The 144,179-nt window shown below is 40.7% G+C and overlaps 5 protein-coding genes and 1 pseudogene across 7 annotated transcripts in view; 2 read left to right on the plus strand and 4 right to left on the minus strand.

Annotated features, from left to right (window-relative positions):
• Window positions 1–1,882: 1,882 nt before the first annotated feature.
• Opn1sw (opsin 1, short wave sensitive) lies at window positions 1,883–4,962 on the plus strand (the record flags this gene model as incomplete). The annotated part of the gene is given in 5 exon segments (NM_001172758.1): window positions 1,883–2,237; window positions 2,486–2,654; window positions 2,948–3,113; window positions 4,141–4,380; window positions 4,845–4,962. Coding segments are annotated over 5 exon segments (1,039 nt in total), but the record flags the coding sequence as incomplete, so codon positions are not given.
• A 1,446-nt stretch (window positions 4,963–6,408) lies between these two features.
• Calu (calumenin) lies at window positions 6,409–36,263 on the minus strand. 2 transcript variants are annotated; one of them, XM_003475174.5, is made up of 7 exons: window positions 36,116–36,263; window positions 27,390–27,618; window positions 21,630–21,823; window positions 17,895–18,061; window positions 17,256–17,316; window positions 10,381–10,580; window positions 6,409–8,814 (listed from the first exon to the last, which is right to left on the minus strand). In XM_003475174.5, the coding sequence occupies exons 2-7, from the start codon at window positions 27,608–27,610 to the stop codon at window positions 8,710–8,712; spliced, it is 948 nt and encodes a 315-aa protein (XP_003475222.1). In that variant the 5' UTR covers window positions 27,611–27,618; window positions 36,116–36,263; the 3' UTR covers window positions 6,409–8,709. The 2 variants fall into 2 exon arrangements, with proteins under 2 accessions (XP_003475222.1, XP_003475223.1); XM_003475175.5 differs by lacking the exon at window positions 21,630–21,823 and adding an exon at window positions 21,897–22,090.
• A 4,190-nt stretch (window positions 36,264–40,453) lies between these two features.
• Window positions 40,454–56,506, minus strand: Garin1b (golgi associated RAB2 interactor 1B). Of its 2 annotated transcripts, XM_063241123.1 has the most exons (7): window positions 56,130–56,488; window positions 54,897–55,081; window positions 53,371–53,623; window positions 48,723–48,844; window positions 45,147–45,184; window positions 42,055–42,222; window positions 40,454–40,905 (listed from the first exon to the last, which is right to left on the minus strand). In XM_063241123.1, the coding sequence occupies exons 1-7, from the start codon at window positions 56,373–56,375 to the stop codon at window positions 40,892–40,894; spliced, it is 1,026 nt and encodes a 341-aa protein (XP_063097193.1). In that variant the 5' UTR covers window positions 56,376–56,488; the 3' UTR covers window positions 40,454–40,891. The 2 variants fall into 2 exon arrangements, with proteins under 2 accessions (XP_063097193.1, XP_063097190.1); XM_063241120.1 differs by lacking the exon at window positions 40,454–40,905 and having other exon boundaries at window positions 41,411–42,222; window positions 56,130–56,506.
• Window positions 56,507–113,637: 57,131 nt separating this feature from the next.
• Garin1a (golgi associated RAB2 interactor 1A) lies at window positions 113,638–125,179 on the minus strand. Its single transcript, XM_003475172.2, has 5 exons — window positions 124,906–125,179; window positions 121,969–122,153; window positions 119,857–120,106; window positions 118,088–118,206; window positions 113,638–113,981 (listed from the first exon to the last, which is right to left on the minus strand). The coding sequence occupies exons 1-5, from the start codon at window positions 125,056–125,058 to the stop codon at window positions 113,783–113,785; spliced, it is 906 nt and encodes a 301-aa protein (XP_003475220.1). The 5' UTR covers window positions 125,059–125,179; the 3' UTR covers window positions 113,638–113,782.
• A 14,172-nt stretch (window positions 125,180–139,351) lies between these two features.
• LOC100717582 (zinc finger CCCH domain-containing protein 15-like) lies at window positions 139,352–140,998 on the minus strand (annotated as a pseudogene).
• Window positions 140,999–141,307: 309 nt separating this feature from the next.
• Window positions 141,308–144,179, plus strand: part of LOC100717296 (importin-5-like) — a 3,351-nt gene continuing 479 nt past the window's right edge. Inside the window, 5 exon segments of the mRNA XM_063241138.1 lie at window positions 141,308–142,753; window positions 142,755–143,554; window positions 143,556–143,677; window positions 143,680–143,958; window positions 143,961–144,179. The exon segment at window positions 143,961–144,179 is cut by the window's right edge and continues 479 nt beyond it. Coding sequence (XP_063097208.1) covers window positions 141,497–142,753; window positions 142,755–143,554; window positions 143,556–143,677; window positions 143,680–143,958; window positions 143,961–144,179 — 2,677 coding nt within the window. The 5' untranslated portion in view covers window positions 141,308–141,496.

Below are 144,179 nucleotides of genomic sequence, written 5' to 3' on the forward strand. Positions count from 1 at the left end.
GAGTCTCTTCTGCTACAGTGGGTAGCAGTCAAAATTTGCTCAGCCTTTTTAGGCCTGTAGCTGTTGCTTTTATCCTGGCTCCCTGGAGATTCCTCCAGTCACAGTGCAGCAGTTGGGCTTCATTTGAGGAAAGTTTACAAGCAGATTACAAGGCTCCCCCTTTATTTCTGAAGAAGAAATTGGGGATTGGGGGTTGAACCTGGACCTCTGCACTGAGCAACATCTCTAATCCTTTGTTACATTTTTTGAGACAGGATCTTGCTGAGTTGCTAAATTGCCCAAGCTGTATTTGAACTTGTGATCCTCCTGTTTCAGCCTTCCAGAGTTCTGGGATTACAGGTGTGTGCCATCATGCCCAGCTAAGACTTCCCATTCTATAGCTTTCTTCATTCCAGGAAATCTGCTTTCAATTTTCAACTGCTTAAAAGTTCAGAAATATGCTCATGAGGCTGAGGCAGAAGATTGCTATGAGTTCAGGGCCAGCCTGGGCTACAAAGTGAGTTCCAGGCCAGCCTGAACTGCATAGTGAAACCTTGTCTAAAAAGGAAAAAAAAAGTTCAGAAATTTGTCCCCTGACTCTTAAAACAAGAAGGGCTACTTTCTGATGGAGTTCTAGCTGTCCTTTGCCATTCGTACTGGTAGTGTCCTCAGGAAAAAAATCCACTTCAGTGTAGGTGATTCCATTCAGTTGTGGTGGTGCAATCCTGTAATCTCAGCACTCTAGAAATCTGAGGCAAGAGGATCAAAAGTTCCAACCCAAACTGGGACATTTAGCAAGGCTCTACCTCAAAAAAAAAAGAAAATGCTGGGAATGTAGCTTAGTGTGAAGACTTGAGTTCAACTGCCAGTACCACAAAACAAAACAAACAACAGCCCTCCCAAAAAGCCAAGAAGAGTTGAGTCCATTTGTGTCTTGTTTTTGGATATTTCAAAGTAGCTGTCTTTAATATATTCTGCCCAGAGTTCATAGTTTGTTACCTCTGAGGACTCATCTAGTAACTATTCTATCATACTGGAGCATCTTTTCACTTTTAAGTTTCACCTTCAACTTACCTCTTTACAATCTACTGGGGATGCAAAGAAGAGACATTCATGTAGGCTAGTGAGTTCTGGTGTGGGTGGGGCTTTGCAGAGATGGTACCATGAGATGGGCTTCTTAGAAGAGATCTTTGCACAGGCCAGGCAGGACCTGAATGGGCAGGAGGATGATGGTGGCAACTTTGGTTCTGCTGAGTCAAAGACAGGGGTTGGCATGAATGTGATTGATACAAACGTGGTGAGAAGATCAACCTCAACCTGGCTAGCGGTCTGAGCAGGAAAATTACACTGTGGGCTGGTCCAACACAAAGAAATGAAGGCAGTCTGGTTCAGGGATGCCGTAGACCCGCAGGCACTGTCCAGTTGCCTCTTTCCTGTTCCATAAGGTGCTTTAGGGATGCTCCCTATGATAAGCTTGGGTTAGGGTACAGAAACCTTCAGGGATACAGTGTGTCAGAAACCAAAGGGAGAAGAGTATCTTCTGTAGCTACCTGGAGGCAGAAAAAACAAAGGTAGGGGGCAGGAAAGGCAAAATGGTCTTCACTGACCTTGAGTCAGAATTTCCCAAACCTTAGAGAGTCCACATGGACTCACCCAGCTCCTGGCATTGCACATTCAAGTTCTTTGACCCTAATCTTTCATCCTCTGAAGAATACACAATCGGCTTTGGGACCACAAAAGGTTTAGGTGGAGGCTTAGGGATTTCTAATCCCAGCCTTTGTCCTTGGGAGACTTAGGATCATGCACAGAGCCCAAATATGTCTTTAGAGGAGGGGTTTTGTAGGGAGGGGGATGTGATAGAAGGATAATCTATAAGAGGGCTGCAGGGGTACAGAAACAGTCAATAAACAAGATGTCAGAGGAAGAGGACTTTTATCTGTTCAAGAACGCCTCCTCAGTGGGGCCGTGGGACGGGCCTCAGTACCACGTTGCTCCTGTCTGGGCCTTCCGCCTTCAGGCAGCCTTCATGGGCATTGTCTTCTGTATAGGGACACCACTCAATGGCATAGTGTTGGTGGCCACATTGCTGTACAAAAAGTTGCGGCAGCCACTCAACTATATTCTGGTCAATGTGTCCCTGGGGGGCTTTCTCGTCTGCATATTCTCTGTCCTTGCTGTCTTCATCGCCAGCTGTTATGGATACTTCATCTTCGGCCGCCATGTCTGTGCTCTGGAGGGCTTCCTGGGCTCTGTGGCAGGTATTTCAGGGGAAGGAGACTATAGGGAGGTAAGGGACACTACTCCAGGATTGGAGTAAGGGAGTAAGGGGCTAGATTTTGAGGGTGGAGGGGTCCCCTAAACCCATAGAAGTTTGGTCCAATTGTTTTGGTCTTAACTCTAGACATTGGTCCAAACTTCTGTCTCTCTGGGTGTGCTCCACTCCATTTGTACTCTACTCTGCTGGGTGAAGCTCTGTCCAACCCATTCTCCTCACATTTTGGCACAGGTATGGTGACAGGCTGGTCACTGGCCTTCCTGGCCTTTGAGCGCTACCTTGTCATCTGTAAGCCCTTTGGCAACTTCCGCTTCAGCTCCAAGCATGCATTGATCGTTGTCCTGGCTACTTGGGTCATTGGTATTGGTGTCTCCATCCCCCCCTTCTTTGGCTGGAGCCGGTGAGAGCACAAGGGAGTAGTGCTGACCTGACTAGGAACTCAGGTTGATGTGGGTGGAAAGGGTGGGAATAGCCTTTTAGTCTGTGGTGGGGTAGACTTTAAAAGATGAGTATCATTTACTCTGCATTTGAAATTATTGTAGCTTCTGCTGGAAAAAACAAAAAAACTCCCTGCCCGAAGCCTTCTGGCATTCTGTAGTTTCTAAGTGGAGAACACAATCCAGGAGTCTCAGCTCCCACTCCACGATTTCCTCTGAAGAGCCCACAGTTGAGCACGTGCTTGGCCCTTTGCAGGTACATGCCTGAGGGCCTGCAGTGCTCCTGTGGCCCTGACTGGTATACCGTGGGCACCAAATATCGCAGCGAGTATTTCGCCTGGTTCCTTTTCATCTTTTGCTTCATCGTGCCTCTCTCCCTCATCTGCTTTTCCTACTGTCAGCTGCTGAGGACGCTCAGAACTGTGAGTGGCTTTATAGAGGGTCAGGGGGGCATCAGGTGAGAGGGAAGAAAGGTGGTGGATGCTCTTAGATGTCTGGAAAAGTCTATGGCCAGACAGAGATGTATGTAATAGTGAAGGATGTGGGGGTACAAAGATAAAATGAAATGAGGAATAAGGTGAAACCATCCCTGCTCAACAGGTGTCAAAAGATGTGATCAAAATAGACAGTGAATAAATTTTTAAAAGTTACTACTATAAAAGACACAGTCATTAATCCCCCTCAAGATAATCCCCATTTATCCCATTGTTCTTGGCACTTTCTGAGGCAGTTTTAGACAACTTTCTGGAAGTTGTCTTCCAGTGTATACTGCCACCAAGAGTCATCCACTGGAAAATCAGGCTCTTAAAATCATTACGGTATGTCCTCAGCCACCTTATCCACTGATCTGGCACTGTGTGACTTCCAGCTCTTTCCCTAAGTAAAAATTGACCATGAAAGGCAAATATTTTGAAGATTCAGATATCAAGGCAACAACAGTGTATCCAAAGATTTGAAAGAGGACTTTTAGGATTGCTTCAAAAAATGGCAAGAATTGTAGTTGGGCGTGGTGGCTTGTGCCTGTAATCCCAGCACTTGGGAGGCTGAGGCAGGAGGATCGTTTCAAGTTCAAGACCAGCCTGAACTGCATAGTGAGACTCTGTCTCAAAAAGACAAAAAAAAAAAAAAAAAAAAAAAAAAAAAAGACAAAAAAAAAAAAAAAGGCAAGAATGATGGGTGTGCTCAGGGTGAAGGGGAATAGTTTGAGGATTAGTGACAAAGCTTTTACTGTAACCACTTAGCATGTTTTGATTATGCCTTATATGTACGTGGTCCCTTCCAATGTGGCAGACCAAGAGAGTCTCCTTCATCTGCTTTCCTTGAGGAAGAGCCAAAGGAATTTGGCAGAAGGGAGGCAATCAAGAGTGAATGTTCCCAGTAGGAAAGGGTCCAGAGATCTGCGAGTTTGGAGCCAGGTTTGTGATACTTACTGTGTGGCTTCTGCCTCAGGTGGCAGCTCAGCAGCAGGAATCAGCTACAACCCAGAAGGCTGAGCGGGAGGTGAGCCGCATGGTGGTGGTGATGGTGGGATCCTTCTGTGTCTGCTATGTGCCCTATGCTGCCCTGGCCATGTACATAGTCAATAATCGTAACCATGGGCTGGACTTACGGCTTGTCACCATTCCTGCTTTCTTCTCCAAGAGCTCCTGTATTTATAATCCTATCATCTACTGCTTCATGAACAAGCAGGTAAAGCTATTTCCCCATCAGTGCCATTTAGTCCAGAGCACTCTGGACTCTAGAGGGTTTCTGGGGCAGAAAAAGAGAGCCATAGAGTTGTCAAGTAACCACCAGGCAGGCCAGGAAAGGCCTTGGTAAACCTGGGGAGGATAAAACTTGAGCCAGAAATACCACTATTCCAGAGTAGAATGAAAAATGAAAAGGATTGGTTTTGTTGAGAAACAGATCAAGGGTTCTAAATTTCTAGCATGTCACATTATTAACCATTTCTCTTCCAAATTTTAGTCCACAGGAGCAAATAGTTTTAGACTAGAATTTTGCTAGTTTTCAGGATGAGGAAGACATGTTCAAAGAAATAGGTGGATCCTGGGGGCTTTGAGGATAGAATGAACCCCTCCCCACATACCTCTTGATGTTATTGTACTATATCCATCTACCGAAGAGACCTTCTCCAGTCCTGCCTTCCCTTCCAGTTCCGAGCTTGTATCATGGAATTGGTGTGTAGGAAGCCCATGGCAGATGAATCCGATATGTCCACCTCCCAGAAAACCGAAGTTTCTGCTGTCTCTTCTAGCAAAGTTGGCCCCAACTAAGGCCCTCACATTGGACTGTTTGCAGCAAAGAAGTTCACATTTATGTAAGATTCTACTTCCTTTATTAAAAACTAACACCATAGAAAAAAAGGTGGGATGAGTAGCTGCAGTTTGGAGAATCAATTCTTCGTTTTCCTGCTATTCCCTCCCTCCTGGCCTGCAAAGCTGTTCTCAGCTGGGTCTACTTCTGACCACCCAAATGCCATTTCAACAACCACTAGTATCTACTCCTAAGTGGCACTTATTTAAATAACTGTGTAAAAGTGTTGATTTTTCAGCACGAATAACTTATTTTCCTGTTCAGTAAAATTTTTTCTTTTTTTCTGGGGATCTTTTCTGAGGTAATATAATCTGAACTAGAATGAATTGAAGATACCTTGTGTGCTGCTGGAGAACCTTGCGTAATGCTAGGGCAACCACATTACCATTGAGCTATATGTGGTCCCAAGAAAACACCGCTGAAATGGGAGAGACATAAAAAAGAAACCAACCCAAAAACCCCTTGATAGGCCCCAAATGAGAGTTTTAAATAACTTCCTTATGTTGATTCTGCCAAGAGTTGTTACAGCTCTGGGCTTGGTAGAGGCAGCCATATCCATAAACTCCTGGCCAAGGTGAATTATTATTATTTTTTTTTGTCTTTTTCATTTTTATTGGTACCGGGGATCAAACTCACGACTGCCTGCTTACAAGGCAGGTGCTTATGCCGCTGAGCTAAATCCCCAGCCCTTAAGGTGAATTATTCTAGGTGCTTCTCTTCCCTGTTCCTTTATGGCTAAACCAGTGTCTTAACCTGTACATTTATTAAAGTTATTAGCTTAATTCTCTTCAATATTAAATCGCATGTTATTATCATTTGTAAGGTATACCAAGTGGCTTTTTTGGTGTTTTTGAGACAGTGTTACTACGTACCTCAGGCTGGCCTCAAACTCAGAGTGACCCTCCTCTGCCTCCGCCTCCCAAGTGCTGGGTTTACAGGTGTACCCCACCATGTCCAGCTTTCAAAGTGACTTTTTTAAAAAAGCTTTATAGTTTGTATCCTCTTTTCTGAGGTAAAAACCAAGATAAAAACATGCATCTATCACATGAAGAATGTCATGTGTTGGGATCAGGTAATTATGCAATGAGTAGCTGGGCTTCTCTAGTGATCTGGCCTCCAGGAAGAAGGGCTACAGCTGATGAGGGAACGCTGAAAACCTCAGAATCAGCTGGAAAGGAGTGGCCAGTCTGGAAGAAGGCAACTTTCTCTGGGGTCTGGACGGGTATGGTGAGCCTTCTAGAATTTCCTTTCTGTTACATTTCTGCAGTACACATAATTCTAAGCTAAAGTTCTATTTCTTTTCATTTTTGTGATGCAAAGCATTGAACTGAGGCCTCACACATGCCAGGCAAGTGTTTTCCTATGGAGCTATTCCCAGCCAATAGAGTTCTAAGAGAAAGACACTTATCCCACGACAAATGTAAATAGTTTTATTTAGAAACAGGTACCTGTTTTCATTATAGAATATAAAACTTGGTTTACACTCTATAAAAAATAACCAATATCCAAATTCAAGAGAGCTAGCACTCGTAGAACACACTATGGGTGTGCAGCTATAGTTCACCCACCTCAGGCTTGATGTAAACCAAAAACAATAAAAAAACACACCAAAAACCCCAAGGCGTTCACAGAGAGTACAATCCTTGCTGCTGAATCCCCTACATCCAGAAGCTGCCATCCTAGCAGGTTATGGTTTATTGACTCGTGATTTTCACATCAAGCCTGGGCTCGCTGCACCTTATGAGCTGCAAGGCTGTCTTGTCACACAGTTCATGATGTGCCCTCTCTAAGCCATGGTCGGTGGCATTATTAATTATCTCTGGTCTTCTCAACGATTAAAAAGGGGAAATCTGTGAGGGTAGAAAAGGTCCATGACCCTTTGTTGGGGTTAAACCTGAAGACTGCATCCACTATCAAGAGCTCAATGCAAAGGCTGGGTGAAGTGACATGACTCTGGTTCTTCACCACACCAAGCAGCCTACCTCAACAGGATTATGGAAGACCAAAGGATACACCTAGGTTCAGAAATAATCATCACCCAGCACCACCTGAATGCATTATCCAGATACAGGAAATAATGAAGGTTATATATATATATTTATCTTAATAACCTGAGGGCTAAAGACTTGGAATACAATAATTCTTCTCAAAAGAGGCCCACTGGTAAGAAACGGACCAAAATGGACAAAATTCATCTTACATAAAATATGGGTAAAATGGAGTTGGAAACAGAGCTTTCTTTAGCTTCTTCTACAGCATCCTACTCTTTGCTAGGAATTGGCCAATTGCTAATCTATGATTAACTTTTTTTTCATTTGGAGGTGGAGATGGTGGTGGAGGTCAAAGGCAGGAAAGGTGAACAATGTTCCTCAAACCAAAGAGCCCTCTTTGTGGGTTCTGAGCTCACACTCTGCACTCTGGTCGACAGAGGGGCCTGGTAGTGAGTGGTTTGCAATCTGAGGTATGAGGATCCCTGGTGAAGTCAGCAGCATGTGGTTTTTGGAAACCAGCCCACAAGATAAGAACACTGCAACCAAGCTTGTAACTAATACTGCTATTTAACTACAGTCCAAAGAGAAAAGGAAGGAAAAAAAATCCCCACTGCATTGAGAGGTCCTAAGTTTTTATATAAAATTGTCCAAATATTCTATTTTATCTTAGGTTTCTAAGGTTAAATTCTCATTCAATGATCATTTCTCTCATTAAAGGCACTTTCAATGACACGATTGGAAAGGAGTGATTTTTAACTGCAGTGAAACCACAATTCCCGGGGAAGAGGAGCTGGATGCAGCACTTACAGTGATTTCAACAGGCAAATAATTATGTTTGGAGCATTTTTACAGATGCACACCCAGAAAAAAAATGTATGCTCAAAACACATTTGTATTTTTCATTTAGTTTTCCAGCTGTTCCTAGCTGGCAACAGCTCTATTAAGAGCTAGAAATAACTGTAAAGAGATCACACTCACTACTTGATTTTCGAGTCACTGGCCCTAACTCTTCCCACCACAGCTGTGCTTTACAAAATTAGCAAACAGCTAGTCCTATAGGGGAAAAAAAGAATGAAGTCAAGTTGGTCCAAGTTTTCTTATAGCATAGGGATCTATCCCTGCCCAGCTAACAGCATGATCAGTTACTGGACCCACAGCAACTGAATGAAGTATGTAACCACTACTACTTGTGAAATACTACGTTTTTCAACAGCAAGATTAAGTGTTAATATGTTTAAACGTAAATTGTGGAGTATATATTTTTCCTTTTTTCTCTCCTGAACATATTCTTACTGATCTCAGGCTTAAAAAGTTAGTTAAGTAAGCATTATAAAAATTACATGATAAAGGATTGAGGAAGAGTAAAGGTTAATGTTTGCCTACATGTTTGGGTTGAGGATCTTAATCCTTCATATCATACTCCCAACTAGAGAACAAATACAAAAATAAGCACACCATGTTATACATTATACAAAGTGTAAATCTACAAACACAAGTGTATTAAGTAGAGTTGTTCCTCAGAAGCACATTTTCCCTCCAGTCCTGAGGAGGAGGAGGAGGAATGGGGACGGGATGGTTTTCCTTATTCCATTATGCCTTTTTATGTCTTAAAAGTTTGTAATAACAGTCTCAGTAGCGCAAACAATTTCATATGAAACCAGAAGCTGTAAAAATAAATTACTTTTGAAGAGACGTGGGTTCCTCTATATGCAGCTCAGAACTCATCATGTCGTACTAAGGCCTCCCCAAAATCTGTGGCCTGGCTGCCCACAAATAAATCATACTTGTCGACAATCTCCTCCTTCGTAAGCTTGCCATCCTGAAGTTAGAAAGAACAGTTGAGTTGAGGTAGCATATATTTCCCATTCCAAATTCAGAAATACCACTAAAGAATAATAGTTAAGATTTAAGATTTGAATTCCCACTAAGTGGGAACTCAACTCTCATCTCCTCACCCCTCCTACACACAAACCCTCACTCACATAAACAGAAAGAAAATACTGTTTCCCTTAATAAGAAAAAGTGGATGGTGGGGGTAAAATAATGGTAAAAAGTGAAAGGATGGACACAATTTAACTTAACAACTAACTTCTGGAGAGAAATACAGGTTTACTTCCTGAGAAGCAAACTCTCTCTTTAGAGAAAAGTATGGATGAGAAAAGATCAGTACAAAGACTTCAAAGTGAATCAAGTTACTGTTTAACAGGGGCAATGAGACTGTCAGTATCCAGCCTAGCCTGCACCTCCCCTCTAGCCCAAAAGGCCACACACTCATTTCAAACAGTAGCGAGATTTCCAAGGGACAACTGTTCACATTTCCTTTCCTTACACAGCTCACAACATGGCATCTGGCTACAGAAGTGACTGAGGAAGAACTCAAAAAGGTTCTAAGCCAGTGATACCAAACCCTTAGAGCTTTCTTCCTTTTTTTTTGAGACAGGGTTTCACTATGCAGTTCAGGCTGGCCTCGAGCTCAGTGATCCTCTTGCCTCAGCCGCCTGAGTGCTGGCATTACAGGCATGCAGCACCATGCCTGGCTAGTGACTAAGGCATTCAATGATAACCAACAGCTGGGTGTGACATGCTTGTCCCAGGTTTGCCACCGCTGCTCTAAGGTAAGAAAGTGCAGATTAATTTAGATCGATTTTCAGTTTATTCCACACAAAGGACTCAACTATAAAACGAGGTGATAAAATAACACTACTCTCAATGAACAGAATGAGTCAGGTGTCATTGGAGTCAAGGGCAGCCTAGACTACACGGTGAGACTGTCTCAAAAAACCCAACCCTCAGAGGCTGGGGATTTAGCTCAGCGGCATAAGCGCCGGCCTTGAAAGCAGGCAGTCGTGAGTTCAATCCCTGGTACCGATAAAAACGAGAAAGCCAAAAAAAAAAAAAAAAAAAAAAAAAAAAACCCAACCCTCCCCAAAAAATCTTTAAGAAAAAATGAACTGAATGTCTAAGATAATCAAGAACAATTTTAATAGGCTCCAGAGAAAAGCTGGTTTATAACCTACTGTACAGAATCTGATTTTTAAGGAAGATAATAATCAGCTTTGAGCAGATAGAATGATTCTGTAAGAGGTAAAATAACAAAGGAAATAAAAAGCATGAAAATTTCCTGGGGCTCCAGAGGTAACAGGGGCTACATGCTGGTACAGTCTATATAGAGAAGCTCTTTTCGAGCACTGGGCAAAAGGATTTCTAAAATGAGATCAGGGAGCTAGCGCTGCCTGGAAAGTTTTCAACAGCCAAATTTAGACCCTTACAGACCTTGGTTAATTAAGACCTTAAATGCTCTATGTACCTTGGTAAAACTTTTTTAGGCAATCCCCTAGAAACAAACTTCAATCACGCCAAACTGCTTGTGCCTGGCGTGACTTACCTTATTTTGGTCTGACTCATAGACTAGGTGCCTAGCTTCCGCCTCTGCGTGGTCATAGTCTGAGGGGAGGATCCAGTCTTTGGTCTCTTCCTTGTCCATCTTCCCATCACGGTTCTTATCTCGAAACTCAACAAACTGTTCTCGCTCTGTCTTTACCCATTCTGGCTCATCGGCATTTCCATCGTGGCTGTACATGTCACCTATGTGCATGAAGTACATAAAAAGAGTTTGTCTGGGCTGGAGATTTAGCTCAGTGGTGTAAGCGTCTGCCCGGTAAGCATGAGGTTGCAAGTTCGATCCTCGGTACCAAAAAAGAAACAAAAAAACCAAAAAACCAAAAACCAAAAGCTTGTCTTTTTCCAAGGATTGCCTCATGCTAATCCAGCTTAACTGTTTTCTTTATTCATCTGTTTGGAGCCCTGAATACACAGTTATAACAACAGTTACACAAGTATCTTAGGAAGGAGAGATCTTAGCAAAGTATTTTTCTTGGGCTTCATTACTGATCTTGCAACAAGATTTTGTTGAATGCTGCAGCTGTTGTTTGGGAGTGACATAAAAGCAAAGACAGTCCTCATATGTTAAATGCAGACATAAGAAAAGTTGACCAAGAATGAAGACTAGTTATTCCTTATAATTTCATTTCAATTCAGGCAGTTAATTAAACTGGACAACTGGGGCCAGAAAGCACAATTTTAAATTCTCAAGGAATCTTGAAGTGTATTTTATAAGCCCATAATCTCTACCAATCAATTCCTACCCCAAATGCATTTCACCAGTGGTATACAGTGAGGACAAGCATGTACCTGGGCAAAGTGGGACACTGTCATCATGGAATACAATGGGACGGGGCAGTCACACAACAACCAAAGTCCAGATCTTCAATTTCCCATATAGATTCCCCTAAAAATTTGTCTGTATAACAACATAGCTCTGGCCTTCAAGGCTTTTTTGTTGGGTCCTTTTTCCCAACCACCCTTTCCTCACTGTGTATAAGGCGGCATATCATGAAACTCTCAGTTGTCATGAAATTTACTAGGGCATAAAAACTTCCTGGGTGATGAAAGACTACTGGAAGTATTAGTGCTAGTCTTGAGAAAGTAGATGCCTGAAAAAAGGGAAGTCTAGAGGTTTCTAATTTGTGTGTGTGTTTTTTTAACTTTTCAAAGAGGGTTTAGTTTTAGCTATGAGATCATTTAAAAACTTTTTTTTTGTTGGTCTTTCTCGTTTTTATCAGTACCAGGGATCGAACTCACGACCGCACACTTGCAAGGCAGGTGCTTATGCCACTGAGCTAAATCCCCAGCCCCCTAAAACTATTTTTGAGATATGATTTTTTCATATGTAACTAAATTTTCAAGAGCTGACAATCCTGTAACAACTCTTCCTTTCCCATCAACCTAGTTATGTAAACAAGGGCTCTCAGCACTTCCTCTAAAAAATGATAACTAAGAGTTGGTGCTGAAATCTGTTTCAATGCAGCCACAATTGTCATCCATGAATAGAAAACTACTTGAAAAAATGTAGCAGGATATCCTTTTTATTAAAATGAATGTAATATGTTATAGTAAATGCTACTTTGTTGAACAAAGCTATTTAATAGCTTTAACAATAACTTAACTGGGAAGACAATATGCAGGAGCCTGATTACTGAAAAGAATTATTCACACGTTTCTATTTACAAACATAATATACTTTGTAAATAACTACGCCAAGGTGATGTAAGGCTTTCAAAGTAAAATACATTAAAATTGGACATGGTGGCACACACCTGTAATCCCAGCACTTTGGGAAACTGAGGGAGAATGGTGAGTTTCAGCCCTGGCTGGGCAACTTTAGAGAGATTCTGTTTCAAAATTTAAAAATGGTGCCTTGCAAGCAGGCAGTTGTGAGTTTGATCCCTGATACCGATAAAAACGAAAAAGACAAAACAAACAAACAAACAAACAAACAAATAAAAATGGGGGAGGCCAGGGATATAGCTCAGCAACATATGCGCATGCTTGGTAAGCACAAGGTCCTGAGTTCAATTTCCAATACCCTCCTCCCAAAAAATGCAAAAGGTTTAATCTCTAGTGGTACTGGGAGATGGGGGTGTTAAGCCAAAAAATGGATGAAGACGACACAATAGCTAGCATAAAATGTATAATACTATTCCAAAGCAATACTATTTGTGGTTCATTTTGTTACTGGAAATAGGATAAACACATTTTCAAATTTCCTCTAAAATTAAGTAAAAACTAATGTAATCAACCAACAGGTACATTGATCTCACTAAACCAAACTTGTCATTAAAAAATACATAGTACAAGGAACAATTTCTATTTTATTTGCTAAATGTAAACACAGCAGCAAACAAGTACTTTCTGTATTCGATGCTATCACAGAATACAGATTTTACTTGCATTATCACCACTTTTTTATTTTTATTGTGAAAATTTTCAAACATACAGAAGTACAGTATAGTCACTAGAACTCTCATTTAACCACCATCGAACTTAGAAATTATCAAGCTTTTGCCACATGTGCTCCATGTACCCCCCCTTTCTTTCCTCCTTGAATTACTGTAGAGCAAATCCCAAGTATCATTTTACCTCTATGTATCTCAGAATGTATATCTAAAAATTATGGCTATTTTTCTCTCTCTCTCTTTCCCTCTCTTCTTTCTTTTTTGAGACAGTGTCTCATTATCTAGTTCAGGCAGGCCACAAGGTATTTTCTTATATGGTATAGCCATAATGCTGTCATTATGTTTTATAAAACCAGTTTTTAGCATCATCTATTACTGAGTTCAAATTTGAACATCCTGATTACCTTTTTAAAGATTCTTTGTTCAAATTATTTATATAGTATGTAAGAATTTGATATGGTATTTATTTTTAATACATTTTATTTTTTGTCATTTATATTTTAGATTTCGCAATTAAGATATTTTGTAAATGTTGGTATTTACAGCCAGTGATTATTCTTTACAATTGTTTAAAGTTCAAAGAATACTATTTATTTATTTAGAGACAGGGTTTCAGATGTATTTCAGGCCACCCTTGAACTCACTATATATGCCAGGATGGCCTTGAACTCAAGGTGATCCTCCCTCCTCTGCTTCCAAGTGCTGAGGTTACACGTATGTGCCACAAAGCCTGGCAGATGCCAACTTTAATACTCCTCCTAGATATCTGTATCTGTGTGTTGTGTAAGGCATGGGTATACACCTACCAGAACCCTAGCTTCTAGCAATTCTAACAAAGGAGGTCATTTAGTTAGTACAATTTTTTCTGAAACTTGAGGGTGAAGGACAAAAACTACTTCCTCTGTCTTAATGTCAAAGGAATCCCTCAGATATTCAGTCCCCTACTCCTACATTTGGAAAATGGTCACTGGGTCAGGGCCCTGTCCATGCTCATGGTACACAGACTGGAAAGTTCTGAATGAGAGGGAATGGACATATGTTAAAGGATACAGCTTTAACAGAAGCTATAATATACTACACAACACTGCTGACTAAAGATGATAAAAATATAGCATTTACATTTCTACTTAAAAGGAATTCAACCTTTTGTATAATATTAAGGAATTACTAATTTTTGGTTGAGAGTGTCTTAAAGAAAGTTTTTAGAAATATACATGTATCTTAGAGATATATAACCAAATATTTACAGATGAAATGAAATGATAAGATTTCTTCATAGTAAGAAAGGAAGTAAAGAAATGGATGAGACTGAGAAAAGGTGATTGAGGGTTGAGAGATGCTGGGGCACAAAGGCATGGGGACTCGTTATTCTGATTTTGTGTTTGAAACGCTCTATACTAAATTTATTTTTGTGTGTGTATGTGTTTTCTAAAATCGGGGGATGAACTCTAGGAACAACAGAGGTTAAGAGTAGAAAGAATTTATTGAGAGAAGGAATGTTTCTAAGAGGAACAGAGAGGGCCCAGAAAATGGGCTGCCCCTCTATAATAAACTTAAAACAAAAACAATTAATCAGTGTAACTCTGGGTGCTTATCAATGCTACATATAAGAAGCAAAGAACTTTATGCTCTGTCCTCAACAGGGAAGAAACTGGCACATAAAACTCCTCTGCTCTTGAAACCAGATGATGTGGAGGGAGACAGAACCATTTCCTTATTTGGCCTCAATATTTGGTAAGTGATGTTACTTAACAGTGATAAACCTTAAACTGGAGGACCAAGTAAGTGAGTTCTTAGTTTTAACAGTGGTGACAAAACAGCAAAAGCCAAGAATAAAAATGATAAAATATTTAAAAGTAGAAAATCCTATAAGCATCAGCTTGGGTCAGAAAACACTCAGGCACTTCTTATCTACTGCCCTGATGAACTCCATTAAAAAATCATTTTGGGAAAAACCTTACTCTCCGTCTCCCAATTTGTCTTCCCCTAGTTGGTATAATTAAACAATGTCTAACAAAAGAAGTGACTTTGTTCAATGCAGTTTAATGACAGCTGACAGAGGCAGACTTTAATTCTCCTTTTTAGACTTAAGGTAAATATTTCAGGCAAAAATCAGAGAGGTCTAAAAACAAACAAATTACCTGAAACAGAAATCCAGTGTTTCAGTAAATAAGTTGCTATGAGCAAAAATAAGAATGTAAAGTAACAAAGGAATAGACTAGAGAACTCAGAAATACATCTACACATGTATATCCAAGTGATATTCTATGATGGGGTCAAAAAATACACTGGAGAAAGGACAGCCTCTTAAACAAGTGGTGCTAGGGAATTCAGATACGTGTATGTAGAAGACTGAAATTTGACCCTTATCTCTAAACACACAAAAATCAAATCAAAATGAATAAGGATTTAAATGTACAACTATATAACTATCAAGCTATAAAACTATGAGAAAAAAGTAAAAGCAGACAGATGAGAGTTTATCAAACTAAGAAGCTTCTGCACAAAAAAAGGAGATAATCAACAGGAGAGTAAAGGGACAACCAGCAAAACAGGGAAAATGTTGGCAAATTATTCATCTGACCAGGGATTAATATACAAGGGACTCAAACAAGAGCAACAAATACGAAAATAAAACATCAAAACCAAAAAATAATCCAGTCAAAATAAATGGGGGCGCTGGGGATTTAGTTCAGTGGTTTAAGTTCCTCCCTGGCAAGCACAAGATCCTGAGTTCAATCCTTGGTACAAAAAACAGGGTGGGTGGGAAGGACTCAAATGATCTGAACAGACACTTCTCAAAAAGAAGATTTACAAATGGCCAACAGTGTATGAGAAAAGTGTTCAATTTCGCTATTATCAGATACATGCAAAAAAACAAACAACACAGGGAGTGTCATCCCAGTTAGAAGGGCTGTATTAGAAAGATAAAAATAACAAATGCTGGTGAGGCTGTGAAGAAAGGGAAACTCTTATAAACCACTAAATGGTAAATTAGTAGCCATTATAGAAAACAATACAGAGGTCCTCAAAGACTAAATAAAGTTACCATATGATTAAACCATTCCACTACTGGGTTACATATCCAAAGGAAATGAAACCAGTGTATCTAAGAGACACCTTATTGCAGCATTATTCATAGTAGTCAGGACAGGGAACTGGTTGAGATGTCCACTGATGGATATATATCAAGAAAATATGGTATAAGCCAGGTGTGGTGGCACACGCCTGTACTCTTAGCACTAGGAAGCTGAGGCAGGAGGCACTGAGTGTGAGACCAGCCTGAGCTACATAGTGAGTTCCAGGCCAGTGTGAACTACATACAAGATCCTGTCTCACCATCTCCCCAAAAGGGTATTTATATATAATGGACTGCTATTCCACCATAAAAATAATAAAATCCTGTCATCTGTGGCAACCTAAGTAGAACTGGAGGATATATACTTTACATAAGAGAAGCCAAGAAGGTGTGCCAGTTAATCCTAATTGTCCACTTGAGTCTCCTAGGCTCCCTGCAACAGTTTACCATCAATTCCAGGGCACATGTGATACATGATATATAATATCTCTGCTATACAGTATAGTAGCCAGTGGCTACAAGTAGTTATTGCTACTGAGCCCTTAAAATGTGGCTGGTCCAAACTAGGATGTGCTAGATACATGAAGTTAAAAAAAAAAACCCCTCAGTGATCTCATCAATAATAGTGATTATAGTGTTTTAGAATGTCAGCTTGACTAAAAGTGCATGCTTTGTTGTTTTCCTGACAAGGTCTTGCCATGGAGCTCGGTTTAGGCTTGCCTTAAATTTGTAGCCCAGGCTAGCCTCTAGCAGTTCTCTTGCCTCAGATGTCCAAGTGCTAGAATTACAGGCATGTGCTACCATGCCTGGCCTGAAGTACATTCTTAAAATTAATTTCACTTGCTCGTTACTTTTTGCTATGGTTATTAGAAAAATTAAAATTATGTACGTGTTTCATATTCCTATTTTGATTGGACAGCACTACTAGGATACTTCATCACAACCCACTAGTTAGCACTCAGGAGGCTGAGGCAGGAAGATCACTGCGAATTTGAGGCCAGTCTGGGCCATAAAGTGAGTTCAAGGCCCACCTGAACCATACAATGAAACCCTGCCTCAAAAAAGACCAAAACCACAACAACAAACACACTATTCATTACACTGAATTAGCATAAAGATCTAGTAAAAGTTGAACACAGGGCAAATTGTTTCTATGGAGGATTACATCTTCCAAAGTGTCTCAGCTTCTTCTAAGAAAAATACTACATGTGCATGCCTGTAATTCCAGCAATTAAGAGGCTGAGGCAGGAGGATTGCTATGAGTTGAAGGCCAGCCTGGACTATATACTATGTCTCAAAAAACACACATAAACAAAAACAACCCCCTCCCCAACGAATACACAGAGACAAACAAAAAAACCCCAAAAACTAGAAAGAGAGGTTTACCAATATATTCTTCTAGATCAATGAAACCATCAGCATTCTTATCTATATCCTCCATTGTTTCCTAAACAGAAAAGAACAAGAGACTTGTAAATTTATTTCTTCATGAATTTGCCCATGAGAAAGTATGGTGTGTCTGCATAGTTCAAACCACTGGAAAGTAATTCTTTTCTAGCTAGGAAATGGTAGAACATTAGCAATTTCTTGCGCTTCGACCTAAGATAAGGAAGAGTTTTCTTAGAGGAGCACTGACACTGCTTGATGATACCAACTATAGTCAGGTAAGGCCAGGTTATAGGAAACATGACCAGTGATTATGTTCCTAACTCTAGACTATGTTACTAGTAAATGCTTTCTGTGAGAATTCTGACTACTGGTTACAGGGTATTATTTAAAAAAGAAAAAAAAAAGTCTTCCTTCCTTTTTACTTTAAGAAACAACTATTGAAATGGCAAGTAAGTAATCTGATGAGGATCATTATCTTGTTAAAGATTATTATCTTGTACGTAAAACAGATGCTGAGCCTGGCCAGCACCTACAGAGCAAATCATTCTTCCAAACACACCAGGAGGGCTAAAGAGGGGAACAACATAGGAAAGAGCAGGACAAACAGAGCTGTCTCGTTTAGAATCCCTGACCCACCTGTACTACTATGTCTTTCATGTAGTCATACTCTTCAGGGTGCAGGAAAGCTGTGAATTCCTCCTTTGTGGCAATGAGGTCTCCATCCTTGTCTGCCATTTTAAACCTCCTCTCATCTCTTACCATCATCTGTTTGTAATTAAATCCATCATCAGGGTCTGGATCATCTAGAAAATGAAAATTTACATCACATCTTTAGGGCTCCTGGTAAACACGAAATATGTGGGGGTGTTGAATCAATTTCCAAGAAGGATAAACCTGGCAAGGCAGAAATAACTTTTTTTTCTGATACCACAAATTGAATTCACGATCCAGCGCTTGCCTGGCAGGCACTGTGTAGCTGAGCTTTAGCCTCAGCCCAGAAATAGCTCTTGATTCTGCAGGTAAAATTAAACCAAACAATCCAGAAATAACTTCATTCCATAGGCAATACTGTAGACATTTAGCTTGTGGCTTAAGCTCCTGAAATCATATCTCGAATCAGGTTTAAGCAGAATGTAAATGTTTGCCCTCCAACATGAACTCTGACCCAATAGGTAATACTGGGTTACTCATCATTACTGGTGTTAAGACTGACAGAAGGCTTAAATTTCCTAGTTATATCCTGTAGACAGTGGTGGCTCTACAGCCATACTGTCTGGGTTTGAACTCTACCATTCCTAGCTGTACGTTCTTGTGTGTAACTTAAGTTATGTGAGTTATTATACCTCAGGTACTTATCTGTAAAATGCGAATAATAGTGCCTGCCTCATACGGCTGTTATGAGAATAAAACCTAGGCTAAGTGCTTAGGAAAATGCCTGGCATACAGTTGGCATTCAATACATGTCAGCTATTGCTATTTATTTATTTATTTGTTTTTTTTTTTCATTTTTATCAGTACCAGGGATCGAACTCACGACCGCCTGCTTGCAAGGCAGGTGCTTATGCTGCTGAGCTAAACCTGCAGCCCCTAGCTATTGCTATTTTTATTAAACATTAGCCTCCATTAAGAAGCTAGATGTTGAAGGACTTCTGTCTCATAAAATAAGGACACTTGAAATCAAGTAACAGACCATCACTTTGAAAGGTCACACTCTGTCCCCCTGCCCTCCCACCCCTTCCAGCTCAGAAATCTTATCAAGTGTTACAGGGACTGTTTGTTTTCCATTTATGTAAAATTCTAGAAAACATACACTACAGCAAGTATGCCAGTGGTTACTATGGACAGGGGCACAGGAAAGGTGCTAAGATACATGAAATTTTGGAGGGTGATAATCATTTCTTCATTACAGTGATAGTTTCACTAGTATACACATATGTCAAAAACTTATTAATTGTGCACTTAAATATGCAGTTTATGCTACTTATATCTTGATAGAGCTAATAGGCCCTGCATTTAATCCCCAAATACTCTCCCCCAAGGTATTATTGTTGACAATATAATTAAATATTCCCACATATTGAGCACAGTTAAAAAAATAAAATTTTAAAAATTGCTATTTTTGTATCATGTAGTTTGAAATTTTGTTGACTGTCAAAAACTTAGGAAGACAGTGTACTGAATCATACATGAGGTTTTGGGACCATGTATATGTATACTCAAACCCATATAGTTGGAAGATGGAGAATTTAGGGAAAATACCATTTTCTCAGATAAGTCATGTCTTCTAAACAAAGTTGTAGTATCAACTAACACAGAAGCTAACTTACATTTTCAGATTCTCAGTTAAAAGCCTTCCTCCCACACATAAAGGAATGGAAAAAGATGCAATGCTTTATTTTTAATAACAATTTATGTCTATAGCTGCTAGGAGTGCTACACTTGCATCACTCTATGGCCCTTGCTGGCCTGTACATAGCATCAGGTAGGTTCTTAATCTAATCTTGGTCACTAGTTTAATTTTTTTGTCTCTTTGAGACAGGGTCTCGATATGCAGTTCAGGCAGGTCTTGAGCTTGCTTTGTAGCCCAGGCTGGTCTTGAACTTGCAACGATCCTCCTGCCTCAGCCTCCCGAGTGCTGGGATTACAAGAATGTGACACCACACCTAGTTTGGTCACTAATTTTAAATGTTAGTATTTTGTATTTTACTTTTAGCAAATAGTGTTAATATTCTTTTTGTAGATAGTGAATTCATGGAGAAAGACTTTACTAACAGCTGAGAATGATTTATACCTGAACTCAAAAGTGAACTGAAACACTCACAAAAACTCAGCACTTATCTAAGCCAATTCCTTACCCCCTAGGGTTGTCTACCAGCAGGCCTCCAGGGAAAGACGCCTTATAAAGACATTGTTTCTCAGCCAGCATTTCAGTTTGTGTATAGTTTCAGGCAGTAGAAATACCCATCACATTGAATCATCTGCCTTCGAGGGAGTAGGGCTTTTGACAGATCTTTATGCACATAATCACACACAGCTGAGAAGGCATTCTGGGCAGTGAGTGAGAACCTAGGTCTGAGTTGCCGTTTATTAACACACCATTTTGTTTAGACTACCACTAGCCTACCCTTTTGCTTTACATTTATAATTAATTCTGAATGAGTAAGAAGGATAGTGAGTCTCAGCCAGAGAGCAAGAAACACAGGATGCCTCTCCATCTGTGCTGGTTTTTTAATACACATGTTCTTAATTGGGTAAAGGATATGTTTGGTTCTTGGCTAAGTGTCAAGCACTGAGAGCTTGCCACTTTAGTCTTAGGAATGAGAACAAGCCCAATACAGAAATAAGTCTCTTCACCAGGAACACATGCACTCCTGTGATTAGCACAGGCAGCTGGCTCTCTGGTAGGAAGACAGAGCATTATACACTCACTTTTAGTCAGTGCTGGAGGACTCTTGCTTGAACCCAGAAACCTGACTAATTTCCAGGATAAAAATACAAGTACCATTTACACGTTTGCCTCAAATTATATCCACGTACAACGCAGAAATCTCACAATAAAAAGACACTATTCATCAACTCTGTAAAGTGCCACTTATAGTAGTATTTAGCAACAGGCACATGTAAAAATGTTAAACAAAATCAATCAGGTGGGGACTGGTGATTTAGCTCAGGGGCTGAGGATTTAGCTCAGCAGCATAAGCGCCTGCCTTGCAAGCGCGTGGTCGTGAGTTCGATCCCCGGTACTGATTTAAAAAAAACAAAAAAACAAAACTCAATCATGTGGCCAAATAAACAGAAAAGCTTCTAAATCAACACAAGCAACCAAAGTAACATTGATTTGCCTTAAAGCATTTGCAAAGCCAGCTAATACACTCATGTGCCAGAGAAGACAAATGGGAAATCTTCATTTCCAAACTCAATAGCAGATGTACTAAAATAGTTCAATTTTATCAAGGAAAGGCATTTTATCTGAATTTTATTTTAGTAACGAAGGCAGTAATTTTCCTCCTACTTTTACCAATTATAAAGGAATCTAGTCTGGTTTGAATTGTAGGTCCACATTTTAATGGGACCATGTGAAGAGACACTTTAAAGCTTTTGCCTAGCATTGCTGGGATAATGTAACCTTTCAAATAAGACATACTCTAAAAGTTGTTTCTATGAGGGATGATGGGAAAAAGTAGTAAAATACGGCCAGGCTTTGGCAAACCAAAATTTAAACACTTAAAAGTATATCAATTTAAACTGGAACCAGCTCAGCATGTAACTATTTAAGATAGCCAGGATTTCTTCTTTTCCTTTACTGTGTGACCCATTTGTTTCTTTGACTCAAGACCATGGTCTCGGCCAGGCTGACACCTCGCCCCTTACCCAGGTAAGTGCCATAAGTCACGTTTCTGTACTCATCCCAGGAGATAAAGCCGTCTTGATTCATATCAAACTCCTGCCATTGGTTTTCAACATTGTCATATATGTATTTCTTCTGGGCGTGCTTAATCCAGGATTTCAGCTCCCCCTCCGTCACAAACCCATCTTTATCCACGTCTATTTTATCTACAATCATTCTACAAGACAAAACAGTTACGTTTCAAGGTGCCGGCTCCACAAGGCTTTTTCCCCCAGATAGTAGGGACCTACCTAAAAAGTAGCCGTAGGTGGCATTTTTATACTCCTCCCAGGAAACGAGGCCGTCCTCATTGAGGTCATGCCCCTTCCACTGCCGCTCTACATCCTCGTAAATCCAGCGCTTTTGTGCAAACTTAATCCAGTCTTTGAGTTCATCCACAGTGACAAACCCGTCCTTGTCGCCATCTATTTTACTTACAATTTTTCTGTAGAAAATGCAGAGAAATCCAGCAAGAGGTTAAAAGGACACAAAGCTCTGGACATAGCCAGATGGTGCTGTGACCAGAGGTCTTGCCTAGAGCTAACCCAAAATAAAAAATGTCCCAAAACTGTCAGACAGGCCACTGAACACTTTTAAGTGGCCATTACTGGCCTGTAATGAGGCCTCTGGTTAAGGTAAGCATTTGCGGCTGGTACATAGGGCTCCAAAACAAGCTCAGGCTCTACCATCTGTTAGGTTTAAGCCTATGGTCAGAATTTAGGAGTAAATGCTCATCTAGGCTCTCTTTGCATCAAAAAGTAAATTTTTGTGTTTTTGCTTCTTGAGCTTAGGACAGAATTTTCTTGGTAAATAAGCACAACTGCTAACACTGGTTTCTTAAAATAGTCAAAACATTTAAATCAGACTTTAAAAATGAATCTGCCTTTAGAAAAAAATTAATACTTTTTCTCAAAACATAGGTATCAAATATGATTCTTGGATCACTTTCAAGGCACAATTATTTTAAAAACAGATACACAGAAGAATATTTCTATAAAAATAGCTTTTTATACTTTATTGAGTTGGACATTTACATGTAACAGTGAAAACAGAGAATTGTAAGGAAATGAAATAAGGATGTATATGTTATCTTTGTGAGACTGTTAGAAAGCTGAGAGGATTAGTATGCAGAGTACAAAGCAAAACAAGCTAAATAATCAATGTACTTCTCCTGTTGTGAGCTTATTTCTTCCATGTCTGTCATGTTAAGGGTTAACAAATATGTTCATGATATCAAAACTACTGGTTAATGATGCAACTGCCTACAGAGGCTCTAACAAATGTATGGAAGTCACACAAATAAATATACAGTTTAGAACTGGAACTGTAAAACAAATTTCTAGCGCCAGTGAAATCTTGGCATACTCTTCTGCTAAACTGAAAGACTGTCTCTTGGTAGCAAATACTATACTGTCTTTTCATAGTTTGTGTTAATTTCATAAATATAACATGAGAGCCAGGTGTGGTGGCCCATGCCTGTAATCCCAGCATTCAGGAGGTAGAGACAGGACTGCTCAGAGTTTAAGGCCAGGCTGAACTACACAGCAAGACCTTCTTAAATAAACAAACACCAACAAACCAACATACATACATACATACATATATATATATATAACTCACCTGGTAGTGTGATTAGAATCACAGAATACTAGTGACATTGTAAACAGAGACTTATCTTGATATTGATATATTAGTTGTAACTATTACCTAAACTCTATAAATAATAAGTATTTTCCTTCAGAGAATGTATAATCTTGTAGCTTTAGCTCTGAAAAAGTAAAGCTGTCTCTGAAATATCCTTCTATATGTATGTAAGGAAAAATTTAAAAATATCTATAGAAATTAAAAAATATTAATAGATGAAATACTGCAAACATTATCTTTACAGTAATAGGATCCAGTTTGTGTACAAATAGTGTCACTGTGCCATTACAAAAACAAAAATTGAATGATGTATGAGAACCCTCGCCATACCCTGAAAGTATTTTTACACTATTATAAATAGCCTGGAGATGGATCACCCAGATAAAAAAAGACATATGACTGTCCAAGATGGGCTTTTCTTAATGAAGATGGATGGAAATATTCAGTGGTTTAACTGAGGGATTGGTAAACTTTTTTTTTGGAAAGGAATACATAAATATTTTTTACTTTGTGGGTCACATGTGGTCTCTCATCCATGTGTGCACACATATAACAACACTGTAAAATGTAAAAGCCACTGGGCATGGTGGCACATGCCTGTAATCCCAGCTTTCAGGAAGTTGAGGAGTTGAGGTAGGAGGATCCATGAAGATTGTTGGGAGTTTAAGACCAGCCTGGGCAGGGCTGGGGGTTTAGCTCAGCGGCATAAGCACCTGCCTTGCAAGCAGGCAGGTCGTGAGTTCGATCCCCGGTACCGATAAAAATGAAAAAGACAAAAAAAAAAAAAGACCAGCCTGGGCTACAAAGTGAGTCCAAGGCCAGTCTGAACTGCACAGGAGAAACTGTCTCAAACAAACAAACAAACAAACAAATGTGAAAGCCACTCTTGTAGCCCATTTAGTTTGCAGGCAGCTATGAAAGTATCTTGGAAGCGAATACATCCTATTAATGGCATGAAGTTCTAAACTCTGATAGTTAAGGGCTGAGGAAGTTCAGAAGTAATGTATAGCCCTATGATATTGGAGAACCATGGATTCAATTATGGTGCCACTAAGCAAGCATTCAGACTAAAACAGATGCAATGCACTTAGTGGAACTCATGCCATATCTCTTAAGAGGTTAATACGTGCTCCTACAATTCAAGTGGCATGAAGCAAATACCTATGTGTATAATCTCAGCACCCTGGAAAGCTAAGGCAGGAGGATCAAAAGTTCAAGAGAAGCTGGGACAACTGCAATTCAATGAGAAGCCTGGAGCTTAACTTTCAGTACCACCAAAAACCAAAACAAAATTTCCGCATATTTGTTCATGTGTGCACTTCTCTGAAGGGGAATTCTTAGTTTCTCTCAAAGGGTCTGAACCTGTGAACCCTCCAAAGCATAATATGAGAACTTTTTCACATTAAGAATTACCACCTCGAAACAAAAACCTTCACTAAAGGACACATATGTGAAAAGCATACATAGGTTTTTTTTTTTTTTTTTTCTTGCCAGTAGAGGAAAATGGTAATACAAACACATAGAAAACCATGTCTTATTTGCTAACATTCTTAATAAGAAAAAGATATAAAAAATGGTATATTAAATCCATTTAAAAATGCTTGAGCCAGGTGTGGTAGCACACACCTATAATCCCTGAACTCGGGAGGCTGAAGTAAGAGGATTGTTGCAAATTCAAAATCAGCCTGGGCTACAAAGTGAACTCAAGGGCAGCCTGAACTGTATAGAGGCTCTGTCTCAAGACAGGAAAAATAAATAAATAAATCAATAAAGGTTCCTGTGGTCTTTTAGATATTGAAAATTGCAAAAACAGTAAATTTTTGCAACTTAGTATAAACAATGACTTTCTCAATAATCATTTGCTTTATAGGAAGATTTTAAAAAAGGAAGGATGGAATCTGTTCTTTCCAACCTCTGGTATATAATTACTTACCAAAACAATGTTTAGAAATGCCACAGTAGCTGGGCATGGTGGCACACATCTATAATCCCAGCACTTGGGAGGGAGGCTGAGGCAGGGTCACTGTGAGTTTGTGCGCAGCCTCAGCTACATAGTGAGTACAAGGCCAGCCTTAAATTATACAGCAAGACCCTGTCTCAAAAAACGCCACAGTACAAACAGAAGTCCACCTAGGAGTCTTACTTCCCCAGTAGTCAAGGCATAAACCAGGATATCTGTCACTATCTCTATACTTGGGAGAAGCAAATAGCATTATACTCAGTTCAATTTTTTTAAAAAAATGGCTGTTTCCTCTTACTAATTAAGTAGTCTGTTCATGTGTTAAACTTTTGATAATATCTACAGATGACAAAAACAGCATTTTTTTCCTACTAAAAACTATCCTACTGCAAACAGGCAGAACATCTTCATTTAAGTACTGAGTTTCCTAAGTGGCCCCAAACCTAAAGGTTCTTCATTACTTAGGTAATTCTGCTAGGTATGGTGGTACCTGCCTGTAATCCCAGCACTTCAGAGGCTGACGCAGGAGAATCATCACAAATTTAAGGCCAGCCTGGTATTATAGTGATTTCAAGGCTAGCCTAGATTACATAGTGAGACCCTGTCTCATGAAGCAGAACAGAAGCAGATGCAAAGAAGAGGATGAGGAAGAAGAGGAAGACAGAGGAAGAGGAAGAAGAAAAAGAGGAAGAGGAAAAAGATGGGAAGAAGACGAAGAGGAAGAAGATGAGAAAGAGGAAGAAGAGGAGGCAGAGGAGAAAGACAACAAGATGATGAAGAAAAGAGGAAGAAGAAGGAGGAGGAGGAGACGAAATTTGCAGAGATCTGTGCAGAACATAATGTTGGACATGTACAGTATTAATTGGCATGACATAAAGACTGAGAATACCTTCATGCACCTCTATTTTCAGCCTGGAATGTTAACATAGTATAAGACTAAAACTGAAAGTAAGCATGGTCTCTCAAAGTCCGAATAGCAACCTAATAGACAGACTTTTTGATCTACGATTTCTATATACCTATTTTTAAATGACTGGGAATAGCTGTTCATTCCTTACGGCAAAATCTTTTGATTACTTTTATCAATGTTAGAGGATAAAATATTGTATCCTTTAGTTCGCAGGAAACGTAAGAATAAATTGATACTTAAGTATCTCCCAAAGCAAATTCTCTAATAATTTATAATTATAGCACTAACCATGACAAAATATTTTTAGAAGTGTTAACGGTACAACTTGCCACAAAATCTCTTGAGTGAAATGCTCAATGTTGCATCAAATTTTTTTTTTTACGAATTCACTGCATCTTTCTTTCTTTCTTGATTTTTTGAGACACAGTCTCACCAGATAGTTCAGGCTGGCTTTGAACTCACTATGTAGCCCAGGCTGGCCTCAAACTTGATCCTCCTGCCTCAGCCTCCCAAGTGCTGGGATTATGTACAACCACGCCGCCCAGTCCTATCACCTGCATTTTTTAAAACAAGGCATTAGAAGACCCAAAAAAGACATTCTCAGGCTTCCAGTTACACATAACTGGTTTCGCTTCTAATCAATCAGCTCGTTAGGTAAAAAACTATCTGCTAAGACCCACAAAACCTGAGCATGATCTGGCCACTACTGAAAACCGTAACTCATCTGAATGTTAAAATCATCACTTGCCATAATGTTCTAAAAGGCAAGATTGGTTTATTTGGTTTTTGTTGAAGGACATTCTGGGAAATCACAAGTTTTATAGAATGCAATAGACCAAGAGTCAATTTGTAGTTACCCACTCAAAGACTTGGCCTGGGCAACAATGAATACTAGGTATCAGATTTCCAAGTTAAAAGTAGCAGAGATTTAAAAAAAAAAAAATTATTCCAGGTAATATTCTGTGATCAAGATATGCAGTTCAAGCTAGATCCTATAGTATTGGGCAGTTTTGTGAAAAATTATTTTGCTTTGCAGAATGACGTACAAACTGTTAATTCAACGGCAAAATGTATAAAAACAGACACTTAAAAAATACGTTTTAGTGGTTAGCTTTTAGAAAATACATTCAGCACAGCTTTAGTGGTGACTGAACCAGAAAAGAAAAAAAGAATTAGCTGATGTGTAAAGAAAGGAACTACCCTAACCATCCCTGAGAGTTGGTGCCTTACCCCAGCCTTTCCTTGCTCTCTTCTGGTGTGAGCTGATCAAAGGTCTTTGCTTCTTCAGCCCCCAAGAAGGCATCATGGTCATAATCAAAACTCTGGGCATCGTCATGAACCTTGTCACTCAGCTGAGGCTCATGATGTACACGGTCCTTCTTTTCTGTAGGCTTGCTCAAGGCAAAGGCTGTGCACAGGGACAGGCACATAAGAAACTGTCGCAGGTCCATGATCAGATCTTAAAAGAAAACAAAAGGTGGTTACTATAGAGGCAATGTGCCTAAGAATTAAACAATAAGTCAAAGCTCACATTCCAGTTAAACCACTAATTTGACACACAATTCTATGCAAGTTATCTGTATTACTCAAAATTAGTACTTCACACATAAAGTATGGTAGACTCAAATTCTCTAGTGTTTTTACACAGAAAATCTTTACCAGTTGCCTTCATCTGACTGTAGACTGATGGGAATTTTATAACTACAATATCCTCTTTGTAAGTAGAGTCTCCTTAAAGGATATTAAAGTAGAATCTGTGGTCAATTTGATAAGAATTAAAAGTGAAGGAACCATAATTGAAATTCTGACTTCAAATCCTTTATTTTTTGTACTGTACCAGTAGTCTGGCCTTGAAACTTGGCTAGTTATTAAAATCATGTAAGGAAGCAATAATAAGTTTCCCCCATGGATTTAGAATCTCTCACAATGAATTCAGGTATCTGTAGCTTTAGATGCTTCTAAGTGATTCAGAATATCACCAGATCAGGAAGCAATGAAAAGCTCAGCTTCTTTGATCTGCGGCACCAACTCTGCCTTGCATATGCTAACTAATTTTGAATTACCTTCAATCACCAACCATCCAGAAAGACTGGACAACACTTTCTTCATCTTTCTGTATACTTCTGTTTCCCAAACTTGCCCAAGTATAAGAATCATTTGCATTACTACCTAATTAGGTACCAGGCCCTACTCCAGACCTCAGACCCTCTGCAGTCACAGGTAAATCTAATGAACAAGAACAAGGCAGGAACAACTTTACTGAAAAATGTGACCATCTTGGTTACTTTTCTCTCATTGCTGGGGCAAAATACCTAACATCCAAAAGGAAGGAAGAAATGGTTTATTTAGCTCACTGTTGTGGAGGTTTCAGCCCTTAATCAACTGGCTCCAAGGCAGGCTGGCATGGCACTGGACAACACTTCAAGGCAGCAGCCAGAGCAAAAGGAGAGTAAGAAAGTCTCTTTTCCTCTTATATTGTTTGTGGCCACCCCACCCCCAATCAGGGCACGTGTGCCCTCAAAGTAAGAACCCCAGCTCCCTGCTGAGTCTCTCAGTTAAACTTCTAAACTCTTAAGTTCACACAATGTATCAACAATAACAGTGACTAAAAAACTGCAGGAAAAAATAAGTTAGAAACTTGTTTCTGGGATAGGTATGCAAAGTGCGTGCCTAGCATGGACAAGGCCCAGGCCCTGAGTATAACTCCCAGCAGAAAAAACACAAACAAAAAAAACACAACTTGCTTAACACACTCTAAATACCTCACAATATTATCCAGAGAGTTTTTAAGACCTTGAAGGACTAAAACGTGAAAGTCATGGGGCTGGTAGGGCATGCCTATAATCCTACCTATTTGAGAGGCTGGGCAGGAAGATCTCATCTTTTAAGTCACACTGGGTAAAGTAGAGAAACTGTCTCAAAATAAAAAAGGCCTGGGGCTGTATAGTACCTCAGTGTCCCGAGTTTAATGAAATAAATCAATGTGAAGGATTTTTCTAGGTTTTTGTATTTTAATTAGTCTTTCATCAGTGGAATATAAACTCTAAAAGTCTATCATTGAAAATGTTTTGCAACTTCATATTATCTCATTCATTTCCCATTATCCTCAATGCCAAGTAATTGTGAATGTGCCTTTCTTTGCAGACGTCATCAAGTTAAAATAAGGCCATACTAGTTCAGGGTGGGCCCTAATCCTAAAACTGCTGTCTTTATAAAGTTAAGGGAAATTTGGATACATAGCAGAATGGGGATAAAAAAGGTATTGACTGAAATGATGCATCCATATGTCAGAGAATACCAAGGACTTCTGACAACCACCAGAACCTGGCATTAGGCAAAGAAAGATCCTCCCCTTGAGCCCTTCCAGAGCATGGTCCTGCTGCCACCTATGATTTGAATTTACAGTTTCCAGAACTGTAACAAAGAATGATTTTCTGTTCTTGTAAACTACTCAGTTTGTATCAACTTGTGCCAGCAATGCCAGGAAAGTAATATGAGTAGAGTTACACTGTATCACATGAAAGTTAAATGTATTCGCTTATCTCAGTCTGCAGATTAAACCAGCTAGACTTCACCTTTCCCGGACAGAACCAGTGGAACTAGTCTAAGTGCTTGCATTTTACATGTAAATACTTATAAAAGAAAAAAAAAAGTAAGAAAATTTTTAGCAGTTTCTAACTCAGAAGCTCTCAATTCAGACAGAATCCTAGAACCACTATATGGGATCCTGCCTCAACATTTTGGGAACTAGAATGGAGTGAACTGTACCAGGAGATGAGGAAATTAAATATGTCAGTATATTACACATCTTTCAATGTATATATTTTCCTTGTACTCCCTCCCCCAACAAGTCAAATGAAGTCATACTGTACTAGCTTGGATTTATAGAGCCTTCTGGGTTAAAAAAAAAAATTATAAATGCTTAGCACAGGTGATGGTAAATGTGGTATATAAAGACTCCTTAAGAGTAAAGGAAAGTGGCCAGGCATGGTGTTGTACGCCTTTAATTCCAGCACTCAGGAGGGTGAGCCCAGGCTGGGTAATACAGCAGTTTCTTTTTTTTTTTTAATTCAACAGTTTCAAAAGACTGTTTCAAAACAACACATTAAAGCCAGGTGCAGTGCTGCATTTGTGTAATCCCAGCACTCAGGGTTGAAGCAGGAGGATCCTGGCGCAAGCAAAGCTAGACTGGGCTACATAGTGAGTTCAAGGCCAGCTTGAAGTACATAGCAAAATCCTGTTTCCAACAAAAAGGGGTGAGGTGCTAGGGATGTAGCTCAGTACAAAGGCCCTGATTCCAATCCCCAGTATTCTCACCCTCAACGAAGATGCTGGGCGGGTTGGTGAGGCTGAGGCAGCAGGATCGCCATGAGTTACTAGGCCAGACCTTATCTCAAAAAAGCAAGCAAGCAAACAAACAAAAATGTACTGCACAGTGTTGCCTGATCTTTGTTAATGATCACATTCTCGTGATTGCCTTCTTGTGTGTATTACTTTCTAATTTAAACAATATTTCAAAAATTCTTTCAATAGTAGGTGGCAAATAATTTCAAGCTATTTTTCCAGACTGAAAAAAGAAATTTAAAGAAACATATCTATTTTAAAGATATATTGTGTCCTTTGAGACAGGGTCTCACTATACAGTTCAGGTTGGCCTTAAACTTATTTTGTAGCCCAGGTTAGCCTCGAACTTGCAGCGATCCTTCTGCCACAGCCTTCTGAATGATGGGATTATGGCCTTGCACCACCATGCAGGGCCAAGACATGTTATTTTTATAGTAAACACTGTTCTAGGCCAGTATTGGCAACCCTTTTATTTATTTGTTTCTTTTCTTTCTCTCTCTTTTTTTTTAAATAGTAAGACAGGATCTTACTATTTAGTCCAGGTCTGCTAGCACTGTAGACAAGTAACACTGTTGCTGACCCTTAATAACTCAGCTGATCTGTCAAATCAGATGGCTAGAAGAGAAAATTAGAGGGCTGGGGATATGGGTCATTGGCACAGTGCCTGCCTGGTAAGCACAAGGTTCTGAGCCCCATTCTTGGTACAAAACAAACAAACAAAACAAACAAAACCAAAAAAACAAGAAAACAAAAACAACACCTCTCCTCTATCGCAAAATACAAATAATTCTCTATATAAATAAAACTCTAGAAACAGAATACGTTGTTGGTGTTTGGTGATAGGAATATCTATAATGTTGGAGGCTCACAGAAAAAAGTAAAATAGTCACTGCAACAAAGGATTTCCCATATTACTACTCATAAGGGAACTGCACATTTAGAAAAGTTCTACAAGTGGTTTATTACACTCTCAGAATAAAATACAACATAAAACATTTACAATTCTTGCAAACACCAAATATGGATAAATGCTGAAAAAAACTTTCACGTGGAAAAGATACTGTAGACAATTTTGAGACATTCAGTATATATGCAATGTGTATATATAACAGACTTTGTGGCTTAGAGGAAAAACTACGCTTATGTTTGAGGCTTAACATCTTGATTCAAGGATACAAGAAGAACCCAGAGACAGTAAAAGCCAACTAGTTGGGCTTTATAATGTATCCATTTCTCTTCCCTCTCCTTCTCAATGAGATGTGAAACCCCCACTGCTGTATGTTCCTCAAGAGGAACTTCTCAGGGCTCCACCAAGCCAAATTAATCTTTCTCTGACTCTGCTAGTTCTTTAAGTTTTCCCTCTGTTATTTTACTCCCCATATGTGTTTGTCTACATTGCTCCTTCTGCTTCCTTAACATGCACCTTAAAATGTGGCTATCTCACCATTGATGAAATGGCCTAAAATAGCCATAAAAGACCACCTGATGACCAAATACAGTGATCTACTATCTAGTTTTCACATCTGCAGTAGCCAATGAAAACTCTGGCTGAGGATATGGCTCAATGGCACAGTGCCTGCCCGGCAAGTATGAGTTCATGAGTTCAATTCCTAATATCCCCCTACCCCAAAAAAGAAAAATCTGCACTTTAAATAACTTGTAACTCAAATTTCAAGTTTAAGCCCTACCTAGATAATTTGGTGAAAACTTCTCTCCGGAAGTATGTCAGTACAAAGGTGCTGCTGGGTTCAATTCCCTGCACATGCACAATAACAAGTCTTAAGAGGCTGGGGATGGGGATGCAGCTCAGCAGTAGAGTGCCTGACCAACAAGTGTGAGGTCCTCAGCCAAGTATGATGGCATACCCTTCTAATTCTAGCACTTGGAGGCTGAGGCAGGAGAATGGCTGCAAGTTGGAGGCCACCCTGGGCTGCACACTGAGCCCAGGGCGGCCTCAACTAAATGGCAAGGCCCTGTCTTAAAAAAAAAAAAAAAAAAAAAAAAAAAGAAAGTATTAGGTCCTGGCTCAATCCCTAATTTTGTATCAAAAAATTAAACATAAAACCTCTTTGTGGCCACGTATTCATATTTATCAACTCCTAGCAAATAAATCTTTAACAATCTTGTTTTATGACTATGAATATACACATTACAATAAAATTAGGAAACAAAAAATATCAACTGAACTATACTAGATTTATCTACAAAAATTTTCCAGAAGATACAAAGGATATCCTTGCAAGACAAAGGACATTTTGTTGAGGAAAGATATGAAAAGCAACAGTACAAAGTAAGTTTTTATGAAGAACATTAGCAGAGTTATTTTTACTTGTTTTTTTGGTACCGTGGATTGAACTCACAACTTCGTACTTACCACGCAAGCACTTGTGCCACTGAGCTAAATTCCTGGCCTTGAGTTCATTTTTGAAGCCTTTTTTTTAAAAACTGGGATTTGAACTCACAACTTTCTGCTTGCCAGGCAGGAATTAGAAACATCAATCTACTGATAGAAAAGCTAAACGATCCTTCTCATTTCGTTACCCCAGCATTCTTCATTTATACTTAAAATCGACAATCACATATGTAAGTTAAAAATGTCATCCTTCATGGTTTGATGAAGGATATGATATTGACAAACCACTTAACATTTCTCTAATGACAGTGAATGTTTAAGTTCACTAATACATTCTTTTTTTTTTTTGTCTTTTTCCTTTTTATTGGTACCAGGGAACGATCTCACGACTGCCTGCTTGCAAGGCAGACGCTTCTGCCGCTGAGCTAAATTGCCAGCCCTAGTTCACTAATACATTCTGTCATTGACAATGACAAACTATTACTCAACCTTTATTAGTTTTATAATCAAAGAAACCCAGAACAAACCAAGTTTTTCTGAATATAGAACCAAAAACTGTTTTGGAAGGGAAAAATTCTAGAATTCTGGAGAAAAAAATTTTCTTTTTCGTTGATGAAACTTTAATATATAAATTAACATAAGAATGCTGTGCAAAATGTAGGGAAACCCTCAGTACTGTGCCATGTACCTGCAATCCTAGCATTAGGGAAGCAAAGGCTGGAATGGGATCATCACTGTAGGTTCCAAGCCAGCCCAGGCTACACAAGCAGACTCTGTCTCAAAAGCAAACAAACAGTATAAACAGCAGCTTTTTATCTACTTAATTGTGCTGTGTATGGATAACATGCATGAGGTCCTCGAGAGTTTGTAGTTAACTTTAGCTCGCCTTTCCTTCAGTGCCAAATGTTTATGAGTAATTTTAGGTTTCCAAATGAAAAGACCCATTTACTCTTATCACTTCAGTTAGAAGTGATCTGTATCAAGTCTGCTACATGGTATAGAATGTGTATCACTACATAATAACAATCATAGTCTAAATTGTCTCCTTAATGCCCCAACAGATTATACAAACAATGTCAACATCTCAGCTAATATGATTATTATACTTCTGCAGTTCCTAATCATTATCTTGGACTTTTTAGATATCAATACATTTTACTGGATAAATGAGTGGTACTTGGCAGCAATGTAATTCCTGTCTATCTGTGCTCTCCAATCCTCAGTTCCTCTCACTGCATCTGGCTAAAAGTCAACTACAGGAAAAAGCTATCAGCTATCTTAACTTGAATACATAAATTGCAGTATTAGCAACATTCATATTCAAGAGAGTTCATAGAGAATCTAGGGCCTTATGGCTTACCAAGCACTTCCAACAGCTGTACCTCTGTCCCTCCACATCTCTGACACATCCATCTCATAATAAATCTGTGCCACAGATGGTGATGAGGCTCAGTAGTACAGCTCTTACCTTGCATTCACAAGGCCCTGGGTTCAGTACTGAGCACCACACACACACAAATCTGTGCCAGATGTCAGATGTGTTTGCATACATCTGTGATTCCAGGACTGAGAGTCAGAGGTAGAGGCAGGAGGATAGCAAGTTTGAGCCTAGTTGGGGCAACTTACATATTCCTCGCAGGGAAAAAATGAGGGGTGGGAGGGGGGCTGGAGATGTAGTATGATGTGAAGGTGGGGGTTCAATCATCAGTACAGTGCCCCTCATCAAAATCTGTGCCAATACTAACGCTCTGATCTCCTCCTATACAGGTACAAGGTACATAAAGCTAGCAGTCATGGGGGACAGCTAGCAGTAAGTATCTCTTGATACATCACTGTATAAATGGAAGCAAACAATGACTGAGAATGATGCAACACTGATTTTAAAGCTATAGTAAATATCATCCACTCAGACATACTCAATTTTTGTAAGCTCATGTTTCTTAGTTATAATTTTTAAGCAAACAAACAAAACCCCCAAACTACCGGAAATTCTTAAATCATTGTAAAATGATTTACAGATTAGGACTTGGCAAATTCATCTTCTCTACATCAATAGTACAATTTATGGGTTATCTTTGGTTTTTCAGGTCGTAACCTGAAATTTTTTAGTGATGACCATCCTATACTTTGGTACTTGGCTAAATCTTCAGAATGAGGTCAAACATGCATTTGTCTTAAGTCAAGTTCCATATTACTGCAAGGATTAATTTATCAAAAGCTCCCAAGGTTCTCTACCTCCATCTTCAATAAATAAATAAGATTATTAGAACGCAAACAAATCGGAAGCAAACCATATTACGGATTCATTGACAATGACTTTATGGTTCATCCAGGAAGTGAATCTGGTTCAGTTCTCAAAAATGCTGTTTTGGGACCTTACATATTTAGAAATTCAGATCAAAGGCCCAAAAGTTCAGTGGGACACCCATGGAGTTACTGCCTTGATGCAAAACAAGCTTTCTAAACTGCAAACCACTCAATTCTACTTTTCATTATACCAGCCGAGGGGAAATAAATTCATTGCTAAACACAGCAGATCAAAAATCAAAACCAGGATCTGGGGTTAGAAGCAACAAAACATGATTTTTTAAAAAAGCAATTCCCTATTAAAGCTTTTAAAATTGTTTTCCGTTGCTTACTTAAATATTCTGATAAACACAGAAGCGCGAACATCTTGACTTTTATTTAAAATTTACAGAACACACTTTAAAAATACCACATGGTGCTTTCATTCGTTCTTTCCCCTCTCGTTCCCACACCCTTAAGTCAGAGCGCACGACTTTCTTGGCACAGACGTCCAGTTCCCGGGATGTGGCCTCGGGGCGGGGCTGGCGGATCCCAGCAGGCCGGTGAGCTGGACGTAGCGGGCAACGCTCACAATAACCCTACCCCAATGCCCTCCGACCTCCAGGGTCAAACAAAAGTGATCAGTTCGTATAAGGGACCCAGCGGCGGGCCCGGGGACAGGGGACAGGGACAAGCCAGGCACAAAACAGTACCCAACAAGACGAGTGGCTGGGAGCCATGGCAGAGCGGGACGCAGCCCCGCCAGGGCCTTGCGGGGGACGCGGGGAGCCGATGCAGGCCTGACTGCGCGGCCAAGGCCCTGGGATAAGGCTCAGCTCCCGGGCCTTGGCACCAGCAGGAACACGGGCCGCGAATAAGGAAAGGCCATCCTGCTCCGGGAGCCAGGCAGAGTTGCAGACAAAGTGAATAAGGACAAGACGAAGGTGAAGGGGCTGAGCGCCACGGTACCTACCTGTCCCGGTGTCGACACAGCCCAGGATACTGCGGCCGCTGTTCACCCTAGGGCTCAGCTCACGCGTTCAAGCACCGCCTAGCCGGAAGCGGCCCATGGCCCCGCCTCCATCCGCTTCGCCATCGCCTCCCGACCAATCATCAAGTAACCCGCCGCTGACGCACAGTTTTTCCTAGCAGCCATTGGCCCTTCAGTCGTGTAGTCGGGATAGGCTGGAAAGCGCCACGTCCCCGGGAGCGCGCTAAACTGCGTGGACCGGATTCCCGCCCAACTCTGGTCCCCGGGCCTGTGCGGAGGGCTAGCCACAGACCCCTGCTCGGGCGGAGTGTGGGCGCGGCAGTCTGACCGCCACGTCCTCGTTCACGGCGCGTGACTACCTACACAGGGCTTCTCAGATTACCATGCTGGTCATCTTTATGTCCCCAAATCTGGCCGTATCCGTCCGTCACTGCCTGCAGTGAACCATCCAACTTCGTCCTCCACAACGCTGCCGCCGCCCTGAAGAGAGGTTTGCCGGAGGCGCTTGATTAGCAACGGTCCAGCCTTCAGCTTGGTCTCCCACCACGCCCTTCACGTATCTTGTGCTCCGGGCCATCATCGCCACCGCATTTCCCACCAGCTTGTCCTTTCATATCTCCAAGGGCTTGGTTTACCAAGTGGTCTCTGCCTGGAAAAAGTGCTTTCCTAACGTTAGTGAAGGCCAGCGGAAGTCCCAGTTTGGGGTCAGGAGTAGTTGCCCAGGCCTGGCTTCCTAGTGTTTAGGAGGCTAAGGTAGGTTTGAGGCTAACCTGGGCTACATAGTCGGCTACAAAGTCGTTATGGATTGAACGGAGAGACCCTGTCTCAACAGCAACAATTAAAAAAAAGTCTCTGTTGGATGCTAGCTCTAGAAGTTTTACTGACCCCATGAAGCATAATACTTCCCTTATTTGCCTTCATAGCACCTTATGTCTTCAGTACCCTGCCAAATCTTGTTTTATAACATTGCTTCTCCAGCAAATAGTCAAGCTCTGCCTGTTTGTATCTGCACCACTGAGTTCCTGCCCAGTCAAAGTAAATGTTTAATGTTAACTGAATGGGTGAAATGCGTTGCATGTCCCAGATTTAAGAGAAACACAGGAAATGATTCACCTGTGCATTTTAGTGTCATGAAATTAAAATAACTTCAATCAGAGCTACTATGTTTTCAATACAAATGATAGAGACCTGAGTTCTTAGCAAGTAAAGACTAGTTTAAGACCTAAGTACCCAGTCCATGAGAGAGTTGAATACAAAGCAAATTGTTTACTTTTTAGTGCCAAGATGAAAGAATGCTTGGGGCAATGCAGAGGACAAAGGAGTGTCAGCAGTCCTTGGAGGTAGTCAAGAGAGGGCTTGCAGGAAAACTTTAATTTAGGCTGGACTAAGCAAGTCCCATTTCAGAGAAAAAAGCAGGAACAAGGTCAAGTAGGAAGCAGAGGAATACACAAATGTTCAGGTCAGGTAGGAGATGAGGGAAGTCCAAGAAGTAAGGAAAGCAGGGATAGCACAGATAGCATGTTTAGATTGGGAATGGAAGATCGTGGCCATCTGAGGGGCCTGAGTGGAAGGTTCTGGAAATTTCAGGTTTCCCTTGGAAGGTTTTTAAGCTTGTGGCTGCAGGGGTGGTGATGATGCTGAAAATGGTTCTTTCAGGAAGGTGCATCTTCTAATAAGGATTAATTACAAAGCAGATAGTAGCATAAGGTATTATTGAAAAACTTGTTAAAATGCCTCCTTGAGCCAGGAATTTAGCCCAGTGATGTAAGCACCTGCCTTACAGGGGTGAAGTTGTGAGTTCAATCCCTGGTAAAACCCCACCCCCCCGCCATTGCCTCTTTGAAATCAGGCACTGTAATAGGTACCAATGAACCTGTAAATGTGGAGGGCATCATCTCTGCCCTCAAGAAACTACTGAGTATTAGGAGAGCCACTATTCTGGAAGTGTCTTAGAAAAGGCTGGACAGGTGGTGGGACTGCTACAGTTAGGGCACTCCAGCCCCAAGATTCCTTCCAGATAAGGGCCTGTTCTTGTAAAGGGACAGAAATGGAAATGAATTCTCATTATGTGAGATTTTAAAGTAGAAAAGCAATTTGTATGTCTCAGTTAAAAACAACAAAAGAGAAACCTGCTTATGGTGGTACACAGCTATAATCTCAGCACCCAGGGAGGCTGAAGCACAAGGATTGCAAATTCAGTCCCAGCCCAAGCAATTTAACAACCTAGAGAGATCCTGTTTCAAAATAAAAAATTAAAAAAAAAAAGGTTGGGGATATAGCTCAGTGTGATGGCCTTGAGTTCAGTACCTACTACTGGGGGAAAAAAAATCTCAAAACTAGGTCATCAAAAGGGACTAGAGACTTGAGAGAGAAAGCATGGAATAGCTATTTAGCAGAGTGAGCCAATGAGGGGAATGTAGAATGACTCTTAGGCAATACTGAGGGCCTAAGGTTGTAATTATGACTTTGAGGTATACTGGTTACATAGGTCATGTAGTTTTCTACAGGCAAATTCAGCAGTATAGTACAGACATGGAGTTGGTAGACAGCTGGGTTTAGCCAAGTGAACAGAAGAAAGTGAAAGAGACCCAAAGATGTTAAAGTGCATGCAACAGAGTATGAATAGTAAGACTGATGACAGAATCTAAACCAGAGGGGATGCAAATAATGACATATGGAGAGTGGAGGTAGAGATTGTAGGGCAGGTGGGGTTGAAGGGTTACAGGCTCAGAGGCAGAGGAGGTGATATAGCTGGAGAATGGAAATAATGGGGTAAAATACCATTATTTTAGTTATTAATGTTAAGTTAATAATATTATTATATTAATATTAAGTTATTAATGCCAAAATCTAGTTAAAACTAGAGGAGTCAGAGGTTAAGAAAGACGGGGCCAAGAGTTTAAGGAAGAACGCCAGGGTACCGGCAGGGTCCATGTGGACATGAAAACACTGGGTTAGGACATAACACAACCTTGGCGTGATGGTGATTTGGGAGCTGATATTTGAGCCCTCTAGCTGTTCTAATATAAAAACTTCAGTAAACTGTATGGAGTGCTGCATGCTTGTACTCGGGAGGCTGAAGCAGGATTGCCTCAATCTCTGGGCTACACGGTGAATTCAAGACCTGTCTGAACTGCATAGTGAGACCATGTCTAAAATCAAAACAAAACAACAACCACCAAAACCAGGCATGGTGGCACATGCGTGTAATCCTAGCACTTGGGAGGCTGAGGCAGGAAGGTTCCTATAAATTTGAGGCCAACCTGAGCTATATAAGCAGGTTCAAGAGCAGCCTGCATTACGCATCAGGCCCTGTGTCAAAAAAAAGAACAAAGTTAAAATAAAAGGCACTTCAGTGATAACAAAGACTCACCAAACAGATCTTAAACCACAGCAAAGCATCTAAAAGAATTTTAAAGTGAAAGTTGGCCAACTGTTCTGAAATAGTCTGAATTTTTTTGAATGTGAAATACAGTGTTGTATAATTTTTCTTTTTCTTTTCTGATAGGGCCTTCCTATGTAGTTCAGGCTGGCCTCAAACTCACAGTGATCCTCCTGCCTCAGCCTCCCAAGTACTGACATTACTGGCATATACTACCACATCTGGCTTGCAGAATTTAGGCTGACATAGTTGGACCATCTAACAGACACTTCTTAGAGATCCTTTTCATCTGCAATTTAAGAGCCTCTAGTTTACCTATACCTACTCTGAGCCTGTACCTCCTGTCTTTAGAATTACTAATCCAATAGGCATAGTGTGAGATTTGTAAACATGTCAAGGGAGTGTCATGTGCAAAATTGTACCATCTGCACACTCTAGGTGGCATGCACCTGTAATCTCATCATGATGGGAGGCTGAGACAGGAAGATTGCAAATTCAAATTCTACCTGGGCAATTTAGCAAAACTTGTCTCAAAATAAGAAATGAAAAGAGGTGGGAACGTAACCCAAAACAAAGGTCCCAAGTTCAATATTGGAACCAAAAAAAGAAAGAAAAACTAAAAAGAAATTGCACCAGTGTTTATGGGACTAAAACAATGTAAATGTAGGAAATCTGAACGCATAAAAGAAATTCATCCTATCTTACACTCCTTGTGGCACAGTCTTGTGCAGGCACCATGCTCAGCCTCAAACTCCAGTTCATGCATAGAGGAGGTTAGCAAGGCGAGGTTAGGGAACAGGAGAGAAGCGTGAAGTTTGAATCAGAAGAAAACTGTCAAGAAAAACTGGCAAAGGAGACACTGAATAAAGGACCCCTCATACTTGTCCAGAGCAAAAAAGAAAGCACACCTTCTCTTTTGCTTTATGGCTTTTACTTTCAAGTTTTAAATTAGATAAATAGAACCTTGGTGAGGCATCCCTCAGAGATGTGCTTGTCCTGCTCATTTCTTCTCCCACGTCTGTCTGTCTCTCCTGTTTCCTTCTGTAGCGCTGCTCCTCGCAGCTCTGACTGCCGCCCGCCACCTCCAGTTTGCTCTCTGCCGGTCTTGTTCTCTTGCTTTCCTTTCCGCAGCTCTTGGCTCCAGCTGTCCGGAGCGCTGGGGTTCGCTGGGTGGTGAGACGGCGGGGGGCTGTGCTTGTGTGTGGCGGTGAGGACGCGGAGGTGGGCACCGCTGCAGTAAGGAAAGGCTGTGCTGTCACTGCGGATGATGACGACGACTCTTATGTGCCTCCATCTTCATGGAGGCCCCCGAAGCTGAAAGCTGCAGAGCCTCGTTGGCAAGGGCTGCATAGACTTTTCCCAGGGGGAAACAGCGCTTAGATAGAATTTCCTGTGCGTGCAGAAGAGTGTTTGATAGCATATAAATCACCTGCCAGCAGGCTCCCCTAATCTTGGGGGCATGTGTCTCAAGGCCCGAGAGGATGCCTGAAACTCAACTGCACCAAGTCCTACCGCTGCAGTACTGTGTCCCCCCTCCCCGTATAAACATACACATGATAATGTCTCATTTATAAATTAGGGGTGGTGCCAGATGTGGTGGCCAGCATCTACAATATCGGCACTTGGGAGGCTGAGGCAAGAAGACCACCACAAGTTCAATGCCAGCCCGAACTGCATAGTGAATTCAAGGCCAGTTTGAATTACACATAGTGAGAGACTGTCTCAAAAAACAAAACAAAATACATAAATAAATAAGTTAACAACAAATAAACAGAATAATTATAATAAGTGAACATGGCTCTCTCAAAAATGCAATATTTCATTTATTATTTTTAGATTACAGTTGATTGAATAACAAATCTCAGAAAATGAAACAGCAGATGAGGGAGGGGAACTACTATACTTATCCTAATTTTTTAAATTGTCAACTATTAATAACAATCTCTTGGGGGATGTAAGGGTTCACAATAAAATCCTACTTTAGAAAACTTAAAGCTTCTTTAGGAATGTGAGGTACTTCACAAAATGCTTGTTGAGTGGGTGATGGATGGAGGGAGCCTTGGAACATGAGGAGAGAACCACTGGGGCCCTAGGCTCACTTTGCTCCCGTCCCAGCCCTGTAACCAGCTCCTTCTGCCTCTCTGTACCCCAACCCCTGCAGTAGGAAGGCCATGAAGAGCTCCCAGAGGGGGTGGGAGGAGGGGAGAGTCCATAAGAAGTCCACAGAGGCCTTCGTTCTGCCTCACACAGCAAGGAGTGAGAGGTTTAGCTGTCATGGCATCACTCTAGGAGCATCTGTCACTTCAGAGCCACTTACTGAAATCTTGGAGCTCTGGAGGTGCCACCCTGAGCGTTTCACTCAGCCCTGTTAAATCAGAGAGCAGGGCAGGAAAGTGGATGAGGTCACCGTGGCCAGCCTTCCCCACCCTCGGCCCAGAGTATTCTCGGATAGCCTTCAGGACCTACAGGCCGGACCTGGCTGGGGGGGGGGGGCATAGGCTGCCGCCTCACGGCAGCCCGATGAGTCCCCGCAGCGTACCTATGAGTGGCACCAGCCTCGGCCTGGTGGAGGCCGCCAGCGTGCTGAGCAGCGACAGGGGCTGCGGCCCGGAGGGGTTCTCTCTTTCCCATTCTCCGTAAGTGAGCGATTCCCTCCAGCTGAAGTCATGGGTGCAAGGGATGTCATCTTTCCGGGAAGGAGCTTTCTCTAGTCAAGAAAAGAAAGGCATTTGCGCTCTGCTTGCACTCTTGAAGCTCACAGCTGACAGCTGGGGCAGGCGTGCTTCTGACGTGCCAGGCACCACTTCAGATAGTTACAGTCATTCTCACCCCTTGTAACCTCATGACCATGTGACTAGGGCAGTGCTATCTGTCACATCCGCCATGTTACAGACGAGGAATCTGGGCTCCAGAGAGGCTGAGTAACTTTTTGAGATTCACAGAATGAGGAGGCAGGGTCAGAATTCAAAGGCAGACAGCCTGATTCCATAGCCCACATTCTCACCACTCTTCTCATATGAGATAGATGGGCCCAGTGCAAGCAGAGGACCTGGCACAGGTTACCTGAGAAAACTTCCCTGAGAGATAAATGGTCATGAACTCAGCAGACCAAAGCCAAAGCCTGCTCTTGGTCCTGTTGGTCCTGGCTACCCAGGGTGGCTGAAGTCTTGGTATCATGCAGGAGTATGTCATGTCTCCCCTCTCTGAGATGCATTATAACAAGACTCACAAGTCTGTTTGGGAACTAAACTTGGAGAAGCGCTGCCCTAACAGCCACATCAACCATGTGGGAACCAGCCACACAGGTGGTAAGTTTCAGGCTCTGATTTTTCCAACTGTAGTTGTCTCTGTCTCTTTTTTTCTTTCTTTCTGAAAGTTCCAAAAGGGTGAGCTGTAACTACTCCCAATCTGTCTGTCCCTTACTTGTCTATCCTCCAGTAGGAATGAAGGATCAAGTAGATGCCCCAGTATGGCTGAAACCACCTAAGACCATGTTGGGCTGGGGGTTCTCATGATGCCAGACACCCTGTGGCCCTGAGATTCTAGCTGTTCTGTCTAGTTACAGAATAAATAAGAAATTCTCTCTATTTCTGTCTCCCTCCTACCCCAACCTCATGGGAAAAGTTTCCAGTGTGAAAGTATGTATAAAAGCAGAAAAATGAATTGTCATGGTGTCATCAGTCACAGAACATAAAAAGCAATCAGGATGAGAGAGGTGAGGGTCAGCAACAGGTCTGCTCATCAGTTAGAACAAGGGTGTGAGCTGGCAGCTTCCAGGCCACGTGTGGTCTATGAAAGCGCGTTTGCCCACTAAGTGTTGACCTATACCATTCTTTCCTTTTTTTTTTTTTAATGCAGCAGGGGAATGTTGCATAAAACAATCCAGAGTTTTTGCTTTTCTAAAAAAATTTGGTATATCTGGCAGCATAGCAGGAATTAACTGAAGCCTTAATTGAAACCTTTACCTTCTTATTGCCCTGTCCCCACCACTCCTGTCTCCTCCCCACTGAAACCAAAGATCAGGTGGCAGCAATTCTTTTCTTTCTTTCTTTCTTTTTTTTTTTTTTTTTTTGAGACAGGCTCTCACTATGCAGTTCAGGTAGCTCACTTTGTAGCCCACCCTGGTCTGGAATTTGCAATGATCCTCCTGCCTCAGCCTCCCCAGTGCTGGGATTATGCATGCATCACCATGCCCAGTTTAGCAATTGTTTTAATTGTAATAGAGTTTGCAGAAAAGTTAACCATTTCTTGTATCTATCTTCCCCAGAACTTTACCCACTTTTACCTCCTGCGCATGTCTAAGTATCTAAACTCATATTTGGGTAAAAGTTAGCAAAGGATGCATCATGTCTTCTAAATTTCTAAATAAGACATGATGTTCTGCCTCCAGAGCCAATGCAGAGACCTGATTCATTGGTGGTACAGGATACAGGTATTTATTGAGCTTCCGTTGTGACCCCTGCCATGTCTACAACCTGCTGCGGTGGATAATTCAGAGACAAAAATACAATTTACTATTCATTGAAGAATTAAATCTACAGCCAGAGAATAACATAAGAGAGGTTCAAGCAAGGAAAGCTAAGGCTGGGTGGGAAGGTGTGGTGAGGTGGAGCGCTTAGGACAGGCAGGATTTTACGTGCATGCTCAGGGGGAAGGAGTGGTGGGATGGGGTGGGTGAAGAATGAAGTTTAACTGAGGTTGACCGTGGTAGAGGTAGACTGGAGAAGAGACTGAGACAGGTAAGATGAGGAGCTCTGTGCAGGGCCAGGCAGGCCATGCTGAACTAGATGTGGGCTGGAGCCTGGCGTTGGGAGCAAGCTTCTGCTTCCTGTTTGCATCCTGTTCCCTCGGGCAGAGGCCTGTTTTTCCCGGAACTCCCTGCCTAGGCCAGCTCCTGTGAACTCACCGCAGTCTAGGACTCAGCTCAGGCACTAAACTTCTGATGCTAGTGTTCTGGGAGGACTAAGGGGCCCTCTTCTTTGTGTGCCATCTGCACCTCAGGCCAGAGCTTTGAATAGTGCCTGGAAGGAGAGGTTTAGTCATTTTGGTATTTCCTCACCTGTCTCCACCAAATTATAAACTCCTTAAAAAGACACAGTGTCTTTCTACATGGTGACCCCAAAGCCACCAGCAAGTAAGTATCACTACAAGGTACACAGTGCATGCTTTAGAGTGAATATGTATATATACATATATATATAGCACCAGGAAAGTAGCACATGACTGTAATCACAGCTATTCAGGAGAGGCAGAAGGATTGTAAGTTTGATGCTAGCCTTGGCAACATAGTGAGACCCTGTCTCAAAATAAAAAATGGTTAGGAGTGTGGCTCAGTAATACAGTGCTTACATAGCATGCATGAGGCCCTGGGTTCAATCTCAATGCCACATAAAAAGGAAAGAGAGAGAGGGGGGAGGGGAGGAAAGAGAGAGGAAGAGATAGATTTCAAAGAAAGAAATTGGTAGGATTTGGTGCCCATTTGGCCATGGTGGCCAAAAAGCCCAGAGGGATTCAAGCTATGGCCGAAAGATGCTAGCAATCCTGATGGCACCAGGAAGATCCCAAGTGCTGATTCTTAAGTCTGCAGTGTAGACAGCTCGCTGAGGCTTTGTGCCCTGCACCCTTCATTACCTGAGCAGGCCTTGTTCATCTTCATCTTTTTGTTTCTCCTGGAATTTCAGACATTTCAGGATCAAGACAATGAAGGTGAAAAGGAAAGGAACAGAACATTAAACACATTTCAGGTTATTATTTCTAGTTACTTTTTCCCTATGTAGAAGCTTTGGAAACAGATACAACTTAGAAAGGGCCAGCTGGGGCTATATTGGGTCAGTGTGATGCATACTAAATTTTCAGAAGAAAAGAGGGAAGAGGAGGGTGGGGAGCAGAGCCCAAGCTGCTGATTTCCCTGAGGAGGAGAGGGTCTGACTGCATCTGATCTGTCTTGCATCTTAGCCGTTTATTTCCCAAGCTGCATGTTGTTGCCAGGGGGCAAAGGCTGATATTTGAAACCAGACTAGGACCTGCTAGGTGAGGAGAAAAACCATCACTCAGGCTTTCTTCTGGGAAATGGAAGAGAAGGAGCTGAATGTTTGCACAAAACAATTACTGAGCTAACAGTAAAGCCAGTGAACCCTCCTTTTCACACATCCTTCTGGCCTGCCGTGTACATGCCAGGCCACGCTAGGTAGCCACAGCATCCTGGCTGGTCTCTCCCACACTCTTCTGTCTCCCTTCAAATCAACTGGCAGGTAACAGCCAGGATGACCTTTTCAAAATGTAAATTGGATCACATCGTTGTTCAAAATGCTGCTCACACTCTCCGTACATGGAAATTGAAATCCCTTTGCAAGGCCTCCCAGGCCTTGTCCACTTCTACTTATTCTCTTCTGCTCCCACCTGCTCTTCCCTACTGGTCTTCCTATCCTTTCTGTAAGCTCGCCAAGCTTCTCTCTCTAGGTAAGGCTTCATTTGGGAACCCATTTGCTCCCCTGATATGCCTAACACTTCTCCACTTTTTCTTTTCTTTTCTTTTTTTTTTTTGAGACAGTCTGGCTATGTAGCCCAGACTGGCCTTAAACTCATGGTGATCCTCCTGCCTCTGCCTCTCAAATGTTACATTACAGGCAAGGGCCATAACACCCAACTACTTCTCCACTTTTTAGCTGGCTATTGTCCATTTATCCTTCAGGTGTTAATCTACTCTGACCTGGAAATTTTTTTGTGGTACCAAGAAGGGGCTTCTGCAGCTATTAGAAGCTGTCTGCACCAGTGATTTCCAGGAGGCCCCCCATAGCCCTTGTTCCCTTCTCCCTCTGGAGCTAAGTGCCTATTTTTTTCTTTGTCTTTTTCTCTTTCTTTCTTCTTCTTCTTCTTCTTCTTCTTCTTCTTCTTCTTCTTCTTCTTCTTCTTCTTCTTCTTCTTCTTCTTCTTTTGTTGTCTTTTTTGAGGCAGAGTCTTACTATTTAGGTTCAGGCTGGCCTTGAACTCACTTTGTAGCCCAGGCTGGCCTTGAACTCACAGCAATCCTCTTACATCAGCCTCTTGAGTGCTGGGATTACAGGCATGCACCACCAGGCCTGACCCAAGTGCCTACTTCTGTTTTAGTCCCTGGCTACAAAGAAATGAGATCTCAGTGCCCCAGTCTCTCTTGTGGCTGGACATGGCCACGGGACTGAATTGTGACCAATCAGCAGAAGGTGTCTTTGTAAATAGCAAATAAATCATCAGTGTTTTAGGCTGGACACAGTGACACACACCTGTAATCTCAGTGCTTTGGGAAGCAGAGCCAGGAGGGCCAACAGTTCGAGCCCAGCCCAGACAATTTAGTGACATAACAATCTGTGGTTTAATAACTTAAGGCAGTCAAAAAGTTGTTCCAAAATATGTTGGTTTATTAGAATCTAACATTCTCTAGCTCAGCAATGTCATATCTTGCCCAGAAATTTCCTAATTACAGTGTAATATGTAGAGTGATGCAGTCTTTAACACTGGGCAGCTAAGTCTATCTTGGGTTAATATTTTTCTACCTCTAATTCGTCACAATTAATAAGACAAATTATACGGGCTTAAACACCACCTGGTTTCTCTTATATGGAAACCCAAAATACAAATGAAGAGCAAAATATGAGACAGACAATAGGAAGCAGGAGAGAGACCTTTCTCAAATGGGAAGGGGATTGAGAGATGAAGCAAGACGGGGGAGAGGCAGAGACGGGCTGAAAAGAGAATTAAGATGTAATCATCATGTACTGCAAACATGCACTAAGAAAAAATTTTTAAGAGAGTTAATGAGACAAATTGATATATATTTTTAGAGCTTACATATGTCCATCTCTAAGTCTGCTGAGAAGCAGGCTAAAAGTTTGATCCATCTGAGCTCATTTAACCCTGACAATATATGGATTCCACTTTATAGATCTGAAAACTGAGGCCCAGAAAAGTTAAGCAATGGCTCAGAAGTAGTCCAGCAGTGATGTAAGCCCAGGTCTACATGTGCTCTTTACCACTACGAGAGATTGCTTCCTCCAAGCGCTTGTTTTCAGTTTACTGCCAGCACACAGTAAGAAAGGTGAAGCCAGGCACAGCAGCACATGGCTATAATCCCAGCCCTTAGAAGGCTGAGACAGGAGGATTGCTGTGAGTTTGAGGCCAACCTGGGTCCCAGGACAGTCTGAAGTATACAATGAGACCCTGTCTAAAAAAAGTGGTGGCTCGTTTTGCCATGAAATTTGCTGGTATTTCCTGTTGTGATAAAAATCCCTTCTCTTTGACAGCTCAGTCTGGTTTTTCTCTTGCTAATCATCTACTTCTTTTATACCACAAATGACATGCACTAGACTCTCGGCCTCACTTTACCTTTGCTCTCTGCTCATCGTACCCTTTGGTCTAACTTTCTCAAAATCTATACCTCTTACATCAACCAGTCTTTTTTATTTTTATTTTTTCTTTTTTGGTACTGAGAATTGGACTCACAAGAATTGGACCTTGTACTTGTCAGGCAGGTGCTGTGCCACTGAACCATATCCCCATCATCTTTCAGTGCTAAGGCCTTTGCACATCACAACACATTTCCTTGGGCATGGAGAAAATAGACCTGTGCGGGGCTGGGGATTTAGCTCAGTGGCATAAGCACCTGTCCTGCAAGTGTGTGGTTGTGAGTTGGATCCCTGGTACCGATTTAAAAAAAAGACAAAAAAGAAAATAGACCTGTGCCCTGGTGTTTCCTGAGAGATACTACACAGAAAACCAATGCTCCACAAAATCCAAGTGGAAATTCAGCAAACAAATCTAATAGATAGTCGGGGTTTTAAACAATGCTTTGATTATTTCTCTATAGGACTAGGAACTGTGCTAAAAATTAGATTAGATCTTTCTATCTGTGTCTCTAACTCATTCTCAGTATTGGAGAGTTGCTCTTTATTTTGATACACTTCCTCCTGGGGAGCCAAGCCTGCTGTGCTTGCCTTGTGGTGAAGACCCAGGCAAAGGGGAAACCCAGGAGAAGGTTGCCTCAAGTCAAGAGTAAAGACTGGGGACTGTGTGGAGGCATTTTGTGCCCCTTTCTGTGCTTTTTGGCAGGAAGAATACGAGCCTGACTTGAGATACAACACAAGGTCCAAAGGACCTGGTGTCTGGGTCTCCCAGCCCAGACCATCTGGGCTGTAGAAAGGGGCATCAGTGGCTGACCTGATTTGAGTCAAGTACCTGAAGCATTTCTGCTGGTGCAAGTCCTCAAAGATCTGAGAGAGGGCCTCACTCTCGCCTTTGGCCATCAGCTGCATGAGGCTCTCACTGGGCTGGGGGGCTTGGAGTTTCTTCTGTACTAACTACAAGGAGAACAAACAAATGAACAAACAAACATTTTCTTAATATCAGGATCCAGATTCTCGGGTATCACACAGGCAACAGGAAAGATATTAATTTCACTTCACACTCTCCTACTGGGGAGCCACCCCCCTTGTCATGAAGGCGATCCTGAGATCTGATCTGTTTATACCCATATTGGTACAAATATCCTTTGGTGCCTTAAGAATAATACCTTCATTGAATAATTTTGTAGGTAATCATTTCTATTAGTATGTCTTACTATAGTTTATGGTATAGCCTATTAATGAATATTTTAATAAAGTTTATGCTGCTTGGTTTTGTACTTAAATGTAAGGACATCATATATTACTAAGAAAATTTAATGAATGTTTTAAAATCAATTTCTCCAGGAAAAAGAGCTCTAGGGAGCTGTTTTTTATAACTGGGTAAAGTTAATTTTTTTCCTGTTGCCAGTGTGTATACAGGGTGCTCCAGGTGTGTGTGCTGGCCACACTCACTCATTTGCCAACTAGTCATTCACTCAGTATTTACTGAATGTTGACTTCATGCTAGAGAGTAGGGACATAGCAGTAAAGAAGATGTAAAAATCTGCCGCTGTGATATTTATGTTGTAGCTCAAGTCAGACTCATATTCTTCCTGCCAAAAACGCTAAAACAAAAAGTCCAGGTAGCTTCACTGATGAAATTTATCAAAAATTTAAAGCAGTAATAATAATCCTTTAAAAACTCATTTAGAGATAAATCAGGAAACTAGAGGAGCAGGAAATGCTTTCTGACTCACACAAGGAACCTAGAGTTAACAATACCAAAGTCAGAGTTTCACAAAGACATCACAAGAAAACCATTGACTAATATCTCTCATGAACACAGATGCCAAAATGGTAGTAAACTTAATACAAAACATAGAAAAAGGATTATACAAAAAATGGAATTTATTGTAAGACTATAAGGTGATTTTAACATAGGAAAATCAATTAATGTAATTGAATATGTCATCAGAATAAAGGAAAGATCACATAATCTTCATAGATGCAGAAAAGCTGGGGCTGGGATTTAGCTCAGCGGCGTAAGCACCTGCCTTGCAAGCAGGCGGTCCTGAGTTTGATCCCCAGTAAAAGCATTTAACAAGCTGGACGTGGTGGCACATGCCTGTATCCAGCAGTTGGGAGGCTGAGGCAAGAGGATGGTTGTGAGTCTGAGGCCAGCCTGGGCTACAAAGTGAGTTCAAGGACAGCTTGAACTGCATAGTGAGACCCTGTCTCAAAACAACGACAGTGAAAGAATGAAAGAATCATATCCTCAACTTGATAAAAGGCTCTGTAAAAGTCCTACAATTAGCATCATACATAATGATGGAATACTAAATAAATACATTTCTTCTAGGATCAGGAACAAGGTGAAAACATCTGCTTTTGCCTTTAACTTTGTACTGTGGATTCTAGCTAATGCAATAATGTAAGGAAGAAACAAATCTAGGTTGGAGATAAATAAAACTGTCTTTGCTGGCAGATGACAATGAATATAAATATAAATGTATATATATTTATATACATATATAAAATTTACATATATATTTGAAAGCCACAGAACTACTATAACTAATATATAATATTAATACTCAAAGTCAGTTATATTTCTGTATACTATCAATGACTGGTCACAATTGAAATTAAGAAAGTATAATTCTACTCACAATAGCAACAGTGAAAATAAAATACTTGGGAACATATTTAAGAAAAAAATGTAGAACTTCACTTACTGAAAACTACAAAACATTTCTAAGAAAAATTTAAATAGATCAAAATACAATGGGTGATCAAAAAATACAATGAATGTTTAAATTTAAAAAATGATTATGGTAAAAGGCACATTGGCATTTACACCCTTCAAAATACTTCTTGCTTCAAACACCTATCTCATCAGTCTTGCCATTTTCTGAAGTGCTGCGGGAAGAAAATACTCTTTCATTTAGTGTCTTTCGAGGTGTGATAAGCACATGTCAGTGCTGCTGCCCAGTGCCGCCTCCTGGAAAGGCAGGCTTGTGAAGACAGCACAGTGCGTCCTGATGACCTTATTCACCAGACCTGGCACTAAGCAAGTTCTGGATCTCCCTCAAAGTTAAAACGACTGTGAAAGGTAAATGTTGTAGATCGATTCAGGTCACTGAAGCAGCACAACAGTAAAACTAAAGTGATGAAAGGGGACTTCTAGAACATAAGCAAGTGAAAGTGGTGGATTGTGTGTTCAAAGCAAGGAAAAAAAAAGAACTCTACACCTTGCTTTGAAGTTCTTTGAGTTCTTTGGTTTTTTTTTGTTGTTGTTTGTTTTTTTACCAGGGATTGAACTCACGATCTTGCACTTGCCAGGCAGGTGCTTACACTGAGCTAAATCCCCAGCCTGCAAGGTGCAGAATTTTGAGAGGGATATATATATGGCATATGTCTTTTAACGTAATAAATTGTTAGTCAGGCATGGTTGCACACCCTATAATCACAGCACTTGGGAGACTGAGGCAGCAGGATCACTATGAATTCGAGGCCAGCCAGGGTTACATTGTGAGTTCAAGGCCAGGCTGGGCTATATAGCAAGAGCTTGTCTCAAAAAACCAAAAAGTAACAAACAAATTAAAGTTAAACATTTACTGTGTTTTTTAAAAAATCATATTATCACAAATTGAGAGATATTCTAGAGGCACATATTGGGAAACTCAATACTGTCAGGATGGCATCTCTTCCCAAATTGATACATACATATTCCACATGTGCTTTTTACAATTCTTTTTGTTTTTTTTTTTTGCTTTTGCAGAAATTGACAAACTGTTGGTTATGGTGGTGCACACCTGTAATTTCAGGATGCTGAGGCAGGAGGGTTGTTGTGAGTTCAAGGCCAGCTGGGGTTTCAAAGTGAGTTCAAGGTCAACCTGAATTTCATAATGAAACCTTGTCTCCAAAAGACAAAGGAAAGAAAGAACGATGGAAAGAAAGAAAAGAAATTGACAAACTGATCCTAAAATTTATGTGGAAATGTACAAGATCTAGAACAGTCAAAATAATCTGAGAAAGAACAAAATTGGAAGGCTTACATTACCCAAAACTTACTGTGAAACTTCATCAATTAATACTTTGTGGTACTGGCATAAAAATAAGCAAATAGATCAATAAGACAGAAGAGAGGATCCAAAAATAAGTCCTTATTATGTATGGTCAATCAATTTTTCAACAAAGATGTCAAGACAATTCAAGCAGGAAGAGGTTTTTTTTTTTTTTTTTTTTCCAATAAATAGTATTTGAACAATTGCATGTCCACATGCTAAAGAAGAAAGAAAAAAAGTGAATAAATGAACTTATTCTTCCACCTCTACCATACACAAATACTAATTCAACTTGAATTATAGACAGGATTGCAAGAGCTAAATAAACAAAACACATAGACTAATAAAAACTTTGAAAAAAAGGTATCACTAAGAAAACGAAAATTCGCAAACTGGGAGAAAATATTTTCAGATTACATATCTGATAAGGTACTTATACTCAGAATATTCAACAATTCTTAAAGAAGACAAAACCCAGTTTAAAAATGGGCAAAAGATTTGAATGCACATTTCATGAGGATGACACATAAGTAAAAGTCCACTAAAATTGCTCAATTTCATTAGTTATCACAGAAATCCAGAGTAAAATCACCACACTTAGGCTTCTAATATAAGTATAATAAAAAAGATAGACAATGTCAGTATTGGAAAGAATACGGGGGAACTAAAATCTTTATATGTTATTGGTGGGAACATAAAATGGCCATTTAAAAGAACAATTTGCTAGTTTCTTTGACAGTTAACTTTCCATATAATCCAGTATTACCATTCCTTGAAATCTAGTCAAGACAAAGGAAAGAAAGACTCTATAATAGCCTTACGCAAATGTTCATAACAGCATTATTCATTATAACTGGATCAACTCAAATGTATATCAACCAGTTAAACAAAACGTAGTATATCTATGCTATGGCCCGCTACTACTCAGCACTCACAAGGAGTCAACTACTGAGAGTCTGCGACTCTGCCCCTTGTAATCATATGAATGAACCGCAAAAACATTTTACTAAAAAAATATTTACTTCTTGAAATCCACACACACAAAATCTATGTACTGTAAGGTTTTTTTTTTTTTTTTTTTTTTTGAGACAAGGTCTCACTATGCAGCTCAGGCTGGCCTTGAACTACCTAGAAGCAGGAATTGGAAGCGGAATAGGACCTGGAATAAGGAATGATTGCCAATAAGAAAGGGAATTCTTCAGGGTGCTAGAGATGGTCCAAAACTGGACTGTGGCAATGGTTGATGGCAGCCAACCACACACATTCGCTGGCAATTTCGAACTGTACTCTGGCATAGGATGAATTTTAAGATTATGAACAATACCCCAACAAAGCTGCCAGGAAAAGGCCTTCCTGACCGTGCACTCACCAGCTGTCTCAGCCCCGCCTCTTAGCTCTGGCTTGAGCTCAAGACTGACAATCATGCTACTTTACCTTAGAGTCTTCAGATGGGGTGGAGTTGTTTTTGGGTACCAGGCAGTGGGTGACAAGAATCCTAGGGTCCTTGGTGGTGATGGATAGGCCTTCCTTCAGAATCTGCACCAGTCGGATCCAGAAGCGGAAGACAGTCTGAGGGTGATCTGGATGAAGCTTTAGGTAGTAGATCTTCTCAGTGACTGTCCTTAACCGCAGGATGCGCTGGAGGTGGTCACAGACCTGGAGCTCCACAAACTTTAATGGGAGAATCCTGAAGGCAAGAGAGAAGATACTCTTTCTTCCAATGCCACATTATCTTTAAAACAAGGGGCCTCTCCTTGAGGACCACCTTTTAAGGATGGAGAGAGAGAAAGAGAGAGAGAGAAAGAGAGAGAGTTCTTAGCATGGTAAGGAGAACAGATACCTCTAGGAAGCTTAACATGCAGATTCTCAAAGATATTTCCCAACATTCAAACTCTCTAGGTCTGAAGTGTGGCCCTGGAATCTGCATTTTAGTTTGCACTCCCCCCTGCCAGAATTCTCATGCTGCTATTCCCTGGACCTTTCTTGAGAGAGACAGCCTACCAGTAAGGTGGCTGGGGTCATGAGGCTCTGCAGTTTCCTTCTTGATGGTACAAAGGGACCTGGCCCACCTGTCCAGCTTGTCCATTCATTGACCTCAGTGCCTCCAGAGAACTCTTCTCAAAGGAGCTGAAGTTCAAGGAGCTGCCTTTGGATCTAATTGATCAGCTAGAACTGGGCTGGACTTGCTGCAGGTACACCAAGAGCATCAAGGAGAGGTCTGTCAGGAGTAGCATGGAAAAATGAAGGATTTTCCTGGGCTTTTGGGAATATTTCGACATTCATGAGCCACCCTACAGATTTTTGATAGACATTTAAACATCCAGAAGGGCTGTTTTATTCCAGACAACCAGGTCACCACGTTACAGTTCTAAGTGGAACTTTGTCACATTCACTTTATAGATAGGGAAACTTGAGATACAGTAAATAACTTGTGACTCAAAAGTTATTTAAGGCAGGCATGGTGGTGCATGCCTGTAATCTCAGCATTCAGGAGGCCGAGGCAGAAGTGCCATGAGTTCAAAGCCAGTCTGAACTACATAGTGAGCTCAAGGCCAGCCTGAATTACACAGCAAGACTCTGTCTCAAAAAAAAATTCTAGTGTTACTTACACACCAGGGACTAGAAACAAGCTGGCTCAGATCTGCCAGACCTCACTCCCTCCTTGCCCCTTGGCCAAAGGGCAAGAGTTTCACATGAACTCAGTGGGGGAGCACAGCAAGAGGGCAGGTGGGCTTGAGGGTGATCCCCCATCCTGTCCACAGAACGCCTACCTTTGCACCATGTGACCTTTGCTCTTCCAGTGCACTACCTGGCTTGAGTTATCACTGTCTACAGAAAGTAATGTCACTGCCAATGTCCTATTTGCTTTCTCCCTACTGCGATCTTAGTTGCCAAACAGTCGAGTCACTCTGTGCCTCACCCCTCATCTCTTGTGCCTCGTTCTCCTGTGCATTGCTTACCTCTTCAGGATGATGTTTGGGGCTGTAGCTGGTCTGTTCCATGTCTGGCTCTGCCCCTGATGCCATCTGACACTAGCCATGAGGAGGATGTTGGGAAGGGGCAGGCAGGGCACGGAGGAGGTCACCCCAAGGGCCATAGTGTTGGAGGCTTTGTAGATATTTATCCAGTTTCTGCCCCTCTTGACCTGCAATGCAGCACCCACCTCAGGCGTAGCCTGAGCATGTGGCAGAAGCAGTGGTAAGTTTTAGCTTGGGATTTCTCACCTCTTTGTTGGAAAGGGAGGCTGTACTGTGCATTTGTAGAATTTTTAGCAGCATCCTTGGCTTCTATTGTTTAGATGCTAAGAGCAACCCTGACTCAAACTGTGACAACCAAAAACGTCCCCAGGTATTGTCAAATGTTCCCTGGAAGTGACAGGGGACACTGCTTGTTTTGCTTATTGAGAACAAAGGTTTTAACCTATATTGATTTTTAAAACTACAATAGTATTTAAACAATCTACTATTAACAATTGTCCATGAGGACTTTTAACTCAGGAGTTCCCTGGTATCTCTTGCAGGTTTGTCAATTCTTCCCAAACTGTTTCTTGGCTTTTCTTTGAAAAATTTGTCCTTTTGGCCCTTCTGAGACCCTTCTATGTTCTGCACTTTCATTTTCCAGCTCCACCAGCTCCACGTACTTTAGATTCTGTCTGGCCAGGAGGAGCTCAGGCAAGGAGACAAAAATGCACCAGTGCCCATGAGACCAGGCACTATCCTTTCAGTTTTTGATTTAATCCCCAAACCAGTCCAATCCCCTTACCACAGAGCAAATGGGCTCAGCACAATCACACCTGTCCATAAGAAAGCAGATGCCTGCAATCTGGACCCCGCCCCTGTCATTCCTTGGTTATGGTTTCCATTTCTACCCCTCCCAAGCCATCTCCTTTCACTTCCTCCTGGTTCATCTGGCTTTGGGTGACACCCTGATAAAGTAAACTGGGGACTCAAGTATGAGATCCCCCATTCAGAACAGAGTGTGCCTGACCTCTTTCCTGGTGATGACACCTGCTGGGAAATATCTGGCCAGGGCTCTGTGAAGCCCTGGTGTGTGTGAGCGGTCTTAGGGTCCAGCCCCCTCCATTCTCCTTGCCTCGGTTCTCACTCAACTCCTGTCCAGGAATTCTCCCAGTCACATCTTGGGAACAGGTTTAGAGGAACCAAGGAGATCCATTCTGCGCTACCCGAGAGTACCTGGACAAAGTTGCTTTCGAACACCACTGAGTCAGGAAATAGGTTGAATTCTGGAGAATGAACCATCTGGCAGAGCAGTCCCTCCTCCACACCTAGACCCACCCCAGAGTTCGGTTCTGCATCCGCAGGCAGGAGGCCCCTGAATTCTTCCCAGGCATTCAGGGAAGGGAAGGTTGGATAAGACTTCGTGACTTTTACTGTCTTCTTCGATTTCCAAGTCTTTCTATGTGGAACTGATGTCAACATGTCTGTACATCCTCAGGGGCCTTTTGCACATTTGTCCTGGGGTCTCCCCCGCTTCTGATCTTGAATGCTGCCCAAGCCTGGATTGGCCGGTCAGCTCACAATGATGAATGGATGACATCATGAAAAACCATGGCAGGCCTGCAGGAAAGGGAAATGCAGAGGAGCCTCCCTTTTCCTCTAGGGTGTGTTGTTGCTCATTTATGCTTTGAAATTTCCCAGATCTTCTCTGGACTCCAGAATGTAGCTCTCCCAGAACTTGCTGAGAAGGAGTTAATCAGGCAGGAAGCAAGGTATGTTAGAAAGCTCCAAGCCAAGAGGAAAATGCCTTGTCCTTCAAAGTTTCTTTGTTTTGCCCAGCTATACTCCAGCTCTTTTTAATTTTATTTATTTTTACTTTATTTTTTTGGTACAAGGGATTGAATTTACAACCTCGCTCTTGCCAAGCAGGCACTTGTGCCACTAACCTATGTCCCTAGTCCCAGCTCTTTTTTATTTTGAGACAAGTTCTCACTAAATTTCCTAGTCTTACCTAGGCCTCCTGAATAGCTGGGATTATAGGCACATGTCACCACACCTGGTGCAGCCTCCCTTAATCTTAATGTATCTTACCCTAAGCAACTTTAAAGGGTTCTCATTTACTTGAAATACAACAGAATAGGCCAGGGATTTAGCTCAGTGGCATAAGCGCCTGCTTGGCAAGCGCAAGGTCGTGAGTTTGATCCTTGGTATCCCCCCTCTCATCAACAGAATAACAGAATTGCTAGTTTAAGTCCAGTCTGGGCAATGTCACAAGACTCTCTTGAAGTAAAAATTTAATAATTGCCTAGGGATGTAGTTTAGTGGTAGATAGCCTGGGCTCAATCCCTAGTACCATAGAATAAAAACAAAATGATATAAACATTAGCATTCCCAAGCTTTGCAATACTCAACTCCACCCCCACCCCTGCAGCCTGGCCTATGGGCAGTAGCCTTTAGTACTTCTAGGGATGGCAGAGATGCAGCCGCTGCTCAGGGCTCTCTGTGGCTGGCTGGTCACCACTGTAACATTCATTTCCCTTAAGAGAATAAAGTAGAGGAGCAGGAAGAACAGTTAGCTTCTTATCCCAGGCTGGCTTTGGGTGTTGGGAGGAATAGCAGCCTGGGCAATGATTGTGCTTATCAACGTTGTGCTAGAGAATGACCACATCCCTCTCACTGAGCCAAAAGGAGGAGGAACTCAAATCCAGGGGCAGCTAAATCAAGGGCAAAGAAGCAGGCTAATCACCATTCAAAGCCATTTCAGGGAAAAATCACATTATATTATATTATAATTGGTACCCAGTATCAAACTCACAACCTCGCACTTGCCAGGCAGGTGCTTATGCCACTGTGCTAAATCCCCAGCCCTTAGTTATTATTTTTTTTAAAGGAAACTTTATTTTTATTTTTTGCTTACTCATTTAAAAAGTAAATTTGAAGAAGAAATGGCCTGTTCATTTAGAAGTAGAAATTACAGATCCAGTCACAGTGGCCTGAGATTTCTAGCCTTTACCAGAATGGAGCCCACCCACAGACTCTTGCCCTTGTCCCTGCCTTGTCTGGAGGGAATTTTTACCAAATCCATGTATAGTGTGTGTGTGTGTGTGTGTGTGTGTGTGTGTGTGTGTGTGTGGTACCAGGAATTGAACTTAGGACCTTGTGCTTGCCAGGCAGGCACTGTGTCACTGAGCTTTATACCCAGTCCTCCATGTGTATTGTTAAGAAATTGTACTTCTAATGTGGACAAAATTCCAGAATTTTGACTAGCTGGTAAAACTTGATGCATGTAGATTGATCATTTTTTTCTGTTAGCTGGTTCTAAATACTCTACAATGCTTTCATCCACTTGAATGGTGTTACACAGTCTTGATATGTTTGACTTGTACCCTTACACTGTTTTGTTTTGTTCTGCTTTTTTTCTTTTTCCTTTTAAATAAAATATAAAAAAAAAGAAAAAGTTTGGTAAGCAGTTATGTGTCTACAAGGGATAAGACTGGAGGTTTATACTGGAGAGTCAGGGAGAGAGCTATGGGTCCCAAGGATTTCCTGGTCTGATTCTGCCTGCCCGCTGCTCTGGTCCTCTCCAGGGTACATCCTTGGCCAGCCTTCCCAGCTCCCAGTTAGTGACATAGCATCTAAATTCATATTCCTCATTTTCTTTTGTTTCTTGTGTAGGGAAAATGTCCTCTGTGGCAACTTTTTCTAAGATTGCATGGTGATCTTTTCCTGATAATGACTTGGAAAGGAACACAGTGCAAAAGCTAAGATCATTAGTAAGATGATGTGTTGCTTTTCTATGGTTAAAGCTTAGCCACAACAATGAAGCCTATTGGTTTAGATATATGGTTAGGTGTATTTGGCCATGTAGACAACCCAAAGTCAGTGAGGAAATGACTTCTACTATTTTCCATAGAGCCTTGCTAAGCCTGCTCTATGGTGTTCTGTAACTCTCAGCGTGCTTATAATCCCAGGATTTAGAAGGCCGAGGCAGGAGGATTGCTGAGAACTCAAAGCCAGCCTGAGCTACAGAATGAGTTCAAGGCCAGTTTGAACCACATAGTGAGACCCTGTCTCTCTCTCTCTCTCTCTCTCTCTCTCTCTCTCTCACACACACACACACACACACACACACACATACCCTCTGTGGTAGAAAGCTTTAGCACCCATCCTAGAAAACTTTTTTGAGAAAGTGAGCATTTGGATCTAAACAAGATGCTAAATAACTGTATAAATGGTTTCTCAGCATGTCTATCCCTCTTTCCTCCTTCCCTCCACTAAACCTCTAGCACAATGATTCTTTTGGTGGTGGATTTTTCATGGTCTCTTGCTATTTTAAAGAAATCTGTCTTTTGCATGATCTTTAACTGTAATCCTGCTTCTAGATCTGATATTCTGTCTTGACATTGGTTCATTCTGCTGTGTGTATTTTCGATGGAATTTTTAATCTCCTGGATATGTTTGAATCTTTTTCATGGATTCCATTTCTTTGCTGGGCTTTTATTTTCCTAAACTCCTCTGGTTTTTGATCTATATCTGCCCTAGAGTCACTATGTCTTCCACTATGGTCATCATTTCTGTAGATATATGAGAGGTTGTTTCTGATTTAATTTTTTCTACAGCCTCATGCATTTGCTCCATTACTTCTGCTACTGCCACTTCAAGAGTCCGGGTGGTTGCTCTCAAATTCTTCCACTTCACTGCCCCCTGGGTTTGCATTTGGTGAGCTGGAAGTTTTAAGTTGCATCTTGCTTAAGTCTCTAATTTTTTTCTTACTTTAATTTCTGAGTTGATGCTTGTAAATTGCATATAGTGAGTAGCTTTATTGCTTGTATTGAGAATCTTTAGGAAATGACTACTTCTCAGAGATGTCTTCCAGGTGTAGCAGACTTTCAGGTTTTGAGTCTCTTGCAAGATTCTACCTCTTCATTTTATTGGGAATGAGAAGTTGCTGCCTAATTGAACTATCTCTTGGTTCTTTGGTACTGGGCTATAGTATAGTTTTTGACTCTTAAGTAGTCTCAGTCTTGGTATACCAAGAACAACTGATTAGAACAAAATTATGTCACCTTGGGTAAAGTAGTACATCAGCAATAACAATAGCATCAAACACAGCTTAGAAATGACAAACTGTGATAGCTGTTAATTTGCCACCTTGTATGATCTTGGTTTGTGGTTACATAACAATATCTAAATGAACCAGAAAATTGTGTACTGTAAATGTGCTCTCAGTATGACAAATTTATCCTCAGAGAATAAAATTTTAAAAAGATTAGGAGGAGAAGAGGAAGAGATTAGAAGCAAGGCTGGAGGACAAAGGAAATTTTGGGAACTTTGGGAAACTGGTAAAGATAAGAGGGAAAGAGAAGGAAGAAATATAAACAAGAACAGAACAAAAAAACTAGAAACAATATTCACACATATAAAAACAAGATCAAGAAAAAGAATGCAAAACAAGTAAAAAAAAAGAAGAAAAAAAAATGTCCACTTCAGGGTGTGTGTTTGCTGTCACTGGTAGACAGAGTAGGCAAACAGAGCCCAGAACCTTATTGATTAATCCCAGCAAGCCAGCCATAGATTTGCAGTGGGGCAGTGGATGATCCCAGCAAGTCTGCACCTTTAGTTCAGGATGGTTTCTGGCTGTGAGGCTGGAACACAGTTTGTTCAGCCTGCAACACTCTGTGTGCTTCTGTTAGTTTGAACTCAACTCCTTGACCTCCTGCTGACTTGAACTGAGTTCTACCTCAGCCTGATAGCTGATCCACAGCTACTGTGAGTTCAGAGCTCAGTTGGCCTCTTACCAAGATGGTTACCAGCCAAATACCCACTCCTGGGTAACTGAACGTGAATAACTTCACCAGCCACTGCAGTCCTCCACGTCCACTGCTCTGTTCCACTGGTGTGTTTCTCCTTGGAGGCAACTGGGGTCATTGGTAGTCACCATGCATCTGCAGGTTCAAGCCACCCCTCCCACACAGTGAGTCAGGGTTCAGGGAGAAAGTGCCATTGGATGCCTCCTTCTTTTTATACTCTCTCTTCTTCTCCCTTGGTCTTTCTTCACTCTCATGGGCTTTACTTCTTCACATTCTTATGTTCAACTGTCTAAACACTAAATCTTGGAAGGCTGTTTCTCTGCTGTTCATCACTATACCATCTTCCTAGGAGTCTGTAACAGGTGGATGAGGTTGGTCAGGTGGTCAGCTGTCCCAGGAAACCAGGCAGTGACTCCAGAATCATGGCCTGAGCCCAAAGGAACAGGTTGAAGGCAGATAGGAAGTTAGTGTTTAATGGAACAGAGTTTCAGTTTGGGAAAATTATCAGGTTCTGGGGAAGAAAAATGATTCCAGAGATGGATGGTGGTGATAGGTACATGTGCAAGTTTATTTAATGCCACTGTACTGTCCACTAAAACATGGCTAAAATACATGTTTTATGTTATGTATATTTTAATAGCAAAAAATATGCTGGAACTTTAAAACTAACTAAATAAATAAACAAGCAAAAGTATGATACAACATTTTTAGAGACTTTTTTTGAAAGCCTCATGTGAATAAGGGGCCTGAACCTTAAGCTTTGCTGTCTTTGTTGTAAACCTATCCCATTAAAATTTCTGTTACGGGGACTTCCGGGAGAACATGGCAGACAGATAACAGCAGCTACGGAGGCTCTCTGAAAGACTTGGCTCATAATTCAGGAATGGTGCGGAGTAAGGAGTCATAAGCAGGTGGAGATATGCTCTGCTGACCCAGGAACGAACTGGGTTGAGAGAAAACAACTTGGAATGCAGTCCTGGTGCTAGAACAGGAATAGAAAAGCCTCAGTGTGGAGGCTGGAGCCCGTGCCATTGGAAGCCTGGATTTGGGTTTCCCGCCACGCGGCTGCGTCTACATCGGCTCAGCAAGGAGAGAGATGTGTGGAAGCTCTGAGAACGGGAATCAATGAACGGAGTTGAGAGAGGGACGGGTGGGGAGCCGTGCACTGACTTGTGGTGAGGTGAGTGAGAGAAACTGACACTCTACCACAGTTTGACTCCAGCGGAGGACATTCTGGGACTGGGCAGACTTGCAGGAGCAGGGCGCTGTGGCGACTTCAGCCACGTATCCCCCTCTCAAGTGGGATTGGTGAGAAGTGCCTAGCCTACGTGATGCTGCTGGTGGACCCAGTAGGCTAGCCCAACCCAGATCCCAGAGCCTGAGGGTGGCCTGCAGGGGCGGGCCCCGAGTAGGCTGCCTGGTCTGGAATTTCCTGGTGTGCTGTGGTGGGCAGGAACACCTAGCCGGCGCAATTTGATCAGGCTGTGGCTGACCGGAAAGGAAGCTGGGCCTCCTATATACGCTTGCATATATAAGGAACAAAGAATATGGGAAGAGGGAGCAACAAGAAAGGCTCCTTGGCCCCCAATCCTGAGAAACAGGTAATAGCGGACACCACACCAATAGACATAAAGCGCCATCTAGAGAGCCTCATAGATCAGTTCAGGAATGAAGTTATCAATGACCTGAAGCTAGAAATAAGCAGAATAGTTAGAGAAATGCTAAGCACCACCCAAAACAGATGGTGGAATGGAAGAACAGAAAAAGAGGGGAGAATTGTTTGATGGAGAAAATAGAGAAAGCATAGAATACGTGAAGCAGGTTCAAAGGGACTACCAGGAAACTAAAAACTCTATCGAAAACTGGCATAACAGCTTGAAAGAAACTAAGGACAGACTATCTGAACTGGAGGGCAGATTTGTAATATGGGAGAATGAAATGAAAAACTTCTTAAAAGTAACAAAGAAACAAACAGCAATAATACAAAGACAAGAAGATGATAAGAGGATCCATAACTTAAGAATTAAGAACATAAAAGAAGAAGTAGGGACACAAACAAGTGAACTACAAAAGATACTCACAGAAATAATCCAGGAGAATTTTCCTAATTTAGCAAAAGGTAAAGATACTCAGATGTATGAGGCATACAGGACCCCAGCCACCTACAACCCAAACAGAGCAACACCCAGGCATATAATAATAAAAATTCCAGAAATTCAATACAAGAACAGAATATTAAAAGCTGTCAGAGACAAGAAACAGACCACTTACAAGGGAGCACCCATCAGAATTACAGCAGATTTCTCTGCACAAACCATCAAATCACGAAGAGCGTGGGGGGAAATAATTCAAACTTTGAAAGATAATAATCTCCAGCCAAGATTGAGATATCCTGCACAACTGTCCCTAGAAATTGATGGAAAAACAAGGTGCTTCCAGGATAAAGAGGAACTGGGGGAATTTGCAACCACCAATTCAACTCTACAGAGAGTATTGCAGGATATTCTAAAAAAGAAAAATACAAAGAATCCAGAAATAGTGGTGGGGAGGTCACAATGAATGGAGCAGAGAACAAAATGAAGATGACAAACTGACAACTTATGACAGAAAAAGAGCTCAACAGAAATGAGGCAGAGAAGATTGGATGATAGGAACAGCTATTTTGGAGAAAATGACGTCTTCATAGGTAATACTGATTTAGTATCATCTTGTTTTGAAGTCTCATCAAACTTTTGTTCTTCTGTCTCCATTGGTCTAAACAGGTTGTATCTTATTGGATTTTATTATGTATGATAGTATAAGCAAAAACTTTTAAAGACAAGGAGATTATACAGAAACCATTGTTCATTTTCTGTTAGTTGATTCTAAATACCTTGTAATGCTGTCATTCTCTTAAATGGTTTTACATTGTTTTGATATATTTAATGCTATAATATACGAAGTTATACTCAAGGATTTCAAGGAAAGAGACAATATGGTAACTACTTTTATGTCAGGATTATCTTGTGATGAAACACTATTCTGCTTAAATGGTTACGTTTTGATCTGCACTGTTTTGCTGTTATGCCCTCTTTTATCTCAATCTCCACTCCATTATTTACTTTTTTATTTTTATCCTTTTAATTAAGGGAAAAATAAATAAAAATAGCAGGATATATTATAGCAACCCACTTTGACTTTCCATTATCTTGATTTAAAGCCCTGTATTACTCTCACCATCTTGTTTTTGACTGATGTCCCCCTATTCTGCTTTGTTTGATAGTACCAGGTTCGGAAGTTTAGGCAACAGCTGTGAAGATAGTGAGATTCATTATGACGCCCATTCTCGATGACTTTTATCTACTTTTGAAGGCCTACAATGTCTCCAATGTTTTGGTTTTGTCGGTTTTGTTCTTTACTGTTTTGTTCAATTTTATTATAATTGATGATATAGGCAATTCTATTAGAGATAGCGGGAGGCATTATGGTAACCATTATTGATCACCTTGTATTATGCTTTTACATTATCTATTATGTCCACCCTTTTGATTTGATTGACTCTGTTCTGTTAGGTCACATTTGGTTCTACTCCCTTCCAAAAAAGTAATAAGAACTGTGGGAGTAACAATACCCAAAATGTGTAGTTGTCATTGTATAAAAGAGAGGAAAAGAAAGTGCTCTAAATGATATAACTGCATGTATGTTTAAGTGTATAAGATAGAAAATGGTATCATTGAGTTTTGTTGGATCATTGAACAGAACTGTTTGCAGTCTCACTGTTGGAATGTCCACTTTACAAGCTTTAATTTTGTGACTTGAACAATTATTTCTAAGATGACAATATGTAATCCTTTAACTAGTGATTTCCTACTGTTTATTTTTTTTTCTGTAAATCTGTATAACTTGTACCCTTTCTCTGCTTTTTTTTCTCCTTAAATAAAATTAAAAAAAATAAAATTTCTGTTACTATTTAAAAGACCTTTAGGGATGCAAATGTAATTCTGAAAGAGTGCTTGCATAGCATGCACCAGGCCACAACACCATATAAAAAAGTAAATAAATAAAATATCTTTTTATTATTCAAGCAGTATTTAACGTTTGTTAGAACATTAGAAAATGTGGACAAGTTTCCTTTAAAACAAACAAATAAAACAGTAAACTTCTAGCTCTTGAAGAACATTATCAGAAGAATTCTGTGTGCATGTGTATATAATATGCAAATGTCATTATGTAGAAACTGTCATGTCTTTTTATCACCTGTTGCATTTAGTCAAAACTCTACCTTTGTGTCACCATCTAATTTCCAGATCATATCATAAATTCTTCAGTTAACTAAAACTGGGCTTAGCCCAGTCTGTATCTGCTCCTTGCTCCTTAGCAGTCTCTCAATGCCTGGCACATTCCTTTTAATCTAGCAGAATCCCTTCTTAGGATACTTGTTAATGAAAGTCAGAGAGTGTTTCACAGAGTCGCCTCTATTCTGGATTTATCTGATTGCTCTTGTTCTGTTTAGTTTGGTTCTGCAGTCAGTAATTTGGATTCAAAATAATTTTTTTAAATGAAAATAGTCAATGTTTTTTAGTAAAAGCTACCATGTAGTCTATGTACGATATTACTCTCTTTTTCCCCAAGAATGTAGGGAGCAAACTACATGTAATGAGTTGCATTTCAGAAGAGCAATGATTCCATGAAAGACAAGAAAACATTTAACAAGAATCTTTTGTGTGCTTTTAAGGAAATTAAATATGAACCCTGTGAAACAAAAAAATTAAAGGTACCAAAATAATACAAAAAGAGGCTAGGGGGCGGGGCTTTTGCTCAGCAGTGCAGCACATGTGTTGCAAGAACAAGGACCTGAGTTCAAGTCTTGACACCCTCTCCCCCACCAAAAAAGAAAAGAGGGCTAGAAGTGTAGCAAAAGATGCCCTGTCAGTCAGTGTACTTACGTCTCTTAGTTCCTAGGTAGTAGTCCAGTCCCACTTCCTGTTACTTTTGTATCTTAGAAACGCCTGGTCATTGTGATGCATAGCTGGTCACTGTGATGCATATTATAAGAACCAATCCCCAGTTGACGTGGCATTCTGCCTCTGTCTTTCCTGCTTTCTTGCCTCACATAAGCTCTAGACCACCAGAGATCAGGGCCTGACGTTTTGAGGAACAATCAACTCAATGCCTGTTTAACGTTAAATAAATCTGCCTCCAAATCCTGCTAAGCTAAATCCCTGGCTTGGTGTGAGCAATTAAACAGAGGGGGAAAAGTAGGGAACCAACAGCAGGACGATAACATGATAAAGATAAGCCAATACATATCATTTATAACCATTATTGTAAATGGCCTCAACTCATCTATTAAAAGAAACATACTGGCAGAATGGTCAAGCAACAAAATTCAACAATATGCTGTATAAAAGAAACACATTTAACTCAAAAGGAAATTCATAGACTGAAAGTCAAAGAATGGAAAACAATATTCCTTGTTATAGCAACCCAGAAAAAAGCAGGGGCAGCTATTTTGTTTGCAGATAATGTGAGCTTCAAACCAAGAATGACCAAAAGAGATAAAGAAGATCACTACACACTTGTTAGGGGAAAACTTCAAGAGGAAAAGATAATAATCATAAATATACATGCACCAGACATGAGTGCACCCAACCATAGAAGACAAATAGTAATAGACATGAAAAATCAAATAACCAATCATACAATTGTAATGGGGGACCTAAACATCCTATTGTCACAAAGAAATAGACCAACTAGACAAAAAGTCAGGAAAGAAATAACAGAACTGAACCAAACTTGTGAACAAACACACTTAGTACATGTTTACAAAGTTTTCCACCCAACATCAGAATACACATTCTTCTCAGCTGCACACAAGATATTCTCTAAAATAGACCATATATTAGCCCATAAAACATGTTAAGTAAAATACAAAGCAACTGAAATTATCTCATGCATATTATCTGACTGTAGTGCAATGAAATTGGAAAATTAATGACAAAAGAAACCATAAAAACTCCACAAACACATGGAAATTAACACCCACAAACACATGGAAATTAACACCCTACTGAACAACCAATGAGTCAGAGATGAAATTAAAGAACAAATTAAACAATGTATACAATCAAAGGAAAATGCAAATACAATTTACAGGAACCTGTGGGATGTAATGAAAGCAGTCCTCAGAAGGAAATTTATAGCAGTGAATTCTCACATCAGGAAAATGGAATGAGCACAAATAAGCAACCATCTCAGTCTGTTGCACCTCAGTCTGCTAGAAAAAGAGCAAGTCAAGTCCAAAGCCCAAAGAAGGGAGGAAATTATAAAAATCAGAGCAGAAATTAACGCAACTGAAACTAAGGAAACAACACAAAGAATCAGAGTAGGTTCTTCAAAAGAACAAATAAAATTTATAAACCACTAGCCAAACTTATCAAAAAAAAAAAAAAAGAAAAAATTCAAATTCATGCAATGAGAGATGAAAAGAGTGAAATCACTAAAAATCCAGTGGAAATTCAGAAGATCATTAAGATCTACTTCAAAAATTTTTACTGTCATAAGATGGAAAGTGCACAAGAAATGGACAGATTCTTAGATACATAAGAACTACCAAAGCTGGGTCAAGAAGATGTAAAAATTCTAAATAAGCCAGTATTAGTTAATGAAATTAAAAATCTAATTAAAAACTTACCAACAAAGAAAAGCCCAGGTCCTTATGGATTTATGGCCAAATTCTGAAACAAATTTAGAGAAGATTTAATGCCAATACTCCTCAAGCTCTTTAATGAAATTGAAAGGAAAGTAATTATCATTAACTTACTCTTGAAGAAATACCAAAACCAGAGAAAGACCCAACCAAAAATGAGAACGACAGGCCAATCTCCCTCATCAACATAGATGCAAAAATCCTGAGTAAAATACTGGCAAACAATGTGGCAAATTATCAAGAAGATTGCACCAAATGACATTCATTCCAGGAATGCAGGGATGGTTCAACATGTGCAAATCAATGTAATACACCAAATAATGTAAATGTAATACACTATATAAACAGAGTCAAAGGCAAAAATCACATGATCATTTTAATAGATGCAGACAAAGCTTTTGATAAAGTCCAACACTCATTCATGATTAAAACCTTACAGAAAATCAGTTTAGATGGTCTTTACCTCAATCTGATAAAAGCCATGTATGAGAAACCAACAGCCAGCATCATACTAAATGAACAAAAACTGAACATTTTTACTTAAAATCAAAAACAAGACAAGGACTCCACTATCACCACTCTTATTCAATATAGTTCTGGAAACATTAGCCAGAGAATTTAGAGAACAGAGAAATAAAGGGAATAAGGACAAGGGAAGCAAGAAGTGAAATTATCTTTTCACAGATGACAAGATACTCTTTATAGAGAAAACTCCAAAAGTGCCACAAAAGACGTCTAGATTTAACAACCAAATTCAAGATCTAGGGATATAGCTCAGAGGCATGACACCTGACAGGCAAGTGCAAAGTACTGAGTTTGATTTCTGGTTCCACAACAATCTCCCCTCGCCCAAAAAAAAAAAAAAAACATTTTCAGTAGCATAGCTAGGCACAATGTAAGCATTCAAAAATCAATGGCATTTCTGTACACAAACAACAAATTCACTGAGATTAATTAGGGAAACCACAACCTTCATAAAAACATCTGAAAGAATGAAATGCTAAGGAATCAATCTAACAAAGGAAGTAAAAGACCTATACATTGAAAATTTAAGTACTGTGGAAAAAAAAAGTTGAAGTGGGTGTGATAAAATGGAAAGATATTTTTTGCTCATGGACAAGAAGACCCAACATTGTGAAAATGGCCACATTCTCAAAACTGTTGTGCAGATTTAATGCAATCCCTATCGAAATACCATTAGCATACCTCATAGATCCAGAGAAAACATTCCTAAAATTCATCTGGAATCGGAAGAACCTAGAATGGCAAAGGTAATGCTGGGCAACAAAGGCAAGGCAGGAGGCATCACAATCCCTGATTTGAAATTATATTAAAAAATACTATGATAAATCAGAATGACACTGGCAAAGAAAACTCAGACGATAATGGAATAGAAGATGCAGACACAAGCTGGGCATGGTGGCGCATTCCTATAATCCCAGCCCGTGGGAGGCTGAGGCAGGTGGATTGTGGCAAGTTTGAGACCAGCCTGGGCTAAAAGTGAGCCTAAGGCCAGCCTGAACTGCATAGCAAGTTTGTTTTTTTTTTTGTCTTTTTGAGACAGACAGAGAAGATGCAGACACAATCACAACCACCTTATCTTTGACCAAGGGGCCAGACATGTTCACTGGAAGAGAGCCTCTTTAATCAGTGGTGCAGGAAAAACTCACTTTCCATATGCTGAAAACTAAAACTAGACCAATGTCTATCACCATGCACTAAACTAAAGTCAAAATGGATCAAAGATCTAGATAGTAAAACAGAAACAAATCTATTGGAAGATAAAATAGAAATAAACCTTGAAGACGTAGGAGTAGGCAAAGAGTTCATGAACAAAAACCAAACTGCGTGGCAAATACTTCAAAAAATAACTGGGATTTCATCTAATTAAAAAGTTTTTGTACCTCAAAAGAAATCACCGGGGCTGGGGATTTAGCTCAGCGGCATAAGCGCCTGCCTTGCAAGCAGGCAGTCATGAGTTCGATCCCTGGTACCGATGAAAAGGAAAAAGACAAAAAAAAAAAAAAAATAAAAGAAATCACCAACAGAATGAAAAGATAACCCACAGAGTGAGAGAAAAATTTTAGCCAACTGTGCCTCAGACAAAGGACTTCTATTTAGAATATATAAAGAATTGGAAGAATCAGGCCCTCCAAATTCAAAGACCTAATCCAAAAATGGGCATCTGAGATGAACTACTACTTAGATGAAGAAATACAAATGACAAATAAATACATGAAAAAATGTTCAACATCATTTGTCATTTGAAAAATGCAAATTAAGATAACACTGAGATTTTACTTCATCCCAGAAAGAATGACTATCAAGAAATCAAGGAACCTTTGGAGAAGGAACCCTTCTCCACTGTTGGTGGAAATGTAGACTGGTGCAACCACTATAGAAATCAGTGTGAAGGTTCCTCAAAAAACTAGGACTAGAGTTCTCATTCAACCCAGCTATTTCCCTTCTGGGTATCTTCCCCAAAGAATTAAAAACATCATATTACAGTAATATATATGCACCCATGTTTATAGCAGCACAGTTTGTAATAGCCAGATCTTGTAAACAATCTAAATGCCTATCAGCTGGGGAATGGATAAAACAGATGGTATTTTCATACGGTGGAGTAGTACGCAGCCATAAGTAAGGATAAGCTGGAGACTTCTATAGGGAAATAGATGCAGCTTTAGAGCACACTCATTACTGAAATGAGACCCACATGTAAAAATCATGTTGTCCCACTAGTGTGAGAAGCTACAAGAATAAACATGTATATATGTATGTATAGTATATAAAAAGTTAAGGTAGTCATACTACTGATTTCTCTGACTTTACTAAAGAGAAAGATTTGTGCTGGTATTGTTCAGACAATTGAATGCAAATGGCCTGTGCTCTGAGTGAATGATTGCCCCCAGCTGTCATGTTTTGAAATTTTGTTGTAGTTTCTGTTTCTTCTTCTTCTCCTCCTCCTCCTCCTCCTCCTCCTCCTCCTCCTCCTCCTCCTCCTCCTCCCCCCCCTCCTCCTCCTCCTCCTCCTCTTCTTCTTCTTCTTCTTCTTCTTTTCCTTCTCCTCCTCCTCCTCCTCTTCCCTCCTCCCTCCTCCCTCCTCCTCCTCCTCCTCTCCTTTTTCTTCTTCTTCTATCTCTGAAGTAAAATGGATTTGGAAAAAAATACTGATGGGGCTGTGGGGAAAAGGGAAATTTTTTGCACTGTTGGCAAGAGTGTAGTCGGTGCAGGCACTGTGGAAATCAGTGTGGAGATTCCTCAAAAAATTAGGATTGGAGGTTCTATTTGATCCAGCTCTTCCTCTTTTGGGTATATTTCCAAAAGAAATGAAAATATCATACCAGAGTGATATATGTACACTTATGTTCATAGAAGCATAATTTGTAATAGCTACATCTTGAAAACAATCCAAATACCCATCAACTGAGGAATAGGTAAGAAAGATGTGATATTCTTATATAATGGAGTACTACTAAGCTATAAAAAAGATAAATCCAAGGCCTTTATAGGTAAATGGATGCAACTAGAGATCATACTCATAAGTGAAATAAGACTTGCATGTGTAAACATTTTGTTGTCTCCGTAGTCTAAGAGGCTGAAAGAATAAATAAGATCCAAAAGATACAATAGATACTGTGAATAGAAAAGGAAGTGCTCTAAAAGATAGAACAACTGGGATGGGGGAAAGGAGAAAAGTGTGTATACACACACACACACAAGATAGCTAAGATATTGTACCACTCATTCTCATAGTTAATTGAAAGCAATGGTGCCTATATTGTTTGATCAATTTTGCATGCCTGTATCTGGTAATCTGAGCAACTATTTTGAGCACAACAATATGCATTATAATAAACATTGTTAATTTCCTATCTTGGTTTGAAATTATGTATTGTTTTTATTGTATTTTAAAAATTCTCATTAAGAAAGATTTGTGCTGGTATTATTCAGACTATTGAACACACATGTCCTGAGTTCTTGGCAAATTACTTGGGGATGACAATGCACAATGTATGACCATTGTTGCTCCCTGGTTGATGTGTTTTGAAATTTTGTTTTATATTTTTTCTTTTCTTTTTTTCCTTGAAATAAAATGTATTTGGGAACAAAAATAAAATAAAAATTCTCTTTAAAGTTAAAAAAAAAAGCAGGGTGTGGTGACACATGCCTGTAATTCCAGCACTGGGGAGGCTGAAGCAGGAGGATCTTTGTGAGTTTGAGACCAGCCTGGGCTACAAAGTGAGCTCAAGTCCAGCCTGAACTACATAGCAAGACCTTGCTCAAAAGACCAAAAATGATGCCTGAGACCTCCAAGCAGCTAGCAGGGGCCTGAATTCAGTTCTGAGAGCCAAATGTGCATGAGTTGAATCCCAGCACACGGGGAAACTTTGGAACATAGTCCCAGAAGACCACATCCCAAATCACCAGAGAACGCACTGGAGGTACTCGAGGGCCTAACTGGGCCACACCCAGTGACCTCCAAGTGCTAGCAGTTGCCTGCAGTCTTCTCTGGGAGCCAAAGATGGGCCAGATGATTCCCAGCACACAGGGGAAGTTTTAGAACATCACCCAAAACCCAGAAATAGGGGCTGAAGAGTTAGCTCAGTGGCCTAAGCCTGGTAAGCATGAGGTTGAGTTCAATCCCTGGTACAAAAAAAATGCAGAAATAAGGAAAATGACAAAACAAAAGAGCAAAATGTAATCTCAAACTTCCTGCCCAACCCAGGCAAGCCTAGGACACATGGACACAGAAGAAAATGTAAGTCAGACACCTGAAATGATAACAGCTGAAGTAAAGAAACAACTCTGGGAAGCTATAAAAGAACTCAGATCAGAAATAATCTCCCAGATAAAGGAAGAAATGATAAATGTAATGAAAGAAATGCTGAACACATTTAAAGAAAACATAGTTAAAAAATTAGAGGAACAATGCAAAAAGATGGAAACCCTGGATGAACAATATAAGAAACAAACTAAATGCATGAAGCAGATTCAAAGAGATATACAGGAAATCGAAAATTCCATCAAAAGTTGGCAAAACTGCCTCAAAAAAGTGAAGATAGAATTTCAGACCTTGAAGACAAGATTGCAGCTAGTGAACAGAAAAGGAAAGATCTTTTAAAAATAACAAGGAATCAGGAAACAATTCAACAGCTACAAGATGATACAAAGAAAAACAACATAAGATAGGTATAAATGAAAAAGAAGGTGACAACACAAATGCTATCAAGATGCTATTTATGGAAGTAATAATTGAAAATTTCCCAAACATGAGAATGGAAACCAACATACAGATCAGTGAGGCATTTAGAACTCCAAATAACTATAACCAAAATAAAACTACACCCAGACATATAATAATCAACATCCCAGAAATCCAACATAACAGAATATTAAAAGCTTTAGAGAGAAAAGACAGATCACTTATAAAAGAAAGCCTATCAGAATCACAGCAGACTTCTCAACACAAACAATGAAGTCAAGAAGAGCATGGAGTGAAGTATTTTAGATCTTAAAGGAAAATAACTTCCAACCCAGAGTGATGTACCCTGAAAAATTGTTCTTCAAAATGGATGGAGAAATAAGATATTTCCACAACAAAGAACACCTGAAGAACTCATGACCACCAAATCAATCCTGCAAAGAATACTGAAAGACAGTCTAGATACACATAGGAAAAAAAAACCCCACTAAGCAAGGTAGACAACTAAACAGAATGGAAAGATAATCACCAGCAGAAAGATAACATGTCAGAAGTAAGCCAATATATATCAGTTATAACCATTAATGTAAATGGCCTCAATTCACCAATTAAAAGAAACAGACTGGCAGAATAGATCAAGAAACAACATTCAACCACATGCTGTATACAAGAAACCCATCTAACCCAAAAGGAAACTCATAGACTGAAAAATCAAAGAATGGAAAACAATACTCCATGCAACAGGATCCCCCAAAAAGCAGAGGTAGCTATTCTGTTTGCAGACAATGTGAACTTCAAACTGAGAATGAGCCAAAGAAATAGAGAAGGTCACTACATACTAGTTAGTTAAACATATATGCACCAAATTTGGGAGCACCCAGCTATACAAAACAAATATTAGTAGAATTGAAACATCAAATAAGCAATTACACAATTGTAATAGGAGACCTTAACATGCCATTGACACAAAGAGACAGATCAACTAGACAGAAAATCAGCAAAGAAATAACAACTGAATCACACCTGTGAACAAATGGACTTGGTGGACGTATACAGAATGTTCCACTCAATAACATCAGAATATACATTTGTCTCAGCAGCACATAGAACATTCTCTAAAATAGACCATATATTAGCCCACTGAACATGCTTAAGGAAATGCAAAAGAACTGAAATTATTCCATGCATGTTATTGCATCATAGCACCACGAAACTAGAAATTAATGACAAAAGAAACTGCAAAAACTCCATAAACACATGGAAATTGAATAATACACTCCTGAGCAATCAGTGGGTCACAAAGAAAAATGAAGAGATTAAACAATATCTACAAGCAAATGAAAATACAAATACGTCTTACTGGAACCTGTGGATGCAAGGAAAGCAGTCCTCAGAGGAAAATTTAATGTGGTGAATTCTCACATCAGGAAAACAGAATGAACACAAATAAACAACTGGATGCTACAACTCAAACATCTAGAAAAAGAAGAGAAAGTCAAGCCCAAAGCCAAAAGAAGGGAGGAAACTATAAATGTCAGCAGAAACCAATGCAATAGAGACTAAGAAAACAATACAAAGAATCAATGAATCAAAGAGTTGGTTTTTTGAAAGAATAAATAACATTGATAAGCCCCTAGCCAAACTTATTTTAAAAAGGAAAGAAAAAACTCAAATTCATGCAATAAGGAATGAAAACGACAAAATCACTACAGACCCTGTGGAATTACAGCAGATCACCAATACCTATTTTGAAAACCTGTACTCTCATAGGCTTGATAACACAGAAGAAAATGGACAGACTCCTAGAAACATATGAAGTACCAAAGCTGGATAAGGAAAATATAAAAACTGCTGAATAATCCAATTTCAATTAACAAAATTGAAAATGTAACTAAATCCTTACCAACAAAGAGCCCAGGTCCAGATGGATTCACTGCAGAATTCTACAAGAAATCCAAAGAAGATTTTGCTGAGTTTTTTTTTTTTTTTTTTTTGATTTTTCCTTTTTATTGGTACCGGGGATCGAACTCATGACTGCCTGCTTGCAAGGCAGGCGCTTATGCCGCTGAGCTAAATCCCCAGCCCCCGAAGAAGATTTAATGCCGACACTCCTCAAACTCTTTAATGAAATTGAAAGGGAAACAATTCTCCCTAACTCATTCCTGGAAACAAGTATTACTCTAATACCAAAACCTGAGAAAGACCCAATCAAAAAAGAGAACTACAGGCTAATCTCCCTAATGAACATACATGCAAAAATTCTCAATAATATATTGGCAAATAGAATGCAGCAAATCATCAAGAAGATTATACACCATGACCAAGTGGGATTCATTCCAGGAATGCTGGGATGGTTAGACATATGCAAATCAATAAATGTAATCTGTATCAACAGATCCAAAAATAAAAACCACATGATCATTTTTATAGATGCAGAAAAAGCTTTAGATAAGGTCCAACACTTATTCATGATAAGAACCTTACAGAAAAATTGAATAGATTGTTTTCACCTCAATATGATAAAAACCATCTATGAAAACCAACAGCCAGCATGATATTAAATGGCCCAAAACTGAAAGTCTTTACCCTCAAATCAGGAACAAGACAAGGTTGTCCATTATCATCATTCCTATTCGATATAACTGTTGGAAATACTAGTCAGAGTAATTAGACGAGAGAGAAATAAAAGGAGTAAGGATAGGAAAAGAAGTTAAATTATCATTATTTGCAGATGACATGATATTCTACATAGAAGAACCCCAAAATCCCATTGAAAGACTCCTACATATAATAAATAAATTCAGTAACATAACTGGATATAAAGTTAACACTCAAAAAATCAATAGCATTCTTATACATTAACAACAAAGTCACTGAGAGAGAAAGAAGAGAAGCCATACCCTTCACAATAGCATCCAAAAAATGAAATACTTAGGAATCAGTGTAACAAAAGAAGTAAAAGACCTGTTCAGGGAAAGTTATAATACCCAAAAAAGAAATTGAAGAGAACATCAGAAAATGGAAAGACATCCCTTGCTCATGGATAGGAAGAACAAACATTGTGAAAATGGCCATTCTCCCGAAATTGTAATACAGATTTAATGCAATCCCAATCAAAATACCACTAGTATACCTCACAGATCTAGAGAAATCACTCCTAACATTCATTTGGAACCAGAACAGACCTAGAATAGCAAAGGCAATTCTATTTTTTTTAATTTTTATTTAAGGAGAAAAGAAAAGAAAGAAAAAAAAAACAGTGAAGTGGTACAAGTTATACAGATTTACAGAATAAAAAAATGCGCAGTAGGAAATCACTAGTTAATGGATTACATATTGCCATCTTAGAAATAATTGTTCAAGTCACAAAATTAAAGCTTGTAGAGTGGACATTCCAACAATGATACTGCAAACAGTTCTGTTCAATGATCCAATAAAACTCTGTGATATCATTTTCTATCTTATACACTTAAATATACATGCAGTTATATAGTTTAGAGCACTTTCTTTTCCTCTCTTTTGTACAGTGACTATTACACATTTTGGGTTTCATTGCTCCCACGGTTCTTATTGCTTTTTTGGAAGAGAGTAAAACCAAATGTGACATAACAGAACAGAATCGGTCAAGTCAAAAGGGTGGACATGATAGATAATATAAAAACATAATACAAGGTGATCAACAATGGTTACCATAATGCCTCCCGCTATTTCTAATAGAATTGCCTATATCATTAGTTGTAATACAATTGAACAAAACCGTAAAGAATAAAACCGACAAAACCAAAACATTGGAGATATTGTAGGTCTTCAAAAGTAGATAAAAGTCAACGAGAATGGGCGTTATAATGAATCTCATTATCTTCTCAGCTGATGCCTAAACTTTCGAACCTGATACTATCCAGCAAAACAGAATAGAGGAACCTCAGTCAAAAACAAGATGGTGAGAGTAATACAGGGCTTCAAATCGAGATAATAGAAAGTCAAAGTGGGTTACTATATTATATCCTGCTATATTTTTCCCTTTAATTAAATGGATAAAAATAAAAAAGTAAATAATGGAGTGGAGATTGAGAAAAAAGAGGGCATAACAGCGAAACAGGGCAGATCAAAACATAACCATTTAAGCAGAATAGTGTTTCACCACCAGATAATCCTGACCCAAAAATAGTTACCATATTGACTCCCTTCCTGAAGTCCTTGAGTACAACTTCATATACTGTAGCATTAAGTATATCAAAACAATGTAAAATTTAAGAGAATGACAGCATTATAGAGTATTTAGAATCGACTAACAGAAAATGAACAATGGTCTCTGTATAATCTCCTTGTCTTTAAAAGGTTTTTGCTTATACTATCGTACATAACAAAATCCAATAAGATACAACCTGTTTAGACCATTGGAGACAGAAGAACAAAAGCTAGATGAGACTTCAAAACAAGATGGTACTAAATCAGCATTACCTATTAAGATGTCATTTTCTCCAAAAAAAGCTGTTCCTATCATCCAATCTTCTCTGTCTCATTTCTGTTGAGCTCTTTTTCTGTCAGTAGCTGTCAGTTTGTCTTCTTCATTTTGTTCTCTGCTCCATTCGTTGTGGCCTCCCCGCCACTATTTCTGGGTTCTTTGTATTTTTCTTTTTTTAGAATATCCTGCAATACTTTCTGTAGGGTTGAATTGGTGGTTGCAAATTCCCCCAGTTCCTCTTTATCCTGGAAGCACCTCATTTTTCCATCAATTTCCAGGGACAGTTGTGCAGGATATCTCAATCTTGGCTGGAGATTATTATCTTTCAAAGCTTGAATTATTTCTCCCCATGCTCTTCGTGATTTGACGGTTTGTGAAGAGAAATCTGCTGTAATTCTGATGGGTATTCCCTTGTAAGTGATCTGTTTCTTGTCTCTTACAGCTTTTAATATTCTGTTCTTGTATTGAATTTCTGGAATTTTTATTATTATATGCCTGGGTGTTTCTCTGTTAGGGTTGTAGGTAGCTGGGGTCCTGTATGCCTCATACATTTGAGTATCTTTACCTTTTGCTAAATTAGGAAAATTCTCCTGGATTATTTCTGTGAGTAGCTTTTGTAGTTCACTTGTTTGTGTCCCTACTTCTTCTTTTATGTTCTTAATTCTTAAGTTATGGCTCCTCTTATCATCTTCTTGTCTTTGTATTATTGCTGTGTGTTTCTTTGTTATTTTTAAGAAGTTTTTCATTTCATTCTCCCATGTTTCAAGTCTGCCCTCCAATTCAGATAGTCTGTCCTTAGTTTCTTTCAAGCTGTTATGCCAGTCTTGGGTAGACTTCTTAATTTCTTGATAGTCCCTTTGCACCTGCTTCACATACTCAATGCTTTCTCTGTTGTCTCCATCAAGCAATTCTCCCCTCTTTTTCTGTTCTTCCATTCCACCATCTGCTTTTTCCTGGGTGGTGCTTAGCATTTCTCTAACTATTCTGCATACTTCTAGCTTCAGGTCATTGATAACTTCATTCCTGAATTGGTCTATGAGGCTCTCTAAATGGCGCTTAATGTATATTGGTGCAGTGTCCACTATTGCCTGATTCTCAGGATTGGGGGCCGAGGAGCCTTTTTTGTTGCTTCCCTTCCCCATATTTTCTGTTCCTTATAAAATGCAATCTTACACAGGAGGCCCGGCTTCCCTGCCTGTCAGCCACAGCCTGATCAAATTGCGCTGGCTAGTTGTTCCCGCCCACCGCTGCCCCAGGGAGTTGCGGCGGAGGCAGCCTACGCGGGAGTTGGTCGCTCCTCCGGGCCACCGTCAGGCTCTGGGATCTGGGTTAGGCCAGCCTAGGGAGTCCGCCAGCAGCGTCACTCAGGCCAGGCACCTTTCACCAATCCCGTCCGAGAGGGGAATGTGCGGCTGCAGTTGCCACTGCGCCCTGCTCTTACAGGACTGCCCGAGCCCAGAAAAACCTCCGCTGGAGTCAAACTGTGGTAGGGAGTCAGTTTCTCGCTCACCTCGCCACCAGTCAGTTTTCCTCCTTGTCCGTCCTGTTTCCGACTCCGTTCGCAGACTCCCGTTCCCAGAGCTCGGCGCGTCTCTCCTTGCCGAGCCGCTGTGGAGGCAGCCAGCCGCCGGGCGGCGGGAAATCCAAACCGCGGTTTCCAATGGCGCGGGGTCGAGCCTCCACACCGAGATTTTTCTGTTCCTATTTTAGCGCCAGGACTGTATTCTAAGTTGGATTCTCTCAGCCCAGTTCGTTCCTGAGTCAGCAGAGCATATCTCTACTGGTTCGTATCTCCTTAGTCCGCATCATTCCTGGCCTCTGAGCCGAGCCTTTAGAGAGCCTTCAGTAGTTGCTGTTGTCTGTCCGCCATGTTCGAAAATCCTCCGCAAAGGCAATTCTAAGCAACAAAGACCAGGCAGGAGGCAGCACAATCCCTGACTTGAAGTTAAACTATGAAGCTACTGTAATAAAATCAGCATGGTACTGGAATAAAAACAGATCTGAAGATCAATGGATTAGATTAAAAGAGACAACTACAACTACAAACACACTGAGCTACTTTATCTTTGATAAAGGGGCCAAACATGTTCACTGGAAGAAAGATAGTCTCTTTAATAAATGGTGCTGGAAAAACTGGCTCTTCATATGCCGAAAACTAAAACCAAACCCCTGCTTATCACTATGTACTAAACTAGGTCTAAATGAATCAAAGATCTAAATATTAAAACAGAAACACTAAATCTGTTGGAAGACAAAGTAGGTAGAAATCTTGAAGACATAGGAGTAGGTAATTCATGAACAAGAATCAAACTGCACTTGAAATACTTGCTAGAATCAATAACTGGGATTATGGCCTATTCAAGCGTTTTTTGCATGTCAAAAGACATTTCCAGCATAGTCAAAAAAAACCCACAAATTGGGAAAAAATCTTAGCGAACTGTCCTCAAACAAAGGACTTCTGTCAAGAACATAAAAAGAATTTTAAAAAACCAGATCCCCAAAATTCAAAGAACTAATCCAAAAATGGGCATCTAAGATGAACACACACTTCTCAGATGAAGAAGTACAAATGGCAAATAAATACATGAAAAAATGTTCAACATCACTGGTCATTAGAGAAATGCAAATTAAAATAATACTGAGATTCCATCTCACTCCAGAAAGAATGGCCAGGATAAAGAAAACTACCAACAACAAATGCTGGAGAGACTGCAGGGTAAAAGGAACACTCCTGCACCATTGGTGGGAGTGTAGACTGGTGCAACCACTGTGGAGGTCAGTCCGGAGGTTTCTCAAAAAGCTGGTATTAGAAGTCCCATTTGACCTAGCTATTCTACTTCTGGGCATATTTCCAGAAGAACTGAAAACATCATACCACAGTGATATATGTGCACCCATGTTTATAGTAGTACAATTTGTAAAAGCCAGATCTTGGAAACAACCTAAATGCCTATCAACTGAAGAATGGATAAAAAAGATGTGGTATTTTTATATAATGGAGTACTACTCAGCTATAAAGAATGATCACTTTGTGATATTTATAAGTACATGGATGCAACTTGAGACCATATTCATAAGTGAAATGAATCAAACTCACATTTATAAATACGGTATAGTCTCCCTAGTGTAAGAAATGGTAAGAGTACATAAGATACAAAATAATAAATTAAGTGAAAGGATAAGAAAGTTAAAGGGGGAAAAGAATATCTCAGGGAAAATGAGGAAAAAGAAAAAGGAAGGGAAAAGTAAAAATATCTAAAATTATATAAGCACACAGTATAGTTAAGATGCTTGTGCTACAAATTTATAAGTTTTTGGAACAAAAAGTTAACATTCATAGGATTGGAACAATTGTGCATATTACTGTATGGTGATCTGAGGAACTCTTGAAGATTATTATGTAAAATAACAACCCTAATTATGCTCCTACCACCTTGTTTGGAAGACCTGTAATGTTAGTGTTTTGGGCTCTTTGCTATTGTTATTTGTTTTTTTTTTTTTTGTTTCGTGTTTTTCTAGTAATTTTTTTTTCTCTCTAATACAGAAAGGATAGGTATACATGTAGGGACTCATACATGTGTAGAACTTCTCCTAAACAGTTTATGAGAATCGATTATATAATGCATGATGAAATGAACTTTGTAGAAAAAGAGACACTATGGTATCCAGTGCTGATTCCGTAGTGTCATGCTGTGAAATCCAGCAATACTATTATTCTTTGTCCAGATTGATTTTAGTCTGTTTTGTATTGCTTAATTTCAACATACATGAAGGTATGGACAGCTATTTTGAAGAGAACGAGAGACATTATGGCAGCCCTGGTCTACTTCCCTATTGTCTGATTTTGAAGACCTCTAATGCCTTCACCACTCTGTTCTGATCAGTTTAATACTATTTTGTTTTATATGAATTCATTGTGTGTGAAGATATGGACAATTATTTTGTGTGTGTGTGTGTGTGTGTGTGTGTGTGTGTGTGTGTGTGTGTGTGTTTGAGACAGGGTCTCGCTGTGTAGTTCAGGCTGGCCTTGAGCTCACTTTGTAGCCTACACTGGTCTTGAACTCGCAACGATCCTCCTGCTTCAGCCTCCTGAGTGCTGGGATTACAGGCATGAACCACCATGCCCGGCAAGATATGGACAACTATTTAGAAGAAAACAAGAGACAATATGATAGCTAGTGATGATTTCCTGTTGTCTTGCTTTGAAATCTGTGTTACTTATGTTTTCTTCTGAACTGCTTTGTTCTGTTATGTTTAGTTTTACTCTTCTAAAAATAAAATTTAAAGGGGCTGGGGATTTAGCTCAGCAGCATAAGCACCTGCCTTGCAAGCAGGCAATCGTGGGTTTGATCCCTGGTACTGATAAAAAAAAAAAAAGAAAAAGACAAAAAAAAAAATAAAATTTAAGAAAAGTTAAAAAATACTGCCACAAAAACTCATTCACAAAAAAAAAAACAACATGAAACTTAATCATGGAGCTGAAGAGTTACATAAATTTAAATGCCATGGTTCTTCAAGGAAATAATCAGAAATATGCACTTGTCTGATCATTGCAGTGTTATTTCAGTATTAAAATGCCATTAAACCCAGATCACCTATAAAGGAAAACCTATCAGAATCACAGCAGACTTCTCAGCACAAACAATAAAGTCAAGAAGAGCATGGAGTGAAGTATTTCAGATCCTATAAGAAAATGATTTCCAACCTAGACTGATGTACCCTGCAAAACTGTCCTTCAAAATCGATGGAGAAATAAGATACTTCCATGACAAAGAACAGCTGAAGAACTTCATGATCACCAAGCCAACCCTGCAAAGAATACTGAAAGACAGACTAGATACATTTAGGAAAAAACCACTAAACAAAGCAGACAAATAAACAGGAACAGAAAGATCAAGATGCAATAGCAGAAAGATAACATGTCAACAATAAACCAGGATATAACAGTTATAACCATTAATGTAAATGATCTCAATGTACCAATTAAAAGAAACAGACTGGCAGAATGGATCAAGAAACAAAATGCAACCATATGCTGTCTTCAAAAAAACCATCTAACCCAAAAGGATACTCAGACTGAAAGTCAAAGAATGAAAAACAACACTTCATGCAACAGGGACCCCCAAAAAAGCGGAGGTAGCTATTCTGTTTGCAGACAATGTGAACGTCAAACCAATAATGATCAGAAGGGATAAAGAAGGTCATTACGTACTGGTTAGGGGAAACTTCAAGAGGAAGAGATAACTATCTTACATATAATATGCACCAAATTCCTGAGCACCCTGTTATATAAAAATGTCATTATACCTCACAATGTTCCAGCAGAGAATTAGAAATTAAATTATAGAATATTTGCATAGTTAAATCTCATTCAGCCATTAAAATCATTTTATCCAGAAGCATATTTGACAAACTCCTCTGATCATCAGTCTCCTGGTGTGATATGTAAAAGTATAGACCCTATCTTAGACTTACCAAAACAAAATTTCCATGGTTGGAAATAGGAGATATGCATTTTAATCAAGTGCTTCAAGTTAATTTAAGATCAGGCAAATTTATGAAATTCTGTGTTAGACAGGTTTTCTTAGTGCTAGGAAAAAGTAGGTCATTAAATAATTTGTATCATGAGTTTAAATTTTTGCAAAGAGTAAAAAGCAATAGTACTCCTGAAAAAAGTGTAAAAAGTAGCAAAATAATATCAAAACATTGAACACACTGAAGTAAACCCACAACCTGCTTTTTAAAAATAATTGAACTACTAGCTAACAATTTTTTAATTTTTTAAAAAATTTTTAAAATTTTTATCAGTACCAGGGATTGAACTTACGACTGCCTGCTTGCAAGGCAGGCGCTTATGCTGCTGAGATAAATCCCCAGCCCCCTAACAATTAAATTTAAAAATATAGACATAGATATAAAATTTAAAATAGAAACATACATATGTATCAATAAAAAAGAAAAATAAGAAAAGGGTTTCAGGGTAAAGGTAGTGGCATAAGATTATATTAATTAAGGTATAGTAGAAGATCCTAAATTGTAATGATTACAAAATAGAATTTTGATTTTTCTCTTACATAGTAGTTCAAAGATGAGTAGTCATTACAATATCTTTGCTATTCTCAACATGTGTCTTTTCTCTATGAGTTCCAAGGTGACAGCTCCAGCTCCTGCCGTTATGTTTACACTCTGGCAAGTGAGAAGAGAAAGGGACACACACTCATTCCTTTTGAGGACATGACCTGTAAATGGCATAATCACTTTTGCTCACATTCCATTGGTCAGAACTCAGATACGAGACCACACCCAGATACAGTGGAAGCTGGGAAATATAACTTTTAGCTAGGCGGCCATGAACTCATCTAGAACTGAGTTTTAAATTTTTTTATTTCTGGAAGAGAGAAAGAAGGGAGTGTAGGGGAATGGGAAAATTTTTTTATTTCTTCATATTTTTATAGGACTGGAGTTTGAAGCTAGGACCTTCACACCAAGCTATATTATTAGCCTTTAAAATATATATATATATATATATATATATATATATATATATATATTTTGAATTTTGATACAAGAGCTCCATAAATTGCTAAATTGCTCAGGCAGGGATCAAATTTGTAATACTCTTGCTTTAGCTTCCCAGGTTTATTATTTAGAGATCTGTGTTAATATTAGTGTCTCTCACTGAGCTTAGTTGTACATGCCTATAATTCCAGCACTCAGGAGGCTAGGCAAGAAGATTGCCACAGGTTTGAGGCCAGCAACGGTTGTATAGTGAGTTCAAGACCAGCTTGAACTATGCAGTGAGACCCTGCCTCTGTACTCTAAATAAATAAATAATAAATAACCTCTACAAAGAAGCCATGTCTCAGAACTACTCTTCTTGATGTACATATTAAATACGTGATACATTTTTAAATAGTAAAATACCAATTAGTGGCACTCTAACAATGAAGGAGGTTGTCAGTTGACCAAAGGTAATGACAACATAAAATCTCTTCCTAACAGAGAAGGAAGGCTCATTAACATAATTGGACACATGGTCTTGAAAATTACCTGCCCCACTCCCCATCCAAGCTGGGGAGAGGCACTGTGAGGAAGAAAATGATCAGCTCCGGGAAAAATCTTCAAGAGCAGAAGCCCTTGTGGATCTGGATGAATCTCAGCAGAGGCAAGAAATGTCAGTTATCATTTTTCAGACTTTCTAGGCTGAGAGACTATCCATGAGAGTAGGAACCCTCTCAACTAGACAAGTGAGTGTTTATAAATTTCAGGAGAAAATTCAGCCTCAAGAAGGAAAGAAATCCCATTCCTGGTGACAACATTCATGGACCTCATAGGTACTATTAAGTGAAACAAGCCAGATGCAGAAAGAAAAATACCATCTGATCTCATTTGTATGTGGAATAAAAAATAATTGAACTTGTGAAAGCGCAGAATGGAATGGTAGTTGCCAGGGACTGGGGGCAGGAAGAAATGGAAAGATAATGGTCAGCAAACCGTTTAGTTATGCAAGACAAGTAAGTTCTGAGGATCTGTTATGCAGTTAGCACCTAGAGCTCACAGTACTGAGTCAGATGAGGGGGTGGCTCTTGTGTTAAATGTTTTTGCGACATGTATGAGAGGATGAGGAAGAGAACAATGAGGGCAGGAGAAAATTGGAGGTGAAGGATATGTCTATGACATTGACGTTAGTGATGATTTCATAGGTATACATCTATCCCCCAGCTCATCAAGCTATATAACTTGAATATATGCACCTTTTAATGAACCAATCATATGTCAGTAAAGTGGTTTAAAAGAGAAACTTTTAGCCAAGTGTGGTACTGCACTTGGGAGGCTGAAGTTGAAGGATTCACATGAGTTCAAGGCCACCCTGGGCTACATAGCAAGTCAAAGGCCAGCCTGAATTGCAAAGTGAGACTGTCTCCTCAAATCTAAACTAAACTAAACACCTGGGGATGTACCTTCAGCAGCATGGCACCTGCCTTGCAAGTGTGAGACCCTGGGTTTGATTCCTGGTAACAACAAAAAAAACACAAACACAAACAAACAAATGTAAAATATAGTGTAAACTGGCCATGACAGTATGTATCTATAATCCCAGCACTTTGGGAGACTGAAGCAGGAGAATCCCGAATTTAAGTCCAGACTAAGCAACTTAGTGACCTAATGAGACCATGTCTCAAAATGAAATAAAAAATTGACTGTGTGGCTCAGTGTCAAGGTCCCAATACCACTGAAATAAAATTAAAAAAACAAAAGGAAACTTACTGTAGCCCCTTGCATCTTCCCTTCCCAGAGCTGGAGACTGGCAGCAGGGGAAGGAGGCAGTGATGTGCCCGCTAACCCCTGGGAGTGCAGGATCCTGGACGCAGATGAGTGGATTAGAGCTTCTCAAAGTGGAGAGAGGGCATGGTGAGTGGCAGGAGGGGCAGGCAAGGGGCTCAGCCAGCTACATAATCACAGCTGAGTTTCTCATTGCTAGAGAGGGGATCACAATACAAACTCAGTTTGTAAACCATATACTTGTATATAGATGGATAGATATAAATAGGAACAGGACTGGAGGTTTAGCTCAGTAGTAGAACATGCGCTTAGCATACAGGAGAACCTGGAATAGATACCCAGCACCACACACATGAACTAAATCATTACAGATGCATGACTACATAAATGTATGTATGAGTGTGTGTGCATGTGCGTGTGCATGTGTGTGTGTTTGTGTTGTACTGTGCCCATCAGAGGACCTGGAAACAGTGACACACAACAGCAAGGAGCACAAGTGGCCAGACTAACTTCCTTTTTTTTTTTTTTTTTTTTGCCTTTTTTGTTTTTATCGGTACCAGGGATCGAACTCACGACTGCCTGCTTGCAAGGCAGGCGCTTATGCCGCTGAACTAAATCCCCAGCCCCTAGACTGACTTTCTAAATACGACCATTGCTGGGCTTGGTGGTGCACACCTGTAATCCCAACACTCAGGAGGTTGAGGCAGGAGGGTCACTGTGAGTTCAAGGCTAGCCTGAACTACATAATGAAACCCTATCTTGACATAAAAATACTACCTTCCATATGTGGAATTGTTTTCTCTAGGATAAATAACAGATTCAAAGTTTGAAACAGGAGAAGGACAAGATAAGCTTGGAACATCCTATTAGAAAGGAAGGAAATTCTCAGAAAAGGTGGGGGACAAGTCAGAACTCATAAATCCCAGAACTTGGAAGGCTGTAGCAGGAGGATCACAAGTTTGAGGCCAGTGTGGGTTACACAGTGAGACTAAAGAAAAAAAGAAGGGAGAGAGGAAGAAGGGAAGGAAGGAAGGAGAAGGAAAGGAAAGAAAGGAAAGGAGCAGAGCCAATGTGAAAGTATCAGATCAGGACAATGAATTTCAAAGCAAATAATGATAGTGTATCAAAAACTCTTGAATAAAGTTGTAGCCCATGAGTTATACTGATGATTAATAGATGATAGCTAGGGAGATAGGCAGACAGATAGATAGACAGATAATAGATAGATAAATATGACAGGTAAAAAGACAATGCCCTTCCTTACAGTAGATTGTTGGCTATTAATCATGGAAAGGAAAACAAATAAAAAGTCAAGTCATTCTTTGGCAGCATCAGAATGGTGATTGATCCAGGCAGGACTTCACTAGAGGCTAAGGCTAGTGAGTAGGCTGGTTTGATGAAGAATCAGGTGTAATACTGAATATCTTTCTCCCAAATATTCATGAACTATAGAAGTATGATGAAGGCCAGTATGGATCAGGATTTAATATTAACAAATTGGCTTTGTACATTTATTTGTGAATCTGTCCAAGGCCTAAACTCCCTGTCTGAAGGTGGGCAGCAGACTCTTAGTAAGTGAAACTATGAGTTATTGGTCCCCACTGAGGCCCATAGTAGTCTGTGATGCCGTGATGCCTCAAAAGGACAGGATAAGGTCACAGATGAGGACACCTGACTTCCATCCAAAACTGTAGTTACAGGTGACTCACTCCTGTAGTGAAAGTCTACATGGAGACTTTCTCCTAAAATAATTCTCCTAAATTAACAAAAGATACTTCTTAAATTACCATAAGGTACTGCTCCTAAATTAACATAATCTATTACTTAGAAAAGTCCTTGAACCACTTCCAAGACCCGCTCTGTCTCGTGTGCTTCCCACTCCAATTCCCTCTTTGTATGAAAACCAAATAAATATGGGCTGCCCAGAGAAGTTCCTTGTCTAAGCCCTGGAGAATCTCAAATTCTGTTAGAGGGTTTTGATCCTCTTGGAGCCCTAAAGTAATACTACTTGTCTCATTTATTTAAGCCTTTGCTATCCACTGGTTTTGAAGGTTGTAAGCCTGATCATGGTGTGATAGAACTGGAAATGATCATGTTATGGTGCAAAAATCTAGCACACAGTAAACTCAGACCCCTGATTTGATGCTGTGAGAATAGCACAGCTCCATTTCGAAGCTATCCCTCCAAAACATGACCCAAGACTGAGCATAAAAAAACACTGGACAGACCTAGGTGGAGACAAAAAAAAATCTATTCTAAAACTGCTAAGAATGTAAGAGACAAAAAAAAAAAAAAGGACCACAAACTGTTTCAGACTGGGGTGGGAATGTTTACTGAAGAAACATAAAAACTAAATTCCATGCATGTTCATGAATGCAATTGTGTACAGCAACTTTATCGCCCAAGCTGGAAACATTCCAGATGTCTTTCAGTGGGTGAATGGATAAACACATCCATGTATAGAAACCCCCTTGGAACAAACTATTTATCCAGCTAACAAGTGAAAGAAGACAAAGTCACGTAGTTTGATTCTGTTGTATTTTTAACTTCATTCTCTGACAGAGAAAGTTTGCGTTTAGTTTCTATAAACAATTCTCATTTGTTCAACCCTAATATATAATGTAATGTATTTTCAGAATTACTAACCCAAATCCAACTGAAGTACAGAGTTGCTGGATGTTTTTGGCTTTCAAGCAGTCATTACACTGTTTCACTGCTTTCATCTCTAACTCCTTATCGCTAACTCCTTCAGTAGAGTCGTGCCACTAATTTGTCATAGTCTACATTCCATCCTAGTTTCCCTGACATTTTGGTTGATTTGTATACAGTGAAACTTATTCATTGTAGCATATGGATTTTTGACAAATGCATAATTATGTATCTACCAACATAGAGTCACCCCAAGAATTGCCATGTGCTCCCCAATTCCAAATGGACAGTTCACTGTCAGTGAACTGCTTTGACAAAATCCTGTGCATTTTGGATCTTACATTTTCATTTCCATTCAGTTTGGTTTGATATATTTAAATTTTTTCCTTGAGTCCTCTTTGTCTTTTTGAGATAAGACTCGCTAAGCAGTTCAGGCTGGCCTTGAGCTTACTTTGTAGCCCAGAATGGTCTTGAACTTGCAACAATCCTCTTGCCTCAGCCTTCCAAATGCTGGGATCATAGTGTATGCCACCATGCCCAGCTCTCAAATCCTCTTTGACTCATGTTATTTAAAAAATGTATAGTTTGGTTTCTAAGTATATGGAGATTTTCTAAAAATCACTGTTATTAGTTTATTTTTTTGCAATATTATTACGTTTTGTAATATTTTTATGCTTATTATTTGTTTGTTTAGTATTGGGGATTGAACCTAGGGCCTTCACACTGAGGTACATCCTCATCCAGGGTCTCACTAAGTTGCTAAATTGTCCAGGCAAGATTGGGACTTCTGATCCTCATGCCTCAGCCTCCACAATGCTGGAATTACTGGCAAGTGCCACTGTGCCTGGCATACTTTGTATTATGTCCACTCTTAAAATTGGCTGAGCATGGTGATGCATGTCTGTAATCTCTTAGAAGGCTGAGATAGGAAGATTGCCACAAGTTCTAGGCCAGCTTGGGCTACAGAGTGAGTTCAAGGCTAGATTGTACTACAAGGTTAGACCTTGACTTTGCAGGAAACCAAGATTAAGGGTAGCAGACAAACTGATTTAGCAAAAGAAATTTTAAGGCAGCTTAATGTTGAGGTGATGGCATGTCTACAGTTGGGAGCTTTTAGACACTTGTACCTTGAGAATCAAAAGCAAATGGCCCAGCAGATGACTTACAAAGTTTTGAGTTTGGCCAGAAAAGAATTTCCAGGAAAGTTGCAGCCTGTAAAGCTGGAGCAGAGGAGATCTTTGTTACTAAAGAGATTAGCATTTTTTAAAAAGCTGAATACTTTAGAATGGGCCAATGGAAAAGATGGCCTGCTGGGCATGTTGGCACATGTCCATAATTCCAGCACTCAGGAGGCTGAAGCAAGAGGATCACTGTGAATTTGAGCTCCAGAGTCTCCTAATTGTGACTGGGGATTAATATTTCAGAGATACTCACCCAGTTTGGCTAGAGATTAGTCAGGTAGGTTGCCCATGGATGGGAACATCTTTGTGTTACTGCAGCTAGGGTCCAGACTCAAGTGGTTGTAAACTGTTTTTGGTGCTCTAGGTGACATAAGAAACCCCACTGGCTGCTGCTGGCTAATTCTTTATTCTCTAGAATTGTGTACTTCACCTACTAGATGCCAGTTTAGAGGCCTCCAACTCTGACAACTCTAAACATCTCTCATCAATGAAAAAAGCCCAAGTATCTCTAATGGTGCAGCTCTGGGTCCTACACTCAGTACTCAGATTTGTAGACTTGGACAAAATTGCTAACTTGCTCAAACATCTCAGTCTCTAGACAAAAAAATGAGTTTAGAGAAGGACTAGAGAGGGTTGATACTGTGATAGCTCCGACCCCAGAATGAAATCCAAGGAAGTAAGAAATTAAATTTGGGGAGCAAAAGGCTTTATTTCCAGGCCTGGTGGCACAGTCTCTCTAGAATCAACCCAAAGACTGCGCACCTCACAGCTAAAGGCAGTGACTTATAAAGCAAAAAACCACAGGAATGCTGTGACTATTGACACAATTAGATTGCAGCTGGCAGCTGGACCTTACAGAACTTTTTGCAGTTTCCTGAGGCTAATCATTTCTTAAAGAACAGCAAGACTTCTTTTGTAAATAACAGCACAATTAGAACAATTAGTGCAATTTATGACGGGCCACCCAGTAGGGAAAGGGATTGCCAGGAACTCATACCTCAGGCCTTTTAGGAAATTGAAACTTAACCTAGTTAGATGTGAAGGGGGAAGGGGAGGGGGAGCAGCATGGTGCTTTATAGAACAGGCAACAGGGTGCAGCAGTTAGGACTCAGGTTATAACATTCCCCTCTGATGTTGTGGCTTTAGGTCAAATCATTGGCCTAATTGATCAAAAAACTGATTAAAGGTTTCTGGGGACAAGCTCGTATGTTTGTTGTGTAACCATCATTAATTTTATGTTTTGCATCAGACGCCTGATATGTGCAGTCAGCCTATTTACTATGCAGGGACCTAAAGTAACTAACACTAGAATCATAACTAGAGGACTGGCTATGGTTGCTATTATATTAGTCATCCACGGTCGGAGGGAGAACATTTGTTCTGCCCACCCTAGAGTTCCTCGCCTCAGTCTTTTTTTTCCTTGTATGCCTTGCATTTGTTGTCTGGCATATGCAATTATTTTATTGAGTATATAAGGACCTACTGTGACCAAGAGCAGTACTCCTAACAATGGTCCAAGCAAGGGCAGGAGATAGGGCAGGATTCCATTTTAGACACTCCATAAAGGGTTTTAAATAGCTCTCTCCTCCTTTTAACTAGGTCTTTCTGTAGTCTCTTGATTTTATCTCGGACAATGCTGGACTTATTTACATAAAAGCAGCATCGTTCCTGCCTTACCACAGATACCTCCTTGTTCTGCCATTAGGAGGTCCAGTCCCCTTCTGTTTTAGAGAATGACTTCAGCCAACGAATCTATTTGGTCTTGAATGACCTGAATGGTACTAGATAATGCCTGCACATCACTAACAATCTGGTTGGAAAGTTGGATAGAAACCCCTACTCCTGCTGCCCCCATACCTAAGGCTCCTAATATTCCTAGGCCTACCAATAAAGGGATAAATTGAATTGCCCTCTTTGAGCAGTCTGTAATGTAGTCTAAACTAGGAATGGGGACAGGCTCATCCCTGGGTAGGATCTCTATATCAGGCAACAGGACAGCTGTTACACATATCCCTGTCTAGGTAGTTGGGAGGAAAGTATAGGCCATGTTTCCTCCACAAATAAATACTTGTCCTTTGGTGGGATAAAGGGAGGCAGTCTGGTTAACTATGGAACTACAATTAGTAAATGCAACGAACCCCACATCAATGTTGGAGGTATCGTTATGAAAACCTCCTTGGAGACAGAGTCCTTGAAGCCTACTGGTTTTACTCTAAACGGGGGGACCAGCACTCTAATTTAAGTAATCTTGTTCCCCCAGCATAGTCAGAGGAACATTGGTGGGGATCGCAAGTGGCATGGGGGAGCCCTGTGCCATGCATAACCAGCAATCTTCAGCCAAAGTTGGGTTGGAAGTATGTAAGGCTTTATGAGTGGCCTCTAGAATATCAGAAGTTTGAGCATCCAGATCAACTCCCTGCGATTTAGGCAGCATCAAGGGGTAGTAATGTATCTGGGGAAACATTATTTTTATTAGCTGCTTGACTCGTTCCTTAACCATGAGTTTTCTAATCTTATCTTGGGGGCCGCCCCCATCAGACACATGTGTAGGGGCCACCCTGCTCCAGCACACTGATTTACCAACCATGCCAAGACCTGAGGCTTGGGCATACTTTGAACTTCCTATTACTGTCAGATTAGTGGGCCAATCACCTCTAACACTTTCAGCCCTTGTCCTCATAAGCTCAGCAGTGAAGTAAGTTTTGCTATCTATGCCTATACATTCTTGTACAGAGTCATAGCAGGAGGAATGCATTTCTGAATACTAAGACTAATTCTGAGGGCATGGCCCTGGCTGGCTGCCTTTGTTAGGTATCACACGGGGCTTTAACATACACATCCACCTTTTAGTCAAACCCCCTGTAACTGAGGGTATAGCAACAAGGAATGTTAACTTGTCCCCACAATCTGTCCGAAGACTATGTATACAATTTATCATTTGTGTGGGAAGGATCTCAATCCTTGTTTCCTATTGTATGTATAATTCCCCCCAGTTGGTGTCTTTACCTTAGTAATAAAGCCCTCTCCGCAATCACAGGGGTTCCCATACAAAGATCTTAACAATTGTTCTTTGCTTACAGGGGGACCAAAGCCACCATGCAAGGTCGGCATCAATGTTATTAAAATCAAAGCAAGCAAGCTAAAACAGTTCATGACTGGCGTAATCTAACTATGTTTTAGTCAATTTTAACTTTAAGGGGTTACCAGTCTGCTGTACAGTCCATTGAGAACACTCCTCGCTGTCTGTTGCTTCCAGTGGTTTGACGTGGATATGGTGAATCCATGCAGTCTTTCCTGCTACCTTGACAGTGGTGGGAGTGCTGAGCACCACGGTGAAAGGTCCTTCCCGACGGGGTTCGAGAGAGTCTTGGTGGTGACATCGCATCAAGACTGGAGTCCCTGGCTCGATTGGCGCTTTGAGGGGCATCTCTGAAGGCAGATCCGGGTGTTTTTGTCTAAACAGCTGGTGGATTGAAGTCAACACGGGTTGGAGAGTCTGCCAGGACTTAATGAGATCTTGATTAGTTATTTCAGCTAGTTTATCTTCTGACAATCTTGGAACCAAAGGCGGGGGCCTCCCAAACATGGCTTCAAAGGAGGAAATTCCAGAACATATTCCAGAAACATCTAGCTCTTAACAATGTAAAGAGAAGAAGGCTCACCCAATTATCGCCAGTTTTTAAAGACAGCTTAGCTAAAATGTCCTTGAGAGTTTGGTTTATACGTTCTACTTGCCCTGAGCTTTGTGGCCGATAGGCACAGTGGAGTTTCTAATCAATTCTTAACACCTGAGCTAACTTTTAGGTGACTTGGGCTCTGAAAGCCGGGCCATTATCGGACCCCATTGATAGTGGGAGGCCCAATCGAAGTATGATCTCATGCAATAGCTTTTTAACTACCACTAAGGCTGACTCAGACTTAGTAGGGAAAGCCTCTACCCAGCCAGTGAAGTTGTCTACCAATACCAAGAGATACTGGTGCCCCTGTAAACCAGGCTTTACCATGTACATGAAGTCTACTTTCCAATGTTCTCCTGGAACAATTCTTCGATGTTGGGTGGTCTCCAGCATAGAGCTCTTGGCTGAGTTGACTAACAAGCACTGTGGGCATCTGGAGCTCAAAGAGGTGGTCAGTTTGCCGAGTTTTGGAATAAAAAACTGAGTTCTGAACAATTCAGCAAGTTTAGTTTTCCCTAAATGGGTAGTCTGGTGAGCCCAGTGTAACAGCTCCCGCCATAGTGCCTCCAGTATCAGTACCCATTTATCAGGTAACCAGTACCAGCCCCCTGGGGTGGGAGACTTTGCTCCAAGTTGAGATGCTAACTGCAGGTCCTTCTCTGTGTAGACTAGTTCTGACAAGATTGGAGGGACTATCATCAGAGCAGTTACCTCCTCGGTTGGCCCCTCTGATGTAGTGGCTATTTTTCAAGTGGCCTGATCTGCCAAAGTGTTTCCTAGGGTGAATAACAGCAACCCGCTGAGGCAGCCAGACTGCTGCCAGCAAGTCTAGGATCTGTGGAGCATTTTTTTTATCTTAGTCCCGGCCGAAGTTAAGAGACCTCGCTCCTGATAGATGGCTCCATGTACATGTACAGTAGCAAAAGCATATCTACTGTCAGTATGGATGTTTACCCTCTTTCCTGTGGCTGGTTTTAGCCTCTCAGTCAAAGCAATGAACTCTGCCTTTTGGGCAGAGGTGCCAGGCTCTAACCGCTTAACCCAGAGTACCTCCTTTTTGGTGGTCACTGCTGTCCTGGCCACTTGTTTGCCATTTTGGATGAAGCTGCTTCCATTGGTGAAATAGTTGTCAGCATTTTCCAAAGGCTGATTGGTAAGATCAGCCTGTAGGTTCTGCTGCAGTTCGAGGATGTCAACACACTCATGGAGAGGTGTCCTTTGTTCCTCCAGGTCATCATCAGGCATAAGGGTGGCTGGGTTTAAAGCTGAAGAAGTCTTGAATATCACTGACTCAGGGCCTGACAATGTAGAATTCTGGTGCTCAAGAGCCACTTTGCAGGAGGGGTTTTGATAAGAGTCTCTAAACTCTGGGGGGTCACTACAGAAATCTTCTGTCCAAAAGTGAGTTTTGTTTTTTTTAGCTTCTTTAAGTAACATTGCCACAGCAGCTAGGATTCTCAGGCAGGGGGGCCATCCTCCTGTCACTGGATCAAGTCTTTTGGAGAGGTAGGCTATAGGCCTCTTTTAAGGGCCAATGTCCTGGGTTAGGACTCCTTTGGCAGTGTCTTTGAGTTTATCTATGAACAAGGTGAATGGCTTGGTAACATCAGGGAGTCCCAGGGTTGAGGTCTCTGTCAAGGTCCACTTGAGCTGCTGGAAGGCCTGTTCACATTTATCAGTCCAGTTCAGTGAGTTTTAAGTTTCTCCCTTACAGGAGTCATATAGAGGTGAGCTTTTCAGTAAAATTTAGCCTACAGTACCCAACCACCCCCAGAAACTCTCGTCTGTTTTTTAAAAATTTTCTCTTAAAGAGCAATTTTAACACCTTGGTTATCTTTTTGTTGGTAGCTTCTTGTAAATTCTCTCAGTTCTCAAAGACCTTTTGTGCTATCTCTATTAACTGGCTGAGGGGCATTTTTTTCAAATATCTCAAACCTTTGCAATTTTTATCTAACATGTGGGGCCAACTGAGTTGCAAAGAGAACAACTGGCAATACTGGGGGGAACCTCCTTACCTCTGGATGTCCAATCGGGGTGGGATGAAAGGAATGGTTCTAGCATTCCAGATCAGAGAGCAGGCTTCATCTGGATGGCACCACTTTTTGTGCCACGGTGCCACGTGGCAGGCCATCATTTTACTGAAATTACATTCTTAACAAAAAAGGGCTTTTTCATAGGTAACAAAATTGTGCTGCATAATCTCTCAGATGTTCACAGCACATGCAAGAACTTGTATCTTATCTCTAGTATCACCTATAATCTCATTTTAATGGAAACATTTTGCAGCAAAGGTTTATCAATCTTATGAATAAATCTACCAAAACTGATCTAATACTGTCAAATTCTGAACACATTTAATTATTTTTAAACCTGTTATTTGCAGTGCTATAAACCAAGACAAATAAAATTCACATCCTCTTGAGCTTTCTATAACTTACAATATACCCCCAAGTTGAGCTTTTATCTTTTTTTCACATTCTGGCACAGCCAGACATTTTTACTTGAAAACAAAACCACTTTCTTTGTCTTTCTTTTTTTTACTATTACCAGTCAATTACCTTTCCTCCTGCTTCTCAGACATTAAAACTCTCAACAAAACCCTTGAAATCACCTTTTTGGAAGTCTAAAACATATTTAATTATTTTATGTCTTTTTACCACATAAAAATGTTGCATTTAAAAAAAAACTGTAACCTTTTAACTGGCTCAAATATAATATGACTTGATTTTTACTTGGTAAAGTTGATATGATTCTTAAAAACCATAAATATACATATACATGTGCACATATGTTAACATTTTAACCAGAAAGAAAAATACTCTTTTTTAAAAGGCATGCTGAGGTTGCAAGTAATCAATTGAGGACTAAAACATTAAACAAGGTACCACAGCATTAAAAACACAAACAAAGGTTGCTTTGTGCACAGTTTGGTGAGCTAAAGGAAATAATTTTCTATTATGAACCTTGAGTTTAATAAGCCATATAGATCCTGCAAAAGAAATGGGCAGCAAGCCCCTAAGTTAGTAACAAATTCAAACAGGCAGACAATTCTAAAGTACAAAAACACTGAACATAAATACCTAAATCCCTTTGCCCATTTTGGGCTCGTAGAAGGGGTTCCTAGGAGAGAATGTTCTGTTAGATTTGGAGTAACCAAAAGGAGAACAGTTAGAACAAATGGACACACAAACAGACATACAAGACAAGACAAGCTGCAGCAAAATGGCCTTTGCTCAAAAATTGGTCAAATTTTTGGGATCTGGAGGAATTAACAAGTTAACCAACGGAGCAGTTCCCCACCAGGGCAGAGTCAAAAATGGACGAAGTTCGTCCCGAAAACTATCCCAAAAAACCAATTGACTCTGTCCTCGGGAGGTCCCCGCTTCCCAAATTGAGGGCGTCCCCTCCCCAAGAGTGCAAACTGACCGCAGCCCAAATAAAGCCTCCAGAGTACTTACTTTTAAATGTTCAGAAATGAGTCTGGGGTCTTGCTCCCATCCCGGACAAGCCCCCGAATGTGATAGCTCCAACCCCGGAATGAAATCCAAGGAAGCAAGAAATTAAATTTGGGTAGCAAAAGGCTTTATTTCCAGGCCTGGCGGCACAGTCTCTCTAGGATTGACCCAAAGACTGCACACCTGACAGCTAAAGGCAGTGACTTATAAAGCAAAACCCACAGGAATGCTGTGACTATTGACACAATTAGATTGCAGCTGGCAGCTGGACCTTACAGAACTTTTTGTAATTTCCTGAGGTTAATCATTTCTTAAAGAACAGCAAGCACTTCTTTTGTAAATAACAGCACAATTAGCAAAATTAGCACAATTTATGACGGGCCACCCTGTAGGGAAGGGGGTTGCCAGGAACTGATACCTCAGGCCTTTTTTTTTGGCCTTTCAGGAAATTGAAACTTAACCTAGTTAGATGTGAAGGGGGAAGGGGGGGGGGAAGCAGCATGGTGCTTTATAGAACAGGCAACATGGTGAAGCAGTTAGGACTCAAGTTATAACACATACAAAGACATCTGATGTGGCCAAAGGGATACAGAGAGCTGCAAAACAGACTAGAACAGAAAGAGAGAAGAGGAGGAAAGTAGCAGTTTCAAAAACAAAAGACACTGGGTGTGGTGGTGATTCCTATAATCCCAGCGCCTCAGGAGGTTGAGGCAAGAAGACCTCAAAAATAAGTTATGGTACTTGTACTACTGATTTCTTGGAGTTCGCTGAAGAGAAAGATTTGTACTGTATTATTCAGACAATTGGATGCAGAAGTCTTGTGCTCTGGGGGAATGATTTGGGGATGACAATGCACAATGTATGTATCATTGTTACCCCCTGACTGATGTACTTTAAAACTTTTTTGTAGTTTTTTCTTTTTCTTTTGTAGTTTCTTCTCATTCTTCTTTTTGTCTATGAATAAAATGGATTTGAAAAGAAAATTAAATTAAAAAAAGAAAAGGACTAGGTATGTAGCTCAGTGGCAGAGGTTTGCCCAGCCTGTGTTCTCTGAGTTCAACTCCCAGTACTACAGAAACAAATAAACAAATAAAAACAATTAAAAACCTCAAAGGACAAAGGGATAGAGAGAGGTTCCATGCAGAGGTGTTCCTTAGGGATACCTTTGAAAAGCTAAAAAGTTATCTTGGGCCTGACAAGTGCAAGGTTCTGAATTCAATTTCTAGTACCAAAAGGAAAAAAATTAAAAAGTTATCTTGAGAAATATTACACTATCTTGCATAATGTTTAGTATGTGTACAGAATTGCTTCAACTGGAAAACATAAAGAAAATAAAAATAAAGTGATATAAAAATAAAACAAAGAGATGTTCAAGAATGGTTCATGGTATTTTCCAATCTGCATTCTTCAGAAAACTATTTCAAAGGCATAGTAATAGAGGTTTCATGAAGGAAATGCTGTCCATGAATGCAGGCTAGGCCAGTGCTATGTTTTATACCTTGTCATGGTGAAAAGGCTCTGCCCAGACCCCAAGAGAGACCCCCATTAGCTGCCCTTCCCGCTCCATCTCTGCATTGAGGCCACTGAGACCCTGCTGACCATTGTTGCCTTCACTAATGACTCAGCATGAGAAGAGTAGGGGGACTCAGGAGGCCCATTCTAGGGAGACACAGGTGCCTGATGAGCAATTAGCTTGAGGGCAGAAAGCTTTTTAGACTCGTCCCTTCCCAAGCCTCCTTTTTGATCCTATGGGTCAAACCCAACCAAAGCCACACAGAGCATGGGCCTCCACTGATCCGGTTCACAGAGACCATCACCCAGGACAGGGAGCAGGATGAAGGAGTGTGGCCTGGCCTGGAGGAAGGGGCAAGCAGAAGACACCCAGCATGGTACCAAGGGACTTGGTTTGGCTGCACAGATAGTAATCATTTTTTCTTTAAGGTTAGAAATAGTGAGCCCTTAAATAAAAAGAAATAGTGAATTCTTACAAGTTCAAGATCAGCCTGGGCTACAGCGAGAATCTGTCTCAAAAATAAAAAAAAACGAAACAAAAACTGGAGCTGTAGCTCAGCAGCACAAGTACCTGCCCGGCAAGTGTGAGGTCATGAGTTCAATCTCTGGTATAAAGAAAAAGTGAACTCAGAATTGTCTTACCCGTCAGGCTCAGAACTGTAAATTTCTAGTTAGGGAGTCAGTTGTTGACTGTGTCTTAGTTACATTCTTGTCACTGAAACACAATACCTGTCATTCACAATTTAAAGGAAATGAGATTTAATTTGGCTCACAGTTGTAGAGGTTTCAGTCTGTAGTCGACTGGTTCCAAGTCAGGGCTCCATGGCAAAGGAGCATCATTCAGGAGGAACAACTCATGGCATGGTGCCAGGAAGCAGAGAGCGATCAAGGGAAGAAGGTGGGAGGGTGAGATAGACCTTTCCAGGCCACACCGTAGAGACTCACCTTCAGGATCGCCTCCCAACATCACATTTAGCTATAAATTTTATCAACAGGCAAATCCTCTGCTGAGTATCATGCCCCCATGGCCCAATTACTTCCCCAAAGCCCCACCTATGGTCACATGCATTATACTAAGATGCTGAAAAATTAAAATAATTGATTAAAAGATAATTAGCAAAAATAGTTAAATAGATAGTTATTAGCAGTATTGTCATTCTGTACTGAGCTCGTCACCCTAGTAACCAAACACCAACCACATAGTTATAGATTAACTGACCACATTGCTATGCTATTCTGTACATGTTGCCCCCCTTCAAGTAACCTGTGTGCTATGTCAACCTTTGTTCCCCTTGTAAGAGACAAATGATGCTGTGTCAACCATTGTTCCCTTTATGAGAGACAAATGTTCCTAGAATTGGCAGACCAAGGGCTATAAATTGGCTAACCACCCACTGTGAAATGCCTCTTACCTCAAGCAAAGGGGAACAAAGGCCCACCTTGTTTCTGTTTCTCATCACTATGTACTTAATGATCAATGAGCTAATCATAAGTAAACTATAAATTTCAGTCAAAATTCTAACTCAGTTGCACAACTTTGCAAATTCCATCTGCACTGTGTTGCTGGGCCAGCTAAAATAAAAGTGCTTCTTTTAAAACAGATGTCTTGCCCCGTTTATCATCTCGGGGATCTTGCCCTGTTTTTCACCATGGGGCCTTCTTTTTGGGTGGGTTACAACATTTGGGGGCTCATCTGGGATTACACGGGGACCCTTCCCCACATTTTTTTCACCGATTGATTGGCTTGAACCATCTGTAAATATTTGGATCTTTTGTTCTTTATAATTTGAGTGCGCACGTTTAAAGTTGCAGAGGAGCTTGGCTGGCTCCTTCTGCACCAGAGCGGGATGCCCTCTGGGAAAGGGCTTCTAGCCTATTTGTGATTTGGGATTTTTTATCCATTTGGTTTTGTGCTTGTTATATTTTTATTGTAGAGCCACTTGTTCATTTAAATCTGTTACCTCAGTGCTAACATTCAGATTTCTTTTTTCTCTTAAAATACTGTTGCAAGTTCCATGTGGCTTATTAGACTTAAGAGTCATAATAAAAATTTATTTCCCTTTAGGTCGCCAAACCACAGACAGAAAAACCTTTGTTTGTGTCTTTAATGTTGGTCTTGTCTTTTGTGGTACCTTGTGTAATGTTTTAGTCCTCAGCTGATTATGTACAACCTTGGCATGCATTTAAAAGTATTTTTCTTTCTGGTTAAAATATAAATATATATATATATATATGCACATATATATTTACACATTTATATGTTTATGGTTTTTAAAATCATATTGACTTTACCAAGTAAAACCAGATCATACTGCTATTGAGCCAACTTAAAAAGTTACAGTTTTTAAAGTATAACATTTTAAGGTGGTAAAAAGACATAAAATGATTTAATATATTTTAGACTACTAAAAAAGTCACTTCAAGGATTTTGTTAAAAATTTTAATGTTGTCTAAAAAGCTAAAAAAAAAAAGGTAATTGACTGGTAATAAATAAAAAACAGAAAAACAAATGTGTTCAGAATTTGACAGAATTAGATCAGTAAACCTTTACTGCAAAATGTTTCCATTAAAATAAGATTATATTCTAAAAAGGGGGAGAATCTGTGTTCTCCATTCATCACCCCACTTGGGACGACTGCCAGCAGATTTTGCAGGTTTTGTTTACAGTAAAAGAGAGAAAAAACATTCATGCTGCGGGATAAAAAGCAGTGAACATTCCAAATAAAAACCTGTCCTCTGATCCTAAATGCCAACACCGTGTTTTCCCTTTGTCCCATCCCGATTGAACAACCAGAGGTAAAAAGGCTCTCGTTCAGTATCGCCAGTTGTTCTCAAAAGCCTTTAAGGACTGCTGGAAAAACCACCAATTTGTCCAAGATAGCAGAGGTGAGACAATTAGATGATGAGTCCCCCTTGGGGGTTTCTAGAGAGATTGCTAGAGGCCTACTACATTTATACACAATAGATCCAGTGGCACCTAAAAATGCAAGGGCCATTAATAATACCTTTATAACTGTCAGCCCCTGATATTAAGCAAAAATTGCAAAGGCTTGAGAGATTTTAAAAAATGCCCCTCAGTTAGTTATTAGAGTTTGCTTAAAACTGACTTTCCTCTCAGCTGGTGCAAGCCATTCAACAGATTCCAGTCCCTATGACTAGAAGCAAATGTAAAAATTCCTAGGAGCCATAGGATAGTGCCTGCTTTAGATGATAGACTCACAAGACCAGGCTTTTAAGCAACTAAAATCAGCCTTAACAGAAGCTCCAGTTCTGGCTCTGCCAAAGTTGCAAAAACCTTTTTCCCTCTATGTTGATAAAAAGCAAGGGATAGCAAAAGGAGTACTGACCCAGAGTTTAGGACCACGGCAAAGGCCTGTTGCCTATCTTTCCAAGAGACCTGATAATGTGTCAGCCCAATGGCTGCCTTGCCTGCAGATGATTGCCTTGGTGGCCCTCCTGATGAAAATGGCCCAAAAGGTGACATTTGGACAAAAACTTTTAATTACCTCCTCTCATTCACTGGAGACTTTCATCAAAGCTCCTCCGGACCGATGGCTGCCTAACTCCTGAGTCATGCACTATCAGGCATTACTTCTGGATCCGACTACCATCGGTTTCAAGGGGACAGTGGCTTTGAACCCAGATACTCTGCTGTCTGATGATGACTCCTCCTTGCCCCTCTGATCATCTCATGGGACTTCAACCAGACTTGACAGATGAGCCACTGTCCAGAGTTCCATCATATTTCTCTGATGGAAGCAGTCACATCTATCAAGGTAAGCAGGTCGTGAGAGCCGCCATCATGGACTCTCAGATTCTATGGTAACAAACCTTAGAGCCAGAAACATCAGCCCAATGGGCTGAACTCATTGTCCTTACTGAGGCCCTCAAGTTGTCAGACTGATAGCAGATATGCATTTGCTGCTGCCCATGTTCATGGGGCCATTTATCAGGAATGAGGTTTATTGACTTAAGAGGGCCAAAAGATCAAAAATGCTTCCCAAATTTTGGATTTGTTAGCTGCCATTTGGATGCCAAGGAAGATGGCTATTAAATAATCTAGCAGACGCTGCTGCCCGAAAAGCAGTCACAAAATCAGTGGGGACTGAGACAGTCCTGGCATTGCTACTGATTCCATCCACTCTGTCAGAGCCCTTTTACACCCAAAAAGACTTGCATTTGGCATCTCAGCTCCAAGCAAAGTCTGATATCCCTGGGGGCTGGTACCAACTGCCTGATAATCGAGTCCTCCTCCTTGAGGCCTTGAGATAAAAACTCATCCAACAAGCTCATCAGTCCACTCACATGGGAGGATCAATACTCACTGCTCTTTCTGAGATTGTTTCTTTATTCCTCAGTTATTAAAGTTTACTGAGTTTGTGAGCCTTAGAGGCCCTCAGTGCCAGTTGGTAAACCCTAAGCAACCACAACAAATGGCAATCACTTGTTATCATGGGACTTATGCCTAAACAACATAAAAAAATAGAGTTCAAAAAAATGGGAAAGCCTGGACTTTAAGGGAATGAGTACTTATTAATAATGGTAGAGAGCTTTTCCTATTAAGTCTTGAGTCAGCCCTGATAGCAGTTTCCCCGATTTGGCCTCCCTTTACCCATGGGGTCTGACAATGGCCCGGCTTTATTAGTCCAGATAACTTAAAAACTAACCCCAGCTTTGCAGATTGATTAAAAACTCTATTGTGCTTACTGGCTTTAAAGTTCAGGACAAGTAAAAAGGATAAACCAGACTTTAAAAATGGTAATAACTAAGATGGCATTAAAAACTGGTGAGAACTGGATGAGTCTCCTTCCTTTTGCCCTCTTGCGTGCGTGATGTACCCCCTATGTTGTAGTTGTTTCCCCTTTAAAATTCAGTATGGGAGACCTCCTCCTTTTATTCATAAGATTTCTGGGGAAAAAACTAGCTGATCTGGCTAATCAAGATCTTGTTAAGTTCCTCTAGGCACTTCAGCAAGCTCTGACTTCCATCCACCGGTTATTCCGAAAATAACAACTTCTGCCTGCAGCCCATCCCAAGGACAAACCTCCTACAGTAAAACCTAAGACACTAATCATCAAGACACATCACCGTGAGTCTCTCAAACCATGGTAAAAAGACCTCTACACTGTGTCCTCAATACTCTGACTACTGTCATAGTCACTAAAAAGCCTGCCTCGATTCATCATTGCCACTTCAAGCCAGTTCTGGCCTCCAACAGCAATCAACCTACAGGTAAGTGGACTGTTGTTCCCTCCAAGGATTCTTTAAAACTTGAAATTGCCAAATGTATCTGATAATCTTGTTCTTAGGTGTTCTTCCTTATGGAGACCCCAAGGAGATACCTTGTAACCCACTGTTTAAAACTTTAAAAATTACTGACTATTTCACTGGTAAATTATTGGTAGCCAACGCTACTGCCTATGAGATAATTAAGATAGATTTATGTGCCCTATTAGATAACATCCCAGCAAAAATTAGACAAAAAAATGTTGTTGGGTTTGCATGCCATGCTGCCTGATTGGTTGCTAATAGAGACTTGCAGGGACCTATGTAGTCAAAAGAAATTACAGTCCCCTGGCTGGTATCTTTGCCTCCAAAAGCAACAGCCAGCCTCTGATCATAGGTGTTCACAGCCAGTATTATTTTTATAGACATTGGGGTTGTAAATCTGTATCTCCTTGACAGGAAAATAAAGGGGAGACCCCATCTTCTGTTCTCCTCTACTAGACTTCCTGCTCCTGAGACCTTTTTGCCCTCTGTGATTTCTGCACCATCTCTAGACCCCTTCTTGCCTCTGGACATTGCTTATAGCAAATAAACTTTTAAATTCCTGTGCAGACGACACCTCTTGTTGGTGGATGCTAGGCCCCTGCTCACACTGGACAATGTACAGGGTACCCCAGGAACCTGTGTTTACTCTGCCTCCAATTCCTTGTGCACTTCCCCTTATGCTGTACTCTGTAATCTTACCTCTTCAGCTTTGATTCATAATTTTTCCTATCCTGCTAATCAATACCTTGTTGCTCCCAATGGAGCTGGGTTTGCTTATACTTCTGGTGTAACTCCTTGTTCCATGCATCACCTGTTCACCCAGTGCCCTAAGCTTTACATATTAGTCCATATCTTTCCCCAAGTATATTGGTGCTCTAGAGATAATGATAGCAGTCACTTGTTCCCTACCTTTGACTTAAAGAGTCCAATCCAAGTGGAAAAAAATCCTGTACTCTTACCTATATTACTAAAAATTGAGATAACAAGTTTAAGAGTGTCCAGCCTAATAGTTAAAGACCAAAATTATAGACACTTAAGTACACTCATTGACCAAGATTTAACAGCCCTTAGTGACTCTGTCTCCAAATTAGATGATTAAGTTCACTGGCTGAGATGGTTTTACAAGACCGGTGGGGTCTAGATCTCCTGTTCCTAAAAAAAAAGAGGCCTCTGTCTAACATTAAAAAAAATTGTTGCTTGTATGCCAATTATTCTGGGGTTATCTGACAAAGTATGGCCGGCTTTAAACAGAAATAAAAACAAGCCAGACAAGCTAAATAAAATTGATATAAATGATGGTTTTCTCTATCTCCCTGGTTGACAACATTAATCACAGCAGCCTCTGGACCTCTGTTAATCTTACTTACTTGTTTAACAATTAAACCTTGCATCATAAACAAATTGGTAAATTACATCAAAGATTGGGTTCAAATAATAAAACTCATGGTTTTAAGGACATAAGTTTATAAGCAAATACCACTGCTTAAAAATTCCATGATTTGGATCATTGACAAAAATCAGTGGGGAATTTTATACTAAGATGCTGAAAAATTAAAATAATTGATTAAAAGATAATCAGCAAAAATAGTTAAAAAGATAGTTATTAGCAGTACTGTCATTCTGTACTGAGCTCGTCACCCTAGTATCCAAGCACCAACCACATAGTTATAGATTAACTGACCGCGTCATTATGCTGTTCTGTACGCGTTGCCCCCCCCAAGTAACTTGTGTGCTATATCAACCTTTGTTCCCTTTGTAAGAGACAAATGATGCTGTGTCAACCATTGTTTCCTTTATGAGAGACAACTGGTCAGATTGTGACAAGCTCCAGGGGGAAGAGTCTACCACCTGATAAAAGAGGCCAAAGACAAAGGCTTTCAGGTTTTTCCAGCTTTGGATCCACTACAGTCTCACCAGGTAACTTTCTGTGCCTTGCTTTCCTCTTTTCCTACAAATAAAGTGTTTTGTCTTAGTTACTTTTCTCTCCTTGCTGAGACAAAAATACCCAACACTCAAATTTAAGGAAGGAAAAGTTTATTTAGCTCATAGCTGCTGCACACTAGCAAAAAAAGCTTCCTTACGTTTGTGTTATGCCAAAGTACCTGTAATGCCTCCTACTGTTCTGTATGTGGTCCCTTCCCCCAACTAATTTATGTTAATCAATGCTCCGCTCTATAAAGAATTGTAAATCCCTGGGAACCTAACCTAATTGATATGTTAACCATTGTTGCCCTCTACAAATAACAGATGAGGTGCTAAAGTAAGCTGACAAAGGATTGTTAATTACTGCTAGATTACTCTGTCCTCTGCTAAGGAAAACATTTCCTTAGCAGATTTCCTGATCCATGCTCATAACTCCTTACTTTGTAAACTGTGATATCTACAAAAAGGCTGCAAGTTTTGAGAGAGACATACAGCTTTTGCAAACTCCAACTGCACTGTCACTGGGCCCAGGATAAAATAAATCAGCACTGCTTTTTTAAAAAAACATGTCTTGCCTATTTTTGAAATTCGAGGTTGGGCTCTGGGGGACTTTTTTGTGGATTACAAGAATAGCTAGTAAGGGTTTCAGTGCATAATCAGCTGGCTCCAAGGCAAATGGGCAACCATTCATAGTAGCAGAAGATGGCAAAAACAACAGGAACAAAAATCCTGGAAGAAAGCCTCTTTTCCTCCCTTACATTGTATGCAGTCTACCCAGTCTAGTGGGGATAGGATTCACACCATCTCTTCTTGCACAGGCTCAGGATGTTTACAAAGAGGAAAATCCTGGCTTCCTGCTGAGTTGCTTAGTTAAACTTTTAAGCTTCTCTGATTGACACAGTGAATCAACCATTATTACAACATCCTAAGACATAAACAGGCTCACCAGGGGGAATCCTCTATGTCCTAGAATGTAGAACTGCTAAATTACTTTGTTAAGCTTCTCAACTTCCCAAATTTACATACTGCATCAACCATTTCACCTTCTGTTTACAATTCCTGCTGACCGAGGTGCTATGGTGCAGTGCACAGCCCTGATGTGACATCTGCTTGTCTTCCAAGCAGCTAGGATTATAGATGTGCAAAATTCTTCCCAACTTTAAGTGATATTTTAATTTTAAAAATTATCCATATCCAGGGGCTGGGGATTTAGCTCAGCGGCATAAGCGCCTGCCTTGCAAGCAGGCAGTCATGAGTTCAATCCCTGGTACCGATAAAAAAGAAAAAGACAAAAAAAAATTATCCATATCTACAGTGAAGTGTTCTTTATTCTGTGAAGTAGAAGTCAGAGACAGAGTGAAAATCAGAACACCCTACTCTAAGAATTATCTGCAGATATCTGGTTGTTTTCAATCAAGAAATAGCTTCTATCAGTGGCCTTTGTCTTTTTGGGTGTGGTGACATACAATTGTAATTCCAGCACTCAGAATTCTGAGGTGGGAGGATCCTCTCAAGTTTAAGGCCAGTCTGAGCTACTGAGTTCAAGCCTGGATTACATAGTGAGACTCTGTCTCAAAAAATGAAAATAAGTAGCCTTAGTCTTAATAATTCTAAATGTTCATCCCAGCATTCAGGGGGTTGAGGCAAGACCCCTGCAAGTTCAAGACCAGCCTGGGCTACAAAATGAGTTCAAAGCCCGCCTGAACTGCATAGCTAGAACCTGTCTCGGAAAGACTAATAATAACAATTATAACAATTCTAAATGTTAATTTTAAACAATGAATTGTTCCTCTCTTTTGTTTTGCCTCTGCCTCCTGAGGTGTGTGCCACTGTATCACTGTGGCCTATACCACTGTGCACTGGATTTCTCATAATTTCTTGCATTTTGTTTTGTCTGTGTCAATGGACTGTGGCTCTGAGGGCTCACAGGTGAATTCTGTAGTGCCCAAGGGTGCCGCTCATTTCTGCGTGCTCAGGGATCCCTGCTTCTCTGGCGCCCTCCCCGCTGCAACATCAGCACAAGCACAGTGTCCGCTGACCTTCTGCTTATTCTTTGCTCAAGATTTCCAAGGGCAAATATGAGGCTTTAATCTCATTTCCATCCCACAGTTAAAGTGAGTCCATCTGGGTATTATTCCTGTAGGGCATTTTCTCTCAGTTTGTCTAGGGAATTTTCAGATGCAGTTTTGCATTGTTTGGGAGACTGTTTTGCAAATGTCAAATCCTGGCACTCTTAAATCGATCTGGATGACAGCATTTTGTGTCTTTTCTCTTTTAGCTGTTATGTTTACGGGTCATTCAAAGTTTTACCAATCTGTTGTGTGGTATTAATTTTCTCTAAGATCTAGAGTCTGGGCGGTCAGTTTCTCTGATGAACTCATTCGGCAAAGGCTGTAGTTTCTTCCCTGTTTGGGGCAGGAGCAGCACAGAGCAAGCAGAGCGGGCAACGGCAGCAGTGGATTCATCTAACCACCTTTCAGTGGGCAGCTGGTAGGAACTGGGTACTGGAGCATATACAGATGAATAAGCCACATCTAGCTGGCATGTGGATGCCTGCAGATTGTCCACTTTCCTGGAGATAACACTGTTAGGACTCGCCCAAGAATGGCCTGAGAGAGACTTAGGCTTATTCACTGCAAAAATAAACCTTCCATTATGGACAAGAAATAAGGGCAATAAAAAATTTAATGTGAGGTTGATATCACCCTGCAGTCCTCTGATGCCAGCGCTGTGTATCAGCCTATGTTGATTGCCTGTACAGCCTTAAACTCAAACATTTCATCTAGGTTCTTTAAGATTCTTTGAAACTGTGTCCCCAAACTTAAAACCTATACATACTCAGTCTCTTTAGACATGTTCATACTCTTTAGACATTTGCTGATATTCACTCCGATGTCAGCTTGTGGGAGGAAAACAATCAGATCTTCCCCACAACTTCAGTCTCCGGGTGGCTCCTCTCACACCATTATTACAAGCACCGCATCAATTAGACGTCATGGTGACACGTGCAGAAAGGGACAGACTGACCCCAGCCAAAGCGGATTTGCTGAAAGTTTAGTGGGGCCACTGAGGCATCCAGGAGAGAACCTCTGGGACAAGCAGCTGGCCAGAATCATAATCTCAGCACCAGAAATAAAAGAAAGGGACAGAGTTTAAGAACTGGAACTTCCTTTCTTTGCAGTGACCTATATTGTTGTGGGAAAATTCCCAAGTCAACGCCAAAAAGAAGATTCTTTGCACCGAGGAGATAAGAAGGCAGCATTTAATCTTTACATCAGGGGACTTTGAATCTTCATGGTGGTGGATCGTTATGAGATAGGTCCCAAAGACAACAGCACTGAGTTCACAGAGAGCTTAGTTTATACGGAATTTAGAAGTGGGAGAAGCAAAGCAAATGACAAAGTGTTATATAATTGGCTACATGCATTGAGCCAAATTCTGACAGATTTGTTGAAACAGAGGAATTATCATAATATAGAAACACTTGGGGATCAAGGGAAGGGACCATTACAGAGTGAGCATAACAATGTCCTTGACTAGACCAGGGTGCCTTAAACTATAGACAATTACTCTGACTCAGTACTTAGCAGAGGTGTGCAGTTGGGTTTAAAAAATACTGTCAAGGTCAACTGAATTCAGCAGAAACTTGGTTAGAGACCTATATTATGAGATACCTGTAGGTTTCCTACTTTATAATTGTGTTCTTACATTATAATTGGACCCCTAACAACAACGTAAAAATAATTGTGCCCCAAGAGTATTACTCACATTATTCCTTTTTTCATTAATGTACATAGGCTGTGTCTGTGGCACTGAAATTTATTGTTTGGCCTGGAAGCATCGGGTTACAAAGTAAGATAGAAACAAAGCAGAGGAAAACTGGGCGGCATTCAGTGAACCTAGGTTTGAAATGGAAGCAGTAACAGGAGATTCCTGCGGGCTGGATGCCTGTGTGTCTGCCCCTCCCTTATATTGAGATGTGGAGACCCTGTCCCCGAGGTGACAGGATTAAGAGGTGGGGAGCTTTGGGAGGTGATTAAATCATGAGGATGAAACCCTCATGAGTGAGCTTAGTGTGCTTATAATAAGATGCAACAGAGGCTGCATGCCACTTCCAGCATAAGAGGGTGAAGCAAGCAGGCACACACTGTGTGGAAGGGGTCCTTGACCGACACTGTATCTGCCAAAAACTGTATCTGTCTCCAAAACTGTGACAAATAGCTGTTTGTTATTAATAAGCCACCTAGTCATACTTTGGTAAGCAGATTAAGACAGACGTTTTGTGTATTTTCTAGTGTTTTTTTCTTTCAACAGATATACTATGCTAGTTGGAGATCATTTTTAACAATGAAAAACTTACAGAATAAGATGTACATGTAGTGCGTGCCTGGGAGGTTGAGGCAAGAGAATCTCAAGTTAGAGCCTGGGCTCAGCACTAAATAAGAGTGATTTAGTAAAAACCAGTTTCAGATTTAAAAAAAAAAAAGTTGTAGGCTCTGGGTTCAATCCCTAACATTGAAAAAAATATGCAGGTTTAGATATTGTCAGAGAAAAATAAATTTAAGTCTCACAAAGGAAGGTAAAGCTGGGGATATAGCTCAGTGGCACAGTGCCTGCCTGGCAAGTGCAAGGTCCTGAGTTTGACTCCCAGTACAGCACACACGCATACCCCACCCTGCAAAAAAAGAGAAGGTGGTAAAGAGTAACAATTCTTGCTGGGTATAGCGGTGCTTGCCTGTAATTGCAGCCTTTGGGAGGGTAACCATGAGTTCCTAGACCAGCCTGGGGTACAAAGTGGCCGGCCTGGGATATGGAGCAAGACGCTGTCTCCAAAAAACAAGGGGGGGGGGCAGGGGTTGCCTGGCAAGCGTGAGGTCATAAGCTCTATCCCAGGTACAAAAAAAAAAAAAAAAAAAAAATGGAGAAAGAAAGAAAAAAAGATGGGGCTGAGAATTTAGTGGCATAAGTGCCTGCCTGGCAAACTCAAGGTCATGAGTTTGATTCCCAATACAAAAAAAAAAAAAAAAAAAAAAAATTAAGCAACCAAATTGACTTACCGCAATCACATAGGTACCCAAAGCAGACAAAAGAATTCAGTGACTCGAAGCCAGGTGGTTCATTACTTTCAGCACAGCAAGCTGCAGGAGGAGCACCTGATGGTGCCACTTACCAGCTGCCCTGTCCCCAGGCAGCACCATGAGCCTGAGAGGAGGCCATGCTTCAGTGGGTTGCACAGGGCTAAGGATTCAGTGACTCTTATAACAGTGAGCAAGCCAGTCCCTTTCCTGAGAACAAGAAGTCATAAGACAGTTGTGCTGTATTCTCCTCACTCTATTTACTTGACTGCATAGACCCTCACTGAGGGTCAGAGGACAGTGACACCTTAAAATCCAGCACAGCATGGAGATGCTCAGAGCCTATTTCAGGCTGTCTTGCCAGCACAAATTCAGGCTGCAGTGGGCATCTGCCATAGCTAGACATCCATTCCTTTATTTACTCTTTTGCAACCCCCCCCCCCCCGCTTCAATTGGGGAAGCTCATCAGATGCTGCAGCCTTTGCTGAGATGGAAGCCTCTCCTGAAGCCCCAGGAGTATCCTGGGGTCAATGTCTCTTCGATTCTGTCATCTCACTTACATCCTTGCACTGAATTCCTTTTGGTTTAAGTTAAACTCAGTTTTTCTTACAGGCAACCAGAGAATTTGTCTAATATAAAATGGTATTGTTCTCAAAGAGTTCATAACTCCACTGTCTTACTTTTCTCTCATTGCTGAGACAAAAAATTTGCAATGCCCAAAGTTAAAGGTGTGTGGAGGTGTCAGCCCATAATCACCTGGCTCCAAGACAAGATGGAACGGCAGATGGACAACAGCAGGAGACAGCAAAGGCAACAAGAGCAAAGGAGCAAAACAAGCTTCTTTCTGCCCCTTGGTCTTGCATGTAGGTGGGCAGGTGTAGCACTCTCACCACTAATTCCAGCAATAGACGGTGAACCAATCACAAACTCTAGATTCAGCTGTTGCCAAAAAGCCCACTCGGGGCTGGGGATTTAGCTCAGCGGCATAAGCACCTGCCTTGCAAGCAGGCGGTCATGAGTTCGATTCCCGGTACCGATAAAAAGATTTTAAAAAAAGCCCACCCCTTTGGACTGCATGAGGCTTTGGGGGGACATCTAGACACAAACCATAATATCCACCAAGGAGAGACACACGTAAACACATAACTGCAATAGGGTGAGAAATGTGATGATACATGGCACAAACAGGGCACTGGCAGCATAGTAAAACTGCCAGTGAGGTCAAGTGTCTTTAAGACAACAGGTAGAAAAGGCAAGGGAAGCTGTCCTAGGTTGAATGAAAGTACGTGCAAATCCTTGCAGTATGTAAAACATTGCACATTTTGGAAACTACAGAAAATTGGTAGATGGGGTATATATCAACGGGAGCACTGGCCAAGAGGCAAGAGGCAGCTGGAGTGATTGTCAGCGTCCCGGTCATTTCACACCAAACAGTTTGGTTTTATCATGGGGAGCTCTGGTCAGACATATGTTTCAGAAATGTTAGTCTGGAAGGGAAATGAATGGGAAAGGATTGGGTGATCACCGAGGTATGGGCTTTGGAGTTAGACTGGGTTCAAGTCCGGGCCCTCTTATTGGTGTTGATGTGTCCTCAAATCACTTCCTGAACCCCTTTGTAACTTAGGTTATCATCTATAAGATGTGAGAATGAGAGTAACTCCCGGGGAATTGTGGGGTAGACTTAGTGGCCTTTGTCTAGACTTAGTTAGACCTACTAATGTTTGCACATGGGAAGTTTCTGAGGATGTTAGCTGTCATTGTTTTGGTACTGGTGGAGTTTAAGAGCAGGACTGGATTTATTACAGTTGTCTAGAGGCTTAAACACAGCAACAGAAGTGGGGATAGAGACCCTTTAAATGACTGTAAACACATCATATCAGTTAGATAACCATATAGTTTGTTACATATAAGGGTAATTTTCCAAGTTAAATGGCGATGAGGTAAAACAGGAAACAATTGGACAATACAATTTCACATTACTTTCTTCTAAGTTCATCTTCTAGGTGTCCTTCACCTGTACCAACAATAGTCAGCTTATATGATTTACATGATTATAACATGTAAAAAAGAATTTAGGAGCTGAGTATGGTGCCACATGCCTAGCATTTGTAATCCTAGCATTTGGGAGGCTGAGGCAGGAGAATCACTGCAAGTTCAAGGCCAGTCTGTGCTACAGATGAGTTCAAAACCAGTCTCAGGTACATAGTGAGACCCTGTCTCAAAAAAAATTTTTAGTTTTTTTGTTTTGTTTTGTTTTCAGGACAGGGAATTGAACGCAAGGCCTTCACTCTGAGCTACATCTCTACCTGGCCCTTTTGACAGGGTCTCACTAAGTCACTAAGTTATCCAGTCTGGGCTCTAAATTATGGTTCTCCTACCTCAGCTTCCCAAAGTGCTGGAATTACACATTGTTATCATCATACATGTCTTTTTTTTTTTTTTGAGGAGGGTGAGATAGAGTCTTGATATGCAGTCTGGACTAGAACTCATTATGTAGCCCAGGCTGGCCTCAAAACCACAGAGATTCTCCTGCCGCAACCTCCCAAGTACTGGGACTGCAGACATGCACTACCATACCAGGCTTGTTTTGCATTTTCGATGGAGACTGGAGGAAGCCCATAGATGTTAGATATCCTCTCAGCTCAGATGTCTTTTCTGACACAATCCAGCCAGGATTTCTTGTTCAGCTCAACTGAGCAAGCACAAGAGTAAGGGTCCTTTCTTCCTGAATAACACAGGGTATGAGCTACAAGAAAGCAGACCCTGCTGCTTTTATTTGCAGATTAACTGTCTCAAACATGATGTCAACCTCAATGGACTTCCTATGTCTCCAAAATAGAGCTCAGCAATTCTCCCATGCCCCGCCCCCCCGAAACAGGAAACTTGTTCATCTGTCTTGTTCTCTCCGTCCTCAGTACTAAGTAGTGTGTGATGTCAAGCAAAAGCTTGACAAATATCCACTGAATGCTGCACTGGCATATTGTAAGTGGTTCCTACTTGCCTAAAACATGGTCAAAGCTCCTGCCTCATCCCTGACATGCAAAAAGAAACCAACGTCTTTGTTTCCATTAGGTCCTGGAGAGGAACAGTGAGGTCAGGGAGGGCTTCCTGGGTGGCCACTGTGCTCCTTACCACAAGCCTGTCTTTATGAGCTGTCCAAATTCTGCTGGCCCAAGTCTGTGTGGAGTTTCTACCACAGAGGTCGGGTAGATGAAGACTCGATTCTTTCTTGAGATGAGGGAAAAGACACAAAAGTATTTCCCATTTGGTCATCATCCTTCTCAGGATTTCTTTCATTTTGGGCTTGTAGCAAAGCCCTGCCTCTCTTTCCCCAATCCCCTTGAAAAAGGAAGTTGGATTTCTCCCTAGAGTCCATCTCCTTGGCACTGGCTTTCTTGGCTAGGGTTGGTGGCTCTGGAGTTTCAGTTAAGCAGACAGCAATTCTTTCCCACTGACTTTCCCAAGGAGCCAGTGCCTTATTCCTGGTGAGACCCTCCCCAGCTCAGAGCTCCCAGTGCCAGAACCCACAAGAGTCGGGGACTCGCTTGGAGGTTTATTGGTGGAAGTACAGAGGCATCTTGCTATAAGCATCATCTTAGCTCCCTGTGGCCAGTTGGCCACCACGGAACCAGCTTTGAAGGAGACATCGCGATGCACAGAAGACAGGGACGATCACTTGCTCTGACTGATGTTAGGGTCCCAGAAAGTTCTCCCCTAGAGAACTGGCTACAGGGGCCTGCAAGAGGTGGTCGTGGGGGTCATCTTGTTCCCAGAGGCTGTGGCTCAAGGTAGCTCTCATGGGTATGTTGACACTGACTGGCGACGCCACTGGTGAGGGTGTCTTGTTGCAGCTGCTGGAACTGTCTATTTTGATGGCAGTCTTGGTGCTTCTGTGGGAGCCCAGGAGTTTCAGGGTCATTGAGAGCAACGGAAAACAAAACAAAACAAAGTAAGATGTAAGTTAAGATGTACGTTAGATCCTTTTTTCTTTTTCAGCAGTATTGGGGATTGAACCAAGGGTCTTTGTCCTGAGCTACAGCTCTGGCACTTTTCTTATTTTTTATTTAGACCCAGGGTCTTGCCAAGTTGCTAAATTACCCAGATTAGACTCAAACTTGCCATCCTCTGCCTCAGCCTTCCAGCGTGCTGGGATTACAGGCATATGCCATTGTGCCTGACTTCATTTTCAAATTGTATCTTTTACAGCATGGGTGCCTTGAATGCAGATGGAGATAAGGAAAGGAAGGGTAGTGACAGTATGCATACATGGTGTGACATACCTAAGAGCAATCAAGAATAGAAAGCCAAAGAAGAGTCAGACTGGAGCAAAGGTTGCCCAATTGCAGAGCACCAGGTAACTCCACATTGGCAGCCTGCTCTGAAGTGCGGTGAGCCCAGTTAGGACTCAAATGCAAAGTTCACACCCACTGGATTAGCTTCAGTGCAAAGAAAATCTTGAAACAGTTACCTGAAACGGTAAAACTTAAATTTAAAAAGCACATTCCCAGTACTCTGGGAGGCTGAGGCAGGAAAATCACAAATTTGATCCTAGCCTAGGAAACTTAGTAAAAGCCTATCTTAAAATAAAAATTAAAAATAGGTCTAGGGATACAGCTCAATATGAAAGCCCTGGGTTCAATCCCTGGTACATCATACAGCACACACACACACACACACACACACACACACACACACCACAGGTCACAACCACTTAGTAACTAGGAAAATATATGTGTGGCTATAAATATTTTTCAAATCCTAATTAGAAGAGAAAAATATTATTTTAAAAGAAAATAGAAACTACAAGAAAACAAAAAATTTACACTATCTGCAGAGATTAAATGCAATGAATTTTTCCTTCAAATCTATTTTATTTCAAAGAGAAAAAAATAAAATTTCAAAACACAACAATCAAGGGACAATAATGGTACATACATTGCACATTGCCATCTCCAAATCAGTCACCCAAAGCACAAAGACATCTACATCCAATTGTCCAAACAGAGCCAGGGGAAACAATACAGTGTTTACACATACATGTCTGATTTATTTCACTTATGAATATGGACTCAAGTGGTATTTATTTACCCATAAAATCTCGTTTGTCTTTCTTTATGGTCGAATAGTATTCCATTGTATAAAAGTACCACAGCTTTATCCATTCCTCAATCAATGAGCATTTACGTTGTTTCCAAAATCCAGCTATTACAAACCATGCTGCTATGAACATGGGTACACATATATTACTGTGGTACAATGTTTTTAATTCTTCTGGGAAGATACTCAGAAGGAGAACAGTTGGGTCAAATGGGACTGCTAATCCTATTTTTTGAGAAATCTCCACACTGATTTTCACAGTGGTTGCACCAGTCTACACTCCCATCAACAGTGGAAAAGAGTTCCTTTTTCCCCACAGCCTCTCCAACATTAACAAAGTGGTTGATTTCTTGATGGTAGCCATTCTTTCTGAGGTGTTGTTTTAATTTGCATCTCTTGAATGACAAGTGATATTGAACATTTTTTCATATATTTTTTGGTATTTGTATTTCTTCATCTGAAAAGTATACATTCATCTAAGATGCCCATTCCTGGATTGGGATTTTAAATCTGGGAGGATTGATTTTTCTGAATTCTTTATATGTTCTTGATAGTAATACTTTGAGAACAGCTGACAAACCTTTTCTCCCACATTGTGGGTTATCTCTTCACTCTGTTGGTGGCTTCTCTTGCTGTGAAAAAGTTTTCCAATAAGATAGATCTCAGTTGTTGATTCTTTGTGACAGTTACTGTGCAATCAGGGTTTTGTTCATTGCCTACACCAATGTCTTCAAGAGTTTTACCCACTCTATCTTCCAGCAGATTTAATGTTTCTGTTTTAATGTTTAGATCTTTGAGCCATTTTGAGTTTAATTTAGTGCATGGTGAAAGATATGGGTTCAGTTTTAATTTTTGGCATGTGTAGAGCCAGTTTACCCAGAATCATTTATTAAAGAGGCTGTCATTCTTCCAGTGATTTTGTTTGGCACATTTGTCAGAGATAAGGTGGCCTGGGATGGGGATTTAGCTCAGCGGCATAAACGCCTGCCTGGCAAGTGCTAGGCTGAGTTTGATCCCTGGTTTGATGTGTCTGGAGTTATTTCTACATCTTCTAATCTGTTCCATTTATTGTTGAGTTTTTATCATAGTAGCTTGTTTTTATCATAGTAGCTTTATAGTATAATTTCAAGTCAGGGATTGTGATAGCCCCTATCTTGTCTTTGTTGCCTAGGATTGCCTTTGCTATTCTAGGTATCTTCTGGTTCAGATGAATTTTAGGATTGTTTTCTCTAATTCTGTGAGATATGCTATTGGAATTTTGATTGGGATTGTATTGAACCTATATAACAGTTTTATAAGTATGGCCATTTTTGCTATATTGGTTCTTTCTACCCAAGAGCATGTGATATCTATTTTGTAATATCCTCTTCAGAGAATTATAGTTTTCAAAATAGAGGTCTTCTACATCCTTTGTTAGACTGATTCCTATGTATTTCATTTTTCTAGATGCTATTGTGAAAGGTGTTGTTTCCCTGATTTCTTTCTCAGTAAACTTATTGTATACAGGAAGGCCATTAATTTTTGAATGCCAACTTTGTATCCAGCTATGCCACTGAATTTGCTTATTAAATCTACCAGTTTTTTAGTGGAGCTGTTAGGATCATCTATGTAGAGTATTATGTCATCAATGCAATGAAATTTTTTAGTGAAAAAAAATTTAGGGGCATTTAGTAGAAGAATCACAATGTGGCAAAATAATCTAAAAGCTTCTCTGCAACAAAATGCCTAGAAATTCACGAACACCCTCCTGTGTTCTGCTGGACACAGGACACCATTCTGCTGTCCATGCAGAGCCTGCTAGCACAACCCAACATCAATAGCCCTGGAACACATAAGCTGCCAAGCCCTGGACATTTTTCAAGTGTTTAAGAAGCACCTTCCAGAAACTTATTTGGGACGAGTGTCCAGCCATGAGCCCCGACTGGGGCTTCTCTTTGTGGAGTGCTTTTTTCCTAAGTCTGTCCTTTTCTTGATTTCTGTATATGAGCCTGTCTTGAGCTGTGGTTTTTATGGCTTTTTTTGTTTGGTCTTGTTTTTTTTTTTTTTTTTTTTTGTCTTTTTGAGACAGGGTTCTCACTATGTAGTTCAGGCTGGTCTTGAACTCACTTTGTAACCCAGGCCGGTCTTAAACTCACAATAATCCCCCTGCATTAGCCTCCCGAGTGCTGGGATGACAGGTGTGTACCAGGAGGCCAAGCAGGTTTATTTTGTTTTAATTCTTTTTACAAATTATTTTATTTATTTATTTATATATTTTTAAGACAGTGTCTATTTCATTCAGGCTGGCCTTGAAATCACTATGAAGCCCAAATTGGCCTTGAATTTGCTGTGACCCTCCTGCCTCAGTCTCCTGAGTGCTGGGATTATAGGCCTGGGCCATCACACCTGGTTTACCCTCCAAACTGTACTTATTGAATATGTTGGTTGCACTCACTAGCTTTGGAATTTCTATCACTTGTTACTGAAAAGATCTAATATGATTAGATGGTAAATTAATAGCACTTGGGAGCTAGGGGTAATCTTCATGTTATTGTCCATTCTGTTCATTTTCCAGAAGTAGGTAAAGCAAAGAGAAGTAGAGTTTTGCCCAAAGCGACAGTCAACAGCTCATTGCCTGAGCCTGATTTTTTAGCTTATATGCCTTGGGATTAATTTACTCAGCCCTCATTCATTTTATGAACTGCTGAAAAGACTGAGGTTTCCCTAAGAAATGAACATGCAGGTCAGAGACTTGAAGGTCAAAAACCCTGTCTTCAAAGACAGGCTGGCAACGAAGGTGAGGGCCGGTCACATGCACATCTAGAGTGAAGGGCAGGAACAGGGATGGCTGGGAGAGGGTCCACCAGGGCAGTGACTGCACGCTGGGGGAAGACACTGGAGAAAACCACACAAGACCCACCTGTCTGCTGTGAACTGAGTCCTTCCAGAGAGTTTTGAGAAACTGCCGCTGGTCTGCTCAGCTGCCAGCAGCAGGAGGGTCTCGCTGGGTTGGGTGGACCCAGGAAGGCTGCTCTCGGGCTGTGTGGAGAAACGTAAGTCAGAGGGCCAGGCTGCTCACGGAGCTCATGAAGAAGCTCCGCCTCTTCAGGTGGAAACCTGAAAGAATTTGTGGGATTACGCTGGAGTTTTGCATCCCAGCTCTGGGAAATTGTTCCTTAAACATTAGGCCCCAGGATCACCGGATCAGTAATGGGGGATCCCTGATAGGATTATGTCTTCTCTCTGATGGGCTCTGGAGACTACTCTGTCCAGAGCATAAGATCTGGATTGCATGAGCTAGGTATAGTAATGCATGTCTATAATCTCAGCACTCAGGAGACTGAGGCAGGAGAGTTTAAGGCCCGCCTGGGCTACATAGTGAGTTCAAGGCCAGCCTGAACTACATAACAAGATCCTGTCTCAAAACAAAACAAAACAATACAAAAAAGCCTGAGTTGCAAAGTGGCTAACTTTTTCTATTTTTTGGTTGGAGAGGGGACAATGTCTTTCCATATAGTTCAGGCTGGCCTTGAACTCCATGTCCTCAAATGCACGGTGATCCTCCTGTCTCAGCTTCCCAACTTCTGGGATTATAGGTATGTGTCACCACACCTGGAACTGGCTGATTTTCAAAATTAATAATAACATACCTGATATATACAATTTAATGAGAGGAGCAAAGCATTTAGGTTCTGAAATCTAAGGTCTGGGGCAATCCAATCTGTCAGGATTTTTTTCCTGGTGCTTTTTCTTATTGTTGTTTGTTTGTTTATTAAAACAGGGTCTCACAAAGTAGTTCAGGCTGAGTCTGAGTTCTCAATGATCCTCCTGCCTCAGTCTCTTGAGTGCTGAAATTACAGACATGCATCCCTTGCCCAGCTCTCTGCGTCCTTATACTAAGCAAACTCTGGACCATCTTTATGGGTATCAAAAATCACCAAGGGCTGGAGATGTAGCTCAGTGGTAGATCACATGTATAGTATGCATAAGCCCCTGCATCCAACCCCCAGCAATACAAAGAAAGAAGAAAGGCAAAAGAGGTAAACAGGTAACATCAACAACAACAACAAACAGGAAATGTAATCTATAAAAACATAGCTGGCAAACTCATTGGAAATCAAAGGTGCCATATTTTATCTATCATATTAGAAAAAAACAATTTAAACACTACTCAATTGTGATAACGATACAGTGCCTATTCAGAAAAATATCTATGATATAATGTAAAGTAAAAATCCAGCAGTCAGTAATATACACCCTTGTCCCTTAGCAACCATTAGGACTGATTCCAGGACTCCCCTCTATTACCAAAATCCACAGATGCTCAGGTCCTTATGTAGAATGGTGTGGTATTTGCACATAATTAATACACATCTTTCTACTTTAAATCAAGCCCACGTTACTTATCATACCTAACACAATGAAATTAGTTGCTAGGTTATGTTGTTCAGGGAATAAGGACAAGGAAAAAAGTCTGACAAGTTCAGTACAAATGCAATTTTTTTCTGAATATTTTTGATGCAAGGCTGGTTGAATCTATAAATGTGGAACCTACAGATACAGACCAACTGCATTTTTGTGCATGCATTGTAGACACACACATGCACATGCACGGGCCCAGACATAAACACACACATGGGCACATCTATGCTTAGTTTACTGCAGGCTGCCCAGCGAGGCCCCACTCACTGTTGTTTCGGTGGAGAGTCCGGTCAGCTTGGGCACCAGGCAGTGAGTGAAGCGGATTCTTGGGTCTTTGGTGGTGATGGACAGACCTTTCCGGAGAATTTTCACCAAGCGGATCCAGAACTGAAACACGGCCTCTGGATGTTTTTCATGGAGCCTCAGGTAATAGATCTTTTCAGTCACTGTCCTGACCCGCAGGATGCGTTGGAGTCGGTCGCAGATTTGTAGCTCCACATACCTCAGGGGCAGAATCCTGGGTATAATCAGGAAATAGAGAAAGCTCTTGTTCTGAGTTTGGGAAGACTAAGACTGATGCTTCTCTGATTTCTAGGACTTCAGTTATTAAAGAACCCTCCCACATTAATAACAAAAGTTGCTGCTGATATCTAATCTCTCATTAAATTCTCACAACAACCCTCTGATAAGGGAAAAATATATATTGTTACTTCACAAATAAGTACGTCATAAATTTTGAAACTGAGCTTTGGAGAAGCTCAGTAGAGTCTCAAGTTTAGGTCTTAGTAAGCGGGACCTGATTCCATCTCCAGGCCCTCGTTCTCACCCTGATTACTTGTGTGGAAAGGGAAGGAAATGGATGTGCCTTTTTTTTCAGTCTCACAATTCCCTAGTCCTGTTGACTTTCACATCTCCGTTGTTTCTCTTTGGAAATGCCCTGCATTAATATTGACAAAATAAAATAGGTATGTGGTGGCGCATGTCTATAATTCCAGTAATGGGAGGCTGAGGCAGGCAGGAAATTTGAGTTCTAGGCCAGTCTGGGATACAAAGTGAGTTCAAAAGGGCAACTTGATCTGCATAGCGAGACCCTGTCTCAAAAAGACAAAACAAAACAAAGCACCTAAAAAAACAAAACAAAAACCACATTCCAATCTCAAACCCAGTTGCTTTTTGTCTCTCTTTTTTAAAGAATATCAGCCTCTTTTTAAAAATTTATTTATTGTTTCAAAATTTATTTTATTTTTGAGATAGAGTCTCTTTTATGCAGGTCAGGCTGAACTTGAACTCATTCAGTAGCTGACACTGGCCTTGAACTTGTGGCAATTTGCTTGCCTCAGCGTCCTAAGTGCTGGAACTACAAGTGTGTGCTTGTAGGCCATGAGTTCTAGGCCATGCTGCTCCATCTCCATACCATGCACAGTGCTTGTACACATAGATGCTAGCTAGATGTTTGTTACATGAATGCAAAACAGGGTTCTACATAGCTTACAGACTAAAGAATGCTGTTGTTGATTATAAATGATGACAGGAAGGGATTTGTCTCTCTATTCTGACTACATTCTTGATAAATCAGAAGGAAAATAACCCAGGCATTTTGCAGTTTTCAGATGGTGACCAATGAATGTCCCTGAAAGTATTTATTCAGACCAGAAGCAGCTGCTCTGAAATGGGAATCTAGATTTCCTGGCCCTGGAGGAAACCGCAGAATATGATGGCGCTGTACTGCGGACTCCATCGCTTAAAGGAAGATTTGATTCATCAAAGGAGGATGTGTGATTTATGAGTCAGACCTTTGTCTCTGGGTACTACTTCCCAAGTAAGCAAGCTAAAGAATTTCTCATTTATAAAATTATTTGCAAGTTTTGTAAATGGGGAGAGAAGGAGAGCTGAAGGGAGGGTAGGGGACCAGGACAAAAAGACTCTCAAGCTATATTGTGTACAGGTACAAATTCCCTATGATGAATGTGATCATTATGTATAATATCTAAGATGTACCAATAAAATCTGATAAAAATAATGTATAATATATTATGTATTTATAATATAATCATCAATTTAGTTACTTATGACTTATTTCATGAATGAGATGTTTTAATAAATCTCAGTTTTTTCCTTTCATTTGGGTTATAAATTATCTAATATTCCTGGTGAAAAAAACAGAACAAATTAAAGTGAAAAGACCACTGTCTTTCCGTCTAATCTAAAATCCAGCTGCAGGGCCAGGGATACAGCTCAGAGTGGCACAGTGCCTGCCTGAAAAGCAGGTCCTGAGTTCAATTCCCAGGACCAAAAAATAAAATAAAATAAAATCCAGCTGTAGAATGATGCATAAATAAGTCAACAGCTGCCCCCTGCCCCCGTCCAGCCTTTCTTTACCTGCTGAGCGTGATAACTGGGCCAACTCCAGGTGTGTTCCAGGTGGAGCATTCACCCTGGGGCCAGGTGACGTTGGCCATCAGGAGGACATTGGGGAGTGGCAAGGAAGGTACTGAGGAGGTCACCCCGAGGATCACTGTGGCAGAGTCTTCGGAAGCATTCATCCATTTTCCAGGCTTAGTGACCTGAAAATTAGCCCCAGGTCCAGAGTCACAAAGAGTGGAAGGATACAGGTGTCAGAAAAGGACACTTCAGCTTGGTGAAAGGTCTGTGGCATGCCAGGCTGGGCCACGACTTTCTACTGGTCTTTTTTGTTAGTCTCTCCAAACAGACTTTAAGCTCATTGGCAAAAGCAACTTCTTTATGTCCTCTGCATTGTCTAGCTGTATAAAGATGCATTGGTAAGTAAAAGCCGAGTGACATGGAAAGTTTTACACTCCTCCCTGGTACACAAAGCCTCTATCACTTTCTAAAGGGCTAGAAGGAAATAGTACAAAGAAGTCCCTAGAAGAGGAGGAGAACCTGTCATGCGGGGATGACCCAGGGGGCTCAAGTTGAGGGCAGTTTGGGAACCTCCCTTGGGGCAGGGGAGAGACAGTGGGGAGCTGGGTCTTCAGTATCCTGAGAACCTGTTCTGAAGCACCCAGAGACCGAAGCAGGACAGAGAGGCTGGAGGCCTTGATGAGACACAGCATCTCAGCTCAGAGACAGAAAGTCTCCAGAGCCGTCTCACTGAGGAACCACAGGGGCCAGGACGGTTGAGAAGAGATCCCTGTCTTCCCAAGACCAGTGGCCTTCTCCAAATGTTATACACTTTGTAAAGCTGTCAGAACCTGGCACAGCTCCTGGTGAAATTGGGGACAAGGAGAAAGCTCTAGGAACAACTGAAATTTAATTCTCACCAGCCTGAACAGATAGTGCTCCAAGAGAAATGAATTTTGATTTTGAGGGAAGAGTGACATTTCTCAGAGCCCATTTTATGGAATGAAATTCACATTCTTCCTAGAATAGAAGACTTCACATATTGAGAGTAAGTTCTCAATGAATGTTTGGGGCTGATGCTGTTTCGGGGTGGTGGTGGCAGAGGACTTGCTGATGCGGAGGTGAGGGGAGACAGGAAGCAGGGAAATGACGTCAGAACTGTAAGTCTGCAGGTCAGATCATTTCAAGTGACCTCTGGTGGTGGGCCTACCTCTCCCTGGCACATTCTGAATTTTCTCCTGCCTGGATCCGTTAATGTCCACTCAGAGAATATCAGCAATTTTAATATTAGTCCAGAAATAAAATACAAGAACACATTTGATGCCAAAACATCACAACCAAAGAGAAAAGACTAGTAATCAGAGCCCAAGGCCAGCTGTGGTGGTGCACCCTGTAATCCCAGCACTCGAGAGCCTGAGGCAGGAAGATTGCTGCAAGTTCAAGACCAACCTGAGCTACGTAGTGAGTTCAGGACCCGCCTGCACTACACAGGGAGATTCTGTCTAAAAACCAAACCAAACAAAAATAAAACAAAACAGAAAAAAGAAATTGGAAGCTGAGTCTGGATCCTGTCTCTGTTTCTTCTCCACCAGTGATAGCAGTGAGCTCACTCCAGGCATGCCAGCAAGTTCCCTATTTGTTCCCCTGGGGCTGCAACGGGCATGGAGCACTAGGAGCCTATGAACAAGCTCTCCCATGCTGGGGGCCACAGTAGATCTCTGTGCTCTATGAAGAGCTTCCAAATTAAGCCCCAGGGGTCCCACATTCTGTCCTACAACTCTGTGCCACTTTCCTACCCCATTCAGGTGGGCTTCTATCCTACAGACCCTCTGTGCATTCGAGCCTTCCTGGATCTTCAAATGCTGTCTGGAACACCCTTTCCCTTCTTACCAAAGTCTCAGAAATCTATCAAAGAGGGCCTGAGACCCTGTTACATTGGAGGCTGTCTGCAAGTGCCAAAGTCCAGAGGGAATGCCTCAAATGCCACCAGCTCCTTCTCTCTGTTCTCACGCCATGGAGATCAGCTGGTCCAAATTCGCTGACATAGAGAGTTTGAATAGTTGCTATTTTATGGTACCTAGTAAACCAAAACATAAGCTTCTTTCCCAAAATGATGTGGTATTCTTTGCATGTCCTGGGCTGTGCACAGTAGGTATTTAATATGTGCTTGCTCAATGGCTAATGAGCACAGATGAACAAAGTCAAGCTAGAGGCTGTGCAGGAGGCAGGCAGCATCCGGAAAAGATTTGATACATATTCAGACAACCGTCCCATACTCTGGGCTTCCCTAAGTCACAGATGCTTGCTTCCACTGGTCATATCACCTCTGTTTGGAAGGGTGCCAGGACTGAGGAAAGGCCAATTCTCCTAGAGCAGTGATAGCATGTGAGTCACAGCAGACACACACAACCCTCTGTCAGCACAAGAGCCAACTGTATGAATTGATTTTTCTAAATTAAAACCTCAGCATTCATGTTTAATTGCAGTGTTGGCACTTTGGAACAAATAAATGGGTTCTGGGTTGCAGCTGGGCCCTCAGTCTCTCAAAGTTTCACCATCACTGACCTAGGCCCTTGTTTGCAAACACAACTATTTCTCAATCATGCCAGAGAAAGCAGGTTGGATCTCAGAGCAGTTTCCTATAGCAGCCTTCATTCTCTGAAACCACCCAGAAGTCCTGGATGAAGCCCTGTGGTCTGCCTCTAGACAGAGCTCTGGTACCATCTCTATAAGGTCTTAATGTGGTTTCTTAAAGCACATGACCTACCTGGAGTTCCTTCAAACTGGGGACATAAAGTGACATGAACTTGGGACCCAGACCCTCGGTTTTGCTCCAGCTTTAGTGGCTTCTTTCTTTTCCCTAGGGCTTTCAAAGTTGACAGCATTTTCTGACCAAGGCTGACCAACAGTTTTTGGAAAGGGGAAGAGAGCTGGCTCTAAAATGCACAGGGATACCTGGATAAAGTTGCTTTCAAACACCATTGAGTTGGAGAACAAGTTGAATTCTGGAGAACGAATCAGTTGACAAAGAAGGCCATTTTCCACCCCAAGTTCCACTCCAGAGCATGGTTCCCTGACCTCAGGAGAGAGGCCCCTAATTTTACTCATCGGTTCTTGGGAAGAATGGGCTGGGGAACATCTCTGGGGCCCCGCGTAGACCCAGCCCAACTCCAAGGTGTTGGTGTAACCGCTTGTCCCTCCTCCTCCACAGCTCCACCTGCCTCCTCCCTTACAGGGTGTCCACCTGTGCTGGGAGGGCCTGTCAGCTCACAATGGCAGGAATGACATCAAGTAGTATGATGGGTAACAACAGGAAAGGGCAAAAAAGAAGAGGACATGAAGGGCAGGGCACGTGAAGGACCCCTTTCTACTAGCTACAAAACAGCAGTGAACTAGCCTGACCCATTTCAATCTTACCTAAAGGAGGAGGAAAATGATGCAGACTCCCCCAAGATTATACCAAGGCAGCCATCACCTGGCCAGGGCAGCAAGGAAGGTTCTGGCAAGCCCACAGTCTTTAGTCTTCTGCTCTCATCATGAACACTTTCTCCACGAGACAGGAGGAAAGAGGTACTTTCTGTATTTTTCTCTCACAGCTGCCCCAAGCACCTCACTGCAGCCAGCCACAGCTAGTTCAGCTGCCCCCTGGCTACTCTGAGAGACGTTTGTTTTGGCTGTAGCAAGCTTCCTTCATAGGTCCAGCCCAGCTGACTCCACCCTCTTTGGATGACCCTGTCCTCTGTGGCCGTTGTTAATCTGGCCTTGAGGAGCCCACCTCTACCCATAACTAAGAAAGCCTGAAGTTAGCTGGCAGGACACTGCATATGAGCCCACTTACTGCTTCTCCATAAGCAACCTCCCTGTACGCTTAGCAGCTCAGTCTGTGCTGGTTGTGAGTCCTAATAAAGCCTCTTTTGGATGATGTATTTTTGCCTTTTCATGATTTCTATCTTGATTAGAGCAGGCTGAGCTGGTACACCAAGAGCTGGTAGCACTAAAGGATGCTGGCACAGAAAGCAGCTGGCAGCCAGGGTTGGTAATACTAAGGGTGACTAGCCGCCAGGGAGGATGGAGAACACTGGAGAGTTGCCAAGGGCCACCATCTTCTGCTCCAGAAGAGCTCCTTTGGGCTGCCAATGCTGCTGGCTCTGGCTGGCATAGGAGTGGCAGAGGGGCACTAACACTAAGAGCTGATAGCTACTGGCAATCAAAACTAAGGGACCCTAACATCAAAAGAGCTACACTATGCTGAATTGTGATTTCTATCTGAATTGAGTAAAGAACCCTCTGCCCATTGTTCCCCTAAAGTCAAGCCTGACCTATACAAAGTCTAAGGGTAGGGAAAAGGGAATTAATTTCCCAGCTCCATTTCATGAGATAAAATGAGATTAAAAGTAATCATCAGGCTGTTATTAACAGAGACTTGTCTATTTAGAAACTGGACAAAGCAGGAAGCTCTTCCCCACCAAATGAAGCTACTGTTAATTTCTTTTTTAAAAAATCTTTTATTATTTTGAAGGTAGTAAAATACAACAGAACAAGATAGAACAAAGCCAATTGAGACAGTGCAGTGAAACTGGTACAGAACTTCACAGCAGGTTCCCGGAATAACAGTAATAGATATGTATCTTCACAATAGTTGTCCTTTCAATCAGGTATAGCAAAATAAAACAAATTACAGAACATTAAAGAACTTATCAAAACAGAGTATTGAATAGAGCAATACAATTAATCAGAACAAAGCAAAACAGTGATAACAATATTCACCTTCAAAGAGATGGTAAAAGGAAATCTCCCATATTTGCTATATTGCATATAGTCAACCTGCCAAGAGATTCTCAGACCTCTGGCTCCCGTTTGCTACTGCGGACGAGGCAGAGGCGGGATGTTTGATGTCCACCCATATGCTGGTAGGCTCGTAGCTGCTTCCCAGGGAGGCAAGCTGGTTACTTGGTTTCCCAGCACCCTAAGTTCCAACGCTGGGTGGTTCTCCCCCTGGGATGCTACTGTTAATTTCTTATCTTCTTAGAACATCTACATACACTAACTTATATACCTAGAAGCAATGTTTGAGAATTCATACTTCTCATAGCTCCACCACTTCCATGTCACCCAACTTCTAAACTTTGAATCTAAAAGAAACCCTATGCTGTACTGCCAGCTGTCCTGGGACTGAAGCCAGGGCCTGTATAATGATTTATAGCCCCAGTTCTTTATTTTTTATTTTGAGACAAGGTCTCACTAAGTCACTAAGTTGCTCAGGCTGGACTTGAACTTGTTATTCTTTTATATCAGGCTCCCAGAATATACTACCACATCTGGTTTTGGGTGGAAAAATTTTAAAAAGATACATTAATGTAATTTTAACTGGTTGTTTTCTCATTTATTTCACTTCTTGTTTTTCTATTTCTTCTATGAATTTTCTCCTCATAACTTTTTTAAAAGGCCTTTTGAGACAGGATCTCATACATAGTAGAGGCCAACCTTAAACATACTGACTTTGAACTTATGATCCTTTTGCCTCAGAGTCTTGAGTGCTGGTATTACACCCATATACCACCACATTCAGCTTCAATTCTTAGCATTGGTCAATTTTTCTACATTATTCACCTTTTTAGAATCTATTCATAGGCATTCTTTTTGTATTGGAAAGATTAGTTCTTTTGTATGTGAAATAAACTGTATTTTTTTCTAGTTTGTCATTTGTCCCTCCCCCCCATTTTTTTGGTACTGAGAATCGAATTTAGGACCCCATGTTGGCAGGCAGGTGCGGTGTGCTGAGCTCTAATCCCTAGCCCTGTCATTTGTCTTTGAATTGGTTTATAGTGGTTTCTGCCATGTGAAATTCCTTTTATAATTTTTATCAATGTTCTTCACAGATGGCTTTTAGAATTTTGCTTATTTTGAAAACTACTCATTCCAAGCTTATGTGACAATTTCCTCATGCTTTCTTGTAGCACTTTGTTTTGTTTTGTTTGTTTGGTTTTTTTGGAGACAAGGTCTCACTATGTAGCTGGCTTTGAACTCTCTGGGATCCATCTGCCTTAGCCTCTTCAGTGCTGGAGTTATAGTCAAGAGCCACCACACCTGACTCCTGTGTTTCTTTTATAGTTGTATAGAGTATGTTACATCTTTTTGTCACTGATGTGACATTCAGTCATTGAACAAATATTTATTAAGCATTTACTATATGCTGAGCATTATCTTAGGTGTACTGAATACATCAATAAAAAAGCATACGTTTTGCAAGGTTAGACAAAATAAACACAGCAAACAACATATATTGTGTTAAAAGATTGGCAGTGTCATTTGTTTAAAAAAGGAAGAAGAGGAGGAAGGGGGAGAGAGAAGAACAAGATAAGAGAGACCAGAAATGCTAGTGAGTGGTGATAGGTTATGGTATTAAATAGGGTTACTGGTTTAAGCCTGACAGATTTATGACAACTATACCACCTTTGTAATAACCAAAAGTAGCAGGGGATTTAGCTCAGTGGCATAAGTGCCTGTCTGGTAAGTACAAGGTCGTGAGCTTGATTCCTGGTACCAAAAAAGAAAAAAAATAATAGTTATAGCCAAAAGTCTTCACTACTATAGCCTGATTTCATCATTTATTTAAATTCCATTGACCTACAGCTAGCTCCACACTATTTTAAATACTGATCAGGTTATTTTAGTTTAGTTTAGTTTTTTTGAGACAGAGTCTTCTTGCTGTATTATCCAGGCTGACCTCAAACTCATGAAATTTCTGCTTTAGCCTCTTGAGGGCTGAAGGGGATTGTTAAAAAATTATATTTAATTTAAATTTCAATTTTTATTAGTACATGTTTAGAGTATAATACATCGTGGGAAGTTGGTACATGTACAACACATCTTAATTCTCTTCTTCCTCCTCCTTTGTTTTAATTTTTTGAGACAAGTTTTGCTAGGTAGCACAGGCTGGCCTCCAACTCATGGCAATCCTCCTGCCTCAGCTCTCTGGGTGCTGGGATTACAGGTGTACACCACCACAGCCAGCTCATCTTAATTATTTTTACCTCCTTTAGCCCTTTCCTCCTCCTGAAGAAGATAATTTTTTAATATATTTGAAGAAATATTGAATAGGTTTTAAAAAAATTGCAATAACATAAGCAATTGTTTATAATTGGTTTCTTGTCCTTGTATAAAATTCATAAAAAGACTTTCACAATAATAGCTGACAGAAAGTTGATCATTAAACAAATTACTAACATTAAATTCATAAAAGAAATACCTAATTATAACTGCCAAGTATGAAAGTGATACACAGTTACAGTGCTAATGTCATTGTGCTGCTAGTCTGTATCATAGTGCCACTTTTTTCCTCTTTCTTTTTTAAGACAAGGTCTCACTATGCAGTTCAGGCTGACCTTGAACTCACTTTGCAGCCCAGGCTGGCCTCAAACTCGCAGTGATCCTCCTGCCTCAGCTTCCTGAGTGCTAGGGGTACAGGTTTGCACCACCATGTCAGGCTCTGTGCCTCATTTTCAAGATTAGAATTTCCCTATAATTCTACAATTCTCAATCCAATACCAGTTTTACCACTGATTTTAAAATTAGAACATGCCAGGTGATCAGGTTTATAATCCCAGCATTTGGGAGGAGAATTGCTGTGAGTTTGAGGTCAGCCTGAACTACAAGACCCTGTGTGAAAAATTCAAAAAAATTTAAAAAGATAAAAGAAACCAGAAGGAATATAGTATGACTTTAAAGTTATTTAGGAATATTTATATCTTGGGATACAGCTCAGGGACACTGTAAACACCTAGCATGCTCACAGCCTTGGGTTCAAGTCTGTGTATCACACTTCAGCATTTCATCTCCAGAAAAAGAAAAAGGGAGAAAAAAGGGGAAAATGTGTATTTTAAAATTGTTGGTAAAGCTCGGTGTGGTGGTGTGTGCCTATAACCCCAGCACGCAGGACACTGAGGCAGGAGTATTGCCAAGAATAGCCAGCCTGGGCTATATAGTGTGGATTTGCCTCAAAAAAAAGGTGATAGCAAAGTAACATATCCTTAGTATAGAATACTTAAATATAGAGTCAGGTGCATGCCTACAATCCTAGCACTTGGGAAGCTGAGGCAGGAGGATCACTACGAGTTCACATAGTTCAAGGCCAAACTGAACTACATAGTGATATCTGTTTCAAAAAAACCAAACCAAAACAACCAAAAAATTATCACTTAAATATGGAAATGTCTAAGATAAAAAGAAAATGAGTAACATCAATATCCATGTCTAATTAGTAGAATTAAAGGACTTCTGGGAAGATACCAGTTGATGAGCAGCAGAGAGAGCCTCTTCGACATCTGATGTCCAGACACTGGATTATAACAACATGAGGATGAGAAGGAGGAGGGAAATGGGTCTCATGGATCCAGCAAGGTTCTGAAGCAAGAATTAAAGCCCACAGGTTGAGTGTGGAAAGAGACTTCAATGCAGACAAAGGTGTTTTCTCCCTGAGCCCAGCCTTACTGCATGGGAATGATGACTCAAACACACAGACACATAGTGACTACTGGTGTCTCCAGGGGTTTCTACAAAGAAAAACGCACCAGTGGAATGGAGCATTAGACTCAGTAGACTTCAGCGGCTGGTGAGGTATTTGAGCTCAGATGTCCCACCGGATAATGTGATTGGCTAATAGCCATCTTGGAGAGGGGCCAGCTGAGCTTGGAACTGAGAGCAGGTGCAGGCTGGCTCCAAGTGGTGGCTCCCAGGGACATATAAGGGAGCTGAGTTCAAGTCAGCAGGAGGTCAGGGAGCCCTGCAAATCTGGTTCCAGCATCACAGCCAGAAACCAGCTCGAACTTCAGTGGGACTAACGGTGCAGGCTCACTGGGATTATTCACTGCTCTACCATAAAGCTACAGCTGGCTTCTGGGATTAATCCACTCAGCCCTGGACTCTGTCTGCCCATACTGTCTACCAGTGACAGCAGAGACATGCCTTGATGTGAACAGTATTTTTTTTCTTTTCTTCTTTTTTTCCTTTTTTTGGTTTTTCTCTTTTCATGTTTTGTTTTTTCTTGATTGCTTGTTATTGTTTTTATGAGTGTGAACACAGTTTCTAGCTTTTAAAAATTCTTTTTATTTTTTCCTTTCTTTGCCTCCTGTCTTCTTTACCAGTTCCCCAAAATTTGTGTCATCTCTCTTTGTCCTCCAGCCTTGCTTCTGGTCTCTTCCTCCTCTTTTATTTCTCAATTTCCCCCCCAACTCCTTTTAAAGTTTCTCCCCTGAGGGTAAACTGGCATATTGAGGGCTTATTTACTGCATATGATTTTCTGGTTTGTTTTAGATTTTGTTATATAACCACAAATCTAGTTCATATAGTTAAATGTGGCAAATTAATGCTTACCACAGTTTGTCATGTTCTAGGTTGTGTTTGATGCTATTGTTATTGCTGATTATATCACTTTAGCCAAGGTGATAAAATTATCCTAATCAGTTGTTCTTCCTGGTATACCAAGACTGAAATTGATTGCCTGAGGGTCATAAAAATAACTCAAAGTCAGTGCCTAACTTCTCATCTCCAATAAAGTGAAGAGCTAGGATTTTGCAACAGATCAAAATCTAGGGCCAAGTATACAGCTCAGAGGCACAACCACATGCATGGCATGCACAAGGTTCTGAGTTTGACTTCAGGTACCAAAAAACCCCAAACAAACAAAAAACCCACCTAAAATCCATCTACCTCTGGAAGATACCTCTGAGAAGTAGTCATTTCCGAAGGATTCTAAATACTAGCAATAAAGCCACTTGCCACAGACAATTTACAAGCATTGATCCAGGAATTAAAGTAAAAGAAAAAAAAAGAAAGAAAAGATGAAAAGACACTTAAACAAGATGCAACCTCACTCTTTCAGCTCACCAAAACCAAAAAGGGTGCAGTAAGGTGGAACAATCTGAGAGCCATCCACTGGATTCTCTGAAGTGATAACAACAGAATAACAAAGCAGATGAATGAGACTCCAGAAACAAATCAAATCAGAAATAACTTCTCAGATAACTTCAGAGACACTGTCTTAGTTACTTTTCTCTCATTGCTGAGACAAAATATCCAACACTCAAAGTTAAAGGGGAAAAGTTTATTTAACTTACAGTTTGTAGAATTTTTAGTCCATAATTGGCTGGCTCCAAAGCAAAGCAGCACATGGCAGAGGAGCAATAGTTCATGTCCACACAAAACAGCAAAAGCAACAAGCGAGGGAGGGAGAGGCAAGCCTCTCTGGTATGTTGGGATTAGGGTAGTGCCAGTCTAATCCATGGACTAATCTAGCGATCACCCACCCTTAAACCTAGAACCCTTTATACCAACACATGCACTCTAGATTTAGCCACCTTCCAAAAACCCTATGACTGCATGAGGCTTTGGGAGAGCATCTAGACACAAACCATAGCAGTGACCATAATGAAACACATGCTAGTGACTCTGGAGCAGATAAAGATTAAAAAAACAAAGAGGAGGTTAGGAAAATGATGAAAAATATGAATGACCCACATAGGAAAGGAATGAAATCAATTCAAACAGATGTCCAGGAAAATAAAAATTCCATTGAAAGGGAATATAAGGGGCTGGGGATTTAGCTCAGTGGCATAAGCGCCTGCCTTGCAAGCAGGCAATCGTGAGTTCAATCCCTGGTACCGATAAAAAGGAAAAAGACAAAAAAAAAAAAAAAAAAAAAAGAAAGGGAATATAGCTCAGAGATATACTCAATGGCCCAAGCACCTGCCTGGCAAGTGCAAGGTCCTGAGTTCAACACCTGATACCAAGGAAAAAAATTCCACTGAAAGTATACACACAGCAGAATGAGCCAATGTGAGGACATAATTTCAGATATAGAAGATATGATTGCAGGATTGATCATGAGAAGAAAGATTTATTTTAAAAAAAAGTAAGGGACAATGAAAAAAATCCAGCAGCTGCTAACTGATGCAAAGAAGATTAATATAAAATTGATCAGAGTCAATGAAAAAGCAAGAGATAGTGCCAATGACAAAAAACCTGTTCACAGAAATCATGGCAGAAAACTCCCAGGCAGGGAAAAAAGAATTTGACATACATAAAAGTGAGGCATATAGAACTCTAATTAACCATGATCAAATAAATATACACCAAGACCTATAGTAGCCAAGGTTCAAGAAATTCAACACATGAACAGAATGTTAAAAGCTGTTCAGGTCCTGGGGATATAGCTTAGCACCACAGCGCCTGCCTGGCAAGCACAAGGTCCTGAGTTTGATTCTTGGTAAAAAAAAAAAATCTGTTATAGAAAAGAAACATCCTAATTGATGTGTTTTGGAATTTTTAGTTTTTTCATCTTTTTTTCTATTTGAAATAAAATGGATTTGAAAAAAAAGGAAAAAAATCACCTATAAAAGAATGCCCATCAGAATCACAGCAGACTTCTCAACACAAATCCTTAAGTCAAGAAGAGCTGGGGGTGAAGTATTTCAAGCTTTAAAAGAAAACAATTTCCAACCAGATTGATGATCTTTCAAAATTGATGGAGAAATAAGGTACTTCTATGAAAAAGAACACCTGAGGAAATTCATGAATACCAAATCAGCACTCCAAAATGTTCTGAAGGACATTCTAGAAAGAGATAACAAGGACTATAACTGTATGAACCCCAACAGAATGAATCCCACCAGACAAAGCAAGCAATTAAACTCAAGGGACAGAAAAGAAGAGGAGAAGAAAACAACATAAGGACAAACCAATACATATCAGTTATAACCATCAATGTTAACAGTCTCAATTCACCAATCAAAAGACAGGCTGGCAGAATGGATCAAAAGGGAGGATCCAACAATAACAAGAAACATTTAAAAAGAAATTGATAGACTGAAAGTCAAAGGATAGAAAACAATAATAGTCCATGTGACAGAGACCTGAAAAAAAAGCAGAGGGTAGCTATTCTATTTGTTGACAAAGTAGACTTCAAGTTGAGACTGATTAATAGAGATAAAAAAGGTTACTATGTCCTTATAAAGGTAACAATCCAAGCGGAAGAAATAATCACAAATATATATGCACCAAATACTAGTGCACCCAACTGTATAAAGCAAATATTAAAGGCCATGAAAAAGCAAATAAACACTAATATAATTTTTTTCCTTTTGTCTTTTTGAGACAGGATATTGCTATGCAGATCAGGCTGGCCTTTGCTCATTTGTAGCCTAGGCTGGTCTTGAATTTGCAAAAATGATTCTTTTGCCTCAGCCTCCTAAGTGCTGGGATTACAGGAGTGTGCCACCAGCAATGCTAATATAATTGTAATGGGAATCTCAATATCCCACTGTCACAAATAGAAAGATCAACTAGCCAAAATATCAACAAAGAAAAAAAAAATTTTATACCAGGGATCAAACTCTGGACCTTGTGCTTGCTAGGCAGGTACTTATGCCACTAAGCTAAGTCCCCAGCCCTCAACAATGACATATTAAAACTGAGCCAAACTTTTGAACAGATGGACTTAGTAGATGTCTACAGAGTGTTCTACCCCACAACATCAGAATATACATTCTTCTCAGCTGCATATGGGACATTCTCCACAACAGACCACATATTAGCTCATTAAATATGCTCAAGTAAATGCAAAGGAATTGAAATTATCCTACACATGTTATCAGACTATAATATAATGACATTGGAAATCAATGGCAAAAGAAACCACAAAAACTTCATAAACACATGAAAATTAAATAACCTCTTCCAGGGCCTGGGGATTTAGCTTATTGGCACAAGCCCTTGCCTGGCAAGTGGGAGGTTGTGAGTTTGATCCCTGCTACCAAAACAAAAACAAAACACAAATAAAAAAACTAAATAACCCCCTTCTGAACTACCAGTGGGCACAGATAAAATAATCAGTAGGATCACATGCTCACAGCATATTTTAATATAATGCTACTATTCCATGCATGTTCCATATATTAGAAAAATATAGCTACTAGTTGAATGTGGTAATGCACATTCAAAACCCCAGCACTAGATAGGCAGAGGCAAGAATATGATCTCAAATTCAAGCCAGCCTGTGTTACAAAGTGAATTCAAAGCCATCCCAAATGCCACAGTGAGACCCTGTCTCAAAAAACAAAACATCCAAGAAAGAAAGAAAAAAAAGACAGGTAAAGAAACATCTACATTACCATTCTTTTTAAAAATTTTAATGTATGACTGTTTATTTACCACTTTATTGGCAAAAAAAAGAATAAAAAAACCACAGGCTACTGTAGATGATCCTGTTGGATTCAGGTTCCATTTCAAATGTCCATTGAATCATTCAAAGATATACAATATGGAATCTATTTTCTTGTTTGTTTTGGTACCAGAAATTGAACTCAGGACCTTGTGCTTGCCAGTAGGTGCTGTCCCACTGAACTATGTCTGTGGTTCTACAATACGGAATCTGCATGTGCAGTTTTCCTTATAAAACACAGTGCTCATATTCAAGGCAGTCTTTAAGCCATCTAAACACAAAGGAAAGTAATCATTCAATGAAACCTGCATCAAATGAAAGGTATTTTATTTATTTATTTATTTTTTGGTACTGGAGATCGAACTCACCACCGCGCACTTGCTACGCAGGTGCTTATGCCACTGAGCTAAGTCTCCGGCATGAAGGATATTTAAATGTAAATCTAGGACTTCCAGGAGAACATGGCAGACAGATAACAGCAGCTACGGAGGCTCTCTGAAAGACTCGGCTCAGAATTCAGGAATGGTGCGGAGTAAGGAGACATAAGCTGGTGGAGATATGCTCTGCTGACTCAGGAAAGAACTGGGCTGAGAGAAACCAACTTGGACTGCAGTCCTGGTGCTAGAACAGGAACAGAAAAGCCTCAGTGTGGAGGCTGGAGCCCGCGCCATTGGAAGCCACGATTTGGGTTTCCCGCCGCGCAGCGGCTGCCTCTACATCGGCTCGGCAAGGAGAGAGACGCGCGGAAGCTCTGAGAATGGGAATCTGTGAATGGAGTTGAAAATAGGACGGGCAGGGAGGCGTGCACTGACTTGTGGTGAGGTGAGTGAGAGAAACTGACACTCTACCACAGTTTGACTCCAGCGGAGGACATTCTGGGACTGGGCAGACTTGCGGGAGCAGGGTGCGGTGGCGACTTCAGCCACATATCCCCCTCTCAGGCGGGATTGGTGAGAAGTGCCTAGCCTACGTGACGCTGCTGGCAGACCCAGTAGGCTAGCCCAACCCAGATCCCAGAGCCTGAGGGTGGCCTGGAAGGGCAGGCCCCGAGTAGGCTGCCTGGTCTGGAACTTCCTGGTGTGCTGCGGTGGGCAGGAACACCTAACTGGCACAATTTGATCAGGCTGTGGCTGACAGGGAGGGAAACTGGGCCTCCTATATAAGCTTGCATATATAAGGAACAGAGAATATGGGAAGAGGCAGCAACAAGAAAGGCTCTCGGTCCCCAATTCTGAGAAACAGGCAATAGCGGACACCACACCAATAGACATAAAGCGCCATCTAGAGAGCCTCATAGATCAGTTCAGGAATGAAGTTATCAATGACCTGAAGCTAGAAATAAGCAGAATAGTTAGAGAAATGCTAAGCACCACCCCCCCAAAAAAAACAGATGGTGGAATGGAAGAACAGAAAAAGAGGGGAGAATTGTCTGATGGAGAAAACAGAGAAAGCATAGAATACGTGAAGCAGGTTCAAAGGGACTACCAGGAAACTAAAAACTCTATCGAAAACTGGCATAACAGCTTGAAAGAAACTAAGGACAGACTATCTGAACTGGAGGGCAGATTTGTAATATGGGAGAATGAAATGAAAAACTTCTTAAAATAACAAAGAAACAAACAGCAATAATACAAAGACAAGAAGATGATAAGAGGATCCATAACTTAAGAATTAAGAACATAAAAGAAGAAGTAGGGACACAAACAAATGAACTACAAAAGATACTCACAGAAATAATCCAGGAGAATTTTCCTAATTTAGCAAAAGGTAAAGATACTCAGATGTATGAGGCATACAGGACCCCAGCCACCTACAACCCAAACAGAGCAACACCCAGGCATATAATAATAAAAATTCCAGAAATTCAATACAAGAACAGAATATTAAAAGCTGTCAGAGACAAGAAACAGACCACTTACAAGGGAGCACCCATCAGAATTACAGCAGATTTCTCTGCACAAACCATCAAATCACGAAGAGCGTGGGGGGAAATAATTCAAGCTTTGAAAGATAATAATCTCCAGCCAAGATTGAGATATCCTGCACAACTGTCCCTGGAAATTAATGGAAAAACAAGGTGCTTCCAGGATAAAGAGGAACAGGGGGAATTTGCAACCACCAATTCAACTCTACAGAGAGTATTGCAGGATATTCTTAAAAAAAGAAAAATACAAAGAATCCAGAAATAGTGGTGGGGAGGCCACAATGAATGGAGCAGAGAACAAAATGAAGAAGACAAACTGATAGCCAATGACAGAAAAAGAGCTCAACAGAAATGAGGCAGAGAAGATTGGATGATAGGAACAGCTATTTTGGAGAAAATGACATCTTAATAGGTAATACTGATTTAGTATCATCTTGTTTTGAAGTCTCATCAAGCTTTTGTTCTTCTGTCTCCATTGGTCTAAATAGGTTGTATCTTATTGGATTTTATTATGTACGATAGTATGAGCAAAAACTTTTAAAGACAAGGAGATTATACAGAAACCATTGTTCATTTTCTGTTAGTCGATTCTAAATAACCTGTAATGCTGTCATTCTCTTAAATGGTTTTACATTGCTTTGATATATTTAATGCTACAGTATACGAAATTATACTCAAGGATTTCAAGGAAAGAGACAATATGGTAACTACTTTTATGTCAGGATTATCTGGTGGTGAAACACTATTCTGCTTAAATGGTTACGTTTTGATCTGAGCTGTTTTGCTGTTATGCCCTCTTGTATCTCAATCTCCACTCCATTATTTACTTTTTTATTTTTATCCTTTTAATTAAGGGAAAAATAAATAAAAATAGCAGGATATATTATAGTAACCCACTTTGACTTTCCATTATCTCGATTTAAAGCCCTGTATTACTCTTACCATCTTGTTTTTGACTGATGTTCCCCTATTCTGTTTTGCTGGATAGTACCAGGTTGGAAAGTTTAGGCAACAGCTGTGAAGATAGTGAGATTCATTATGACCATTCTCGTTGACTTTTATCTACTTTTGAAGACCTACAATGTCTCCAATGTTTTGGTTTTGTCGGTTTTGTTCTTTACTGTGTTGTTCAATTTTATTATAACTAATGATATAGGCAATTCTATTAGAGATAGCGGGAGGCATTATGGTAACCATTGTTGATCACCTTGTATTATGTTTTTACATTATCTGTTATGTCCACCCTTTTGATTTGACCGACTCTGTTCTGTTATGTCACATTTGGTTTTACTCTCTTCCAAAAAAGTAATAAGAACCGTGGGAGCAATAAAACCCAAAATGTATAATAGTCATTGTATAAAAGAGAGGAAAAGAAAGTGCTCTAAATGATATAACTGCATGTATATTTAAGTGTATAAGATAGAAAATGATATCACAGAGTTTTATTGGATCATTGAACAGAACTGTTTGCAGTATCATTGTTGGAATGTCCACTTTACAAGCTTTAATTTTGTGACTTGAACAATTATTTCTAAGATGACAATATGTAATCCATTAACTAGTGATTTCCTACTGTTTATTTTTTTCTGTAAATCTGTATAACTTGTACCCTTTCTCTGCTTTTTTTTCTCCTTAAATAAAATTTTTTAAAAAACGTAAATCTACACTGTTAATAATAGCACATGTTCACTGAAAACCAAAAGCAGGAAAAACAGTTACACTCCCTATCTGGACAGTTACAAAAATCATTTCCTGGTTTGGGAATTTGGCTCAGCAGTATCAGTGCCTGCCTGACAAGCGTGAGGTCATGAATCCAACCCACACCCACCCTGCCATACCAAAAATAAATAAATAAATAAAAATCATTTCTTGAGCTGGGCATGGGCACATGCCTGTAGGTCCAGCACTCAGGAGACTGAGGCAAGGGGATCACTGAGTTCAAGGCTAGCCTGGGCTACAAAGTGAGTTCAAGGGCAGGCAGCCTGAATTGTATAAAACCATCTCAAAAAGACAAAAAAAAAAAAAAAAAAGTCCTTTTCTGCAATGACCTTTACATTTTCAATTTATCATGCACTTCCTATGAGATGTAGCTAAAGTCAGAAGAGAAAATAGAGGAAGAATACTGCTTTTGGGGAAGAAGGTAAACCCTCCAGAATCAGCATGGGAAACCAACTTCCTGTTGATTCTAGGTGAAAAAAATGAATGTAATCAATCTCATCTGATGCTGAGCTGACTTAATCTTTTCCTCCATTTGTTTCATATCATTCTTCTAAATCAAGTATGTTTATTTCTTCCGATTCACCCAAATCTTCCCCAATACAAAGATTTTCATCAACAGGAATAGCCCCAATGGCTCCATTTTCCCGTCCCTCCATTTTGTCGTTCAACTCTAGGTCATTTTGCTCAGCATTTTGGGTCCTACATCCAGAAGCTTTGCTTAATTTGTCAGGCAGGTGCTTGTGCCGCTGAGCTAAATCCGTGGCCAAAAATTTGGTGAACAATTTTTTTCTTTTCTTTTTTTTTGGCACTGGGGATTGAACTCAAGACTTTGAGCTTCCAAAGCAGGCACTTATGCCACTAAGCTAAATTCTTGGCTGTTTAATTTGTTTCTGTCTTTATCTGAATCTTTTGGCTACAGTAATGCCTGTCTCCTTTACATCTCTTGGGGTGTACGGGCTTAAGTCTATGCCATTTATGATCATGGGATCATCAGCCTCCTCACCGCCTACTGCCTGAGTGTGGCATGTAACACCTGCTTCCTCGTCATCACTGATCAGTCTTTTCCTTTTTAGGGTGATTTTGGTAACATTTGGAGATAGGGCAGAACTCTCTCTTTCAATAAAACCTACTGAAATTTCATCTTTTTTGTCTTCTTTTTATCTTTTCTCAACACAACCCCGAGGAAGGGCATGATGATACACACCCCCTCCAGGGTGCACCGCAAACCATCAATATTTGTTATTTTCAATAGCTTTAAGGAAATGCTTGCAGACTATTTGAGTTTTTGGTTTTTCTTTTCACATTATCATGTTTCTTGTTCATTACTTCTTTGGGCTTTTTCTCATCCCAGTTACCCAGTATATCTTTTTCAAGTTATTCATTTCTTGTACCAATGTAAACACTTCGTTTTTCATGTGTTCGCTCTGAGATCAGGTCCTTTGCACTTACCTCCTTTATTTATTTTACCAGGAATCAAACTCAGGACCTCACACTTGCCAGGCAGGCACTGTGCTGCTGAGCTGCACCCCCGGCTCTCACTTGGCTCTCAATTCCATTAGTACTCTGTCTTTGCTTGAGGAACGCACCCTAGGTTTGGGATCTGCCCCTTTACTTATTTTTTGAACAGCCACTACAGGTTTGAAGAGCTCATTTAGCTCCTGCACTTCTTTCTTCTTGTCATCTGTCAACTTCTCAGTTTCACTTTGTGCCACCTAACATGGATTTTGCTGACCAAATTTAACTCGATGAGTGACAGCATTGGCAAACTTCTGTTGTTTTGTTTTCTTATTCTTTAGACCAAAAGTTTTGTCTTCAATAATCTTCTCCTTTTTCTGCTCTGCTTTTCTGCTAGCCCCATGTAGGGAGCTGTTGAAGCTGGAGATTGATCACATGTGTGGGACTAAAGCAAGGCCAGCCCAAAAAAACCAGAGAGACCAAAACAAGCTATGTAAACAAGTTGTTCCAGCACCAAGAAGGCAAGGCCTGGGCCTGCCAAGCAATGGGTTGCTAGGCAGAGGGGCTGAAATTGACATCATCTTTCCCAGTATATAAATAAAGGTGCTACAATGGTTGAGCAGTTCCTTTCCTCCCATCAGGAGGATAAGGGCTCCACCTGACCCCAGCTTTGTCTTTTCTATTTTTTTCATCCTCTTGCAGGTTCTTAACCCCAAGAACCTCAGGAGCCGCATTGGGTTGTGGAGGCCCCAGGCTAAGTAAGCCTCTTTCTTGGGGGCATTGCATAGAAAGGTGGCACCAGCCAGATTTAAGGACTGAAGGCTGCTCTGGGGAATTTGGCACTGTAGCAGAGGAGGAAGATTGGGACCACACACATGCAAAGCTTTGTTTTTGTTTAAAGAACTTTGGTGTTTTCATGTTTGCAGTATTCAAGTGGGAAGACAATTGATCCAAAATCAATCTCTAATTAAGTTCCTTTTAAAATGGTAATTGCGTCCAGCACGCCTCAGGACTCCATCTCCCTCCCGCCCCCTCTCTCTCTCACGCCTAGCACAATGGGGACCGCTGCGGAGCAGCAACAGTTCTAACTGCTCCTGGGGAACCTGCTCAGCCCCGACAATGTGGTCCAGAAACAGGCGGAGGAAACCTATGAGAATATCCCAGGCCAGTCAAAGATCACATTTCTCTTACAAGCCATCAGGAACACAACAGCTGCTGAGGAGGCTAGACGAATGGCCACCGTCCTCCTGCGACGCCTTTTGTCCTCTGCGTTTGATGAAGTTTATCCAACTCTCCCATTGGATGTTCAGACTGCCATCAAGAGTGAACTGCTAATGATCATTCAGATGGAAACGCAATCTAGCATGAGGAAGAAAATTTGTGACATTGCTGCAGAACTGGCCAGGAATTTAATAGATGAGGATGGCAACAACCAGTGGCCTGAAGGTTTGAAGTTTCTTTTTGATTCCGTCAGCTCTCAAAACATGGGATTGCAAGAAGCTGTGCTTCACATATTCTGGAACTTTCCTGGAATTTTTGGAAACCAACAGCAGCACTATTTAGATGTCATCAAACGGATGTTAGTTCAGTGTATGCAAGATCAAGAACATCCATTGATCAGGACATTATCTGCTAGAGCCACAGCTGCATTTATACTCGAAAATGAGCACAATGTTGCTCTCTTCAAACATTTCGCTGACTTGTTACCTGGGTTCTCACAGGCTGTAAATGACTCGTGCTACCAGAATGATGGTTCGGTCCTAAAGTCCCTTGTTGAAATCGCAGATACTGTTCCAAAGTATTTGCATCTTCACTTGGAAGCAACTCTGCAATTAAGTCTAAAGCTGTGTGGAGACACCAGCCTCAATAACATGCAGCGCCAGCTTGCCCTAGAAATGATCGTGACCCTCTCAGAGACTGCGGCGGCTATGTTAAGAAAACATACTAATATTGTTGCACAGACAGTTCCTCAGATGTTGGCGATGATGGTTGATCTGGAAGAGGATAAGGACTGGGCCAATGCGGATGAGCTGGAGGATGACGACTTTGACAGCAACGCAGTGGCTGGTGAGAGTGATTTAGACCGGATGGCTTGTGGACTTGGTGGAAAGCTTGTTCTGCCGATGATCAAGGAACACATTATGCAGATGCTTCAAAACCCTGACTGGAAATACCGGCATGCAGGATTGATGGCCTTGTCTGCCATTGGCAAAAGGTGCCACCAGCAAATGGAGGGGATTCTAAATGAGATAGTCAATTTTGTTTTACTTTTCCTTCAGGATCCTCATCCAAGAGTGAGGTATGCAGCCTGCAACGCTGTGGGATAGATGGCTACAGATTTTGTGCCTGGTTTCCAGAAGAAATTTCATGAGAAGGTGATTGCAGCTCTGCTGCAGACCATGGAAGACCAGGGCAACCAGCGGGTGCAGGCCCATGCTGCTGCCGCTCTCATCAACTTCACTGAAGACTGTCCCAAGACATTGCTCATCCCCATACCTGGATAACTTGGTGAAGCATCTGCATTCCATTATGGTGCTGAAGCTTCAGGAGTTGATTCAGAAAGGCACCAAGTTAGTTTTGAAACAAGTTGTGACATCCATTGCATCAGTTGCAGATACTGCAGAAGAAAAATTTGTCCCCTACTATGATTTATTTATGCCATCAGTTAAGCACATCGTTGAGAATGCAGTGCAGAAGGAACTCAGACTTCTGAGAGGAAAAACCATTGAATGTATCAGCCTCATCGGCCTGGCAGTTGGGAAGGAAAAGTTCATGCAGGATGCGTCAAATGTGATGCAGCTGTTACTGAAGACCCAGACAGACTTCAACGACTTGGAGGATGACCACCCTCAGATCTCTTACATGATCTCGGCCTGGGCCAGAATGTGCAAAATCCTTGGAAAGGAATTTCAGCAGTACCTTCCAGTGGTAATGGGGCCACTCATGAAGACGGCATCCATCAAGCCTGAAGTAGCCCTGTTGGACACCCAGGATGTGGAGAACATGAGCGATGATGATGGCTGGGAATTTGTGAACCTTGGAGATCAACAGAGTTTTGGTATTAAAACTGCAGGACTGGAAGAAGAATCAACTGCTTGCCAGATGTTGGTTTGCTATGCTAAGTAATTAAAGGAAGGTTTTGTGGAATACACTGAGCAAGTCATCAAGTTGATGGTCCCTTTACTGAAATTTTACTTCCATGATGGTGTCCGTGTGGTGGTGGCGGAGTCCATGCCCCTTCTCCTGGAGTGCGCGCGAGTACGGGGCCCCAAGTACCTCACGCAGATGTGGCTTCATGTGTGATGCACTGATCAAGGCCATCGGCACGGAGCCGGACTTGGATGTCCTCTCGGAGATAATGCACTCGTTCACATTGAGGTAATGGGCGACGGACGGGTGCCTCAACAATGAGCACTTAAGGAGCTGGGAGGCATTTTGAAAACAAAGCTCGAAGAACATTTTAAAAATCAAGAACTGCGGCAAGTTGAAAGGCAAGAGGAAGACTATGATGAACAGGTTGAAGAATCCCTACAAGACAAGGACGATGACGTTTATATACTGACCAAAGTGTCAGATATTTTACACTCGATAATTAGTAGCTACAAGGAGAAGGTGTTACCGTGGTTTGAGCAGCTGCTTCCATTAATTGTCAACCTGATTTGTCCCCATAGGCCATGGCCCGACCGGCAGTGGGGCTGTGCATCTTTGACGATGTCATGGAATACTGTAGTCCAGCCTCATTTAAGTATGCAGAGTACTTCTTAAGGCCGATGCTCCAATATGTGTGCGACAGCAGCCCGGAAGTCAGGCAAGCGGCGGCATACGGCCTGGGAGTTATGGCGCAGTATGGAGGAGACAGCTACCGCCCTTTCTGTACACAAGCTCTTCCATTGCTTGTTAGAGTTATTCAGTCTG

The sequence above is a fragment of the Cavia porcellus genome, unplaced genomic scaffold, assembly GCF_034190915.1.
Source record: "Cavia porcellus strain 051 isolate PalLab524CR breed Dunkin Hartley unplaced genomic scaffold, mCavPor4.1 scaffold_2, whole genome shotgun sequence".
Taxonomy (NCBI): Eukaryota; Metazoa; Chordata; class Mammalia; order Rodentia; family Caviidae; genus Cavia; species Cavia porcellus.

What these genes read in the sequence shown, in the direction of transcription:
- Garin1b (XM_063241120.1), bottom strand. Translation starts at nt 56,375, where the DNA reads ATGTTGACATCAGTTCCACATAGAAAGACTTGGAAATCGAAGAAGACA. An exon ending in CCCCATCTGAAGACTCTAAG is followed by an intron (nt 48,845 to 53,370) that starts GTAAAGTAGCAT and finishes TTCTCCTTGTAG; the next exon opens with TTAGTACAGAAGAAACTCCA. An exon ending in CACCAGCAGAAATGCTTCAG is followed by an intron (nt 45,185 to 48,722) that starts GTACTTGACTCA and finishes CTGAAATTCCAG; the next exon opens with GAGAAACAAAAAGATGAAGA.
- Garin1a (XM_003475172.2), bottom strand. Translation starts at nt 125,058, where the DNA reads ATGAGTAAAATTAGGGGCCTCTCTCCTGAGGTCAGGGAACCATGCTCT. An exon ending in TTGAAAGCAACTTTATCCAG is followed by an intron (nt 122,154 to 124,905) that starts GTATCCCTGTGC and finishes GCTAATTTTCAG; the next exon opens with GTCACTAAGCCTGGAAAATG. An exon ending in CCAGTTATCACGCTCAGCAG is followed by an intron (nt 120,107 to 121,968) that starts GTAAAGAAAGGC and finishes GATTATACCCAG; the next exon opens with GATTCTGCCCCTGAGGTATG.
- Calu (XM_003475174.5), bottom strand. Translation starts at nt 27,610, where the DNA reads ATGGACCTGCGACAGTTTCTTATGTGCCTGTCCCTGTGCACAGCCTTT. An exon ending in GAGAGCAAGGAAAGGCTGGG is followed by an intron (nt 21,824 to 27,389) that starts GTAAGGCACCAA and finishes TTTGTCTTGTAG; the next exon opens with AATGATTGTAGATAAAATAG. An exon ending in ATGAGTCAGACCAAAATAAG is followed by an intron (nt 8,815 to 10,380) that starts GTAAGTCACGCC and finishes TTCTAACTTCAG; the next exon opens with GATGGCAAGCTTACGAAGGA.